We start from the raw sequence: 101,818 nt of genomic DNA, 5'->3' as shown, positions 1-101,818 counted from the left end.
AACTTCATAGCGCAATAAGAAAAATAAGCACCCACTTGACCAAGGACTCAACTTGCCTTATTAGTTTGACTTTGACCCTTGACCGCCCATGTTATCTTATCTTCAGCCCCACCGACGACGAGCAGCGGAGTCCAAATCTTGAAGGAACATGTTAGAGTGGACGTGCAAGAGTTTTGAACGAGTTGGAGTTTTGATTCCGCCTTCAATTAGGCTAGGTGAATAGCCAGCAAGAGTGTGCTTAACGTGTTAAGCTATATTGCGTGGAAAGTCATTAAATCATCTTCTTTTATAGGTCTATGGATTTGAACTTTCTTTTTCCAAAAAACGCTCGAACTTTATTGGAAATCCCAATATTGTCTGGATGGCCACGAACCCAATAGCATGAACAAATACTACGGATGGAAAGAGTTTTTTTTTTTTAAATTTTAAAAATGGTATATTTACTTACTAAATCTTTTAATGAAAATATAACGAAAGCATACTTGATCTTATTATGGACAAGGCTGTTAATTTGAGGTGATAAGAGTTCGATAAAAGAACAACAAACTCGCATTGTTTTGCATTGCAAAATACATCACCTTGAAACATGACAACCACTCACGTGGAGTTATTGCACCACTAAGAACTTGAAAATAACATAAGTTTACCCACTGGTTCGCTCAAATCTTAGAGCATCGGCGAAGCTCTGCTCTGTTTCTCACTTGCAGCTGGGGAGAGGAGCACCGCACAGGCACCGGTTGTGGATGTACACCGAGGCATCGAAGCTCTGCAGCCGCCCGCCCACCGGAATCTCCCCGCACAGCCTGTTATAGCTCACGTTCAGGAACTGGAGCTCCAGACCCGCCATGGCCTTCGGAATCGACCCATATATCTTATTATGGTTCATGTCCAGGGACGTCAGGCTCTCGTTGAACTCCACCTTCGACAGGTCGAACTCGAACTGGTTCCTCGAGATGTCGACGATGGACGTGCTCTTGCTTCTCCCGAACAGCAGCGACGCGTCCCCCTGAAGCATGTTCCGGGACAGGTCGAGCCTCCCGAAGTTGACGCCGGCGAAGGTCGCCGGGAGCTCGCCGGAGAGGCCGTTGTGGGAGAGGATGAGGTAGAGGTTGTTTCCCTTGAGGTTGGCGAGGCAAGCCGGAATCTTCCCTGTGAGCTGGTTACGGTCGAGGCCGACGTAGCCGAGGCCGGGGATGGTGGAGAGGGAGGTGGGGATGCCGCCGGTGAACTTGTTGAAGGAGAGGTTGAGGTAGGTGAGGTTCTTGAGCTGACCGAGGAAGGACGGGATTGGGCCGGTGAGGTTGAGCCAGTCGAGTCTCAAGAAATTCAGGTACTTGAGCTTGGTGAGGGACTCTGGGATGGGGCCGGAGAAGTTGGAGAGCTTGTGTAGGGTGAGGTCTTGGAGGTAGGTGAGATCGCTGATGGCGGAAGGGAATTGGCCGGGGAGGTCGGAGGCGAGGAAGAAGAGGGAGATGACGCGGTGGGTCTTGCGGTCGCACTTGAGGCAGTACCAGTAGCAGCAGTCGGTGTCCGGGTTCCAGGAGGCGAGGAGGTAGGGGTTGTTGAGGGCGGACTTTATACGGAGGAGGACCTCCTTGTCCTCCGGGTGGCAGAGGACGGCGGAGGCCGGGCGGAGGAGGAAGGAGGAGAGGAGGGGCAGGAGGAGGAGGAGGAGGAGGCGGGCTGGGGACATTGTTGAAGGTGGCTGCGGTGGCAATGAGTTTTGGATGAGCGAGGAAGGAGGTGGCGTGGACAGTTGTATTTATAGGAGGAAGCTGTGTGCGGCAACTGGGGGAGGGTTCTTTGGTTTTGGACTCATTTAAGATTGTTTCTACTTTTAATTTTCTTTTTTGTAAAATTTGGCGAATTTATACTTTAACTATTAATTATTATGAAACACTTGTTGACATGTTTCAAAAGATTCATGCATCGACCCGTGAAAATTGTGAAACTTAGAAAACCTTATTTTGTTTTTGAATTTTGAGTGAAATTTTAAATTTAAATCAAAGGTAAAAATATATCATCCGCCTAAGCATAGGCCAATTGCCTATTCATTTTGATGGCAAACGAAATGAGTAGGGGTGAGCAAAAAAGACCGCCCGAACCGGGATCGCCCGGACCGGATCGAGACCGATGGTCCGGTTCCCGATTTTAGGGGGATCCGGTTCGGTTCCCTGTTTCTAAAATTGGAACCGGTGACCGGGCGGTCCGGTTCCCGGTTTCAAGGCCTAGGACCGGATCGGACCGGTCCTCTTTTTTTTTTTTTTTTTTTTTTTAAAAACAAACCTAACGTTTACTTGTTGTTTAGGTTTAGGTCCTTTATGATTTCTTTGCTTCACTTCGGTGCGGCATCGCAAACATTTTTTCTTACCTCTTCACTGTCCAATCTCCACTTATTTCGCTACACAGACAAGTCTTGAGTCATCTCACCGCTTATCTCGCCTCAAACTTCATTGACACCGTCTGCAAAGTGTACATCTATTTTTCGGAACCGCGGACCGAAAACCCTTGGAATCGCCCGAGAACCGGATCGGACCGACGGTCCAGTCCGGTTCCCGGTTCCAAGGGTGGCGAGTCCGATCCGCGGTTCCGAAAAGTGGGAACCGGGACCACCAGTCCGATTCCCGATTTTTGATGGGAACCGTACCGGACCGGGAACCACTCACCCCTATAAATGAGTACGCAAGGAATCCAATAAATTTGCCATGGTTTGATTCGATTTTGATACACATATTCTATAATTTCTTCTACATACATCGTCACAAATGATTTTTTCTAAAAAGCGAAGTATACACCCTTTTTTCTTTCCATACACGAATTGCTTGTGGAATTACTATTCTCTGTTTTAATATGCAGATGATTAGCATTAGTTTATAGTAAATCTTGTCAATTGGCCCACATGCTGAAAACAACTTTGAAGTAAGAGCCATTATGGGGGTATGGGAACCACCGCTCGTCACTTCTCAAACACTTTGGATCCACTTTGCCATGCACGGATGATTACCTATTCTTCTTTTACGGTTCATGCATCACATGTTCTTCTTTTACAGTTCACGCTAAGTTACGATTGTAAGAACGCAGGAATATAATATTTCTCAAAAATTATATGATTACCTTAATTCACTGTGAGATTAAAAATTTATTTTGAATCACAAAAAAATTAAAAATTATTGTAAAGTCCATTCTTTTAAGAATTTATGGTTCATAATATATTTTTATTTCTCAGTTATCCCGAAATTGTTATGCCATATTATTTCGGGAGAGGAAAGGAAAAGGTCTTCTGTCATTGAGATAGAACTTTGATAAGATATTAGTATAAAAGTACAAATGGCACGAGGTTTACTCCAAGTGCAGAGTCACACTTGGACCGGTCAAGGACGAAGGCCATCTCTCCGCGAACCACGTGTCATTCCTCAACGCGGTTCGGCATCATAAGAAGCGACCAATGAAGAGAGGAGAAGGGCCCTACGCTTGGCATTTAAGATTTGTCCACAATTGACCGTCGAAAGGGACCACCAGACTCGAATGAGCAACTTCTATGACGGTATTTTTTGTTTTTTTTTGCTACAACTACAAAGTTAACCAAATGTCATACGCATAATCATTCGATTTATTTCCGATCTCAAGAAACTTTGGTTGTTTTGCGAGGATGGGCATGGACTTAGGTGTGTCGATTGTCTTGGATTCTCGTTCTCATCGTGGTGGGGCAATGATCGCGGGTTCGCTTAATGAACGATGATGGGTAAAAGTTAGGCCTTGAATTCTATATCTAAAAAAGCACTATGTATTCTCCATCTGATCGATTCTCTTGGTAAGCTTTCAATGACTTTAATTTCTTTAGTCCGATCCTCATAATTAGTTTTGCGCGTCGCAGCCTTCAATCACATGGCTTTCAATCCCTCCCGCATTAAAAAATGCTAATGCCACGTCACCATAACAATCGGAAGTGATAATAGAATGTAGGTAAAAGCTTAGCTGACCGTCCTACAAAGTTAGACGGTGGGACGATCAACTATTTATGGTAAATAGTTTGCTGAAATCGGATCACTTGTTGATCCGGTTTCACTTCATATTTTTTTTTTTTTACTTTTATGTATTTTTTTATTATAAATTAAAATTAGAAGACAAAGTATACAAGATAATTACGTTTCTATCCGCGTGAATACACCATATATCCACGCGATATGCTTATCGACCAAAAATCTACGTCAGACATATACGCATTATATATCCGCATGATATGCTTATCATCCAAAAATCCATGTCTGACATGACGCATCACATATTCACGTGATATGTTTGTAAACCAAAAGTCCACGTCTAACATGTACGCATCACATATCCGGGTGATATGCTTGCCGATCTAAATTCTACGTTTGACATGTACGCATAACATATCTGGATGATATACTTGTCATTCAAAAGTTCACGTTTGACATGAACGCACCACATATCTGCGTGATATGCTTGTCGATCAAAGTCCACGTCTAAAATGTAAGGACCACATATTCGCGTGATATGCTTGTTAATTGGATATGTTTCATTAGAACCTTGATTGTGCGGGGGCCCTCTTATAAGTTTATCTTCTAATTTTTAGCTTACAATAGAAATACATGAAAGTAAAAAAAAAAAAAGAAAGTGAAGTGAAACCGGGTCAATACGTGATGATCCGATTTTAGCGAACAATATTTTTGGTAAAAAGTTGACCATCCCACCGTCTGACTTGGTGGGACGGTAAGCATAGCCGGTTCCTAGAATGTATATCCATTATCACGTGAAAATTCTTTTCTGCCCACGAAATGTAGAGAGAGAGAGAGAGAGATTATTGAAAGTCAAATAACCTCAAAAATACAATTTAACTGCAGAAATGCACGCAAAAACCGAAAAAACAAAATTAACAGAAAAATGAAACGTATGCTCGTGGTGAGTCGAATGTGGCCGAAGACTAAAAAGTCAACTTGTCGCCTTCGGAACCTTTGACTTCAGCAACTTCCCCCAACTGAAGAACAACGAAGACCATGCAACACTGACGTGAGATGGTGGTCATCAATCAATGGCCGCGAACAGTTCAAGCCACCCTCCCACCACCGCCATTCACTTACAGCTATCGAGAGGAGCGCCGCACAAGCACCGGTTATGGAAATACACCGAGTAATGGAAGCTCTGCATCCGCCCTCTCACCGGAATCTCCCTGCAGAACCCGTTGTAGCACACGTTCAGGAACTGCAGCTGCAGACCCGTCATCACATCCGGCATTGCGCCGTAAATCTTGTTATGGCTAATGTCCAGCCACGTGATGCTCTGGGTCAGCTCCACCTTTGACAGGTTGAACTCGAACAGGTTCCTCGAGATGTCGATGTGGTTGTTTGTCTTGTTCGCCCCGAACAGCAGCGACCCATCTCCCTGCAGCCTGTTCCGGGACAGGTCGAGCTTCCTGAAGTCAACGCCAGCGAAGGTCACCGGGACCTCGCTGGAGAGGTTGTTGTGGGAGAGGAGGAGGTACACGTTGTCCCCTTGAGGTTGGCGAGAGAAGCGGGAATGTTCCCAGTGAGCTGGTTGCGGTCGGGGCGGATGTAGCTTAGGCCTGGGACGATGGACAGCGAGTCGAGGATCTCCCTGGTGAGCTTGTTGTAGGAGAGGTCGAGGTAGGTTAGGCCCTTGATCTGGCTGAAGAAGGAGGGGATCGGGCCTGTGAGGTTCAACCAGCTGAGATTCAAGTATTTGAGGGATTTGAGCTTGGTCAAAGACCGGGGAATTGGGCCAGAGAGGTTGGCGAGCTTCTGGAAGATAAGCTGTTGGAGGTAAGAGACGTCGCCTACTTCGGAGGGGATCATGGGGAGGTCGGAGTACTGGAAGGCGAGGGCGACGACGCGGTGGGTCTGATCGTGGCGCGCCACGCCGTACCATTTGTGTATTAATGGGTATCGTAGCAAATCAACGCGACATACAAATTAGCAACACTTTGCAAACACTTGTTTTAAAGATCATCATGCACGTTGTTCGAGAATATGTGAAGTTTGTGGAGTTCTATTATCCTACTCCGTCTCGATCACAATTGACCAAACTACACTGACAACGTAAGTACTTATCAGCGTCCTTAAGCCGAATCATGGTTTTGACAGGCTCAGATCAATTTGTTCAATGTTAAAGCTCGACGCAAAATGAACTGTGGTCGAAATTTTTGGCTAGATCATGACTAAGATGGACGGTAACAAAGAAGAAAAGTCTTTATAGTTATCGTCCAAAAAAAGGAAAGGGTCTCTAGAATGGAGCACGAGCTTATTAATTGGGATAAGTCCATAGATGTTATGCATGTGTGTATAGTTGGAGCCACTTGGAGTGGTCAAGAACGAAGGCTCTCTCTCTCTCTCTCTCTCTCACACACACACACACACACACACTCAAACCTTATCTAGGGACGCTTAGCCTTTGCCATTGCTCAATGTGTCCATCCCTCCCTCAATGGGGCTCGGCATACGAGAAGCGACCAAAGAAGGGGAGGCTACATTACGCCTTTGAAATTTGGCGGCATTTGACCGCCGCCATCCATCTTGTACCATGATATTGGTGGGAATATACTTAGGTGATAGTTTTTTTTTTCTTTTCTTTTACCTACCTTGAGATTGACAGTATATTTTGAGTTAAATAAATAAATAAAGAATAAGTAAAAATTAATGTGGGGTTCACTTTTTCAAGAATTTATAGCCTATAATATGCTCTTATTCTCACAGTCACCCTAAAACTATTTTATGTTAGCAAAGTTCGTGCTGGTGAGTACATTAGAAGATAATGTACAAGTAAATCATTGATTGGTTTGAGGTTCGATTCCCATGCAGTCAAATACCAATAATTTCATATTTAGGTCGTTTACCCTAGCGTAGAAATGCTATTTCCGGATACCATCCCCGGAGGTGAATATCAAAATAATCTTAAACCTTTTTCACATTGGTACTAATTCAGTCTATCCGATCGATTTTCGCCGAAAATCGCTGACGTGGACTTGTCTTACATGGCACGATTGTTGCTGATGTTGTTCGTCAAGGCCTCCCTCGCCAATTCAGTTTATCCGTTTAAATTTTCTTGTTTTTTTCCTTTTTTTTTATTTTGCTGGTGGCCGGCGAGGCCGACCCTCGCACAGGCCAACGTTATGAGAATGAAGAGCACCTTGTAAATCATTGACGAGAAAAAGTTGGGAGAGGCGGCGGCGGGTATGGTACCCCGACTCCCCATCTGACGTGGCGAATTCATTCTAGATAGTTAAATCTCGAACCTATGTAGAATCTAAGCCAAGTTAAGGTCTCAAAGCCCGTTAATTGATATGAACGCGTCTTAATGAACTTTGCAGAAGATATTTTTCTTTAGGGGATGTGATAAAATAGTCTTTTCCCCAAATGCTCTTGAGAATGGTCTTGTTTGTGGGGTTGAAAATGAGCTGGCGGGGTCTGGCTTTAAGCTCGGAATCTTGTTTGGTCCGTAGATCCGAAGGGATAACAAAGTTTCTAAGCAAGGACAAATCTAGCCTTTCTCATAATCGCTTCATTTTCTTCAAAGCAAGAATTGTATTTTACAAATCTAAAAGCCACTTCAGAGATTAAAAAATTTTCGTGCTCGCTATGTCGGCCCATAAACTTTTGATTCGGTAGATCTACGTACTTGCAAACACATTTCGGAACGCTCATTGAGAACCTCGTGCCATGGGACCATCAAGTCATTTTTTCCAAATTATATTTACACTGTATTGTTTTGGTTCCATCTGGTGATTAATTACTAATTTTATGTTTTCCATTACTTTACCATTGTTTTAGAGCATTATTGATATTTTCTCAATTTCATTTTTTTCACACTTTAAATTTGTTTGAATATTTTAAGCCTATTGGAGTTGCAACTTCTGTCATATTGTAAAAAGTGGATTTGAAGATATGTATTTTAAATTATTATGACCATTAAAAAAAAGTCACACGAAGATATTCGCATCTCTTTAGCGATTCGAAAGAAAAGATGCACAATAATGGAAAGGTCACTCCAAAAGGACAATAATCAATTATCGCTCTTTCTTGACATATATCTTTATTTCTTATGTCCATCTCTAATCAAAATCATTAATCCCTTATCTTCTCGATCTTAGAGACGTACGTCACCACTTTTGGTGTCACGCATTATTAGCTGCAATCTCGATATGAGCACCAAAGTCGCTCGCGTGTGTCGAGTAAAGTTTAATCACAATATATCTCGTCTCTCAAGTAAATACTTCATTATTCAGCTCCCGTAGATAATATCAATTAGCTTTACTACAATTAGTTATGATAGAGAAAAGCTAATTCGTCTTCTCAAATTGTCCTTTTTTCCTTAAATTCAGTCATTAGTAATTCTCATTAGTCTATACATTCGCATAATTAGTTCATCACAGTCTTGCTCTTAACCAGCTTCTTGTCGGTTTCACTTATGAAAATGGAATGCAACATCACCCCACGAGAATAAGTAGTGTATAAATTCAGCCCATTAAATTAAATCAATCACGTTCTAAAATCTATCCGTTCCGATAACGAAATTTGATGCATATTCACTTTTGATTTGAGCATGTTCATACAAAATAAAATGAAGCTATCACTCGAAGCCGACTCCGAGAGAACGAGTCCGCTCGAAGTGCAATGAGCACTGGGAAACACACCGGACAGTATAACGGTGGTCGCCATCGGTCTTGAAGCCACCCTATCACCGCGGCGACCCGACCGGTTCACTTGCAGCTCTTGAGGGGAGTGCCGCACAAGCACCGGTTGTGGAAGTAGGACTCGTAACCGAAGCTCGGCCCGGCCGGGATCTTCCCCCACGGCCCATTGTAAGTCAGGTTCAAATACTCAAGAAGCTCAAGTTTCACGATCCCCTCCGGGATGCTACCGAAGATCCTGTTGTGGCTCAGGTCCAGTCCGGTCAGCCTCTTCGGAAACTCTACCCTCGACAGGTCAAACTCGAACCTGTTCCTCGAGAGGTTGATCCTCTCCGTGGCCTTGTTTGCCCCGAAGAACACCGACCCGTCCCCCCTCAGCATGTTTCGGGCCACATCCATGTACCTGAAGTTGACCCCTTGGAATGAGGTGGGGACCTCGCCGGAGAGCTGGTTGTCCGACAGGACCAGGGAAGGTTGGTTGCCCTCGAGCAGCTTCAGCGACTTGGGGATCGTTCCGGTTTGCAGTCGAGGCGGAGGTACCGGAGCTTTGGGATCCGCGAGAGCCAGCTCGGGATGGACCCGGTGAGTTTGTTGGAGGATAGGTCCAAGAACGTCAGGTTCTTGAGGAGGCTGAGATAAGAGGGGATGGTCCCGGCCAGGTTGATGGCGGTGAAGGTGATGTATTTGAGGTTCTTGAGCTAGACAATGACGGGCGAGATGGCGCCGGAGAGGCCCGTTAGGTTCTGGAGGGTGAGGACCTCGAGGGCGGCAAGGTCGCCGATGGCAGTTGGAATGCGGACGGCGGGGGCGAAGCCCCCATCGATTATAAAGGGAGACGATGCGGTGGGTGGTGACTGGTGAGGTTGCAGTTGCAGGCTTGCAGCAGTCGGTGTTGGGTCTCCAGGAGGAGAGCAAGGGGGCGTTTTGAGGGAGGTCTTGACGAGGAGGAGGGCGGCCCTGTGGTGGCAGAGCTGGGAGTAGGCGGGGCGGAGGAGGACGGCGGAAATGGAGGGGGAGAGGAGGAAGGGGAGGAGGACACGGCCGTGGTTCACCATCGTCAGCTGGGGGGATTGGGTTGCATGGATAAGATCGGATCCTCCATTTATAAGAAAATGAGAAGACTCTGAAATTTCCTCGATTATCAATTTGGTAACACATAGTTTATTTTGAGGAATATTTAATCCATATAATTTCCGCATCAGGCTTCAAGTGTTGAACACAAAAATTTGGAAAAACTCCGGCGGTCATCAATTCAACGGATGACAGCACAACATCCAAGTTCAAAATTAAAAGCGCAGAATTTGTATTATCTTGACCAGATGACCTTCGATGCTCTTCTCCATTTTTGGGCTAGTCTTGTTTTGTCTTAACCGTGAATTTCCTATAAATAGTAACCAAAATCCCTCCAATTCCTCACAAAAACAAAAAAAATTGTATATCAAGCCACACATTCACACTCAAAAAGCACCGAAGCAATGTGGAACTTCCACTTCATTCTCTTCTCCCTCCTCGTCTCCTCCGCCGTCCTCCCCACCTTCTCCTCCGCCGCCGAGCTCTGCAACGCCGACGACAAGAGGGCCCTCCTTCGGATCAAGAAAGCCTTCGACAACGCCTACGTCCTCTCCTCCTGGGACGTGGCCACCGACTGCTGCGAGTGGAACAACGTTGAGTGCGACACCACCACCCACCGCATCGTCGCCCTCAACCTCCCCCGTGGCGACCTCTCCGGCCCCATCCCCTCCGCCATTGGCGACCTCCCTTACCTTGAGAATATCTACCTCCACAAGCAGCCCAACGTCACTGGAAACATCCCTCGCTCCCTCCTTAAGCTCAAGAACCTCCAGTACTTGACCCTCAGCTACAATGACCTCTCCGGCCCCGTCCCGGGATTCCTTGGTGACCTCGCCAACCTCATCTTCCTCGACCTATCCTACAACCGCTTCTCCGGCCCAATCCCAAGCTCCCTCACCAACCCCCCGAACCTCCGCTCCCTTCGGCTTGACCGCAACACCCTCACCGGCTCGATCCCTGCCTCGCTCGGCCACATCCAGGGGCAGCAGCCCTTACCTGTACCTGTCCCACAACCAGCTCACCGGTGAGGTCCCCGCAGCACTCGGGGATGCCGACTTCACATACATTGACCTGTCGTGGAACCAACTTTCCGGCGACCCCTCGGCGCTGTTCGGGAGGAACAAGAGCGCGCAGCAGATCTACCTGTCGAGGAACATGTTCGAGTTCAACATGTCGGAGATGGAGCCGCCACAGGAGAACCTGATCGCTCTGGACCTGAGCCACAACAAGATCTTTGGGGGGATTCCGGCGGCGATTACCGGGGTCACGTATCTTCAGATCTTCAATGTGAGCTACAACCGGCTTTGCGGGGAGATCCCGGTCGGGGGGAAGCTGCAGAGTTTCGACTCGACCGCGTACTTCCACAACCGGTGCTTGTGCGGCGCTCCTCTTGATAGCTGCAAGTGATGATGATCATCATCATGTTTGAGAGAGGTTGCCCAAGAATAAGATTTGAGTGCGCGTGCGTGTGTATGGAGATCAAATTGTGTATGGCATGCTAATAAAGGATATGTTACTTTCTCTGTTTTTTTTTTCTCCCCAAATTAGATCGAGGATCTCATTGCCTTTTGTGATATAAAGGATCATAAATAATTTCAATTACTTACTGATGCACTAAGGATTGTTAAACTCGAAATGGGTTGAAATTTGATCGGTTGCATGGAAACGGGCCTGGATCAAAACTCACAGATAAATTGTGATTGACGTCTTTTTTCGCGTTTCGGAGCCGTTTTCATGGATTTTTAGACTTTTTTGTAATTTTAGTGGTGTTTTCGTAATTTTGTGTTTTTTGTTGTAATTAGGATTGACACCATATAAAATGGTATTTTAGGATTTTTGAAGGGAGATTTTTTTAGACTTTGATATTTTGACATTCTATCGAATTTGATATTCGTGTTTGAGAGAACATATTGTTTCATCGTATCATTTCCTATTCTTCTGTTTAGCCAATTTTCTATCGTGCTTCGGCATCACTTACAAAAATATTTCTCTAAATCATCCAGTATCGTCAATTCAAGAAATAGTAGTGCAAAATGAATTTTATGAAAAAGAAACCGTGAATCTTGGCACATTCTTATTTTATTTTTCCTATCACATAGCTCGAGTAGGCTCCTAAGCTTTGGCGAAACGTTTGGTTCACATTGAAATTGGACGACTGCAATTGATTTTAAAATGTCTTTCTACTTTCTAGAGCTTGGAATATTGCAGTTGACCAATTAGCACTGTAAGGTTTTGTCGGTTGTCTTGTGGGTTCGCATTGAAATTAAATATTGCAATTGATTTTAAGGTATCTTTCTGTATTATCTCTTCTTGTTGCTTCCGGTTTGGAAAGCCTTATGATGGCTACAGTTGCTGAGGCTTGCTCTTCAGTTTTTGAACAAAATGACAATTTACTCACTAAAAACAGAAATTGGATAATTGCGAAAATGAACATTTTATTATTATAGGCGTCGGATGAGTTGGTGAGACGCCTAACCCTTAGACAGTTAAACTAATGAGAGTCTCATGTTCGACTCTCAACGACCACGTCTTGGGAGATTTACATGATGGTATTGGTAAAAACCCCCCACTACCCCGAGGAATAGTCCATTGCACGTGAGAAACTTCGGATATCAAAAAAAAAAAAATCAAAACACGAGCTAAATGTTTAATAATTCCATCTTCCATTATTTATTGCCGATCAAACTATATCCGACAGACGGCCAAACAACACCGGCTTCCATCACATGAAGATAGACTGGCGCTAACATATTTATTCTATTGCCATTGTCTTTGCCTAGCAAATCTTCAGCCACACGACGTCCACCATTCTATCAGTTTTAACAGCTTGGAAGCGGAGCTCCGCACAAGCACTTGTTGTTCGAGTACGAGGACGCGCCGACGCTCTGCAGCTTGCCGCCGACAGGAATCTGACCGCACAGCTGGTTGTCGTTCACGCGGAAGGTGTCGAGGTTTTTGAGCGAAGTGAGCGAATTGGGTATCTTTCCGGTGAGGTCGTTGTGAGAGAGGTCCACGAAAGTAAGCTTGGAGAGCTGGCCGACGGAGGCGGGGATGGAGCTGGTGAGGTTGAGGTAGCTGAGGCGGAGAAAGGTGAGGTTCTTGAGCTTGCCGAGGGAAGAGGGGATGGGGCCAGTGACGTGGGAGAGGCGGTTGAGGTCGATCATCTGAAGGTAAGGGAGGTCGCCGACGGCGGCGGGGATTTGGCCCTCAAGGGTGCCGTCGAAGATGGTGAGCTGGGTGATGCGGTGGGTGGTGTCGTCGCAGGCGACGCAGTACCAGTCGCAGCAGTCGGTGTCGGACTTCCACGAGGCCAGGATGTAAGGGTCGTTGAGGGCCTTCTTGATGGCCAAGAGGACCTTCTTGTCCTGAGCGTTGCAGAGCTCGGAGAAGGAGGGCGAGACCAGGAGGCTGGAGAGGAGGAGAGCGAACAAGAAAGCTGACGAGAGATTTGGACTCGCCATTTTTTTTCCCTCTTGCTGTTTGGAGATAAATCAGTCGAGAGGATGTGTTGTTTGGGAAGTGAAAATTGTGGTTTAGGCAGGGACTTATTTATATGAATGTTTGAAGCTTGAAGAGAGAGGTCGTTTAGGATCAAAAAATACTTTTGGGTAAAGTGAAATTGATAAGATTTGACTTTGACATTTTCCAAATCGTTGTTTGATTTGGTAACGTGGAGGTGTTTCGCAGTCCTCGATCTCGTCTGTCTGTTCTGATCCTTACAAAACCGACAAGGTCTCCGTCCGCGATTTATTTAGATGCACACGTTCTTGTTCGTCTGGAATTGCTGGTGGAGGAGTTTGAGAGGAATCAAGCAACTCAAAGAGTCTATCGTACTGCGTCGAAAACACGTGCTTTCGGGCGATTAGAGAGTTGTTATCAACATTTATGTGCGGAAAAGACAAAAAGTTTGCTTTAGTCGTTGGGAATGACTTTGTAAGTATTACTCGAACTTTTACGATATAGGATCTTCACCATGTTACCATAACAATAGCAACAACGTTGCATGTTGTCATTCTTTAATTATTGCTATTACAAACATTGGAAGGAGAAAGCTTGAAGGTGACGATGGAGAAGTTTTCTAGCCACATTCTCCATAGAGCCCTCTTATTTCTTCTTTCTTCGAGCTCGAATTATGAAAACCCGAGAAGAAGGAACCGAGAAAAAGGTATCGGCAACAACGGATTTTATTGTAAGACTATATATGTGTAACAAGGCAATTATAACGTATTTGACAACAAGAGAAAAACCGAAGATTTTTGTATGAGTACTTTTGTCTTAACAAATAACTTTCAGAAAGTTTAATAATTACGACATTTCAAAGCTACTAGAGATGGGAAAATATTTGTGCCAATTCAACCATGAACATTTCAATTGGATCAATTTAGTCATGAAATTTTTGTATTTGTGTTAATTGAGCTCATTCGGTCAATTTTTGGCTAAAATTACTTATGTGGACGCCTGTCTTTTTGTGTGAGGTGGACATTTTTAATAATTTTTTTTATTTTTTTAAAAAATTTAATTATTTTTCCTTTATATCTTACTTTTCTTTTCCTTCATTTTGGCCAACAAGTGTTGCCGGCGACCCTCTTCGGCCATTGGCCGAGAGCTAGAAAGCATCGCTGGTCGATGGCAAGGTCATGGCCCTTGCCGGATCCGGGCGAGGGCCACCTTGCTCGGTTCTCGGCGGGAGGGTGAGACTATGAGTGAAGGCCCTTGCAAATGAGGGCTTGCTAGTCCTTGCCTACCCTCGCTGGCTAAAATAAAAGGAAAAAAAAAAAGGGAAACGATAAAAAATGAAAAAAATAATTAATTTTTTAAGAAAAATATAAAGAAATGTCCACGTTAATGATGATCAACGACAATGTCGCAGCCCTTAGCCATATCTAGGCGAGGACCACTTGCCCGAATCTTGGCGAGGCAACGAGGCAACACGGCCCTTGCTAACAAGGGCTTGTTCGCCCTTGCCTATCCTCGCCGGCTAAAATGAAAGCAAAAAAAGAGAAAGATAAAAAAGAAAAAATAATTAATTTTTTTAAAGAGAATTATAAAGGAATCAACACGTCAATGTCGGCCACTCTACCAAGTCAGCGCCTTCCGGTTAAATTGGTATGATGTACTCAATTGGAATAAATGCAAAATGTTTCAAACTAAATTGGTCAAATTGAAAGATTTTATGACTAAATTAACATCAATGTAATAGGTTTATGACTTTTTTGGTAAGTTTTATCTACTAAAGGCGGTGTAGCCCGTGGAGGTCATTTATTCCTTTGTTGGGTCTAGGCTTAGAGGGTGGAGGCTCGGGATTCCATTTGACGTTCGGGGGTGAGGTGGTGCCGGGGCGGGGGTCGGCGGCTGGTGGCTCTGATCGGCCTCCATTTGTGCGCCAAAGAGAGAGAGAGAGAGGATTGGATAAGACAGAAAAGAAAGGTATGGAACGGATAAGATGCTGCCCCCTCCGCGCTTTACACATTGCACCATCAAATTATAAAGTCTAGTCAAGATCGAGGGCTCCTTACATTGCACTAAATCTTTCTCAAGGTGGGGTAGCGATGGACTTGGCATCTACAAAAGATCCTCATGGCATTATTCCACGGCAAAGGCGGGTCGTTAAATTAGATTTTGGCTGGATCTGGAACCCGCCACATGTAAAGCTTCACCGGATAAATCGATGGATGCAATTTAGAAACGACTATTGATATCGACGGGCATCGAATCGGGAAAGAAAACAAGCAATAAGAATTCATGTGGGCGAGGACAAATGTACTTATCATCGAGCTATGGCTGTGTGCGCATCCATGTCAAACCCATGGAACGAGAATTCCCCACGTTGCATGTGGTCATTTCTTGAGTTTCGTTGATCATCTAAATGCGGAAGAGTTTCCATCTGCTGGTTAAACTTTCAAGCATAGCTTTGGACTCGGGCTCTGTGCCTTTCGGTGCACGCGCCCATCTCGATGTGCCAAATTTTCATGCATTGCTCTTAATCTAACTTTACACATGAGAGAGGGTGTTGAGATACTTCACGTTATGTGCTATTTATATTCTTTACCGTTGCGGCCGAAGACTAGTGACGTGGTCAAACCTTTGAATTTACGTCGGCAAAATAAAATACTCCGTCCCTGGAATTGCCCCAGACAAGCGATCACAATTTACAATATAATATGATCCCTAGAGTAACGGGAGCAAAGTCTTTGCTCCTTGACTATTTTTGTTCACGCAATGATATCGAAAGACACGACCGATTTCGTTGAATGTCTCGTACAAAAACACAAATTTTTAGTGGATACCCAAATCCGGCCCCATCAATTTTTCGTCCAATGATGCCATTGAAGATTTGATGTGCGGTTCTACATGTGCTCGGCGAAAATTTGACGAGGGTCATATATGGGTATCAATTGAAAGTTGATACTTTTTCGAGAGACGAGAAAATGTTCAAGCCAAAATTGAGATACAAGCTAAAGTTGGTGTTTTCTATCGGACTGGAATTGTGACACTAGATAAAATTTGTGCTTTTTTATGAGACAAAAAATTTGGGTTAGAATCGAAAATTTGAAATTTTTTTTTTTGGGTCGAAGGAACTTGAGTTTGTTTATTATTATTAATATTTTGTTAGAAGAAGGAAGTTGAGTTGTTTTTTTTTTTTTTTTGGGGGGGTAGAAAAAGGAAGTTGAGTTAAAATTGGTGTTTTTTTTAAAGGAATTGGGCTTCGACCAAAAAGGGAATTGGGCAAAAAAAGGAAATTGGGCCCAAGATTTTTTTGTTCATCAACTAAGTCAGGGCCCAAAACAACCAAAACTTCTCATAAACGGGCCTTATAGAAGGCCCGTTGAATCGTGCTGTCACCGAACTTTGGTCATCTGGGCCCGACAATAAGATGGATCTGGCCTTGAAGCATTGCAACGTCTGTCTCACAGGCCCAAAAAGCAACAACCTAACATTATCATCAAGGAGGAGCAAAGATGAAAGGACAACAACGTGGAAAGCATCTTTATTTCACAACCAAAGCTTTTTCCTCTACTGCACTAAGCCCTTTGCTTTTCCTCAAGCTCACCAGCACTTTCTTTTCCTTCACACGCGGGCTCAGCTGAAGTCTGAACAGTAGAAGGTGATCAAAAAGCACTTCGCAGATTTCCAAAAGCACCCATGTGTCCCTTGCTGAGGAGAATCTCTTTTGTTTTTCTCAGACAGAGTCAAAAGGAATGGAGGTGTTAAAGGTGGGAGCCCCTCGAAAAGCAATGCTGTGCTTGGAGAATATTGTTTTGGGGAAAGCACGGAGCATCTGCAAAAGTTTTTAATGTGCCTAGTTGCTCTGCACTAAAAATTCTCAGAAAGATCATCTTTGTTTTCCTTTAAGGTGGGGAATCCTCCCTTTTGCTTGATTTTTGGTGAGAAAGAGGGCTCACACAGGTTAAGCAAATCGATTAGATTCGGTTCTACACAATGATCACAGTCACGTATTCGGACTAATGCGAATTATTTGGGCGAAGTTTCCTGCTAATGCCATGTTCATCGGCCCTAAACAAACGGGAGCTTTGGGTTCTAAAAATGAAGAGGTTGATCATGTGGCGGTCTTTCTCAAAAAAGAATGCTAAAGCAACTTATAAAGGTGATATTGAGCTGGTAGTGCAGGTGAGAGATGCTCAGCATCTTTGGCCTTAGAGACAAAGTAGTCAAGCTTCACTCACCTGAATTGGAGAGCTCCATCCGGTAAGTATCTAAACCCCCAGAAGCCAGCGATTTTCCGGCGTCGAAACCTTGAAAGACCTTGAGACTTGCAAGTTTAACATCTTCCTGCTCAGACATAAGAATCTAATCTTTCCAGCAGCAAACTTTCCTGGGATATGGAAGCTTACAATTGAAGGTAACGACACTCACCAACGGCTAGAGCGCTCTTTCTGTTGATTGATTGTATGTTTTTCACCCTCATGTTAATGTTATCTACTTCAGAGTTCATATGGTAAGGTAGCTGATGAATTTTTAGTGCTATTCTAGTTGCCTAACTTCAGCTAAATTCGCCTCCAGCGTCCGCAAGCTCTAAACTAGCAGTGATTCTGGGTAAAAATATTACAGCACCATGACTTCGGCAGCCCCTCCACACAACCAAGAAGATTTTAAGTTGAAACACACGAAACCTCAGCTCGGGGAACGATGGCCGCATGGAGGTGTCAGAGGTGGTGGCGGATGGATCACAAGCGAAAGAGCCACAAGCACCTACGACCTTGTCGAACAGATGTTTTACCTCTACGTGCGGGTCGAGAAAGCCAAGGATCTTCCACCGAATCCTTTCACGGGAAACTGTGACCCGTATGTCGCAGTGAAGCTCGGGAATTACAAAGGCAAGACGAGGCACTTCGAAAAGAGGACAAACCCTGAATGGAAACAGGTTTTCGCCTTCTCCAAAGAAAAATTCCAGTCCTCGGTTCTCGAAGTGTTCGTCCGGGACAAAGAAATGGTTGGGCGGGATGATTACATAGGCAAGGTGGTGTTCGACATGAATGAAGTGCCGACTAGAGTTCCACCAGACAGTCCTCTGGCACCCCAGTGGTACAGGTTGGAAGACCGGCGAGGAGACACCAAGGTGAAAGGACAAATTATGCTTGCGGTTTGGATGGGAACGCAGGCTGACGAAGCCTTCCCGGAGGCCTGGCATTCGGATGCAGCATCAGTCCAAGGAGAGGGAGTATATAATATCCGGTCCAAGGTTTATGTTTCCCCTAAACTGTGGTATGTCAGGGTGAACGTGATCGAAGCTCAGGATGTGGAGCCCCATGACCGAAGCCAAGTGCCGCAAGCTTTTGTGAAAGCACAAGTCGGAAACCAGATACTCAAGACCAAGCTCTGTCCTACTCGAACGACAAATCCATTTTGGAACGAGGACCTGCTATTTGTAGCAGCAGAGCCTTTTGAAGAGCAGCTGGTGCTAACAGTCGAAAATAAAGTGACCCCTGCAAAGGATGAAGTCATGGGCAGATTGATATTGCCGCTAACCATCTTCGAGAGGCGCCTGGATCACCGGCCAATTCATTCGCGCTGGTTCAACCTCGAGAAATTCGGTTTCGGCGCCCTGGAAGCAGATAGAAGGCACGAACTCAAGTTCTCGAGCAGGGTCCATCTGAGAGTTTGTCTTGAAGGTGCTTACCATGTGTTGGACGAATCCACCATGTACATCAGCGACCAGCGGCCGACAGCACGGCAGCTGTGGAAGCATTCTATCGGCATACTTGAAGTGGGTATTCTGAGCGCTCAAGGGCTTCTTCCAATGAAGACGAAGGATGGCCGACGAACCACCGACGCCTACTGCGTGGCCAAGTATGGACAGAAGTGGGTGAGAACTAGGACTATCCTAGAGAGTTTGAGTCCGAAATGGAACGAACAGTACACATGGGAGGTCTATGACCCCTGCACTGTGATCACACTGGGAGTTTTCGACAACTGCCACTTGGGTGGGAATGAGAAATCGGCTGGTGGCGGCGGGGCGAAAGCTGATTCAAGAATCGGGAAGGTAAGGATTCGGCTATCGACCCTTGAGACAGACCGAATATACACTCACTCCTATCCGCTGCTCGTCCTGCACCCGACGGGGTTGAAGAAAATGGGAGAGCTCCAACTGGCGGTTCGATTCACCTCTCTTTCGCTCGCGAACATGATCTACCTCTACATGCAACCATTGCTGCCCAAGATGCACTATCTGCATCCATTCACAGTGAATCAGCTCGACAGTCTCCGGTACCAGGCCATGTACATCGTAGCAGTGAGGCTCGGCAGGGCAGAGCCGCCGCTCAGGAAGGAGGTGGTGGAGTACATGCTGGACGTGGATTCCCACATGTGGAGCATGAGAAGAAGCAAGGCTAACTTCTTCCGCATTGTCTCGCTCTTCTCGGGCGTCATATCTATGAGCAGGTGGCTAGGCGAAGTCCGCCACTGGAAGAACCCCGCCACAACGGTCCTGGTCCACGTCCTGTTCTTCATATTGATATGCTATCCGGAGCTAATACTCCCCACGATTTTCCTGTACATGTTTCTGATCGGGATATGGAACTATAGGTTCCGGCCGAGGCACCCGCCTTACATGGATCCAAAGCTATCATGGGCGGAAGCGGTCCATCCAGACGAGCTGGATGAAGAGTTCGACACTTTTCCGACATCCAAGCCTCAAGACGTGGTGAGGATGAGGTACGACAGGCTCAGGAGCGTGGCTGGGAGGATACAGACTGTGGTGGGTGACATGGCCACGCAAGGGGAAAGATTCCAGGCCCTTCTCAGCTGGAGAGACACGAGAGCGACCAGCCTCTTCATAGTTTTCTGCCTCATTGCAGCTGTGGTTCTCTACGTAACTCCGTTTAAGATGGTGGCCTTGGTCGCGGGCATGGTCTGGCTTCGGCATCCAAGATTCAGGAGCAAGCTTCCCTCCATCCCCAGCAACTTCTTCAAGAGGTTGCCGTCTCGGGCCGACAGCATGCTCTGAGCTGAGGAGATTACGCACAAACAGAAACAGTCGTCTACTCCAATTCTATTCCTGAGTTGTACTTGTCCACTTCAATAACATAGTGTTGATGACAGTGAATTTCATCCTTTCAGTACTTAAATGTCCCACCACCTGCGGAACTTTGATAATCATTTTCGACGTGCAATCCGAAGTTTGGTGCGAATAAAACCACACGTTTAAGCAGGAAGACATTCGTCTACCGAAAATCCCATACGTAACAAAATCCAGATTTGGCCTCCGTCGTCATTTCCACTTTGGTGGTGGTGGTGGTCGTCGTCTTTCATCAGTAGTTTCCGGTGAAACTTCGACGTTTTCGTCCTAGCGAGGCGGCGTACGGGAGTCGGCTCTTGGGCTTAGAAGAAGGACCATGTTTTAATGGGCTGACCATGGATCCACAGTTTTCCTAGGATGCTGCTGGGAGACATGATCTACTGTTGTCGGCCTGTACTCCTACTAGATGTAAATGGGCTTCCTATTACCCAATTGTCAAATTTCTTTTCCTCTCTTGTAGCATTTGAAATTTGTCTTTTGTATAGCACCTAACATCTGAAATCTTTCAAAATATATCAACATTGGTACATGAATTCACATCTACATTTTTCCTCAATATTTAATTTTTTAAACTATTATTTTTCCGTATTCAAACTTTTAAGAAAACAAACGTGTTTATTTCAAGTTGAATGAAACGAGCAATAGAGGGAGATTATTAGGATCGACATAATTTATAGCACTCAAGGAATGCGATTGTTAAAGAATTCAACATTGCTTGTCTTTGGGATTTCGGTGGGTGATTCATGTACTTTTCCTCCATTTATCAACTTAAGCTTTTGAATTGGACATTCTAATAGGGGATCAAAGTTAGGCTCCCCACGGATGTATCTCACGTGTAAGGCTTCACATCCATCAATTTCAGGTGCCGTCCTCAATCCGGTTTGCACATCAGAGGGGTATTAAAGCATATCCCATATCACATGTCAATGGGGTTTCGATGAATCTATATTCACATAATCTCCTCTTTTCATCGGTTTAAGTTTTCGAGTTGCACTTTTTAATAGTCATATTTGACAAGGAAAACCCACACGAGCAAGCGAAAAGTTGGTAAAAAGAAGAAATTAACGTTCAACCCTCGTATCATTTATCCCTTGAAAATTAAGGGAGGGGTTGAATGGTCATGTTTCCATGAGTGTCTATTTGACTTTCTATATAGTATGTGAATATTACACCTAAATATTGTATGTAGATAACTGCCCTTTTCTCCACCAGCTGCATCACCTAATAATGGAATCTTTAGTTGCATTATTTGTCCGAACAAGTCCATTTTAAGTTGCAGCACTTATCTAGTGGACCAGCCGGCTTGTTGAGATCACCTAATCATCAAATTCTAAGTTTTCCTCGATGTCTGGCATGATGTTTGAATCTATCCTCTAGAATAATGCATCTTCTTGAGATCTAAATTTTACCAAATCCAGTAGAAAAGTCTGGTGTAAATTCCCCTCAAAAGCCTCTTTAGTCAATCGCTTCTTTCAGATCCATTGTTTCCCTGCTTAGACAAGTTGATTTAAAGGAATTTATTCTAAATGATATATCTCCTTGATCCTATGCGGGGGATAATTACCAAAAAAGTTTTAAATTTTTTGCAATTGTGCCAATTTAGTCCATTTGATCGGCCGGAGCTGATGTGGCATCACCGGCACTAATGTGGCAATTTTTTAGTAAAATTTTAATAAATTTTAAATTTTTTAATAATTTTTTTTATCTTTTTTTAACTTTGCTGTTTTTTTTTTTTTTTGGTTTGACCGACAGCCATCGCCGCCAACGGCCGGCGAGGTTGTTGGCCCCTTAGGGGAGGTCGTCGGCCCCCGACCCTCGTCTAGTGACGACGATGGCTCGTGGCCGTTGGCCTCCAACCCTCACCCAAGCCGCGGCGATGGCTTGGCGGTTGTTGCTTGGGTGACGGCCGCGGTGAGGGTTGCGAGGGTCTCGAGCCCTTAGTCACGACTGGGCGAGGGCTCGTGACCCTCCCCTCGGCTGCCGTGACCCTCGCCCAGATCCGGGCGATGGCCACAAGCCATCGCCGCAACTAGGCAAGGGTCGGGGGCCCTTACCCATCGGCTAGCAAGGGCGATGACCCTAGCCTAGGGGGCCAAACACCTTACGGCCTCGGCTGGCTGTCAGCAAGGCTGCCGGCCAAACCATCTAAAAAAAAGAAAAGCAAAAAAAGGGACTGAAAAAAGTTTAAAAAATAATTAAAATTTTGAAAATTATTAAAATATTACTAAAAAATTGCCACATTAATGCCGGCGATACCATGTCAACTCCGACCGGTCAAATGGACTGAATTGGCACACTTACAAAAGGTTTAGGACTCAATTGGCCCAAAAAAAAAAAGGTTTAGAATTGAATTGACACAATTGCAATAGGTTGAGAACTTTTTTTTGCAATTATCCCTCCTATACAGAAATTATTTAGTGGGTCAAAGGACATAATGGTTTTAGATGGAAGCAGTTGACTCTGCGTGAATGGTTCATGGGCATATAATCTTTCTAAGGCCAAATAGACACGCCACAAAAGAAGTTTGTACCTAGACCTCTAATGGTGAATCGCCTGTCTAGGCTACAGACAAAAGATAAATGACTTAATGCGATTCTCGTAACGGTGGCGCAACTCAGAGTTCGCAAGACAAAGCAACTAATTTGTATTAATATCGTCATATCGTATCGTTTAGTAAATTAACTTATATCGAACTTTGTACTATTTCTTATATAATCACCAAGAACAAGCATCAAGATGCACATTATCACCACACGCAAACACAATATGGCCATGGCATGCATTCTTCCTTAATGCCAAGGAGTGTCTTTCTAGCTCACACAAAACAAGATAAAACAAACAAAGCAAAGAGAAAATTAGCCAAAAATCAATTTCTTCTCCAACCCCAATGTCCTATCATTTCTACCTTCTTTCTATTACTTAGATTTTCTACTTTTAGTCAGCAATGGCTGCGAAATCATTGCCACGCCAAATTTCCTTCCTCATGTAGCAACAGGGCAAATGAAGAGGATGAAGCCGATTCCCCTTTCCTTAGAGTCATATCTATATATCTATCTTCTATGTATACGTCTACTTCGAAATGGAACTAATTAAACACGGTTGTGACTACTGACTTGGCATAACTTGGTAAGGTTGGTGGCATGAGAGAAAGAGGGGACTCTTCTAAAATATAGCTAGTGAAAGGTCTTCTTCATCATTCTTGCCGGGGACGAGACAACCATAGAGAGCTGAGAGCTCGGAGGCGATGGGAGTACTCCGCGATGGCGAGCAAACACCTCGCGGCTTGGCGAGTCGTGAGGATCCGATGCAGCCGGTGAAGTGTCCGGTGCCTCAAGTGATCCGCCTGTAAGTAACGTTTTAGTATCAAATGGGAATTAATGATGAAAAGTATCCTGTACGTCAAATCGAATAAATTGAAGTGAGTAGATAAAAAGTATGAACATTGTCGATAATAAGCTAGTGGGCATCATGCATCCAAGTTTATACTGAACAATATGGATCTTACTATCGAAATAGAGAATTTCAATATTAATTGTCATATGCATCAAAGTAAGACGAAGTCTCAAAAGAGGGGTTGGTGGCGAGCTGGAATATTGTGCTGGAGTATTATGCTTGTAGGGCATGCAAAACACAACCATCTTAGTCAAAATTTAAACACAGAAAACAGGAAAAAGCAGTTTAGATCATAGTGGCTGGAATGATGGCAATAGAATGATGCATGTTGACTTCAAAGAAGATTTCTGCCCTAAAGGTCAGTCTAGGCCCCGTTTAAAGTTTAAACTACAAAGTGGTCAACTACTGAAAAAGATTATTTACATCAATGTCCATTACTTCTTCCCCAAAACCATGATCATTATTTCTTCCTATAGTAATCAAGATTCTTTACCATAGTCATCATAAAAATTCAAACTGTTGAAACGTTCATCTCTAAAAAAAACCTACTTCATCCACGAGTTCAGAATCAAAAGGGCACGAGGACAACGACACCCATGAAGAGCTCAGTCAAAGAGGTGGACAAAAGCGCAGCAATTCTCTAATCAAGTGAGGAATCATCACGACTGAAAGAAATTTGACTTAACCATGTGTTGAATATTTAGTTGAATTAATCTTAAGTTAAGGGGGAAAGATCTCAAGCAAATAGACACTTATCTCATTGAAAATATTGTATGTGATTTACATGAGAACCCCAACTTACGCCCTATAAATTAGGGGGTGACAGCTCCCGTCCATCGCCCTTGATTTGCACATGCTAGTTAAGTTAACGTCTATTTTGTGAATTCTTCTGATGATTCACGGTTCAAAGACATATTTTGAGATGAAGAAAAAGACAAAGGGTTATTTAAATCCTATCCACAACCGAGTGAATGATCTAATATGCGATATTAATGCGCCAGAGCCCTAGTAACATTCGGGACCCGGCCCTCGTTATGAGGCCGATACACAAATGAATAGTCTATGTACATATATTCGTGAAAGTTAGTCGAACCAGAAAAGCTAGATACGGCCACGATTTAAAATAAAATTAAAACAAAGGTGGTGGGAAGGGGCAGTGACCTAGATAAGATATATATGCGCCTTCGGATCTTAGTCTAGTTTCGGAAAAAAAAAAATTAGGGCATGAAGGTGGGCGGACAAGGTGAGTCTCCTCGAGAAGGGTCAAAAAGGGGCAGTTGATGCAAATTTGGTCGGGTCTGTGTCCTCGTGTCAAGCGGTTACGACCGTGACATCACGTTGGGACATGGACGAAAATGCGGGGTACGACGTTTGGCTGCATGTGGGATCACCCTCGGTAATACTTAGAACAAGACATAAGTTTTTGTGCGTGATTATGCACTATCTATCATGACCAAGAATCGACACAAGCTTTTTCACTACTTAGGAATGCGTTTTAACAGAATTTTTTTTTTATTTGGCTATTTAAGTACTGCATGATAAGAGGTTTTTTTTTTTTTTTTTGTATCCAAAGGAGTACCCGTTATGCATTTGACCCGTCGATTCAGACCATTGTCTAGTCGAGTCCGTTTAGATGATTTTTGTGTGGATTGTGAAAGGGGTTAATACTTCTATCTCACATTGTCCTCTAGTAGAATAATGGGAGGAAGGAACTAACAGAGAAGAGAGGCTTTTGACACATCAGTTCGGAGGACTATACTCGTCGCACCAAACTGATGAAGACCTAATGATTATCAACAACTTTATTTCTATAATTAACTTAACCAGAAAGCCATGCATATTTTAAAATTTTGCAGAAGATTCTTGAGGCTTGCACACTGTGGAATTGTATGGCAGATCTCTCCTGCGTTAGAACACAGACGCAGAAAATATAAAGTGCGGAAGATACGCTCTAACCAACCAGCATCCAGGGAGGGGGCGGTCATGGAGTAGTTCGAAGAGTTGGGGGTTGGTTTCCTATCCCAAAACAGAAGCCATATCTTTTCTGATGCGTATTCTCCTAGGGACCACCATGGAAATTCATGACATGACTCGAGGGAAAAGAATCACCGGACTCGATTCTTTCTTCCGCTAACGTGGTGGGCGGAATAAATCGCTATTGGAAATGCGCGTGATCAATGTTCTCAATTTAGAATTTAGTCTATATCAGTCAAACAGACAGGTCAGTTTGAGGCAAAACCTAGCTAGACCACTGTTTTTTTTTTTTCCGAATCAAATGCATGGTGCGGACATGGAAGCTATGAAAGTGCAGACAAACAGTAATTAAGGTGGACCGCGATTAGGGCATACCTGTCTAACGAAACCTTCGAGGGCAGAGAGCTTGCTCATGGCATCGGCCATCTGGCCCATGTAGTTGGCCATGTTAGGAGGAGAGATCAATGAATCAGAAGCAATGGTCTCCGAGAGTGACTGGTTGAGGGCTTCGAGCCCTCGCGACAGAGCCTCCTCGGTCTGCTGCGTCGACTCCTGCAGCCCGCATATCCCGAGTAGTTGTTGCTCCGTTAGGGGCTCGATGTGGTTTAGTATGACCTGCAGTGAAATAGGTATATACACATGGAAATCAATATGGTTCTCCAGTTACATAGGTATTTGCATCTTTATATGCTTGATCGACTTGCCCAGAATTTCGGTTAGAAATGTTATTTTGAAATCCTCCGGGCATCTATTTAAATTCTTTAGTGTTTCTTCTAACGTTTTAGAAATTCATCAGCAACAGCATCTAGGTCTTTAGGGTTTATGTACTCGAAGACAAAGGAGAAGATGAACATGAGAACAAAATCCTAGTTGGCATCAAAGAGAATACGAGAGAATAGACAGACAATATCGGAGGTTCAAGATTTGCAACTCTCTGTCTTTCCCTTTCGAAGGCAACAAGTCTTACTTAGCAGTAAGAGACATCGCTTTATGAGAATAAAACCTAACTTGGCCCTTTGGTAGAAAAAATTTCACGAGGCCCTTTCGTCATTTATTTGATCTTCAGTGAAATGTCTCCTACACGCTGATCTTCAGATAAACCCTAAAGGACCTATTTCAAGTGGAGATGAACATTTTGGGATTTGAAAATTCTAATCATGCTCATACGAATAAAATCCAATTTTTTGTTTCTCCTATACACATAACAACAGACCCATCAGGCTTATATCATAGTGACGAAAATTTAGTATACCTTGATGAGCTCGGAAGGACGGAATCCACCCATCCACATGAAGCATCTCTCAGCCGGGGTCTTCCACATTCCCGAAACGAGATGAAACACGTCCGATTTCGCCACCATGCTCTTGAGGTTGATCATCTCGTTGTAGTGAGCTAGCGTGTTGTCCACGAACAGCTGCAGCTCGTTCTCTGGCAGGTGCTCCTGCACCGCCGCTCGGAGCTCGCACATGAGCCGGTGGTGTTCTTCGAGCCACCTCGCATACTCCATATCGAACACCGTAGCATCTGCATCAAATTTTTGACAACACAACTAAATGAAATAGTGAAGAACAAATTCCATGAAGCAACTGAATGATCAGTGCCCACAGTTAGCTCCGTGTGATGTTCATTGGTTTGTATAGACAAAGTTCGCCAGCTACACCCAGTAAAATAAAATTCGGTCAGCGAAAGCCATCAAGCGTAATACCAGCGCTAATGTTGCTAATGCCCACTGGGAGGCCTTGTTCTCCTCCTAATACTGCTGCTCCTCCGAGAAACATGCCCTAAGAACCAAAAAAGAACCTCCTCATTTTTATTTTTTTTTTGGGGTCCAAGAACCTCCTCATTTAGCCTCAGTCTCTTTTTCTTTTCTTTAAACAGGAAGAACAAAATCAATTTTTTGGGATGAGAAATCTCACTTGGGATCGTGCTCTCTGTAGTTCTTGTTCCAGCTGTGAGAGCTTGATCCTACTTGTCTCTAGTTGCTGAATATACGCCTGAGATTTGAACAAGAAAAATAAACAAAAGAAGAAACAAAACTTGAGCGACAACTTTTGTTTGATTCTCGAACTTGGAGTACACGAAATGAACCCCTAAATAATCCTGTTCTTGTGTGTCACCTTCTTCCTTAGCCTGCTTTTCCTGGCTGCCTCTCTATTCTGCGCGAGCCTCCTCAAGGTCTGCATGCAAACACAGCTTCGTGAAACTATTCATCCACGTACGGTATAACATATGCATCAGACCCATGAACAAACGGGGGACAGAAATCATAAATGGGAGAGTTATGTAATAAGAGGAGATAAACATGTTACTGTCACGAAAAGTAAAGTCATTTTACATGCCTTAGGGTCGGGAGTTCTAGGACCTTGTTGCTCTGAAGTGGACGTTGGGCCTTTGCGGTTCCCTTCACGCTGCCCCCACAACAAAGATTCACATTACACCATTTTTTAAACTAAACAAGTTGATTATTCCTATATAGTTCGGAATTACAATAGTTAATCCTCGTTTCCGACTCAGCCCAGCTAATTAAATAGTATAATCTCTTTTAATATTCGAGGACCTGGGGTGAGCGTTATATCTGTGTACTGTGGTTGTAAATGGAATACATGTCCTACCTTGACATTGGTTTTGGGCGGTTCAGGAGGAGCAGATGCGACGTCGTTCCTTGCGCTGGCTAGCTCCACGGATGGCTCGGGCGGTCTCTTCGAACCGCTGGCCCGCGGAGAGGCCAGTCCCATGTTAACCTATCAAGAAAATGCCTTTTGTAAATGAACAGCTAGGGAAGAAGATGATGCAGCAGTGGCAGTGGATTCTTGTTACCTTCGGCGATGGGTCGACGTGCATAGGCTGAGATGGGAAAATGTTCAGAGTCGGAGGTCTCATCCCAGAATTCTCTGCCCACACAGACACGCATGTAATTATACAAACGACTGTGACAAGCATTACCACTTATATCTTGGCAACTCATGAGAGAGAGAGAGAGAGAGAGAGAGAGGGACACAATCATTGAAGGAGGACCCAGAAAGCGAGAGACCTCATGCATTTGGTAGCTCTCTGATAATCCAAACAGAAAAAGAAGATGCAGGAATGTCACTGGACGAAAAAGCACAACAACCCATACCCATCCGTTCTTTGTTACCCTTGATTCACGATCTTGGATTTGTTATGGGAGATGGACCCCAACCCCACGAAATAACATGAAACGTTTGGGAATCAAAAGGGCTTATCTTTTTTCTTAAGAGGAAAAGAAGCGTTTGGTATGTTTTGTTTTCTTTGTAAAGCTGAGATCTTTTCTCGATCTTCTTTTTGGCAACGATTCGGTCAAAGGAAAAGTACTATCAGATTCAATCCGTTTGGGCATGGCATGCTTCTCTTGTGAACCAAAAGGGGATACGATCGTTGAAATTCTGCGGTAGCAGGATGAGATGATTGCAAAAAAAAAAAGATACCCCTTCAAAGTTTCTGTTTCTGTCAGAGATAGCCAGAGATAGAGAGATAGAGAGAGAGCGAGCTCACGTTTTTGATCTTGAACAGTATGGTCATGGCCATCGAGGTAGAGAAAAAGGGCTTGATCCAGCTCGCCCAAGTCATAAGCTCCTCCGCCGCCGCCTCCTCCTCCACCCCCGTCTTTGCTTCTGCCATCAACAAGAACATATTCAACCTCCGAGACGATGAAACCACTCGCACAGAACTAAGAACGTGAAAAAATCTCAGCTTTCTTGAGGCAAAGGAGGATATAAAAAAGAGGCTTTGGGGTGAGAGAATTCTTCGTTGGGTAGTGACGAGTAAATTACAAGAAATTATTCGCGGTGATGGAGGATGATGGCGACGATTGCATCATTCCGTGAGAAACTTGATGCTGCTGCTGCTGCGGAGGAGGAGGATGATGATGATAGTGGTGATGCCGGTGATCTTGTATTTCGTGCTGCTGATGCTGTTGCTGATACTCCAGTTGACTTGTGTGCGGGTCCGTGATGATGGCTTTATTGGCATCCATGGCCAAGAAAGAACGAACACACTCCCTTTCGATGCAAATTGAGCTCTTTCTGTGACCAATTCTCTCTCTGTGTGTCTCTCTCTAACTCATAACTTCATCTTCCTTCATCACGAAGACCTGTGATGATAAGCTTCTGAGCGAAACCATTAATGGCGCAGAGAGCTGATTCCTCACTCTCTCCCTTTGAATATCATTTTCTCCTCACTTTCGGCCTCTGTAATTATGAGTCAGTTATAATCTGCAGGAGAGAGAGAGAGAGAGAGAGAGAGAGGAAGAAGAAGGAGGAGGACTTGACTGCAGAGAAACGAAAGACAAAGTCTCTTTCTTGTTTTGAAGCGTTCTCGCACCCTCTCCCTGAGAGAAGCAGACCAGAGCTTCTGTTAAACAAAAAAATTTCAGACAAAGCCGTCGATCAGATTATCTTTTCTGGTCCTCTCTCTCTCTCTCTCTCTCCCTCCTCTCTCTCTAAAATAAGTACAACAGAAGACCAGGAGAAAGAAACCACTCTTCGTCAAACCAGGAGGAAAAAGCACCTTGTATCAGAAAATGTAAATGGGCTCCCTTCAAATTTGCTCATGGTTCCTTGCCCAAGCTTCTCATCCGGCTCCAGTGAAATTACCAGAAAGGGCCTGGTCAAATGCAGATATAATCGCTATCGACACTCAGCTCAACTGTGTATCGTTGTCAGTGTGAAAAATAATACGCACATGTTCTTGTTTTCCAACGGATAAAAGTCTTGAGTTAGCAAATGAAGAATTTGGGATTCGTTTCTTGGCGTGTTAGAACAAGATTTAGGGGGCGAAAAAAATAATAACTCGTGCTTCTCGAAACCTAATGTTTAGGTTTGACTATCTACTTAGGACATGAAAGAGCATGACGAGCTTCACGACCTCGGCAGAAAGGACATCAGGAGAAATTTTTTTCCTCTTCAAGTGCGGTTGATTCAATGCTTTGTATGCATTTCAACGAGGGATGGGAACAAGTTCTTAGAATTCCAAAACCGACAGGTCTGGACCACGTGAAGAGCGAGAGTTAGACGTTACTTATGCCTCTTCTTTCCTTGATATGACCACTTAGGCATCTCTACTTTGAAAAATTTCGAAGATATGCCTGCGTTTTACCGTTAGGGGTTGCTATGCGCACCTTCGCATATGTAATTTTTGCATCCCTAATTACGAGAATGTCATTTTCTTTCGAAAAGTATCACCCGAAACTTGAATTTTCACGGCCATCCAAAGCACTTGTAACAAACTAGAGGAGCAAACCATCCCAACCCTAAGTAAGATGTTAAGATGAAATCTTTTTAATGTGGGGTTTCGCTTGATGGTATGTGAAGTGATATTTGGGAAAATAAAGCTATGTAAATAGTCATAGGATCAGAAGTCATAATTGCACTTTCCCTCTGTTACCTTAAAATGAGTTGATGACGAGGTCCAGTCTACCCAAAAAGCCATAATTGCACTTCTTCAAAAACAATATCTTAGACTTTGTTTTAAGTCAATTAAAATAAAAAAAAATGAAAGAAATTGAACAAAAAAAAAAAGAAAAAGAAAACCCCATTAGGAATATTACACGGTTCTTCTACTAATTTATGAAAAATCAGGAGTGAAGCCCACAGAAATTAGGTAAATAAAATAATCCAGGAATTGAAAAGATTAATTCTAGGTTAATGTTTATCATAATCTATCATGCGCTAAATGAACAACCACCATGCGCAAGACTTGTCATGAAGAGAGAACTTCAGAAAAAACAAAATCAGTTGTCACAATATTTAATGCAATTACTTGTTCAAATACGCAATAAATGCATACGGTCAAATACATTTGAATCGTTGAATCTAGCCGGTCCACCGTATTAGAAATGAGATATAACAAATTGTAGGGTCCAGATTTTTTTTCTCCATAAACTAAAGATGGTAACGGTTTGAATTAGAGTCTATCTTCCCTACCATTACTCTCCCGAGTTGAGAAAAAATATTTTTTTCTCTTCATCCCGAATAATACTCTCAAATTTTACATTCAAGAGTTTAGAAGAAGCAGTTTAAGGACTTTACTCGGGTCCATATCCTAGACTTTGTTTTAAGTCAATTAAAATTAAAAAAATGAAAGAAAAAAAAGAAAAAGAAAACCCCATTAGGAATTATTACACGCTTCCTCTACTAATTTATGAAAAATCAGGAGTGAAGCCCCCAGAAATTAGTTAAATAAAATAATCCGGGAATTGAAAAGATTAATTTTAGGTTAATGTTTATCGTAATCTATCCAATAAATGAACAATTACCATTCGCAAGGCTTTTCGTGATGAAAGAACTTCAGAAAAAACAAAATCGGTTGTCACAATATTTAATGCAATTGCTCACTTGCATACGGTCAAACACATTTGAATTGTTGAATCTAGCCCATCCACTGTATTAGAAAATGAGATATAATAAATTTTGGGGTATGGATTTTTTTCCCCATGAACTAAAGATGGTAACGGTTTGGATTTAAAAGAGTATAGGCTTGTAGTGAAAATAGACCATAGTTTTTCCGAACAAACTCCAAAAAAATATTTGAAGTACTCTTATTTTCTTAAATAAAAGCATGAAATGAGCATGTTAGTCTCAAAGAAGGGCATGACCTTGCCGGTTGTAGGGGTTTTTCATCCTTTACTTTTTTTACTTTTTCCCTTTTTCTAATTAAATGTTTTTTTTTTTCTTTTTTTATTTTTTTCGTATGGAAGGGGAAAAAATACAAGAGAAAAAAGAAATAAAATGAAAATTTTAAATTTAAAAAAAAATATAAAAAATAATATACTTTGATTTTTTTTACTAAAATATCATTTCTCCGACAATCAGAATAGTCACATGCTCTCATGCCAACCAAAAGCCTTTATTTGAGATGATTTCACCTCTATTCACCCTTTCAGGCCTTTATTTGAAAATTATGGACACTTCGAGCTTTTATTTAAAATTTTTCCTAATTTTGTTCTGATGCGAAAAATTTTCTTTGAAAAAAAATTAGATGCAGAAGGTTACAAGCAGCTGTCTATTGGCTTGGAACGTTGACCGTACTAAACACGTGTCGCCATTTCCTTCCAGTATTTTTCACGGGGGGTTGTTGCTGGGACCCACACAGAGAATAGTTCATCTAATTAGAAACAAGCCATTCGGTCTAATCGTGAGAAATGATTCGACGAAGCCAAGGCTGGGTCCCACCGTCGACCAGCCCCCCACCATCCTCGCGATTTCTTTATTGTTTGCCTCTCCGCTTATCGTTTTTAACGACTTCGAAGGTAAGTCCCATGAGAAAGTCCTCCCAACAACGTTTCAAAAAGATAATAGAGCTCCGTTTACTTTCCGAGTAGTAAATAATTTCAAAATTAGCTAGTGAAGAACATTTTATTATAAAAAATAATTTATGTTTAAATATATTAGTGGACAATAAATATAGTTTTCGTCCGTTCATTCTTGTAAGCGATACAAGTGATTGAAATTATTTTCTAAATCACTCTTTTTTTCATGAAACAAACGGAACTTAACATAGATAGCCCACGAATTTCGGTATAACGTGCAATATCGTCCATAAACTTTTAATTCGTGTAATTTGATCCCTAAACTTTTGTCTTTTATGCAATGTCGTCTATGAATTTTTTATTTGTTTAATATGGTCTATGAGTTATTAGTAAATGTTTAATTTAGCCCATGAACTATTGGTATATGTTCAATGCGTCCTTCCGATTGGGTCATTTTCACATAGTTTAGGGATTAAAATGATCGATTACTAATAGTTCAGGAATTACAATTGAACAAATTAATAGTTCAAAAGTGACATTGTACATTTGACCAAAGTTCGGAGACCACCTGTGTCATTTTTCCACACTTGAAATAGCGTTGGGATTGCTTGGTCAAGACATATATAAGTTGATGCTTTGGGTGAACCGGGGCTATCAATTCGTGCTATTAGTATACATGAGGCTAATTCATTCACGTGAAATTATTGTTGTTTTACTAACCCTTGCACTTGAAATAATTGCAAGGTACTTTTTCTATTAGACATTGTTTTTTGTTTTGGGGTATCTCATGTACATTGTTTCTAAATTACAACATAAAGCAATTAACGGAGACTCGTATCGAGAGTTTGGACATTATGATTATTGAGATTAACACATTGTACACTTACCACGTAAATCTTGTAGAAAATATATAAGAATACCTTTTTCATGTATTCGACCTCCCTCATGCCATGGATAAACAAGCTGAAACCCTCCTCGTCATGTATATAGAAGACTCTCCTACACCTTCATGTTTAGGACATCTTCAATGCATTCGGGTATGTCATTCACCAATCATCATGCGCACTTGATTCTCTGTACAGACAAATCACGTTGCTCTTTTTCCGACCTTGCGTTGCCTGCATTTCTATATAGAGAGATGATTATATGACTGCCTTTAACTCACTATGAGATTAATAGCATATTCTGGGCCATAAAAAAATAACAAATAATTATAAACTATTATAGGGGTCCATTGCTTTAAGAATTTATGGCCCACAATATGTTGTTACTTTCACAATCATCCAAAGACGGTTATATTAGCAAAACCCTTCTTATATATTCATTGCACCATATCTTTCCCAATTTAAATTAGCTTGGGTCAGCAAATCAGTAGCAGGACATACTTAATATAGATGATAATGATATCTCAAGGACTCAAATTTATAAAAGTTTCACCATATGATGACATGACAACTCCGCAAGACTCAGATGATATCCAAACTTTGATGAAGGACTCCATCAACAATGCATTGGATTAAGGAGAAAACAAAATAATCTTGTTAATCAGATGTACACATAGATAAAAGTTGGAGTTTTACTTAGTAAACATAAAATCACATGCATAGATTTTCCTTTAATATGGCTACTTGTGTTTGTCACATCAATGAACCCTAACGCTCAAGATAACTTGCTACACAATTTTTGCGTACTAGTATAATTGTCTTTGGAAACACTTTTATAATGTACCAAGTCCCCATCAAAGGAGTTTTCCGGTATAAGATAAATACTTTATTAAGCGGTAGAAATATAAAGGTCTTCTTGCATATTATATATGAAAGTTGGATTTGAGCACAATATAGAAGTCTCCTTGCCTTGTTCGCGAATCCCACTTCAACCCTTTTCCATTCCCGAAGGACAATTGCTCATACATAAAATAATGGCTAGAAAACAAATGAATTTGGGTTAGGTACATCAGAACACGTCTGCTAAGTAAATATTATTTGATTATTGGGTGATTAACTAAGGCCTTGTTAATGCCATTCAAGCAGCAGCTAGGGTTTTTCCACCAACTCCAATTGGCTGAGCGGGACTATTCAAAAACCTGACAGGGATAACGATGGCGGAATGAAAAAACCCTAATAATTTCAGATTCAGAAGCTATTTGCTGTGGTGCGATGATGGCTGACTTCTCGTTGGGTTCATCGTTTTACGCATCTGGGAAAATGAATTCTACGCACGGCACAGGACAATAGCATGCGTTGACTTTGGACTGATTAATTTGCATTCCCTCATTAACTTAATCAACGGGTTTTTATATGCCACAAATGATTCAGCAATTTTTTTTTTAAGGGTTTTGGTCATCAGCCACTTGCATTTTTGCTAAATCATTTTTTTTTGGGGGGTTCATCCTCATAGCAGATTCATACAAAGACCCGCCTTAATTCGCGATTTGAAGGACGATAAATTTATACGGGTGAATTTAATTGTATAAACCATCTCTCGAGCTGCCTTTCTTGAATTTTGGTCCGCGTCTTATTTGATCCATTATATTAGTAGAATACTTCGTGAATACAAATTATACTTTGAACCATCCTAAGGGAAGACATTATCTAAGAAAGAGAAAAACCTATTGCCATTCATTGTTTATTTTATATGAACCAGTCTGCTAGATCCTCTCTTTCTCTATCATTTTTCTATTTGGGTGAGTGAGGCAAGTGATGCCTAAATTGACAGATTAGGTCAGCCAATTCTTGCCCAAATGTTCTAGAGACCGAATCATTTGGCTAAAGAAAGAGCATGAGCAACAAAAACTCGTACGATGTATCAGTGGTTGTTCATAAATGCAAGCAGCAGACAATAAGATCCAATGGACGTTGCTAATGTCACTTATTATCCTAATCATCTTCTCAATATTGTCACAGACTTATGTCATTCTTCCACCAACAAAAAATGACATCAAGATCAAAATTAGGAGAGCATTGATTTTCGAGTTCTCTCAAAACAATATGAGGTGAAAAACTAAGTTCGATAGTTGTATACTCGAATACCCGAATCAACGCAAATGTCCTAACCGTGCTACTTGGCTACAATTCTCGTGCAAACGCAAACTCTCTCTCTCTCTCTCTCTCTCTCTCTCTCTCTCTCTCGACATCATCAAGTCCATCTTGTAGAGAGAGAGAGAGAATATGCGAGAAAAGTGACCAGAATGCAAATATTCTCATGTATAGATTGATTTTATGATGTGAGGTAGCGTATATAACCACTCTTGCTCCATATAATTAGAAACAAGGGACTTGATTTATGCCTTGTCCATGTAGATTTCTCGCAAGAAATTGACCTGGCAACAAATGATACGTCAAGTTCAGTGTATAGTCCTTCTCTACTCTTGACTTTTTTAAAAAAAAAAAATCACTTATTTCCTTTTGATCCAACCCATCATTGTTTTATTTTATCTATTTAGTTGACTTTCAATTCGAGAGCACTTGGTCGGCCCTCTCCCTCAGCTGATTCGTTGATTAATTAGCTTGTGCTCCCAAGTTGGGATTGTTGATATCACTTGCTAAAAATAGAAAATTTTCACAAACTTTAGTCACGGTTTGTTGCAATATTTTGACACTATTATAGGACTATTCCCAGAAATTTGAAGAACCAGGATCTTGTATGTGCATTTGGATGAATGGAATTGGTGGAGGGTCGGGCATCCTATGGACGGTTGGTTAAGTACAATGAATTATGCATTTCTAATATGTCTGTTCAATTTATTAAGCATGAAAACATATTGTTTCTTATATTTTTGCATGTTTTTAAGAGATTATGAATCTAACTGAAGGATTTATGTTGGTTAAGTACAATGAATTATGCATTTATTTGAACAAGAAACAATTGAAAAATGTAATTAAAAATAGAGGCGCCTTAAGTGCATTCACTTTCAAATTGGTTCCAACTTTTTTCCCCCAAATTGCATCTTGAAATTGTGTATGGTTCCGATGATACTTCGTCGTCGTTGCAAAGCAAATCAGACTCCATAAAATAAAGCCTCCGCAAATTCACGCCTTTCTTTTATTGGAGAAGTAGACAGAAACACGCATCCATCTGATAATTAGAAAAGCTAGCTCTAGTATCAATCTAAATGAAAGGAATTCAATAACCAAAATGAAAAGCTCTCTCCAACCTACTTATCTTTGATGAATTTAGGATGCACGATGCGTTTCCGTGTGCGAACATGGTTGTGCCCAATGAGTGAGAGAGAGAGAGAGAGAGAGAGAGGGGGACTAGGGAGGGACATAGATTTAATCAATCGTGGTTCCATCGAGACATCTGTATTACATGATGTCAGATCATTTGACTATAAGAGTTTTCCTAATGTTGGCTTATATTAATTGAAATTATAATTTACCATTTTGCTGGTTGATCTAATAAAGTAATATATAAGGATACTTATCCAGTCTTATATAAATTTGGAAATACTTGAGCCGAGTTTAGCCCAACCCGTGATAAGAGGACTTGGCAGGAAACTCTACAAAAAGTATTCCAATCCCTCATCTAACCCAAACGTACTTATAACAACTTCACATAAGGAGCGCATACCGATTAGCATCGTTGAAGGGCCATCTCAATAAACCGGAGATACGGAGAGTCATAGAGGAAAAGTACTTACGTATTGGATCGGTCGCCATTTTGCATCAAGAACGAAGGATTCCAAATCAGATATTCAAATCTCTTTAAACGATTATTGTGTTTCTAGATACTAAATATGGTGATCTTTGAATTGCCTTCATAAGATTTTAGCGGCGTACACTAACAACATAATACATTGCAAAGTCTTAAGGAGAACTCGAGCTGCATCCAACGAAAAGTTACGTGGTTAAGAAGAGACAACTCAGTCTCTAGCTATTTGAAATATGCCGATGCTCGGGGAATGGCGTGAAAACCATAACCTGACAATGACTCGAGTGAACCTACCACAGACCCCTTTGATCCATGCTTTTTAGCTGGTCATGTTGCTGTCTTTGACTTTAATCGAACATAATCTGAATGACATGAGGTGGGCACAATTTCCACTTCTCCATGATAATGACCAAAGCCCATCCCCCTTCGTGGGTCAATTCGAGAAATCTCCCCTAGGAAAACTAGGGAGCAATAGAGGGAGAGGGGAGAGGGGAGAGTTTCCATTTTCTGATGCGCCATTTCTTGGCAAGCGCTGGCTAGTTCAGGCAGGCTATCTTTTTGCCCTGGTCGCGCCAAATGACTCGAGAATTAATAGCAAAAGGCTAGGGAGAAGCCTATTGGGCGATGGGGACTGATTGATTAGACAAACATCACATCTTCATCATATGTCATTACATTTATGATCAGTATGAACCCCTTTTTTTCTTGGGCCAAAATGTGGGGGGGGGGGGGAGGAGAGAGATTGGAGGTGAAATTCATAATGCAGCATTGAAAGTGATCGTTGTCGTGTGCATTGCATTTCTTTGGTGGAATGGAGATGAGAGTTACTTTGTTGTATTTGGCAATTGCCTTTTTCTTTACGCAGAAATGGGTGTTCAAAAGGAAAAATTTGGGGGGGACCCCATTTGGATAGGTCTCCAATCTACGTGATCTTACAGCTAAAAAGGAGAAAATTGCCGGTCCAGAAGAAGGTCATCGAAATAGAGGTGATTAATGGACAGATCTAGTCGAGTTTTTTAAAAGGGTCTCGATTGCAAGCTTATCTAAAAGAAAAAAAAATGGGTATGACAAAGTCGGGCTTGGGCAGGCCTAGTCAAGCTAATGCGGGCTTCCTTCTAGAGAGGTTGTTTGCTAAACCTGTCCAAGTGTTCATCGGATTCCACGGGCCGGATAGGAACGAGCTGGTCGAAAGGATGGGCAAATCTAGATCTACATGTTGGGCTGCTACTGCTAGGTCCATGAACTGATCCGATCGGGACAATGTAAACATGCGAGTTGTACGTGGTGTTCACGGTATGTATTCAATGGCATTGGCATCCATTAATTGGATGCCCGTGTCAAAACCTTTTGTCCGGACAATCCCCATTGTAATGTAAAACGGCGGAAGCACGGACAAAATCAAACGATCCAAGCGAGGAACAAACGCATAAAGTAAATTTGATTCTAAGAAATGATGTCGTTTGACCAGACATGCTTACACTAAGGCGAGAGATCAACGAGATGTTCCACCGTCTCAAAATGAAGGCATTACAAACCGTTTGAAACACACAACTCATACATCTTTTTCGGATCATGACTCAAAAAGCTTCGCTTGGTATCCAGATCAGACGTCCGACCATGTGTTGGTCGGACATCCGAAAGCCACTTTTGCTCACTTCTGGGTGAATCAAACATCCAACTAGTCCAAAGCCCGATGTTCTATCCTCCTCTGGTCTGAAAACGCCGATTCGGACCCATAGAAGCTACCCATCTTTTGATGATTCAATCCAGACGTTCAAAACTTGTTTTCTCGCGCTCCAAACTGATTGCCCTCTTGGTCAAGGCGTCCACACCAAGTCGATTATACATTTCGAGCCACATTTCAACATCCAATTTATATATCTAAATAATTTTTCTGGTTACAAAGTTGACTCTCCTTGTTTATGTTGACACCCAAAAATGGCATGCTTGGACCGTGATGGGCCTATAGAGTCCATCAGTTGTTTTTAATGGGCTGACCAATGGGCTCGACACAGATTGGAGGATCAGAGCGGCACCTGTGATAGAGGAGGGATCTTCGTTGAGCGTCAGGATTCAGCAAGGGACTAAACATCCGATGCTTAACACTGAGAAGTCACCGAAGAATACATAGAGTCAAGGATCAATCGTTTTTGTTGACGATTCTTCTTTGTGTATCCAGTTATAAATGACTGGAGAAATTCTGTAAACGGGGATCCACGATCAATACAACTTATCAAATTTCTTCGCAATTTGTTCAATTATTTATTAGATTTCATTACCAGTTGTGGCATTTAATTTTATCTTAGCTTTACTTCTTCATATTGTCTGTTTTTTTCATGTCCAATTTACTTATAGAACCCAAAACCACTCTTAAAAAAGCATATAAGAGCAAAGTTTGGTTAATAATGAACAGTTTCACAAGCCTCTCATCTCAACTATAAACTAGAAAGCACCGACACTCTCCAAAGGCCCATGTGTCGTGTCCGACACTCTCCAAGGGCTTTCGTGTTGTGTACGACACTCGGACACACTCCGACAAGTGACCGACATATGGTCGGCACTCCCGATACGCTAGGGACACGCGAGTCCAGCATCCCGTCATGCAATTTCGACACGCACGGGATCAATTTTAAGTATTTTGAATAAATTAAGGGTCAAAATGTAATTTTTTTCAAAAATATGTATACTTAAGTTATATACTCAGCCACCTCAAAATTAATATATCTAGCCAATAAAAAAAAAATCTAATCGTGAATCCCTAATAGAAGAAGAAGAAACTCATTACTGATGTATATATGATTATCATGTATATATAAAAATATGTATTCAATATAAAATGTGTTTCAGTGTATTAGAAATTCTCTATTTTTTTTAAATGGCGTGTCAACATGTCATGTCATATCATGTTGCATGCCAGTATCGGCTCTACTTAGATTATAAATCTCCCCTCTTGCGCTTGTGAAATAACCCATGTACAACCGGACCAAAAAATAAAATAAAATAAAAAATAACCCATGTACAGCCATTAGTCGCACAATCCTTTTGAATGATTACTCACACCAGCCGCTCCTGCTACGATCGAGATCAGCCAATCACATGACACAAAAAATCACGTGCTTTTGTCCGCGGAACCGGCTAACTCAAAATGCATTTCCAGTAAGAAATGATCAGCCATCATGGATCTATCAAATTCAACCACGACAATGATTTCTCCTTTGACTTGGCCTCGCCGAAGAAGAGAGGGTTGTTTCTGTCGGGATGGTGCGGCTCCCTCTCCTTTTCAGACCATTTTTCGTTCTCAAATTGTCCTCTTCTAAACTCGCATGCTCGAAGGATGGAGGCGAAGTTCATATAGAGACCCAATGCACGCCAAAAGAGAAGGTCTAAATCAGTAGAAACTAAAATTAAAAAGTCCAATCCAGCGTTGACCATTCAACAGGAATTCTTCAAAGATAAAACGTCCTCAAATGTTGTTTGCACCCCAATTACCGAGGGTTGGAATTGAGAATTTGCTAAAGTCGAAAATGATTTATCATTTTGACGCTATCGGTTCGAATCTTATCAAATAAATATTTGTGTAACATGTAATAATTGATTTGGTATAGCTAAGTACGAAAAATATATGCAATGTTACAATGCCATAGATCCCTGAATGAAATCAGTGAAAATAACCATTACAATGTTACAGTGCCAACTGTTTTGTGGAATTTTTTCTAATCTTTTCTGATTTAGATAATTAGGACAATATTTTGATAATTTGATTCGTGTATGAAAATTATGGGCTTGTCCGATTAGCCTTTGGTTGCGCATGGACTGTAGGGTTGATAGGTTTGGCCCATTATGACTCGTGCTTCTTGACTTTAGAGCCCAATAAGAGGCCCACATTTTCCTCCGTGTTTTCGGGATTATTGCAAGTTACCCCTCCACGTTTCAATTTTCTCAACTTGCCCCTGGGCTTTTTAAAACCGGTGGCAATGTGCCACCTAGCATCGACTCCAACCAAGTGACAAGTTTGGACGGCAAATTGGTCATACATTTTCGGGATAATTACACAAAATGATCCCCTAAATTTTGATCATCTCTAAACTTTTAATTTGTCCAATGCGATCCATAATCTTTGGCCCAATTTGCAATGTTGTCTTTAAATTTTTGATTTGTTCAATATGATTTTTGAATTTTTGATACGTGTTCAATCCAATACCCACCACTACAGATTGATTATGGTTTGATTTTATGTCCTGGATTAACCTTGATAGCACATGCCCACTGCAAATCGTTCCCATGCTGTGGCCAAAGAAGTTATGTCGAAAAATGACACAAATAGTTACCGAATCTTAATCAAATGTGTAATGTAATATCGTCAATGAATTTATAATTTGTTCAATGCGATCACTAAATTTTAGTCCAATATTGAATGTGGTTCATGAACTTTTAAACATTTTCATATAATTTAGGGATTACACTGAATATTAGATTAAAGTTCAAAAATCACATTGAACACATTAAAATTATAGGGAAGACATTACACATTGAGTCCAAATGTAGGGACCATATCGCACAAAATTAAAAGTTTAAAGACGTCATTGCACATTAGATCAAAACTCGTGTGTCATTTGTGCTATTCTCAGAGTTACGAAGAAATTGGAAAAGAGGGTAAGGGGGCCCTGGAGGAGGCTTCAATTTAGCGAGGGACTCCAGTATTTTGGTGACTAAGTCACTCCATCACATCCCCAAGATCAATGAAACAAAGGCAATAAAAAAAAAAAAAAAAAGAGCCAACAAAGCTGCAAAAACCTCATAAGCTTTTGCATTTTGGCCAGACTTGAATAGAAGAGGCGAAAAATGCCGATGTTCTCTCATCTCTCTCTTTAGAAAAACATCTAATCACTCTCTTTAAACAGCACACCAAAGCCAGAAGTGTTAAAGCCTCCCAAGTTGGCTCAGTTTGGAAGGGTCGGTGCCCGTCCAAATCAACCTCGGCCGTCTGCCTTTTGTCGTGTTTCCTGGTGCGTTATGCGGTAAGTGAATCCCTAATTGATGTTGATAACACACAGTGGGTCGTCTACTTTAAAGACACGAACTGTCAAAGCAAGTTCGACCCGTCTCTCCTCGTACACGATTCGTTTAGTCCGAAAAGGCAGACCTAGGTCCCCATCCAAAAGGTAGAAAAAAAAAAAAACCTAGTCTTTAATTTATTTATACACTTTTTGTCGGCGTGATTAATTACAATGTGCACAGGAAATCAAAAGGTGCTAATCTCCTCTACATTAATTAAAAGAAAGAATCGCACAAAAAGTGGGGACGGGAAGAAAGTGCAGAAGGCGACACAACGATTTCTTAAAGAGGGTCAATGGGTGTGGGCTTAGCAAAAGAGGGCGCTTTCGATATTAGATTTTTTTTTTTTTTGGTCATGATCAGCTGATTTAAGGTATCAAAATGTTCGAGATGTTTTCGATTAAGTAAAGATAAAAAAAAGAGTGGAAAAAATTACCAGATATGAAGTTTTTTAAATAAAAAAAATGATATGTCGCCCCAAGCAATGGTGATTGGACTCGGTGTATGGACTGAGTATATCAACTAATGGCATCGGGTGACAAGTCAAAGATGGGTCGGAGTCAGGTCGGGTCGCATGGAGGTTGCAACCTCCAAAACGTCTCCTCTAATAAAAGATGGAAGAAATCGGGATGATAATGAGATTGGCAATACAAATAGTTTTTGAATTTTAATCAAACGTGTAATGTAGTCCCCGAACTTTTAATTTATTCAACATGATTCTCGAACTTTATTGCAATGCGCAATGTCATCCCCGAACTCTTGACACATGTTTAATTTAGTCTCTAAATTATGTGAAAATATTCGATATTGTCCTTCTATAAATTCAAGTTCATGGACTATATTAAACAGTTTCATATAGTTCGGGATTTAGAATGAGCATAAACAAAAAGTTTAAGTATGATATTAAACAAATTAAAATTTTAGAAATAACATTACATATTATAAAAAAGTTTAGGAATCATAATAAATAAATTTATAATTTATAAATTATATTACATATTTTATCAAAGTTTAAAAATTATTTTTGTCGGTGATGCAAACACTAGACTAGAGAGCGTACGCTCCTACCGTTCTCTCTCTCTCTCTCTCTCTCCAAAGAGTGACACGACAAAGAAGAGGGAATAGAAAAAGTGGAGAACAGCTGTAAAGCGGGGAGGTCCCCACCACCTATCTGATCTAAGTCCCACTCCCACGTACGAACACAAGAAAGATAAACAGCATCCTAGGAGAAAATTATTGTCGCCTCCACAACACGCCACGCGCGCGCAACCCCACAACTCGACCACTTGGTTCGGTAGGGTTTCCACCTGCGGTCAAAGAAACGGCGGAGCTGGTGAAACTGCCAGGCAACCCTCCGCCGACGATTTTTATTGCAACGCGAGAGGTTCCATACAGAGCACGGGGTGCAAGACGTGCCGCGTTCGGAGTACCGTTTCTGTCCGTCACATTCACGTTTTTACTGCCTGACAATTGCGAGGAATCACTGTGTTATAGGACGGAAATGGAGAGTGGACGTGACAAAGACAACTCGAGAGACACGAGATTTATCCTGATTCATCCATGTGCCGTCCTGTCAATGGGAAATATGAAATACACCCAACATTATCATCCGGGCCAGCATTAGCTCTGCGGATCGCGGGCTGTTGGCTTGACGAGGACCCGTTGGCATGGTCGACCTAATCGCGGATGTTACGACGTAATATTCCAAAAGATCGCGGCTCGCTCGGTTCTCGAACAAAGCGACGCATGGAGATTCACGATTCTGTTCCGTAAGCCCAACCATTCGAGATGTAGTCCTGCCGTCGAGATGGGCGAATTTAATATGTGAATGATTCACCTCACGAGATTATCCAAACCTTTTAATGAACCCGGATACCCTACGAAGGATAATTGTCCATGGCCATGCCCCAAACATTAGGATAAGTCGCACATATTTATCCAAACACTCTCCGCTTATGTCGCCATTTTATTCTTTTCACACATAGGCACGGATTTCGATTTATGAAGTCAAAAAACTAAGAAGACGAATGTGAAACGAAATGACCGTGCATGTTAAAACAAAGATTGATCTCATTACCAACGCTCTAATCGGAAATTAATTACTAATGGAAAAAAAAAAAATTATCTTTAACTATGTCCTACGGAGGTCACATGGGATGGACGACACCGACAACGACCACGACACCCACATACCCCAATAATCACGGAAGCAATCCATGTCCCACCCCATCCCAACCGTATCCTCTAAAATTATCTTCGAACTTATATATAAATATATTAGAATGTGATGTCGAATATGACCCGCTCATTTAAAAACAAATACCGACTCGGGTCGCTTCTCTCCGTGCATTCCGCAGTTAGATAAATTCAAAGAGATTGGATCCACGCAATCGAAGGTTTTGAATCAAGAAAGGGACTCGACGGATTTGTTAATGCGTGTGTGCGAGGTCATTGTCGTCGGGACCTCGATACAAAGATAAATTAAGCAAAAGACCCCGACCACCCTACTACTACACCATAGTCCCTTCCATCAAGTCACGGTTTGGTCAAACAAATAAATCGCTGTCGCGAAGATCCCCTAAGACCATCCCACCACACGCAAACGAAAACCACACCCATCTCTACTCATTAATGCTTTAAAAAACGAACCTCCTCCAAGGATCGCCCCGATAGTGATACACAGCGACGAACTCCAGCATGGTCGCTTTCCGATTGACCACCCGACGAATCCCTGGAGTCGCGCAATCACTCACCAGTAGAGAATGGCACCAGACCCGAACCCAACCTGACCGAACCAAATTCAGGACTCCAGAGAAGTACAATCCCAAAATGCAAACCCCAGCATTCTGGTGTCGCTTCCAAATAGATAGCATATGCCATAGTTTTACTACACTCCACATGCATAGAAAACATCAGTAACTCAATAAGAATTGAAGAGCGAGGGGCAGAAACGTTCGGAGAATTTGAGGTTTCAGCTCAATGGAGGGATTCAGTTCACGTCAGGCCACCACCCCCGACCTTTAAACATGCGTTTGGGATTTACGTAGGTGGAGGGGGAGGGGGGGGGGGCCTTCTGTACCAAAACGGAAGAGATTTGAACCAAACCGATCTAAAGAGGATTCAACCAGCAGGAAAACCTACTAAATTACACATAGAGAACATGAAATCTATCAATGGGGCAGTCGGTTCTTTCCGTGAAAAGAACATTAATTTAGAGAGAAAAATCCGCAAAATCTAACCGCCTTGGGGAGAAGGTTCGCCCATTTATAACATCGCCAGCATTCAGCCGCCAAAGAAAGAAAGCAAGAAAGCATAACCTGTGTCGGAAACTCCTCCTGCCGCGTCACGAGGAGGTCGGCACCCAGAGACGGGTGTTCTCACAACATACAGTCGGTTCTCGCCGGTAGCCTCCTGAAGAAGTTGAGCGGCACGGAAGGAAGCTTGTGCCGGAACCTCGGGTGCCTCAACACATAGAACCCCGTGAGGAGCGCCACGACTTGGAAAGGAGTGACGTACAGAACGATGGCAGCGACCAAACAGAAAATGACAAACAGAGCAGTCGCCCTCGGGTCGCGCCAGCTGAGCAAGGATTGGAGCCTCTCTCCCTGAGTAGCCAAGTCCCCAACTACTGTCTGGATCTTCCCAGCAATGCTCCTCAGCCGATCATATCTCATCCTCACGACGTCGGGAGGGCGGGAAGTGGGGAAAGTGTCGAATTCTTCGTCAAGCTCATCCTGATGTGCAGAATCCGCATGTGAGAGGCGGGTGTCCATGTGAGGTGGATGCCTCGGCCTCCATCTGTAGTACCACACTCCAATCATGAACAGGTAGAGGAAAATCGTGGGCAGGATGAGCTCGGGGTATATCACCAGTATGATGAACAGAATGTGGATCAGCACGGTGGTTATCGGGTTTTTCCAATTGCATATCTGGTCAAACCATTTACCCACAGCAATTAGACCGCTCAAGACCCCCATGATTCTGAAAAAGTTGGCCTTGCTTCGCCTCATGCTCCACATGTGCGAACCCACATCAAGCATGTATTCCACGACCTCCTTCCTCAGCGGCGGCTCTGCCCGGCTCAGCCTCATTGACACGATCTGAGTGGCCTGGTGCCTCAAGCTATCTAGCTGACTCACGGTTAATGGATAAATATAGTGCATTTTGGGTAACAGTGGCTGCGAATACATGTGCATCATGTTGAGCAAAGAAGAGCAAGTGAACCTCACGGCTAGATGGATTTCGCCCATTTTCTTCACTCCATTTGGGTACAGAACGAGGAGCGGATACGAGTGGGTATAGACTCTATCAGTTTCAAGGGTAGAGAGACGAATCCTCACCTTGCCAATCCTCGAATCCCTAGCAGGCCCATTCTTATCTCCATGCAAATGGCAGTTATCGAATACGCCAATTGTGATGACGGTGCAGGGATCAAAAACTTCCCAAGTGTATTGCTCGTTCCACTTAGGCATAAAGCTGTCTATGATGGTTCTCGTCCTGACCCACTTCTGCCCATATTTTGCCACACAATATGCATCAGTCGTTCCCCGTCCATCTTTGGTCTTCATTGGGATCAGCCCCTGAGCACTCAGAATTCCTAGCTCCAATATCCCAATGCTCGACTTCCACAGTTGTTTCGCAGTGGGTCGAAGATCGCTACTGTAGTGCGTCGACTCATCCAAAACATGATAACCACCCTCCAAGCATATCCTCATGTGAATCCTGCTTGCGAACTTTGTGTCTTTCTTTTTCTGCTCTCCCTCTATAATGACATGCTTCTCGAGATTGTACCACCTCGTGTTCACAGCTTTGTGATCCAATCTCCGGTCTACATACTGCAGCTGGATTGCACAGCGTCCCAACACCTCATCCTTGTTGGGAGCAACTCGATCTTCCACACTCAAAATCAGGTGTTCCTCGAACGGCTCAGCCGCAACAAACATCAAATCCTCATTCCACATTGGGTTAATACTCCTGCTCTGAGAAATTCTAGTTCTCAAAGCCTGATTTCCAAGAATAGCCTTGACATAAACCTCCGGGTATCGACCCTTGTCGCTAGGCTGGAGATCCTGAGCTTCGATAACATTAACTCTCAAATACCAAAGCTTGGGGGAAAGATATACCTTTGAACGGATATTTGCAAGAGCATCAGTTCCGCTAACCGTAGCTGCATCAGAATGCCACGCTTCTGGGAACGCTTCATCGGCTTGAGTGCCCATCCAAACAGCCAACATTATCTCTCCCCTCACCTTATCCCCCTTCCTGTCCTCCAACCTGTACCACTGCGGCGCTAGAGGACTATCCGGCGGAACCCGCTTCGGGACCTCGTTCAAGTCAAACAGAACTCGACCCATGAAATCGTCCTTCACGAAATCCTTATCCTTGACGGTGATCTCCAGCACCGAGGCCTGAAGCCGATCCTTTGAGAAAGCAAAAACCTGATTCCACTCGGGATTCGTTTTCTTCTCGAAGTGCCGGGTCGTGCCTTTGTAGTTCCCGAGCTTGACTTCAACATAAGGATCGCAGCTCCCGGTGACGTCTTTCGCAGGCAACTCCTTGGCCTTAACAACACGGACATAGAGGTACTGCATTTGCTCCACGAGGTCATAGGTGCTCGTGAGCTTGTCACCGGAGACCTTCCCACCACCGAGATGGGGGTTGGTCTCCCTCAGAGAGAAGTCTTCAGGGGGAGGCCTCTGCATCATCTTGGCTCAAATGGGGCAAAACACAGTATGCAGGATAGCGTAAACTTATGAGTTAGCCAGATGGCAGTCAGCGAGCAATGACCCAGTTCGAATTCGAAAAGCTCCCAAAAACCTGAAAATGTGGCTGCAGATTTTTTAGCCGTTAACAGTAAGGGAAACAATACGTTACCTATATTATCGGCGAACTCAAAATGAGAGCCGAATCACGATATCATTCAGAGAGAGAGAGAGAGAGAGAGAGAGAGAAAGATTGGTCAATATTCTATGAACTCAATAGAAAGACATAAACCGGGTTGAAGAAGACAACAGGCTAAGCGGCTGAAACGTCTACTTTAAATGCAGAAATTCGAATGCTATAGACAATAAATTTCCAAAGATTGCAAGAAATCGCTCCACTTACCTTCAGATCTGAAAGACTGAAACACTTTTCGAACATAAGCAAATGTAGCTGAACAGAACATGTAACCTTCGATTTTCAGCTCACACTAACGCTTCATTCACCGACGGTGGACGACCGAAAACAACCCAAAGGAAAGGAAAGGAGGGGGGAAGAAAACGATCCCGAAATCGATGGAAACCTCACAGTTACAGCCTTCGCGAGAAAGCAAAAATCAAGCACTTTAAATGTGCTTTGAATGACTGTCTGTAGGGTAGTCAAAGCCTCAAAGGGCTCTCTCTCTCTCTCTCTCTCTCTCTCTCTCTCTGAAGCTGAAAATACCATACAGTCTCCGGGTTACAAAATAAAGAAAGAGTGAAAAAGAAAAAAACCGCACGAATATTTTCTCGGAAAACAAGCAGGAAAACAAAGCGTTGTTCAGGTCTCTGCACATGTAATTTTTTTTTTTTTGTGGAAAGCATTTCAAGAATATGCAGGCACATTCCAGGATTTGCCGAACTAAAAAAGTACGGACACTACTAGTACGCACTGAAAATAAATAAAATAAAAGAACAGAACCATTCGGCTTAAGCCCGCGATAAAAAAGAAGAAGAAGAAGAAGAAGAAGATGAATCTGATGAAATCAACAGAGGAAGAGGAAACAAAGTACCTAGAAACCACGGATGGAGAGTCGCAGACTCTCAGACCGAGTTATACAACGAAAAACTGCTGTAATGGAAGTAGTTTCCGTCTTCTGCTTCTTCTTCCTCTTCTTCCCTTTCATTTTATTTTTTTCTTTCTCTCTCTTTCTCTCTCCTTTTGGGAGATAAGAACGAAATGTTTAGGGAGAGAAAGTGAAGAACTTTGAAGCGAGAGAGGGGCTTTTGCCTTTGGTGGGGTGGTGGGATCTGACGGATCTGCGGGAATAACAACACACAGGAACCTCCTCTCTCTCTCTCTCTCTCTCTCTCGCGCACCTCTTTGCCTTTTTCTGGTCCCTTGTCTCTGTTGGGGAACAGAGCGGTGGGTCCCGCCTCGAGCGTGCGTGGGACCACGGTCGGGCCTCGGCACGTGCGAGCCCTGTATCGGTGCGCGCTCTTCGCTTTGGTACCGAAAAAGCAAAAATTATCGAGCGAAGCAAGTGTTATACTGGTGTACACTGTACAGTGTGGAGAGAGAGGAGTGACGTGAGGAGGAATATCTGTTTCACTTTTTGCACCAGAATCCCGAAATTGCCCCCCAATCCTCCCTCTTGTTTTGTGTTCACTTTTACTTTTTGTGTAGAATCTCGAATTCCTCGTCCTTCTTTCTCTCGTTTCTGCTTTTTCGTCCCCACCCCACCACGTTTTTTCCTAGACGAAACGATGCTCTGTTTTTCTGCGCAATGCCTCGTCGGGTTTTGCTGCACTTAAGCTTTCGCATTATGTGGCCATGAGGATTCTGGACTTTGAGAATTCGCTTAGTGAGTTCTGAGTTTTAGGTGATGTTGAGCATCTCTCGTCTAGAGAGTCCGGCTCGACTGGTTTGGATTTCTTTGTTGAGTTCGAACTTCGTCAACGAGGTACTTGTCGTGTCATTGGTTACCAAGGTATGTGGATTGCCAGAGACTGTGAACTAGCATTTGAGCTACAATCGAAAGCCGAACGGCGATATGGAAATGTTTTGGAGCTTTGCGCTGGTCGAAATGGTGGAACTTAAGTAACGCAGAGAGCACAAGTCTTGCACGGTAAAGAGCAAAAGCGTCGCTTGATGGAGGTTTGCCTCTTGCAGACTTTCACCTTTAGGGCCACGCCTCGAGTTCGAGGAATTCGACGCCGGAAGCTCTTCCGCCTTCGGTTAAGAAACACGCATGCCTACTAAATTCATCAGCTTAGGATTGTAATAACACGTTACATATGGTGCAAGTTTCCTAGCCCACTCTATATGGCCGCCTTGGCCTACACCGATTGCTTAAATGGTCGAACTGGATCGACCAATTCGACCTATTGGACAGCCCATTCGATCTTTCAACACGGCACGTTGAGTCAATTCTTTATGACGCCGACCAATTCGATCGATTCAACCACACACCACCTAAACCTGTCAAAATGGGTCGGTTATAAATGAATTAAACATTATATAAACGGTACATGAGTTGTAAATAAAACATAAATGGGTTCATAACTTATATTCCAATCTTTCATTCTCACCTTAGATTTGTTATAATCATCCTAAAAAAATTTTTTATTTTTTTTTTTTAAAAAAAATATTTTAAAAGTATTATATATGTTTTTTTTTTGTTTTTAAAAATATATTTTTTTAACCCGGGTGTGATATCAAACACCTGCCTTGTGTGCATAAGGAGAAGGAAAGCCCATTCTTTTTACCATTGGACTAGTAGGCATGGGCACCGAGCGACAATGACTCCATTTTTGCCCTCCCGTAGAGAATGAAACGAAGGGTCGAGTCCAAAAAGGCTGCTCGAACTCGCGCAGGAGCGAAAATAAGTTCCCAAATCGTGCCTTTTAGCGTCGGGTCGGGCGGGTGAACCGAAAACCGAACCGCAACCGCAACCGGCTAGGGGGCGATCCGGCGATGGATGGATAATCCAACCAATTTGGACGACACGTGTCGACTAAGTCGGGTCCGGTTCGCCGTCTCGCGGGTTACATGGCATCCGGGAAAGGCATGTACGTGGACCCCCGCACCGGCACAAAAAAAGCCGAAAGGGCGGTTCCTCCTTCCCATTGCCTTTGTTTTTTTTTTTTTTTGTCCTTTTCGCGTGCTGTCGTTTTGGCTGTTCCGCTTTCGTCCGCCCCTTTTGGCTCCTTACCCTCATCTCCCCAAAAGAAAAATTTCTGAGCTGGAACGCACTCGGAATCACGCCCCTCATCTCCTGGTTTGACCCGAATACCCGGATCCGAAGGCCCGGTTGCTTAGTCCCCGCGTGTGGGACAGCACGCTCTTGGACGTGGATTGGAATTGGATAGGATCTAATAGAATGTCCTGCTCGGCTTTAGCTACCGAACATAACCATGGATAGTGGATACAGTCAAATCCAATCCATGAAATGTGTGTTGAAAATAGAGTAAGGATTTTATAAAAAGAATAGATAAAAGTTTCAAATAAATTACTCAAAAAGCCATGGGTTTTTTAAATGATAAAACAAATCGGCTTCATCTAATAATTTAAGGTCTTAAAATAATTAGCAATAGTCCGACAAACTTGATAAAAAAAAAGAAGAATATTGTTGAAAAATCAAAACACGAATCGTCATCACCATGTAGCACTGCCATAATGCTCGCCTTTGTTCCTGACAGTCACACTGCAACAACAACAAAAAAAATTTCACGGAGAGAGGGCAAGAGTTCAAAAGGGAAAAAGGTGAATCACGATTAGGGTTGAGCGGTTCTAGAATCGGTCCAAGGTTCCACTAAAACCTGCTTTGTTAATACCGTTATCAATTTTCGGAACTTAAAGCATTCTTTATAGATCTCTATTTGGGAATCCCCCAATACACTTTTTTATTTATTATTTTTCCCTCATTTAGTCAAGCAAAATGTAATCTTGCGGTGCTTGTACAGGGGCTTCGATGTTGGAGATGGAATAAAGAGAAGGAGAATGTTATGGACCAGCTTCGAGCTAGGGCTAAGAGACGACAGAAATAGTAGCGATATTGCTCGTTGAATAAACCACTCACATCAGCCAAAATGCAAGATAATGTTCTGATTAAAAACAAAGAAAGAAAAGAACAAAGAAGACAGCATGCAAATTACGTCCATAGGTATGTAATTCATCACAAGTTTGAGGAGGAAAGAAAAAGAAAAAGGAACAAGATTTTTCATACGGTGCGAATTATGCCTCAACAACAAGCATAAGCCAACGTGATTATAGCTTTTCGATTCTCAATCCTATGAGCAGGAATCGAAAACCACAGCATAAAATCGATCGGTTCGATCCAGTTTTATGTTTCCACTCGGAAATTCATGGTCACGGGCGACAAACATTAGATGCGATGATGGCTATGGACGGAACACCCCTTTATCTATTTCCAAGAAGAAAGAAAAGACGATGAGCGCGAGTGCTAGCGTGTTAGGTAAAGTAAAAGGAAGAAAAAAAAAAAAGGTCATAGTCATACGGTCCATTATTCCGCACGACGGGGCAGTAGTTAAGTTGTCCAATCGTTGATCAATCGATGCCGTTTTCGTAGTTTTAGCAAATTGTGGGGAGCAGAAAGTCGAAAAAAGCAAAGCTCGCTCTTTCGAGGCATTGGACTCGAGAATGCCGAGCAGCCGTTGGATCGAGCGTCGGTTTCGTTTCGGTTGAAAAGTAGCTGTGGTTAATTAGCATCCTTAACCACCTAACTCGAGTGGATTCCGTGATCGGATTGATTTCAAATCCCCGAAAGTACTATAATACTTTTTCTTTTCGCAATTGATAGGTTGATTCGTCAAACGAATGGATCGGATCGACTTCGGTCGGGCTCAAGTAGACCCATTTATGACCCATGTATTGCAATGAAAATCTAATGACACGTACCCAACTTGAACCGCCTCGACATAGTATATATTTCTAAAATGCTTCCATGTTTATTTTAATTTAGGAAAACTTGTACCCAAATTAAGGTGAGCGAGCACAAAATCGAGTAAAGGGGAAAGAGAATAAAGGGAGAGTCATACAAGCGTGTTGGGTCTAAGTAATTTATAAACCTACTTATGACTCATTTATAATCCATTTAATACTCGAATTATGTTTTAAATCCATATGTAACCCATTTACTTAATATAATTAATCCATAAAACAAATAAGCCCATCATATAGGACTTAAAAAATAGGTTTATGGCACATCTTTACGAGTTTATCGATATACTTTTTATCCGAATCCGGTCAATCTTAAGATCGGATCGATCCGGTGGGCTCCATGAAAGAGTTACATGATCTAATAAGTCGTACGCGACTGGCTAGTCGCATCAGATTATTACCAATAACTTCTCGTTTTGGAGATGCGACGTGGCCGCCATGCCGCCAGTCCGCTCGGATATTGACTAGTTCCAATCGAAAGTTCAATTTCGAAGAAGTCCCTTCGATAATCGAGATCAAAATTCAATGATTTGATTACGAAGCTGGCGGAAGTTTAGTGACTGCCGTCGCTGAAGTTTTTTGTGGATGCGATGGATGACCTCAAAAGTTCGCCAATAGGGAAGCGATCCTTCAGAGCACGCACTTCTTTCTTCCTTCCTTTGTTTTTTCCGACTTCAGACTTGCAAAACGTAAACAAGAAAGTCGCCGACGGTGGTGCTCTTGGGGACCATCCCATGCTCAAGTCAAGATTGCGATTGTTAGAGAGAAACGGATAAGAGTGCTGGCTCCTATATTTTTCACTTACTTACAAGAACGAACGAGAGCTATTTATAACATAGTTCCTCCGACGTGATCCGAGGTCCACGTTCGATTTACATACGACGGGGTCCGTTTCTGGGCTTCCAGGTGGATCTGGTTTTCAGGATGGGCCTGGGCCTTGGAGATATGTATCAGGATCAGTTTCTTTATCGGATACAGTACTGCATGCTCCTAGACCAGGCCCATGATCATTTTCCACGAGTAAATTTGATCCTAACAATTCCTCTCTCTCTCTCTCTCTCTCTCTCTCTAGAATTCTAGCTGGATCGACACTACCTAATCTAAATTTCCTGTTTCTTTCCCGATGATGAAAGGACATTAACTAAAGTCCAAGCATATTTTTTTTTTTGAATTAGGACATTGCTCTTACGAGTTTTTTTTTTTTATTTTAATTTTTATCGTGAGAAAATTATAAGAACATCCTATGTATGGGAAATTATGCAAATTGTTATGATCCATAAATAGTTCTATTTCACAAATAGCTAATAGGTTTAGCACCAATTTTTGCAGGAAATCACCGACGTGGCAGCATGCCACATAGGGTGATGGGGCGGTGACTGGACCACCGCATTAACTATTTCCGGCAAAAATTGACCTGAAGGACTACTATGGAATTTTAGGACTGATTGGGTAAAAGCAAAAGATTGGGTCCCTAATCTAACTTATCCACGTGCATGTGATTCTCCGTCAATCTAAGAGTTTTCCGAAGTTCCATAAGCCATAGACTAGAAGACAAGACAATGGATACGGCCCATTAGGAGTTGATTTTTGTGTTCGTGCTTCTACAATGGAAGACGTGTGCGAAGTGAACTTAGGTGGTCGCCTCAATATTTTTGGGTTGACCGATGGCTATATGTCTGTTCAATACCAGCATCAGCCAATTTGACTAAACCCACTAACCTTATGATTCTGACGACACAGTGCGGCCAGACAAAAGCCCATCATGAAACGAAAAGAGGCCATTGCTCTTCGTTAGTCCATATCGCGTGCTTTGACTAGGAAATACGCCATTGCTCTTCATCACCATTGCAGCAAGTCCGTTCATCGTCCATAAAAGAAAGATGAAGACCGAACAAAAGTCTCGGTCTTGAGCGACTTTATGTCCCTTCAGACCTTGTCTTCTTTCATTTTTTTGGACAGCAGACCTTGTCTTCAAATCCGTTCGCACCATTTTGGATGCCCTCAATCTACTCAGACCCGTCTTGCAAGAGAGAGAGAGAGAGAGAGAGAGAATAGATGGGATTGTGGTCATCATTCTGTTGCTGCTTCTACAATCCTGTTCGCGTCACCAGTGAAGTAGGCGACTCCCAGACGGAGCCCCTGAGAGCCGGTTTCCCGAAGAAGGAAAGTGGAGCAACTATAATCGTCCCTCACTTCCCCACCAAGATGAATTTCTCTCGGTTATAGTCAGTGTCGGGGAGGAGGCATCTGCCTCTCAGATGCCTTATTTCTTTGATTTTACTGTTCGTTCCGGCACGAAACAGGTTCGGTAGGAGGATGTGAATTTGAAACTGTGTTGATATGTGTCAGGCTGGGATATGTTTTCTTGGCTTTTCTTCACTCCCCATCTACATGTTCATGTAATGGAATGGACCTTTACTTCCCAGCACTGGCTACAAAACGATCCGCAAGTTTTCTGTCTGCTCTTCGTACACGTCCCTGTGATGCTCATGCGATTCGAGCATGATGATTGAAATGTTAGTCCTTTATTATCAAGAGAATGATGATCGAAATGTCATGGCATACTCGCATCACTCATAATTGTAGTTACTATAAAGCTATCGGGTGATCAAAGAATCCAGGAGTCGGCTTTCGGTAGTTTCACTTCCCTTTGTTTCGTTACACTCAAAACTGCAGTGCAGCTACATTTCTGGGTTAATCAAGTGAAGAAACTCTTAACACGACAAACCAAGGCTTACCATCTGCTGACACCCAAATACATCCTCGGAAGTGAAGCTCCGCGATTTACTGCATTGGATAACATGCTTCCCATTCCATCGATGCTAGGTACCAATGAAGCCCTATGGACTAATGATTGCAATATCAGGAGGTTTAAGCCTTTTAAGGCATAGATTTCCAAGAAAATGCTGAAATATGACACTATTAGATCCAAAGTGGGTATAGAAGCCGTGCCGAATGCCTCCGACTTAACAAGGTCAAACAATTCTCAGGAGAAAAACAGAGCATATTTATTGAAAAAATTCATACAGCTTGGCGACATAAAAAGATGGCTTATGAGTACAACATTACATCTCTCAAAGCAAGGATGTGATCAAGTAAATTTCACCAACCAGCGATAGTCTCCTGTCCAACGGCAGCATCAATCAACAAAGTCATGAATCGACAATCGATTTCTTCTTCGTGGTGTATGGGTAATACTCCTTGCCAGTATCTACTCTTGTGGTCTGGCCGCCAATGTCTAGCACAGCAGATGTGGCTGCCAAAGCAGCTCCAGCAGAAATGGCCGAGGAAATGCTCTTTCCTGCAAATGCAGGTGCGAGTGTAAGACCTCTAAGTTTTTCCAATTAACAGGATGAGTCAAAACTTGCAAGTATAAGATGGTCACTGCAAGGACAGTAATAATCTACATTTCATTTTCGCAATCAACAAATGAAGATACTATAGCATGCATCCGACTCTAATCCTGCCAACGAAAAAGTTGCAAAGCACCATAAATGCAGGAAAGCAATTAGCCCTCCATCGATCACTGCAAATGCTACCTTCTGCATAAGATTTAGAAAAACAGTTCTGAATTTAAGGAACAAAACCAACTGCCATGAGATTACGATTGTTGGAATATAGCTTTGTTTCTTTCTCTCTCAGTAAGTACCACAGAGTGCATGCGTTACTCATGTCATCTAACAAATGATATCTGATGGCCAGAATAGGATGCTCTGACATCATGTAAGGAGAGGGTTTACGTTTTGGTGTACAAAAGTAACACATTGGCTGCATATGAGGGTGTCCATAGAATCGTAACAGTCAGGCCACAGAATATCTCTCTCTCTCTCTCTCTCTCTCTCCCTCTCTCTCTCTCTAAGTTCCAAGTATCAGTTCCACCTCTACACAGAAGAAGAAATAGCCCTAAAACCAAAAGCTCTTAAAAGAATAGAACTTGAGCATGCCAGTAGATAGAACAAGGCCACTTCAACTTACTTAAGAAGTTGTTTTTGTCAACAACAAGAAGTACACAACATCAAACTAATGCTCGTGTTATGCAACTAGGATACTAAGGAGCTTAACCGGAAAAGTTGGAGTCAAACCCAATAAGTTCCTAGTCAAGATCTCACAAGCCAGTGACTAACCATAAATACGCAAAGGGTGAAGGAAGTGTCACATATTCAAGCCACAAAGAGCAAAGACTTTCTTTGTCTGTAGATACCCACTAACATTCATCCTTCACAGTATTCCTCCACATCTAGTGAGACACTAACTGGAACTGGAACAAAACATCTAGGCTTAGTTCAAAAGTCAAAACGGTCCAGTTGATACTATTCTTTCTAGCTCTATATCACAAGCAATTACTCAGGCCAAACATTTCTGCTCTAGATATATTCAGCAACCATTTGCCAGACAGCTATTGGGAAACAAAGTTCATGAGAATTGCGGAGGCCGCATAACAAGCCTCACGTCATTGCCAAAAACATTGCTTATCAAAGTCACCAGCTTAAAAGCATAAGGGCGAGCCCACTGCAAGCAAATTAAATTTTGCCACACATGAAGACATTCACGTGCTTCTACCGTACAGTATGTGCACAAAGATGAGGAACTACGTGGTTTAGGGGGAGAAATATGTCAGCATTTCAATAAATCTGATCAACTATATAAAGGGGAAAGGATAAGTCAACAAACATAAAAATTCACACAGTACACAAACTTCAGCATAGTCGGTAAAGAATGACAAAGCATTGCTTGGAAAGCAGCACAATAGACTCATCAGTCAGATCCCTGGCATGAGAGTTTGTGCAGATAACAACATTTAAGAGTACTAAGATCAGCTCAACAATCTCACTGATGATTATGTTAGAAGGAATGGCTCAATCAAACCATCAACAGAAAGTGAAAAATGCATAATTTACACAAAAAGACATGCAAATTGGTCCCCGATTATGTATGGGAATACAATCCCAATGTGGCTTCAAGACTCCACATGTATTGGAAGCAGAAATTATGAAAACAGATACTATGCCAATGTGACGCACACACCCACCTTTATAACCAAGAATAGTAGCCCCAGCAACGAAACCACCGACAGCTCCATTGATAAAGTCCCTTTTCATCCTCTGATGCTCCAACAACTGCTCTACCCCGATGTACACTCCACCAATAGCAGCAAATGTCATTCCATAATTACCCATCATCTTTAACGTCCTTAATAGCCCAGGAAGAGCAACATTTCTCTCGACGCGAGGCACGTCATGCCAAGTAGCGACAATGGTCCCCCAAATAGTTCCAGTAGCAAAACCTGTGGTCGCACCCTTGATTACTTTCATCATAGGAGTGTCCTCATCCTCCAAGTACCTACGTTCCGCAGGGTCCATGACTTTCTTTAAGCTGCATAAAACATTTCAGCATATGATAAGAAACAAAGAGAAAGTCAAACCATAACGGAAACAAGGCAAAAAAAAAAAATTGATCCTCATGGAAGATGAACAAAAAAATCTGGTGGAGACCCCGAGCCTTTCTCAATCTGGCCTAAACACCAAACATAAGAAGGTCGTTCTATGACCTTGAACCTAATGAAAAACTGATCATATTACGGCTTGGTTTTAAAATTTCCAGGAATAAGAGAGGTTAAATGTAGAGCAAAAACTAACAATCCCTCATCTCTTCTCCTAAATCACAGATCACCAATTGCATAGTTCAAAGGATGAATGCCGCCGGCGAACCGACCAAAGCTAAAGCACCGAAACTGCGAATGTCGATCAGGATATTGGACTTGAAAAGGTACCGTTTGCTTTGAGTAAGAACCAGGAAAACAAGGGACAGCAGCAAAGTAAATAAACCACGGAACAATCGAATCCAACCCCAAATTCACGCCAATCTAACCTAGAAATGTCATAGCAAAAGAATTTCAGCAGGTCGAATCGAAGCTACAAGACACGAGCGCGAATTGAGAACGGATCGAATAGATGGTGGGACCCAGCGTACCTGTTCGATCAGAACTTCGGAGAGAGCAGAGGAAGCACTGGGCACTACGAAGAAGAAGAAGCGCAGCTGATGAAATCTCTCGAGCACTCTATTCACTCTCTCACGAGCATGAGTATCGTGCCTAATGACAATTATACCCTCCACACTGATAAATGCGTTTAAAGTCTTAAAACTTGTCGTGAAATTTAATTGAGTACTAAAATTTTCAAAAATTACAATCAAGTCATAAAACTTACCAAATTGATAAAATCAAATCCTTTATTGGATCGCACATTTTGAAAATTTTAGAATTCGATTGCATTTTCATAACAAGATTTAGGACTCGATTACACATTTTGAAAATTTTTGGTCTCGATTACATTTTCGTGACAAGATTTAAGACTTGATTACACTTTTTCAAAAGTTTTAAGATTCGATTGCACTCCCGTTACAAATTTTAGACCTTCCAATACACTTAAAAAGAATTTCGCCAATAAAAATGTTTATGAAATAGGAAGTGGACCATCGTGGTAAAAATATCTTTTGTGAGTCATGATAAAGAAACCTATAGGCTGTTATTTTCGTGAAAATGTACTTATTCAAAAATACTTTTCTTATTTTCAGTGCATTCAACACATCCAAGAAAATTGAGCAAAGAAAATGTTTCTTCTTGTACTTTATCTTGCCAAAGGATGGTGGCGGATGGTTATTATTTTTATGACTCAATCAAATAAATTTTGAAAAAAATAGACAATACGCTGTGGTAAATAACTTTACCCTAGGTATCTCATCCAAAAAAAAAAAAAATCACGACTTCATTTAACAATTTAAGCTTTTTGAACTATTTGTGGTAGCGGAATCTGTCAAAATATTTTATTATTAAATCACGACTTCATTTTGATAAAAAAAAAAAATTCACGATTTTGTTTAATAACTTAAGCTTTTTAAACGGTTAGCGGTGGTCCCTCCAAAAATCTCACATTTACTCTTCTTGGGAGCAACCGTGAGCAGTTATTGATGATGAAAATTGTCTGCGGCAATTCCCCCATTAGCCCAGATGAAGACTTTTGCAGTCTGTTTGCACACATGCATGTGTTCGTTAACCCGAGAAGAAAAGTTGTTTTGTTGTTTCATCGAGCTCATGCACTTGCACCAGTTGGGATCAAAGTACTTGCTTTCTGAAGTCTCTGTGCTGGCAGCAGTCGAAGCAAAAATTGATCTTTGGGCTGTCCTTTTGTCATTGGCAGTCATCAACCATCCGAATGAATCTCGATCCTATCACCGATGACACGGGGCGCTAATACAATCCCCTAAGTGGTCTTGACATGATGGATACAAAATGAAAACAAAAAGAACGGTTTTTCCTGAGCTCATTGAGAAGAAGGATCAGATGACCAGCTACTTGTTGCAGGTGAGGCCAAGAAGCGCGTGTGGGTCGAGCGGAAGGATCTTTCATAAGGTTCAAGGTCACCGCCATATGTGGCATTGCCTTCCGTAATGCTCATCCTTTCCACCATATACAACAGAGATTCCACTACTTCGCACATTGCCGGCCGGAATTCCTTCTCAGGCTGTTCACAAGATGCAGAAAAGCAAGAACAAAGTTAATTCACTAGAGAAACCATGTAAGAAATGATGACAGAGCACCATCTCCTCGGTTTTTTCCTTTGTTTAAGGTACAGAGACTTGTTCTTGAACTGTACGTTTAGTGCAAATTAATCTTTACAGGAACAGGAGGCTTTGCATTGTCCTATAGATTTGCAGTAGCTTGAGTTAGAAGAATGACACCTACCCGTATGCAGACGGCTATGATGTCAGCCAATCGGGAGAGAGCCCGAAAGCTGAGTGTTCCTTCAACGCTTTTATCAACCATCTGCTCCAAGCAATCGCGGTCATGAAGCTGGTATGAAGCCCAGTTCACCAGATATAATTCTTCCCTAGGTCTTGAACTGTGTTAAAGAGACGAGACAACTGAGAACAAGGAGTAAAGATCCCTCTTGGCCTCCCAAAAAGAAAATTTTCACCCCCCCTTCACCTGTCGAAAGGTCTCCTCCCAGTTAAGAGCTCCAGAAGCAGCACTCCGAAGGCATAGATGTCACACTTAGTGTTATCAATGCCTGGTTGACCATGTTCAGGTGCGATATAACCGCTGTCTCCAATAGCAATTTCAGAAGCCTAGTTTTGCATTATCTTCCAGTTAATAAAGTGAGTTTAATTTCTATCCCAGTCATTTGATTGCAATTCTGGTCAAGGCATTTGCAGTAAATGAAGAAGATTTTCATCGAATTCGTAACCTTCTCAAATTATGGCAAGCACAGGTGATATCTGCCAAAATCACTGAATCCTGTCCAAAGCTATAAAAAATTGTTCATTGGATGCAATGTCATATCAATTATGTGTGTACCTTAAGCTTGACGGTACAGCTTGTAAGTGGCCTCAGAACGGAGACTCCACAATCACATATACGTGGCCTGACTTCCTCGTCGAGCAAAATATTGCGGGCCTTTAGATTGCCATGAGAAATGGGAGGTGCAAATGTGGAGTGCATGTAGCTGAAAGATCATAGACCACAAGAGAGAGATCGCTGTTTAGGATGAGATGCACAAGGAGGAGAGGATGTTAATGTCCTAGACATCACAGAATCCTGAACCACTCTGCACATGATTGATTAATCAGCTGCATGATCACCAAAAGTGACTAGCGAACAATCCCGAAGGGCCTGGACTAGTTGTCTAAAACTAATGCATTCTGTGCAGCAGTCAAAACTTCGAGCTTGTAGATTAAAAATCTTTTAAGGCCATAAGAAATACTCACTCTAATGCCTGCGCGACTCCAAGGGCGATCCGGACACGTGAACTCCATGATAGAGGCTTGTACTTTCCACCATGCAGAGCATCTTCAAGTGTCACATGTCTCACGTACTCATAGACCAGCAAATGCAGTCCTAGTCCTGTACAATAACCTAGAAGTGGAATTATGTTTGGGTGCCTCAATCTACAGATGGTGCAGATCACATCCAAGAATTGTTCTTCTTCATGGAGAGACAGTGATGCCATGTTGATGTTCTCCACGGCCAATATCTGACAAAAGAAAAGAACTTAGATTCAAACTTTCATTGGTGCTATTTCGCTACTACAATATTTATGGGTGGTTTGAACCTGGCCATCTGGTAGCTTAGCCTCATAAACAGGGCCAAGGGATCCTTCGAAGATAAGGTTCTCTTCACCGAAGCCTTTTGTGGCGAATTGAAGTTCTGCAGCATTGTAAATCTTCACACATTCAAGGGCTTCACATTTCCTGGAAAAGCTTTTTCTATTTCCTTGACCCGCAAGGAGAGCAAGAGGTACAGGCCTTGCCCTAACAGTTGGTGGTGGTGGGATGCAAGGCAAGATTGGTGGGCTCTCTTCTGTCAAGGAACAACAGTTCATTATCAGGTGGGAATACATAATTAATGTAAATTTTAAGGAATTCATCCATATATAGCAGAGATTTCAAAACGTTTTAAAAAATATCCGAACTTCACTAGTATATCCTTGAAAGTTTAACAGGAGTTCACCTCTGACAGTTCTGAGGGATACCGAATTAAATGAGATATTTGATCTGTCCAAGAGCTTATCTTCCTGAGCACGAGCTCGATGGATAAGGATTACAATTAGAAGAGCTGCACAGCTTGCTACCAGAGTGCCTCCACCAACTATGCATGCAATTCCACCAGGGCCCCATTTTCCCTTCTTGTGCGAACGTGGTTTACGAGAGGGATAGTTCTCAACAGCACTTGACTGTGTTGTTGGAGGACTACTAATGTTACTGTGGAGAGACATATTTTGAAAAGGAAAGTTCCATGGTGGAGATTCAGCTCCATGAAATTTATTTCCGCCGATCCTTAGAAATGTATAGGGAAGAAATCGATAAATTTTGTCTCTCACATGCTACCAGCGAACAAAGAGAATGATGACGGAACTGAAAGTTTGATGACTCACCATAGATTTGGTATGTTCTGGAAACTCTCAGGAATGACACCACTGAAGTGATTGTCCTGTATATCTCTGACAACAGAAGCGTGAACAAGAAATCAAAGAAATGGCAGCGCGAGGCAGAAAAGACATCAAGAGGAGGCTACCTACAAGTCGATTAGAGGAAGGTTAGCCAGTAAGATCACTGCTCCAGTAAATCCATTATTCTGCAGGAACCTGTAAATTAAACCATAGCGTCATATGAGTACAAATTGATAAATGGTCAGGCATGTATCAGTTGAAAACATTATATGGAATGGTAACTCTCACAGTCCAGTAAGATTTGTCAGAGACTGGAATGAACTAGGCAGATCGCCAGTGAAGTTATTGTTCGACAGATCCCTGTGATTGTACAAATTATTCCCATTAAATGAAAAAGGGTCAATAAGAAACTGGAAACATGAGGGTGCAATTGAATCTTCGTAGCTCATGGCAGTAAATCATGCAACCAGAAACACAGGGAGCAATCAAGGATTTATTAACAAATTAGAAGAAAAGATGAAATGGACCCAATATGGTATTTGTGAATGAGATAGTTCGTTGTGCTAAATACTGTTGGGATTATCTAATTCCATGTGTTCCAAACAACATAGAGAAAATTGGTTAAAAAAGGACAACAACAGAGGCAAGAAAATTCAGGATTAATAGCATATTCCGAATCTGAATTAGTGATCAACCTACATTTCTTTTAGATTCAGCAGTCCAACAAAAACATTGCCAATAGGTCCAGATAACAAATTGTGGCTCAGATTCCTGCAAGGAAGGAATTTGAAATAAGCAATGCAAGCATGAAAGAAAGCTTGTTCTAAGCAGGCATTTGAAATAAGATCATACAGGTGCCGTAGACTCTTCAAGGAAGGTAATGAATGTGGAATGCTCTGGATCAACTTGTTGCACGCTAAGTTGCTGCGCTTGCAAGGACCGACATCAGTGGAGTTAATTAAGAAAGCAGCTCTTCCATTTCTAGCAAGGCCACTGACCAATCAGGAATACCAAGTTTGACAGGAAAAAAAAAAACTGTAGTCTTACAGATGAGTGACATTAGGAGGTAAACCATAGGGAATGTCACCCTGAATGTTGTTGGAGCTCATATCCCTGGCAAAATAACAAGCAAACATCTTTTATCACGACTTCTGTAGTAAAACCTAACTTTTATTTTGCAAAGGCTGCTTACAGTTGCTTCAAATTGTGGAAATTATAAAGCTGGTCTCCTAGAGAACCACTCAGGTTTAGTCCATCGAGTTTACTGCACAAAGTAGTAACCATTGTGAAATCAAAAGCACGGTCTAAAGACAACAAAATGTCTATATGATCCATCCGAGCCAGAAAGAAATTGTTTCATCTATAGAGTTGAACTGCGTTACAGGTAAATCACAGACGACCCTGAGCATGCCACTCCTGCCCAGGATTCCCCACATGGATCCCCACCATCCGGTCTCCAGCCTTTCAGCTGTGCAGGGTAGTTCAAGGCTGCATATAGCCCATGAAGCGTTGTAGCTGCATAGACAACAGAGAAGGAAAAAGCAACCCAACTACAAAATTAACCGAAATTCCATGCAAAAAGTTGAAACCATAACGAAGGCGAAGAAATAACCAATTGAGACTATCAGGCAAACAATCAGACAATCTGTTATTCTCATTACTCATATCTCCAAAAATAAGAAACCCGGTCATGTTTAGTCCCAAATAGCATCAGATGTCCCCAGCAGGCTCAGTATTTGCTGAACAGCATTTATCCTTGGGAAGCTTCGGTCGTATGACAAAAGGTGGGTAAGTGCTATCGTGGCAGAAAGATCTAACGAATTACTAGATTCGATTCAATGAAGCGCCACATGATCATTTTGGAGAGGACTTGGAAGAGTCTCAAAATGTAATCATGAAGTCTAACGAAACTAAGGGAAAGATGACCCAAAATTCTTGTTTGTAAAAGGGCATACCCAGAAAAAAGCTGTGACTTCAAAATATGCACCTCGCCGTCAAGAGTCCGCATCCCTCAGGGGGCAAACATTACTGGTATGTTCTTCTTGTAAGATTAACGAAACAAAACTTAACCCCTCTTTAACTGTTATCTTTGCAACCAGACAGAGAGATAACGCCAATGGATGCTAAAGCCAGATAACCACACGATGCTATAAACAGTTCAAGATGGATCGTCGAGTAATAAGTACCATCAAGAGGATCCGTGAATGCCAAAGTCTGCAGACCCAGCGACGCCGAAAACACAGCCAAAAGGAGAAACGCAATCAGGTGGCATACCGCCATTCCTTCCAGAAATCGAGTCTTCTTGAGCCAATATGCAGCAGGAGAGCTGTCTTTGTTCGTTCCTTGGCAATTCCGGCGGTTTTTCCAAGCGTCAGGACCTTCAAAGGCACGCGCACACCAAGTTGATGAACAACAAGATAAGTCGCTCTGCTACAGAAAGCGGGGAAAAGAAATGGAGGAAGACAACGAAAGAGAAAGGTGGTTTCATGCGTACCGGATGCAAAGAAGCCGAAAAAGCTCCGTGGATTGCAAAGGATGGAAAGAGACAGAGAGGAGGAGAAGAAGATGAAGATGGGAGAGTTCGGTTTTGAAGAAATGGAGGGAGTCTGAAGGTCACAGTTCTCAGTTGTTCCTCGCCTGCGCTGACTCGCTGCTTACTTAAAACGGTTAGGGAGTTCGGTTTTAGCAGTTGCGCGCCAAGTCGTGGGGTTTTTTTCCGGTGCGATTGCTCCCACGGGCCTCATCCATACATCCGGCGTTCGGTTTTAGCAGTTGCGTGCCAAGTCGTCGGGCTTTTTCCGGCGTTCGGTTTTAGCAGTTGCTCGCCAAGCCCGTGGGAGCGATCGCACCGGAAAAAAGCCACACAACTTGGCACGCAACTGCTAAAATCGAACGCCGTAATACTTGCAAAAACATTTGGGGGATGGAAAATCTCGCCCTCACTTTATTTTGCTCTCACTCACCGTGCTCTTACCTCGTAGAATTTTTTTTTTTTTGGGTCAAAATCTCTTAGATTGAGTTAAATATAGAACTGTTTTACCAATATGGATCGAGTTGGATATGAGTTACTAGATGTAAATTACATGAAAAAGGGTCAAATAAGTCAATTTGAGTCGGACCATTTTTTACCCGAGTTGACCTAACCCGATCCGACAAGATTGTTTGACGTTCTAATAAAAAGAAAAGATCATTTTCTCTCTCTCCCCCTCTCTCTCACCCTTTTCTTAAGTTGTTTTGATCTTATTTTTACTTTTTTTTGCTTTTCTCCCATTTGGAAACTTTTCTCTCCCAATTTAGCTTAAATCTAGAAGTTTTTCTCTTTCATTTTTTGAGGGATTTCTATCCCGATCTAGTTTAGATTTGGGATTTCTGTGGGAATGTTTTCGGAATTTTTCTCTCCTCTAATTCCATTAGTGAACAAGTTCGGTTTCGAAGGAGATCAGATGAGCTTCGTGAAAGTTTCGCTCTTATCAAATCTATGTTCATTCAACCTTTTTACTCTATTCGGTGATAATGTTGGGAACGCGAAATCTAGGAGCGCACCACCGAAAGGCAAAGTCGGTAGCAACAGATGAAATTCTCAATATGTTCTCATTACTGAGGACAGATTCAGTAACCGATCACCGATTATAGTATGAAGAAACCCTCATTAAACGTGTAATCCATAACTTTATTTTTATACCTGGAATTCCCACAAGGTTAAATCCATTTGTTGTTTCATCTTCCGCATTAGTTAGCCTTATGTTAGCACAGATGGGAGTCGCTGATCGTTCAAGCTAAACGTTTCAAACCGAACGTTGCGCCTCTTGAAGGACCCAAGTGGAAACAGATCAATCCCAACTCCTTCCGTCGCAGACTTTCTGGACCTGGAATGATAAAAAGATCTGCAGACCGACTGCGAAATCATAGGGCGCAAACGACAAGTAATGTGGACAAATCGCCACACATGCCAATGGGTAAATCTGCTCGCGCTGTGCACTGTGAATGCAACAAGTTCCTCCGGCACGAATGCGCACAACAAAGCGTGTACTAATGCTGCTACGACAAGCCATTTTCCCCACTTAGAGAGTCGAACTACAAGATAATTACAGTAGTTTATGACTGCATAATAATGCACAACCAAGAGTCCAAACCCACATCTGGCAGCACGTGTTCAAGACAAAAGCGAAGTCCTAGTTGAAGGCAAGGCCAATGCCTCGACAAAGTACGCCTCCGGCGAATAATCGAGACAGACATCATGTCAGATGTCTATCAAAACCAAAAAGGACATGCAGTCTTATGCGCAAAAAATATTCGAGCTTCGCAATGCAAGAGAACCCGACATAAACATGTTAGGGTCACTTAGAGTGACCAGTGCGCCTGGTGGGTGGAATCATAAGCCCTGGAGGGATCAAGCTCCATGAATTGCCTCCTGCTTTGTTGAGACAATTCCATGTCACCAGAGAACTGATTGTGAAGTGGCTGTGAGAACTGGCCCAAGCCCAGATCAGCAGCTAGCCCAACGGAGCTCCCGCCAGCTTCGTTGCCCTTGAAGGCCCACGTGGAGCCAGGAGCAGTGAAGTGACTGGCCGAACTATGAGGAGGCATCGACTGAGCCAGGGTCGAGCCCTGGGGGTGCACCATGTGGTTCGGCCCGAAAGGTAACGGCTGGTTTGCGGGGGCCCATGGTTGATTTGACAGAAGAGAGAGAGCACAGCTTGAGTCAGCTATTCCAGTGAAGCATTCGCCAGGAGGAATTCCAGGAGCAGGGAAAGCTGTCGTGCCACCGGTTGAGCACTGCAAGAAAAGGTCGGAGGGAGGGTTCTCAGGACTGCTCTGCCATGGATGCGGAAAGAGCTTTCCTGGTCCGGGGATGAGATCTCCAGGTGCAGTGCGCTCAGAAAAACGTGGACCTGACCATGCATGCTTTGGGTATGCTGTGAAATCCATCAGAAAACTACCCCCTCTGGTGGTGTTCTCTGTCCATGCAAGCATATCAGAAATTTGAACTCATATCACCAACACAACCATTTAAATAAAGAAGTGTTCCTATTTGTGACAAATGTGCACCAAAGGAAGAAAAGAGAGGGTCGGGAAGGGATGATGCCTCACCAAATATAGAGGATGGAAGTCGCCCATAGCGAGAGGAGAGTAGCGATCCAGGTGGGGGCTTCCTCCGGCGCTCATTATGACCAGCCAAACGTCTACGACAGCTTCGTTTTCCTTGGTCAAATTCAGTAAGCTGATGGAATCTGTGAAGAGACTAGAAGAGGAGGTGTTAATACATACAACATGAAAAGCAGTATGTAACCATCTTCAATAAACCAAACATCAAGTAGAACAAAAGCAAGAGAAAAGCAAGGCGAATTTTCTATCCCACTTCCCAATAGGTTACAGCAGAATCTACAAATACTTATCAAACTAAAAGTTGAGTTAAGTCAAGGCTTGCATATAGCAAAGGAAAAGCCGGATTCATTATGCTGCCCCGAGAGAGAATCTTCTAAACAGAGAAAAAGTTAAGCACTCAACCAGGCACATATTGTTGACTAAAAAAGTTCAAAACAAGTGCAACCAAGCAGGAGAAAAAGCTCACTTCGAAATAGGCACGACCCATCAACTTCAGAGGACATTCATAGCGCAGTACTAGTTCAAAACAAAACTTGCTATTTGGTCCAAAAACCTATCATAGCCAATCTAAAGTTCAATCAAAGTTTATATATGATACACGTGATAAAGACCGTAACCTAGATACTGCAGGCTTAACATAAAACTGAATTTTAACTTTAACATCAAGCAGACTGACAAAGCCTAATGCTTTTTAAGCACACAAAACCTGTATTTCATCGAAAAAACTGAAAATATGAACTCTGCAGCATTAGCTTCTCTAATTGATTGCAGTCATATATCACTCGCTCCAAAATGCTCATAGCATAACCAGTGGAAGAACCAAAACTTCAACCCATCAGAGAGATGCTTTCGGCACCCAAAATCAAATAAGCAACAATGAGGGTTCACCTATTCACCTATTTATTATTGCTAAGGGTACCTGTAGTTCCCCAATTTGACATTCCTATATATGACTTTTTTTAATCTCACCGCTACTCAAGTTGCTTTCTCTTTCACAAAGCAAGTAAATCATGACAAGAAAATTTAAATGCAATTTCTACTGAAAAAAGCAATATCAGCACATGAATCTCAAGAAGATGGGGTCATAATGCACCAGGCATAGATGCGGCTGATCTGAGCCCCTTGTTGGCTGCATTAAAACTGATAGTACGATCCCAATTCTCAGGTCTAACATTATCCACGACCACCCAAGGACTTTCCCGATTTAGCGCTTCTTCCAACAAACTTGTGGCTTGTTCATTCATTACCAAGCAACACTTGAGTTTATCGACAATGCAAGAGTTTATTAATCTTTGCTCACTGAAACAACATGCTGAAGCTTTCACTCACAATCTTGCATTAAAACCTCAACATAATATATATTGCTCAATACCAATTCCCCATTTCTTTGTTGTAAATTTCTTACTTAACCGAAAAAAACAACAAACTATATTATAACAAGTGTGGGCATTTCATTACAACAGATTGCTGCATGAAAGAAGAAAGTACAAAACGTATTTCATGCACAAGCGAACTGACAAATTAAAGGAGACAATACAACAGCACCATCCACGGAAACAACGAGTTCAATCAGTCAATTGTTTGTTGCCATCTCAACAGAAGCATACTTATCAGAAAATGTTGGATATTTTATCTTCACATGGAAATGCATTGTTTGCATTTCATGTAACATCTCATGGAGAATTCAACAACGTATAACACTGTTCCTGGATATTGGCTGCCATTCTAGCCAGCGCAGCCAACTAAAACATGGTAAGCCAAAAAGAATTCTGCTGGAATCTGGTTAACTACATGGATAATACCTCATATGTCGACAGAGAATTCTTAAGGTATATATAGTCAAATGCATTTCAATTTTCTTTCCTGATTCTGTCAATGACAGGAGTAACACTCGACATAGGGAAGGAGCTGCTTATTGAGATGAGCTTTTCAATCCACACTTATGATAAAAGAAAAAAGAGCTGCTTATTAAGGCCAGCTTTTTAATCTGCACTTATAACCAAAGAAGTCCAAAATATTAAGGAATAATAAGGATCTCCACAACACATTTGGAATCAAATTCACCTCAGGAAAATACCTGAAAATGCCTAAGTAAATCCTTGCCACACGCTTCATTTATATGGAAGAAGTGAGTCGAAAGATGTTTAGGAAAACAACAGAACTAAGGTTAGTAAGGAAATGATGAACTCCTACAATTCCGTCAGAGGAGGAGCAAAGTAAATTTGGCAATTTCTGCTCTAATTCAGATGTTAACATTTGATAAAAATAATATTTCCAATGGGTGAAGTTACAAAAAGAGCAGAGAAAATGGCCAATAGTAATGGACACAGCAATGTCTTAGGAGGAGGAGCATCAAAGGGAAAAGAATTACCATAACCTAAATACACCAACTAAGGCTGGTTGGAGGTTCTGGTTAAGAAGCGGTGCCACCACGTCGCAAACAAATTAATTCTTGTTGGTCTAAATGATTCAAGATTTCGTCCCGCCTATCAGATTGGTTCTACAAATGTTTCTCATTAGCGCCAAAAAAATTCCAAGCACTGGTGGAATCTTAATGCTCGTGCTTACTTTTTTTTTTTTTTGAGCCGCCGCAATAACCCGACTTGGACAGTCCACATCACCAACAAAAGGCGTCTAAAGAGGCTTGAAAATGACGAGACCAATTGTGCAGGACCACCAGTCACTACCGAAACAGGTGTAATAAGAGCAAGCAGATAATCAAAATGTACTCCTCAGTACATCTGATGATGAACAAAATAGCACCTTTGCACTAAAAGGAAGTCCATCGCACTAATAGGAAGTCCATCGCAATCTCCAATCACAGCTCGCGTGAAAATGCCCAGAGTCGAACCTAATGCCAAAGTCTAAGAACAGGCAAGCCTCCTAATCAAGCAGGTAGCTTGTCGCTAGAAACGAAGACAGAAAAACCGATTACCACTGTCGACTAAACCGAAGCGGCTAACTTGTGACCAGGACAAGAAACCAAGACACAAAACCAATAATCAAGCAGAGCTCATCTAACTCCCAACACGCCAACTTGAACAAAACTCAAGAAGAAGCATACCCAACATGACATTTACTGGAACAGACAAAAAGCACCCAGCAGGAAGTTTAAGTTCCAATAAGCGCAAAAGGCCTCAAATTTGGGGAAATAGACGGAATCGAAAATAAAAGGAAAAAGGGTAAGAGGAAAAAAAAAATCAAAATATCGTCTTTGACCTGCTACACTGTTGGCAAAACCTCTGCTCGATACCGGCGACGATGACGGTGGCGGACTTGGAGTGCATGCCGCAGACCTTGTGCCTGGAGTAGTAAGCCTTGGCATCGCTCAGATCCACCCGGCAACCTTCCACCTGGCACCTCGGAGGTTGCCCTCCCTGGATCGCGCCGCAGCCGCCGCCGGAGGCCCTCACCTTCTTCGGAGGCGTGCCCGACCCGGACACGGCGGAGGAGGAGGAGGAGCCAGGAGGGTGCTTGGGAACGGCGGCATTATTCTGGAAGTAGATTTTCTGGCCGAACTTGAGGCCGTTGAGGGACTCGAGGGGGGGAGGAGAAGATGACCCTGACTCCGTCGTCAACGAGCCCGAACCCATGTCCATGAGCGAGGTCTCTAGAGCCCATTCATTGGAGCTTCCCGAGTCATCAGTGTGTCTGCGTCTCTCTGTGTCTGTGCTAGAGAGAGAGAGAGAAAATGGGGGGTGGTGGAGGACGAGGAGGGGGGTTTTTAAGAGCGAAAAGTGGGGAGACGACAGTGGCCCATGCCAGCCATCTGTTTCATGGCGGTGGTACAAAAGAGAGTATGCAGAAAAAGGAGGAGCTCGAAACACAAAAATAATTGGGGGTTAGAGAGAGAAAGACCGGTGACTCACCAGTCTCTCAGACTTCACAGAGCAGAGACAGAGAGAAAGAGAGAGAGAGGGAGGGACCTGATGTAACGTTCTTCCCAGTGGGGGAGTTTTTGGTGTTTTCTTGGAGGAGGTTCAAGCTGGCAAGAAGCCATTAGAACCAACCCCCTCTTTGGCCTGATTGCAGATTAGAGTTTTGGGAATTCACCCACCAATTTTCATCTAGTGAATGTTTCAAGCATCTCTTTGTTAAAATATTTCAATCTCCTAGCAGCTTGATGAGGTTGGCTCAGAAATCAGGGAGGAAGTCTGTCTCTAGTATTTCTAACATCACCGTCTCGACTAGCCGGTCGATAATGTTTAACTATTTCTCGTTGATAATGCTTATCTTATTTCTCGTATATAAGTATTCTCTCCGAACGGAAGAATAAACATGTCGCATTAAGCGTGTGTGGAAAGTTTTGGTCTACTTTGATCCTCCCAATTTCGAAGTTTCGAAAGACGTCTCTATCGGTCGATCAGCTTACGGGACCAGTTTGAGGACTCAAACTTGGCAAATTCCTCGCTTGTCTCAGCGTTTTCTATTCCTGCTCCAAGGCTCCTATTACTATGTCTGGAAAAAGGGGAGGATGGAAAATGTGGTTGGAAAATGGGAAAAAAGGGGACAAATAAAAATAAAATAAAAATGTCATTTTTCTCAATAAAGTATTTCTCCCCAAACACAACCTCGGAGTTTGCCCTATTTCTGGACAAATACCCGGTGCTTTTCAATTTCTTTTTTTAAATTTTTGTGTTTCAAATTCCCCATTTATTAAATATTTATTTATATATTCTTTGATGCAAAGCAATTAAGCAAAAGAAAGAGTGCCGTATCAGATTCTCATTACTTCTAGTTTTGTTTTCATCAAACTTTGTCCACTAATCCTAATCCTAATCCTAATCTAATGACTCTTAAGAAGTGGATCTCTTGAATGCCATTTAAACGCATCTGTAAGTTCTAAGCATGAGGAGTTCAAAGGTATTTATGATCCATAAGAGAAAGGAGTCACTTGGTTTATTTTTTTTCCCACTTTTTATGTCAATTATGTCATAATTATTCGATAAATACTTTTTTGGGCAGTTGATTTTTTCTTACTCAAGACATCCTCTGTCTTTTCTCTTGCCTGGCCGATCCTCGCCATGATCTCTATATCTCCATGTGCATAGCCAAGAGAGATGAAGATATCCCGATGACGCCTCCGTTCTTAATTTAGTTGTTTTCGACTTTTGCGCTTACGCATGGCACGGGCTCATGACCGGTGCTAGATGAGGTACAAGCGTACAGCTTAACCCTACCAATAATGGCAATAAAGTTGCCGACGAGATAAAACTTCAATCTTGTTTGTTGAGAATGATTCCAAAGCCATCACCAAACTTACCAGCCCAAAATATCAGGGGCAAACATTATCGGCCATAGTTTGCTTAAAGATATCTGAAAACCATTGAGCTTTCATTTTGTATTTGAAGTGCAACATAGCTTTCGAGAATGAAATCAACCCGCTGATTGGCTTCCTATCCCGAAATCGATAAAGCTTTTGGACACGAGTTTTAGTCTTGGTCTTAACATTTTTTTAAAAAAAAAAAAAAATCTCACATGGCAGAGAAGTGGGCTTTTATGTGTTTTGTGGCTGGGGTGCATTATTTACAAGTGGACCGGTTGCCAAACCTTAATTAAATCGCACTTGACATTGACCTTAAATCTTTCTCATCGTTTTCTGCTACATTGAATTTCGTAAAGCCAACTGGCAAGAGAAAAAAAGGGAAGCTTTATGGGAATGGTTAAGATACTTCAACTTCAAATTAACCGACTCCAACTACCGTCGAGGGATGGCCATAAAGAAAACCTGCCATGGATTTCCTTTTAGCTACCATCAGCTCGATCTAACTGCTCGTATAAAGCGAGCTAATACCTGACAATTTTCCCGTTTAAAGGGAGACTCGTACAGCTTCGTGGTTTTTGTTAGAGAGAGAGTATTAGATAAGCTCGTTCTACCATTCATACGGGGTGACACGATCAATCACAGTATAAAAATTGCCACGACTCCAGCGTCGGAATCACATTATATATCTCAATTGTAACGTAATTAAACATTAGAGTACCAGTAGCCCCACAAAAAAAAAAACGACTTTATAATTTCTAGTAGAACATTCCGAATAAATTTTTTAGATAAATAGTACCACGAGAATGATAGTGAAGCAACCCGATAGCATATTCAATTTCAATCTCAAACTTTCCTAAGATAATCCTGTGAAAAGCCCATGCTTGTTGTTGAAAGTTCACCAAAATAGGACCATTAAAGTAATAATAATGGTCCCATTTTTTTTTTTTATGGAAGTTTGGCAATTGCAAATGGTCCACTTAAAAAGCCAAAGTTTATACATTTCTAACGTCAAAGGGCTATATCCTATACACTTATTGTCTCTTGATTGCCCATCCCCTCTCCTTCTCTCTCACACACACACCCGCATGCAAGGTGGGCAGAGAAGTTTAGCGTCGCGACAAGTCTCGAAATTACAGTTATTCTCTTGAAAGAATTCGAGCGTCAAGGTACGGTAATCAAGATCGATCATGATGGAGCCCATCCAATGCTCATCGGTCCACCTGAGAGCCTGAGTTTTCAAGCCGACAGTCATCATCGCACATCATTCTCAAATTCGAATCACTCGATCCATTTACCAATGCAAGGCTATATTCCACGTAGCGGGGGCGGGCGAAATCGAATCACTTGATCCACGCCCTTCATTCCTAATCAAATCCGAGTTTCGCGACGCTCCGGCCCGACCGGAGCCATTTGGCCATCTTACTAAGCAATTTAACTCTTTGCTATGCAATCAGTACAATACAAAGGTGGAGGGGGGAGGCAAAAGGCTCCTTTCTTCCCCCATCTCTCCAGCCAAAACCCTTTATAGTTTTCTTGGTAAACGAACCACATATTCTCTGCCTTATCGAGCAGGGATAATCGGGGAAACCTAAAAGCAGAGAGCCCTATGGCCCCTAGACAAAGACAGAGAGAGAACTCAAAAAGGAGGTTCAAACGAAAGGTGGGCTTTCAGTCAAAAGCAGAACGGTCCTGTTCTAGTTAAAAGATTCCCACTAATGGCGAAAACCAAGGGGAGAGCAGCACGTCCATCGAACTCGGCGACCCATTTCGATTTCTGGCAATTTCGTCCCCACGTCGAACCGAAGACCAAATCAAGACAAAGAGTACTCTCGCTTCATTTAAGAGTTTTTGGCAAAAATTTTGGATGGATCTTTGCCACGTCGCTATTGGCTGATCCATACGCCTCCTTCCCTCCGAGAAAGCACAGTTCGTTTCGTCAAAAGAGAGAGAAAGAAAGAGACATAAATGATTCATCAATCTTAATTCAACACGTAACGTGTTTCCTTAAATGTAGCGCAATGTACAGTGCCGTTCCCGAACTTTTAAATTATTCAATGTGATCTCCGAAGTTTTGATACGTGTTCAGCTTTGTCCTAAGACTGTATGAAAATATTCTGTGCTTGAATTTGATTTAAATGGAAGGACGACGGTGAATATTTTTATATGTTTTATGGATTAAATTATTGAAAAAAATAAAAGTTCGGAGATCACATTACATAACGAGCCAAAATTCAATGATTATTTATGATATTATTCCCTTTAGAAATTAACTTAATTTTAAAAAATTTTTAAGGATAGATTTCTTATTTTCCTCCCCTCTTTTGCACAATTAGCAAAAACAGTGCGTTGATCGATGCCAATTGCCAATTTCGTAGTGTCATTGGCGGTCCATTACGCATCAACTCCATCTTTTCTTTGGGGGGCACATCGCCGAAAAGTAGAGAATGCCTCTTTTCAGTTTTCAAGGTAGCTTTTTTTTTTTTTTTTTTATGGATTTTCAGCTATATATATATTTTTTTACCTATTTTAACTCTAACTTTCCTTTCACCGACTTTTACTCTACTTCTTTACGGTGCATGGGAATTGAACTCGTCCTGATGATACCAACACCCCTACCCCCAATCTCTTTACCGGTGGGATCGCTACCTATTGGCGGATTTTTAAAGGTAGCCGAATCAACGGGGAATTTAATAACTTCCTACCCCGATAAAAGAACATTGTTGAAAATTAGAAAAATTTCAAAGCATTCTCATTTTCTCAAATGAGGACTTTAAGTGTCATCATTATTTAAAAAAAGAGCATGACCAATGATATTTTTGCCTTCTTACATTTTCTTTATTTTTTCATTTTTTCCTTTATTTTATTTATTTATTTATTATTTTTTTGTCTCTTTCTCGTTGCTAGGCGGCCTCGATTGCAACCGCGAGGGCTTGCCTCGCTCTACCTAGGCAAGGGCCGGTCTCGCAGATGCCAACGAGGGCTTGCCTTACCCTACTCGGGCAAGGCCATCTAGCCCTTGTTGGTGGCTGGCCACCAGTGAAAATGAAGGAAAAAAAAGAAAAAAAAGAAAACAAATCACAAAATGTAGACAAAAATACCCATGGTCGGGGCCTTCTTTGATACAAATATGTCACTTCAAGCCCTTATTTGAAACAAAGTTCACTTTAAACACTTATTTGAGAAAATAAAGGCATTTTAAGTCCTTAATTGGACATTTCCCTTGAGTTTTCGTGAGAATAACATGCATTCCCCCTTGTCTTCTGCTTAAGATTTATATTGAGATCAACCGTGTAGTAATAAGCGCACTGAAAACAAAACAACCAATCGCGTTTCACACTAATTTTTCGATGTGATTAAGATGGTCGGGTCCAATCTGAGTGGATCACCCACCATGAGGATCATATTGCCGTGCTACATTAGATCAATGTGTGTACATCTAACCCTAAAATTCTTCATCAGGAATGGCATAGAACGTAGGCCTGCCCAAAACATGCTTCAAGTTTGGCTGGCCTGATTTTGTTTAGGTTAGCTTGTGAGTTGCCAAATCCACGATCATGTCTATAAAAGACCACCTATTCATTCAAACAAAATTATCCAAAAAATCCTAAACTCATTGCACTTTTATTAATTAAATCTTAAATCTTTTAATGTGCCATTTGATTCATAAATATTTTCATGTTTTGCCATTTGAGTTCACCCAGTCAATTTTGGCTGAAAATAGTTGACGTGAATGCCAAATGTCCTACGTGGCATGGTTGGCGTTAACGTGGTTGGCGTTGACGTGGACAAATGTTTATTATATTTAAATATTTTTCAAATTTTTCTTATTTTTAATTCTTTTCTTTTCTTTTTCCTTTTTCCCTTTTCTTCTTTTCTTCTTTTTCCTTCTTCTTTTTGGCCTTTCTTCTTTCTTTTTCCCTCCATCGGCCTCGGTCAAGGGTGGCCCTTGCTAGACTAAGCGTGGGTGGCCCATGCCCAAGGCCGGTGGCCTTCGCTAGTGACATTTAAAAAAAAAAATAAAAAAAGAGAAGGAAAGAAAAAAAATTAAAAAAATATTTTTATCGGCGCCAACCGTGCCATATAGAACGGTTGATGTTCACGTCAAAGATTTCTTGTCAAAATTTTCCGGGTGAACTCAAATGACAAAAAGTATAAATATTTATGACTTGATTGACACAATTAAAATGATTAGGACTAAATTGACAAAAGTGTAATATGTTATAGATTTTTTCAGACAATTTTTCCTATTCATCCACGTATCAAAATTTCGCCTCCGCCTCTGCTCATGTACATGCTCACACTCTGCGTAACCAAGGGCAAAGGCTGAAAGTGGGCACGTTAAAAGGGAAAACAAAAGGAGCATAAGCCAATTTTCAGATGCAACTACAACTACTAACTAGCTATCAAAATCAAAGCGGTGATTTTTGAGTCACGAAAATTCTCAAACTAGTACACCCGCACTACATTTCCTCTAAATTAATGCATAGTTACCATGTTTACCGCAATGTCTAGTAAATATGACATGAAATGTCACTTTGAGTAAATGTGACAATGATGTACCGGTTTGAAAATTTTTGCAACACAAAAATTATGAGTGTAGGTACAAACAGGGGAATCAAACCGCAATCGATACGTTGGGTCCATTCCACATTTGTGGAAGTACTATTTTTTTTTTTTTTGGGCCGAAATTGGAAGTACTATTTGAGAAAGCTACAAAATGACATCAATATTAAATAGTTAGGGTCCTAGTGAACAATTTTTTTTTTTTTGGGGCCAAGAATTGGTGAACACTTCAGTGGGCACATTTTTGACATAATTGTTGCTTTGTGGAAGAAATAAAGGTCCGAAGTCTTCCTTTGGCCGGAAAAAAGGGTGATTTTTCCTATCTTTCCATCATAATTTAAGATATAACCTAAAATCCAAAAAAGAAAATAATATATATATCAATCAATATTCGTACACCGCGAAAGTTTCAAATGTTCAGAATTAGAGAAGAATACGTGCCTAGCGGGATTTAGATAAAGCGTACAAGCCAAAAGTCCATCCACACACGATTTAGTAGAGATGTCAAATGGGTGGATAGGATCGAATATGATCCGACCTATATTGACCTGTTTTGACCCATATTTAACGACCCATACCGGACCTAACTCGCAATCGACCCATACTCGGAACCGACCCGTCTTGACCCATATTATCAAAAGCACTAATATTCTAAGAAAACCTATATGATGCATTTAACCTATTTTAAACTCTTCACATATATATGTTACATGGATAAAAACTTCACATAAAAAATTTCTTCATCAGCACTAATATGTTTCCTTAATAAAAAATTCACATAAAAAAATATAAAAACTTCTCATTTAACCTATACGTGCTTAATGTTTCCAAAAATTGCTTCATGCACAAAAAAAAAAAGCGTGAGAAGTCAGTTATCTCAAACTTTTTTATTTCTCTCCACGATGAATCCTTCGAAAAATTAGGAAGTCTTCAAATCCATAGCTTTTTTCCCACCAAAAAAATAATCCATACTTTCAATTTGCTTTTGTCTTTGTCCCGCCTTATGTCTTGGAACACAAAGTCGGATCAAAAGTGGTACATCCGTGCCACATTTACGCCAAACTAATTTTTGTGTGATAAGAACTCCCGAACCGGTACATTTGTGCCACATCCACCTCAAACCAATGCACTCGTACCACATTTATCCTAAACTAACTTTAATGTCACAAAAAATACTAAATTAGTATAGCCATGCCACATTTACCCAAAAAAAAAAAAATTTCCAGACTTACTATCATTTGGGGTAAAGGTGCTACGAGTATATCGGTTTAGGGTAAACGTGGCACATGAGCATACCGATTTGAGAATTTTTGTGACACAAAAATCAATTTTGGGTAAATGCATCACAGATGTATTAATCTGGGTTTTTTTTTTATTTATGGTATTGGCCCTATTAAAAACTATTTTCATTATCATAACAATCTCATATGTTTTTTATTTTGATTTTCAGAAAGCAACACATGTCTTGAAAAAAAAAAGACAGGAATAAATGCATTGTAAAGGAACAGACACGATGGCATCACACAAGTGAAACTGCCCCTCGTTCCATAAGCTAAGAAGAAATCGAGAGCCATTATAGCATTAGCGTGCGTCTATATAATATTTGAAGGCAAGGAGGAACGACGATGGTAGCAACCCACTCTGGTTGCTACGTTGAGGGAATACTGCGGACCCTAGTTTCTCATACCGTACGCCCCGTGAGATTAGGGAAATCGAGAGACCACATATGACCCCTGGCGATTAGCGTGCGTCTATATAATATTTGAGGGCAAGGGGGAACCTGGATAATCCGAGCGTCTTTCCAATTTTTCTCGATTCTCTAGCAATCCCGATTCTGTTTGATAAATCCCTTGAGCTACCATAGTGCCCCTCGCTTAGTTAGGAAATGTTGGATTTGAATCCTAAGTACTCATTCCATCCATAAATTCACGAGTTCGTTACCGTAGTCTCACCGGCGTAATCGAAGGCGGGAATTAGAAAGTCTTCCCATACGAGGCCGCAAAGAAAAATGATTATGTAACTGTCCTTGATTCACTATAAGATTAACAGCTTATTCTAGATCACAGATAATAAACAACTATAAAATATTGTGGAGTTTTGCTCTTTCAAGAATTTGTGGCCTCACAATAAACTGTTGTTACTATTATAGTCATCCAAAAACTGTTATGCTAGCAGAAAAAACCGGTGGCTATATCCAAGGCATAAACTGGTTCGAGGTCTCGAACAGTTTAGCTTCGGACTACAATGCTCGGCTGCCAAACGTGCGTGTGTCATCGTAATTACGTTTTCTTAAGATCCATACACAAAAAAACTGCATGAAGATACGCACGCCACTGCTGAGTTAAGAGATCAATCTGTTGGCAAAACATGACACGAGAAAAGAAAGCACAAACAAAACAGAACCGGCAGCGTGTGATCCAAAACGTCCGGACAGTATCGTCCACGTCGCTCCGCAATACAAGTCTTGAAAAGAACTTAACGATGAATCTAATAACATCAGTAGCGATCTTCCCCGCAGTTGTTGCCGAAGGGAAGCAGTCCTACGGAAGCCAGGCTTCTCAATTTAGGACAGACGACGGTAGCAACGACAACCAATCTTACTGTCTTCACGTTTCAAGAGGAGCAGAAGAAGAAGAAGAAGAAGACAAGAATCGGCAGACCCTGTTGTAGTCCCGTGAATGGTCGTCCTTAGGAGAATTTGGAGTTTACAGTCGCTTGAGGAGTACTTGTGCATCTGGCGATGCGAGGACTTGACCTAGCGTTGACCATTTGTCGGCTAGTTGCTTCCTACGAGCAAGTCATGAGCCTGGTTTGTTTAACTCGAGAAACCTTGATATACACGAAGGAACAGTAGAATCTAGTGTCCAATTAGCCGTGAGTTTTTGAACGCGATGTCTGCTAGATGTCCGCGCCTAGCTTGTTCCATATATCGACAAGCAGTTACAAATCCGGGAGACATGATACGAGCCTATCAGAACTTTAAATGATCGTGAAACCTTTGCTAGGATGACCGCTGCCGTCATTCTTAAGAGTAGCGGGGCAGTTTCATCCGCAAGATCTTGTACCCACAAACTTTTGAAAACGAGATTGCTCTTGTTGCTTCGTAGATGCTGAAGGAACACATTCGCCCCCAATAGCATGGGGATTCGACTGTCTGGAGGACCATGGATCGCCTTGCCGGTCTAACAAAACCGGTTAAGCCGAGGCTTCGGCTTGTGCAAGCTACTCTACATGATCGATGGGGTTTGAACAGGTGAATTCCATTATACCGAACTGAAAATCTCCTGACACCGTAGCCAACAACGTCGATATTAAAAAGTCAATTCATTGTACCGTCGACGATGTGTGATGCTAATCGCTAGCCGACTTATCCTCCACCAATGTTATGGTCCCCTTCCGTCAATCTCACGAGGGTCATATCCACTCTCCACTCAATCAAGGCGGCACGGTAAATTGAAAAAAGAAGAAGAAGAAAAGCTCAAATTGATTTTCGGGACACTCAGGCTTGAACTTAATCTCAACTATGTCAAAGTGACATTGTAATTGCGGGGTTTTATCCACCGATGGAAAAGTGCAAATCTTTATTTCGACAGATCAAATCATGCCACGCCTCGAGTAACATCCTAGATCAAGTTAGGCCCGAGCCACTCTAACGATCTAAGTTTACTTGCGGTTGAGTAAGTATCCTAGTATTGCTAACAATTCACATGATACAGTGACGAGTAAGTGTACCAATGATTGTCCATGAATACAACGACTCTTGAGTTATCTTGTACCAATACCAATCTTGCTTATGTGTCATGGAGGATCGTTTGGTACACTTACTCGTCACCATGACATGTAGATTATCAGTGATATTAGGACATTTACTTGATTTTGCATGTGTTTGGGGATTACGCATATATTTTCTTTGATAGTGCACATCCTTGGTTGATCATATTTGAGGTTATGTTTTATCTTATTACCTTAAATAGTCATATAATAAATCTTACAAAAAAGGCTCCATATACTCTTTTCTACACACATCGAAATACATATCGAAATTTCTCGATTCTTATCTATCGTGTTATTCTTAATGTACAAACCCCCAAAAGAAAGGAGGGGGAAAGAGAAGGGTCTCTACATGCTACAGTGGTACGTGCGTCACGAGGGCACAAGGAGCGTCATTTAGTAGGAGCAACGATAAACAAATTTCAAGAATGGAGAGGTGGGAGTTATAGGAACCAACGCCTTTTACCCTATTATTCAAATTCCTAAAGAATGCAAGGGCCATATTTAGTACACTTTCCCCAACCCGACCTCATGGCTTTGCGCCGAATCCAACGTAAATTTGAGAGCGTCGTTTGTTCAGGACGAGGTTTTCAAGGTCGTGTGGCAGACGCGTGAGCAGAACTCCCCCCCACTTCAAATTTATCGTTCTTGGGTCCTGATTTTTATATATATGAAGAAAAATGCGGCTTCCAGACGGGGAAGACAGGAAAAAACTGACCAAAAGAGAGAGAGAGAGACGAACGAGAAATGTGACAAAAAAAGTTGTTCGCTTTTTCTCGACATCAACATGGGACGTGCTCCATGTGGCGTGTGTGGAGATTCCGCTGACTCCTTTTCTATAAAGATGTGTGGATTCGAAACATATGGTAGTTAACTTTGAGGAATTTTGATGAATTCTTCTTCTTCTTCTTCTTCTTCTTTTAATTATTCCTAGAAGTTGGAGGGGACCAACGTCGTAATTGTAGGATGCCGTATTTCATACGCAAACGGTCCACCCGAGTTGGAAGTGGATGATTCTCGTATTCATCTGGACTTTAAGTGGACCTTGAAGAGTAGGAACAGTTTCATGATGCAAAGCCGAACGGGAGGTTACGAAGATCATGGAAGCGGAAGAAAATTATGGAAACGCGGAGCGGCCGGAGGGCCGATTGCGCACGTGGAAGAAGAGAACGTGCTCGAGGTCAAACTTGGAAATCATCGAGCATCGTATCTACAGGGTTAACGCAACACAGGAACGAAATAGTACACTGAGTAGGAAAGAATTTTGCAAGGGCGTGATTACAACAGATTAACATTAGGTGCTCCGAAATGATTGGGACGCATGTTGCAGAGATGCAAATTCAAAAGGGCCCATCGCTCTTCGGCTATGTCCTTGGGGGTGTGTGTACCTGAGCCGACGAGCATTTGAAGTATGGGAAAATCTGGGATCTAGAAAGCTTAGGAAAAAAAGTTCCTTGGCCCAATGGCAGTTGATGGATCGGTTGTTGCACCGCAGATCAGCGTTCAACAACAGCCGCCCAAAAGATTTTCTTCCCCAACCTTTCTAGAGTTTCGATCTTTTTGCACCATGATTCTCAGTTAACGTTCTAATAATGTTGCACCTGTCTGGCTCCACCACCCTGTAGGTGTGGCTACTGCTAGTCAGTTACCATAGCGCTATGCTTGCACATCCCTTTTCCCCAGTTACAGAGCCGAAACATGGTCCTAGGCCTGCTGTCTTGTTCGATCACGTCTAGGTTTCTTTTCCAGGTTCGCATTCCTTCTGTTTAATCACATCTGCTTCTTGCATCTGTAATTTTAGCAACCCAACCGCATGACAACGGTACTCCTCCAAACAAGGACTGCCTGACAACTGAACTCGACGTAAACCATGATAAGTAACAACATATGAAGTTCTCATGGATCATATGAAGCTATCTCGTCACAATCAGTCTTTCCAACCAGAACTATTTCTGTAGCATACTAATTATAAGGCCTCTACTAATAAAGAACTAACAACACGCAGTAATGCAAGTGATCAAGTTCTCTCATGAACGATGTCTCTCTGACTCAGCTTTTCCATGCTTCTTTTTTGTTTTTTTCTCTCCTGAAAACAAAGTCTCCCTCATGAAGCTTGATGAATACCACTTCATGTTAGTGACGACTCTTGGAGAGAGTTTTCGAACAGGATATCCAAGTGCAAAGTCCTTTTGAATTCACACATTGCCGACAATTTGCGAGAAGTTTTTTCGAGTCAACAGAGGATATTGCAGGAAGAGAAGAGGCCAAGGACCCCAAAAATTGGCATCTTAATCTTCATGCCATTAATATGAAGAAATGTATAAGTTAGCTTTAGTCTAGAATACAAGATAACCATACACCTCGCTTGCCCACTTGCTAAACTTATTCAAGAAGCATGCACTAGACACTCTGCGTGGGCAAATTTCTTATTCAACTTTTGCCAAACTTCCGGGCCACTAGGATGTCGATTTACAAACTGCCTAACAAATTTCCTATCTGAGCATCCAATGAAAGTACTTAAGGCCAAGTCAGGATCAGCTGCTCCTTGGTCTTTCAGCCAACTATACATGGAATGTCTAAGTTTGATTCTCTGAATCTTATAACCAAGAAAAGCTGGAAATTTAACTAAGGCAGTCAAGGGCCAACCCAATTCATTCATGAGAAAATCCATTTTCATCTCAATCACATCCTTTGACATGTTAAGAATTTTGGGACATACAGTCAGCATTTTGATGACATCCTGCCGATCCAAACCAGCACTCACAATGCAATCAAACCTCTCCTGAAGATCTTCGGCTTTGCCTCTGAATAACTTGGCGGCCTCACTTATCTTGGTTAAATCATCAGTAAACCCCAATCCCAACAAAAACTTAACCTTCAGCAATTTCTTACCCTTATCAGGTAGTCGCTCCATTTGTGATCCAAGAACCCAATTCTTCATTTCTGTTGGGTGATCCTCGATGATTTTACAGAGCCGTTTTTTCCCAACATTTAACCTAGCAAATACTGTGTTAGGTTTCTTCAGAGTACATTCACCCAACCACAGGGAATGAGAGCGTAAAATCTTGCTAACGTCTTCAGTCGGCATGTCAATCTCAGTGAGGAACAGAAAACACCGTCTCAAATTTGACAAAAACTTTCCAACTTGGACATTTGGAAACTGCAAAAACATTGACCGTATTTCACATACAGAGGATCCAAATTTTAAGAGATAAACAATGAGGGAACATGTCTTGTCCCCTGAACCTTCAAAGAGAATTCCCGGATGGCGTCTTATTAACTCACTCAACTGCTCCTCATTGCAACCTATCTTGCTAAAGAAGCAGAGAAGCTCAAGAATCTGACTCCATCTATAACAAGCCTCTTCAGAAATATTCTCTTCAATTAGTGTGAACTGAAATCCAAGATTCTTCAAATTCTCCAATACCTCAACGAAGTCCTTATCAACATCTCCAGTCAAAAGATAAGGACTTGCAGCAATAACCTTAGCCATAGTAGACTGACTAAGCCCCAGTTTCTCATAGGCATTAATCTTCAACATCAAAAGCCCACGATCATAACGGAAAATTTCAGGAGCCTCCCTGTATACTCTCCCCATCTTCTCACGTGCAATCCCATATTCACAAAGTACATGATAGTTTTCCAACAACAGCTGATCATCAATTAAAAACATCCTCTCTCTCGGAAGAAGCTGAACATAATCAGACGGGCTCAAACCCAGACTCTCGAAAAATGGCTCGAATTCATTTATAGGGTGGTAGCGCAGGAACCGCGATATGGATGCCCCAATGTTCTCTCCAGCATCGATTTTCTGCAGAAGCCTATCGAGAAACTGAGGTGAATTTTTACTTATAAACTCTGCATCCATGAAGGGCAAGCCTCGAGTCAAGTGCAAGTACTCCATAATCGCATCTTGCGCTAGTCTAAGAGTCGCACCACGAGTTCTCCCCAATTTTCCATTGTTATTCAGAGAATCCTCCATCAATCCCACATGACAACTTCTTGTCGTCCCATAAAGTTCAGGGCTCTGAGCAATCTGAAGCAACCCTCTCGGCCAAAACTTGGTTTTGGATGACTTAACCAGGCTAACTACATAAACCGAACAGACCCTCATCGTACTAGCTGGTACTTACTCTGAGTTTGTATAGACGGGTCATCACTCGTTATTACTCCTAATCGTAAAGAGGGTCATAAGTGACGAAACCACAAACAATTTTGAGCTTCCACGAATTCTAGTTACGTCGTCGATTGTCGTACCTTGCGCCAAATCTTGCTGCTTCCACCCTCTGAGTAGAGATTGATGGAGCCTCGTGTGGATGGAGCGCGACGGAGGGGCCTTCGTGAAAGGAGGAAGGAAGATGATGGAGGGAAATGCCGCTCGTCAGTTGCTCGACAGAGTGGGAGTGGCCTCCTTGATTTCAACAAGTGGGCGAAAAGGGCCGACGCGATTCAAAACCACCGCGCGTGGCGGCGGCGGCGGCGGCGGCGGCAGTGCGCTGTACAAACTGGGCTATGAAGCCAACCGTTTACCGGGTTGCTTGGATCAAGCTCAACGGGAGGGCTGATCTAAATGCCTACGGAACAGATAGCGGGGAATTAATCAGTGGATCTTGAGGAGCTATTGGACCTGACCCAAGCCTCAAGTCTTAGGCCCGAGCGGTTCGAAAGTGCAAATTGGGTTAAGGTATGAGCATATCACATATGGTTCTCCTCTTGAGCCTTACCTAGTCAGTTTGGTCGGCTCAGGCCGGCCTAGAACCGTTCCATTATCTGAAGTGTAAGTTTTTCCTGAATCGTGATGGACCTTGCGTATCGATCTGATCTTATGGTCTTAATGATCAAGGATCATGCGTTAGGTGACCCGCGAGGCCGGGCTTGTGAGCACAAGGCCCGAACGGCAAACGATTGTGTTTACGGAACGGCGCTGCTCGGGAATTTTCAGATGAATGATAGAAAGTTTCAGGAATCAAATGTTTCATAATTAACTTGTCATGCAACCGTGGCCGATGCGGCCCATGTTGCATATTCATTCGAAAAAGCCGAACCATGTAAATGTTTCTCCCCCTTCCTAGAGTTCCAAATGAGGAAAAAGCATTGAGTTTCATTCTTTTCACAGTATATCAAGAGCACACGATCAACTCTGCTAGACGCGCGAATCCAAGTTACGTCTACAAATTGAAGAAAACATTTTATGATTTAAAACAAGCTCCAAGTGGGTAATATGGGAAGATCGCAGAAAGTCTGGTGCAAAGTAGCTACTCAGAAGCAACGACAGATTCAAGCCTGTTTGTGAAGGAAGAAGGCGAAAGGCTTGCAATAGTATCGATTTATGTGGATGATCTAATCGTCACTTGATGAAGATGAACACGAGATATATTGAATTAGATCCAATTACTCTGTTCGGTTTAAGATGGAGGAGTTTAGAGAACTAAAACACTTTCTAGGACTCTGAGGTTTGAGTAACGCGTTAAAGGGTTAATCTTTTCCTTTGGCAAAGTACGAGATATGTTACGAATGGATTGGACAAATCTAGCATTATTCTCTGTGTCACTTTGGTTTGGCACCCTCAACTTAAGAAAGATGCTGAGTCCACCTTATTCTTATTCTGTTTGAGATCGCCGAGCCTGCCGATTTGATGTTTAAGGAACAGCATGATCACTAACTGCTACGCTAGCGGTCATGCTAACTGGATTTAACCTCCAAGGCTGGCAAACGGATGGATGTCTTATCTGTATGTCTTAAAGACAACCTGGATAATGTAACAGTTGGAGAACAGCCAAAGCAAGCGATGTGATGATGGAACTTCCAAAGCATGTGTTCATTGTTCTCCTCGGAGGACAACTCCAGACAGGCTGAGGCTGCATCGGCATCATCTGTGTGCGCTGTGTCTTGTCAGAGAATGGGGTGTCGCTAAGATTTAGCAGAAAAGGAGGGCGTCGTGGTAAATCATCCAAAGATCAGGAGATCAAAAATGTGAAGATACCATCAAGAGAACAGCATCGATGGCTGACTGAAGATGATACTAATGAGATAAAAGAGATCAGGAGATTGTGAAGAGTACTAATGTTGTGAAAATCTGCTGCTCATATAGTTAGATTGTTTAGAGATGCAGTTGAATCCTTATCAGTAGTGCTGTTGACAAGATGATCAACAAGAATGTACTGGTACAGAGACAAGCCATTTGCAAAAGTTTCCCCAGCAAAATCAGTTTTTGTATAACCCGATTGATGGTAACATGTATGTGAAGCTCTGATGCAGTAATATGTTCCTATTCACGTTGCCCCCAAACTATTGTTAATTTCTCGAGTTGTGCCCTCCTTTATTCTGAATTCTCAGCCCAAATTTGTGGGATTTTCGAAACTTTTTGGTGCCTATGTATTTAACCCCTGATAAGATATGTCGTGCAGCTGCAGCCCCTGGACTTGAGTAAGCTTCTAAGTTTTCAAAACCTCGCGATTCTGCATTGTCATATTCAGTCTGAATCAAAATTCCACCTTGTTGATAATGTAATGTTTCCTTAACTACGTAATTGAATGAAAACGACCGGAAAAGATTGGCCATTTTGACAGGTACTGGAACGGCAGTACCCGTGATACCTCACAGGACGCAAAAGATGTTTTAGTTGTGTGTTCTTATAGTCTGCCAAGAGACATTTGCATCCAAAGTCTGCGACCCGGTCGTGTCTGTCTGATGAGCATATACTTCTAGGAGATTGTAACAGAAGATATTGCTTAATATGTTTGAAATATGACTGCAATATTTCTTTGAAAATTCATGCTCATTCCCAGACAATCGTGCGATGCGATCGAAGTTGTCAGACAGTTGCACATAAATCACACAGTATATTCTGCGTAAAATGGACTTTCCCAGCAATTTCTCAGTAAGATCCCACCTGTTTGATATAGATTTTGAGACATTATACACAGAGAAACACAGCTTACCTAATCAACACACAAATGACCTGCTCTATGAGATATTTCTTTGCCCTTCCAGAGCTCCAACTTAAAGCATTTCCTGTTACATTCAATTTACAGTGGGTACACTGCAGTAGGCCAAGAACAGCCGTTCATTCTTGACAACCATCGTCTTCTTTGCCTTAGCCAATTTGGTTGCACAGATAGTATCCGCAGCAGGAATGAGTACCTTCATCTTGTTTATTCCTCCACATTGACATATTTCTTTTCTTTATCATGCTGTTTTGCAACTTCTGATTCAGTTTTTCCTTTCTTCCCCGGCCGGAAGAGATTGAGACTGTGGTTACTAGTGAATGGTAGAGCAACAAATTGCGCTACTTGGGCGGCTTAACTTATTTTGGATGGGAAATGAGTGTTGTGAGTATTTTGAAGACCTTCTGTGGCCGAGAAATGAACATCTTCGAGACTATTCACACTTTCACTATTGGAGGGACCGTTGCTTGACTTTTGTTGCTGATCAAACATCATCCTGAGTTGTCTCCCTTGCTCTTCAATTCGCAGCTGCAAAGTCCTCTGAATCTGTCGGAGATATCCGCATAAACTCTTCTTTTAGAGATCAAACTTAGGAATGATGAACCACAGGTTAGTTGAAGAAAACAAAAAAAATACAGTTTAGAAGGCCAAACTTTTTACATTGAATTCACTTCTGAGGAAGTGAAAGTAACACTACATGACGCCTTTCAAAGTCTCTCCATCGTCTGCCCTCTCTTTACTTTAAGAAAGGATCAGAACTTCACCTCAAGTTGTTCATGAAGACGCCTCTGCACATCCAATTGCAGTTGTAATGCCTCTCTTATTTGGAGGCCGCTGCCATACGACAAACTCTTACATTAACACCCGAAGCAACGTGCTCGAGAGGATATATCTAGGTCAAATCATGGAAACAAAAATTGCAAACCGCAGAACATATTGATTGAGCCAGGCTTACTTCTTGATGTCGATCTGGGGAAATTCATTTGAGCTAGTTCTTCTAGCTGTCCTTCCTATTGTTCAATGAAAAGGTTTTAGGACTAATAGCTGATGGGAAGGAATCAAAGAGAATCATTTATCATCACTAGAATAAGAGATTAACCTTCTGCAGAATCTGGCATGTATTTTGCAATTCGATACTTCTGCATCATAAACGAAAAGAATGCAAGAGCTTTAAGATTGACCTTTAATGTAAGTTCATGGCTCATGCAAACAAGTTTCCCAGTTGTGTATACCTGCAAATGACTTTTAATGTGAAAAATTGTTAATCCATCTGAATCCATCAGCTTCAAGATAGCCTTCGGAGTTGCCTCTGTATATGATCAATCATCAAAATATAAAATGAATCTTTGTTCACTCATTGTTTAAACAGATAAGCTATTTATCACTTACTTTCAGCACCTCCGAGGCGATTAACACACTCAACAAACTTCTCGTGCAAATCTTGAGTCCACCTGATTCTCGTTTTATTCGAGAGAACGGAACCTGTTGACATGGTATTAACAGAAGGAAACTTTGAAGGCCGTTTTTCCAACTGAGAAGAGAAGCTGAGTTGTGACAGCAGGTGGCCCGATGAGCCGCACGAGACCTGCAAACAAAGGGCCATTCATTCTAAGTATTGAGAACAAACAGGTTCATATTACTGAAGATAAGCAAAAGCAAGAAACACAATGGAACAGTCAAACCTTTTGGTCCTTTTTTTCAGCAGAAGGAATCGAGAGACACCTCCAGACGGAGGCTGCGTTGTCCCTGAGCAATTTGTCTTGTCTATGAGCAAGAACCTTGCTCTGCTGCGAATTGGTGTACTCGAATCCATAGCAATTCTCAGCGGCTCTATTACACTCATTGCTGCGAGCGGATTTTGCAATAGCCTGCTCTTTCGACTCGATAAAGGGGTCTGACTGATCTCGGAAATTGATCGTGAAACTCTCCCTGGAAGATCGGTACAGAGGGAATTCGGTATCGCATGCTTTGGAAGGTGGCGAGCAATCAGATGAAGGGTTAATGTCGCATCCACACTGCTGAAATCCCATGCAGTGCTCGGCTGCATAGAAAGCTGAAGCCGGTGATTCGAAGCAGCTCAACATTGTAGTACTCGATGATTTAGCAGGTACAAGGTTCTCAGACCGCAAACATATGCCCATGGCTGGTGGCTGGGCGGAGATTCCAGCATTCCAAGGCTGCGGCGCACTGAGCACTTGAGAGTGATGATTGTTGAGCTCAAAGTTGTCCCCGCTAGTCAGTTCATGGTTCGGCCTAATCGGTTCGTGGCTGTATATCTTCTGGGCGTACATCCTACAGGCTACAACAAGCACAAACAGGAAGTGGATAGATTTCTGTTCAATCGGGAACATAATAGACTGCATCAGCTCTCATGCGGACGTGATATTGTCAACAATATTGGAACAGAACGGGTTTCAAAGAGAGGAAAGGGAGATCGTGTGGAACTCAAATGCCTATCCTGGATCCCCTCTTTATATTCCAGGAGGCTTGAGCTACAAGATAAGCATCAAACCTTTTGTTTATTCCTAAAACGGATTTGAATGAACAATTTGATGCAAACAAAGTGCGAGATGCATAGGATACGACAAATCGTTCTAGTAAGACAATCAAAGGGATCTGGTCTGGTTTGGACATTGTGTTGAGATTGGAATCTACAATTCTACACACTGTGCAAAACTAGCAAGGACTATGGACAGATTTACTGCAGATTATTGAAAATTTTACCATCTGCTAAAGGCCTAAACTGCAGAAAAACATCCCATCTGTGTGGAACAGCGGAAGTCTTTAAGCTACAATGCATGATTCCAATGACTTTATTATTTGGTCATATGAATTTTAGAAAGTTCTGTCATGGGCATCTCTGGCTACCTAATTTAATAGGAAACTCTGGCATATATTCATAGACACAAATCTATGATTATTCTCTGTGTCATAGGTACAGATTGCACCGATTTAGCTTGGAAAAAAGGCCAATAAAAAATAAAGTACCCGGATTTCTACCAAAGGAGATGATAGATCCTTCCTTAGCATATGGGAATTCCTCCTGCTTAATGGGTGTCTCGAGTTGCTGAAAAAATTTCTGGAGGGTATCATTTCTGATCTAAATCAGGTTATGGTTGAAGAGGCGAGATTCCACCACACATGTTCAAAGAACCATTTTGGAGGAAAGAAAACCACTTAGACCACACCACTGTTCTGTACTATATGTTGGCAGTCATGGTAGTTGAAGATGCAAAAACTTAGTAGACAAAATTATCCAAACCAATGAGTCTAAAATTGCTGATGTTACTTGTAACCTCAAATTGACAAAGACTTGTTCAGTGGACACAGCCCATTATTAGCTCTAGATATGCATGGAATCGTTAGTCTGAACAGCATTAATTAACCAGCATTAGTTGTATAGAGTATCTGAACATGAACTACAATGCACTTTTGTCCCTGGATCAATGTGTTTTTCCAAGAACTCGAATCGAAGTGGTTTCCACGATCCCCCAATTGAAGGCGGAAAGGTCAATTCCAGATTATAAATCAAGATATCCACATATCACAGAAAGAAAACATGAGGCATGTTTTTGAAACTATCTGTCACAAAGGTGCAATAGAATCGAAACTTTCTTGTTTCCATATTATTTTCATTTCTAGCAAACGAGTCAGCACGGTGACTACAACTTCATCTCCAAAGAGAGAGAATGTGAACGGTTTACAAAGCGAATCATTGATTGAGACTAGATGTGGCCGGTTATGCACAGGCTCCCCAACTTGCAGGAGAGAACCCTGTTCCATTCCATTTTGGGGTCTCGAAAAGAAGAAGAAAACAAAAATCAAAGGTATCGAAACTATAGCGGAGACGCTTTTCCAATGCCTGGATAAGTTGTTTTCTCGACATCTAAAGCCTATCCTTTTCCGGGGCGACAGGTAGAGAAGCTTCGCGTCATTGATTTCACGGCTACCGATCTTCCGTTTCCAGATTCTGTACATGGTTGAACAAAGTAACTTCGGAATCAGACAACAGGAGAACGAACTTTCAAAAACGTAGGTAACAGCACTGTTCAGGTGAATGTGAATCCAATCCCCCCTTAACATGGCAACAATTGCCTAATGGTTCGTTGGAATGTAAATTCATAAGCTAACATGTACCGAGACCCAAATGTTCTCGCGCGACGTGTCTAATTCCTTCGGAATTTTCTTTTCTTCTCCATCCGAATGTGCGAGTTTGATGCGTATATCGCAAAAAAAAGCGCAAAAATCTCAGTGGCCCACGTCTTCCCAAGTCAGACAGATGGTCGTGACGCACGAGATGCGACCGGGCAGGTATCAAGAACTCGACCGTGTTCATCGTTTGAGTTCAAACCACAGCTGTACAGGCTTTGTAAAAACAGGCAGAAACCCACAAGACAAGACAATGTGGCGTTTCCAGGATTGCCTGGATAAAGACTGAATTGTTTATGGTCCCTGTAGTTCATTTAGACAGAAAAGGAGAAAAGGAATTGACAAGGATATCCGATTGACCTTTGAGGCCATGAAGGGGTAACGTCGTTTAAGAATGAATAATCTCACGTAATAACAAACATCAAGTTCAGACATTTTTCCATAAGGACTAAACTGTCTCGTTCAGGAGTCAGGACTGCATGGGAGGATAGAACAATGCACACCGTTTAGCTTATCCTGGTGGATTATCTGCGGGCAATTGGGTTCCTGAATGGCTAGGACGTGAATTAAGTACAACCTTAACATGGAAGATATATTTTTTTTATACACTCATGTCTTTTCTTGGATTAGGAAAAAAAATTGATGCAAAAATTCGACACGTGGAGGGGAAATGGCGGAAAGAAGATACGGGAACATAAGATGAAATCCCCTTTTTCGCTCGATTTTTAACTGTGCATAAGGAGATGCGTTAGAGCTAACCCCGTCAAATAAATGGGTAGGATCGGGATTTGGTTAGATCGAAAATAGATCCATTAATACATTTTGACCCATTTTCATGTGATGCAAATCTAGCGATTCATATCCAATTTGACTCATATTCCTAAAATACTTTTCCATATTTAATCAAATTTAAGAAAACTGAGTTTATGATCCGTTTTGATAGATCCGGGGCATCTCGCACACACAATGTTCCTAAAACTTCGAGAGTTTCTAAGAAGTCTGTGTCAATGTCTCGAGTATCTCGATCGTGCCCACTTGAGGGAGCATTCAAATTTGGCAATTTCGGACACGAAAGAGATGTCTGAGGTGGTCAGTCTTGATGCCAAGTGCGGCAATTCTCTTCGGCACTCTATGGAGGAAGAATAATCCAAATTCCAAAAGGATGGTACTGATCGAGTATTTTATCTTCTCTCTATACTTTTGATAATTGAGCTGAGAATATGGCATTTCTTAATAAACGAACGTGCCAATTATGTCCAAAAGGGATGAACGTAATGCGCAGGAAACAGAACCTTTGAGCTGCAACTTGCAAATGCTGAGTTGCCGAATTCAAATTGGGTTTTCCTTTCTGGATAGTGAAATTCCTCCCATACATGTATACGCATTCACCGAAGAGATTATGTCGAAAAGAGGATGACTTGAATGGGAAAAGCCGCATAAAGAATGGTTGGCCCGAATAATTTCTATCCGCATACATTTAATTCGTGGAGATAACAATTGACAGAAATTTCTCAAAAGAAATACCGTGACGAATGATAGATTAGGATGATGCTCAAAATCGTAAAGATAAGACCTGTTTATATATGGTTATAGGAAAAAGAATGCAATCTAACTATCCCCTCTCTCAATAAACAACAAATCAATGATTGATAAGAACGCTTACGGAGGACTTTTTTTGTTTTTTTTTTATACACTTGTGCGGTGTAATTTATAATTGCTCGAGAAGAAATGGGTTAATTCTTGTTGGTATGTCGTGCGTGCAATCTTAACTAATTTGAGCAAATGCCAGAGAAACTTGTCAGGCAGGCAGGCAGGCCCAAGGTGGAATATTGTCTTCAGTGAATTGGGCTTGGATATGTAGTTCTTGTCAAGGCTCAAGCTCCTCGTCTTAATAACAACCATATCCACACGGTACGAAGCCCGTTACATCTTTTCGACTAGGATCTAAGGCTCCTTAATGATCGCTTGTATTGCTTGAACTAATATGTCAATAAAAGGCAATTTATTTCCAAACTTTGCCACAAGCGATGAAAATATTTTTCGTTCATTTATCTTTATAAGTGATATAAGCTATAACGTTATTAAAAATATATTCTCTAAATCATTCATTTTTCGCCAAATAAATAGAGCCTAAGTGAGTTATTGTTCAATGTCAGGATCGGGAACAAACATAAACAACCATTCTATCGCTATCTTATATCTCTGTGAACCTAAACAATACTAATCAATCCAAATCCAACACTATGTCTAGGAATCGCCCTTCAGCGCCAGAACATAAGCTCTATGTTGAGGTTCGGCGTAGATGGGGGCAAAGGGTGGGTTCGGCAGCTAGCGGATTGGCTTGGCTCATCCGGCAGCAGGATCGGGCAAATTGAATCTCAATTCTTAAAGAGACCGCCTGAAATCGGTCAGTTCTGGCCGCGGATGCCTCGCGGGGGGTGGCCCGAGCGATCGTCCATTGAACAGCGCACGCCAAGAGCTAGCTCTGTGAGAAAGATTGGCGAGATTAATCTTTGTTTCCTCATCAAGTGCATGCAGCCAATTGCGTCTCTTCTGTTCAATTGACACTTGCTAAACTTTTCGTCAAGAACTTGTACAAAAGTCCAGATCTTTTGGCAAGAGATTGGGCCAAATCAAATGGGTCTGTTGAGCCTTTTGAGCTATTAGTCCCAAAAGAAATGATTTTCCTTCTGGGGGCTGCCACCGCTCCCCGTCATCTTCTTCCCATCCTAGGTGTTGAAAAGTCTTGAAAAATTTTATAATGTCGTTTCCCACCTAACCACCTAACAAAGACATTAAGATGAAAGTTAGGAAGTTAATTTATGATTCAGTGTAACTTGGCAGCATTAGTCCGATTTGGTGTGAGACGGATGTCTTTATGATAATCGGTCCGCACTCGAATGATATATTGATTATGTATCAATCGCACCTACACAAAACGAGTAAGAAGTGTGCATTACCATGTGATTGGTGTGCCGGAGCAAGTTTTAGTTCATCTTAGAGGATCACGTCATCGAACCATCCTTGCAATCAATCGCAGATCACGAAAACATCAATTAGAACGTCGGTGCATACGAGAGATCCGGAGGGAAGAGAAAGGATCTTGAAAATTCGATTTTGTTGGAATTGAGGGAAAAAGACGGAAAGGAAAGATTAGGAAGGATGTCGAGAGATTAAAGAGTAATTTGAATTTTATCCGACTTTGTCGCCTTATATTACCTATACAAGTGTTGCTATCATTTGATCTCATGTTACCTACCATAGATTTACTATAAGACTTCACGTTAGCAAAAATACATAGCCGAAAATTAGACATCAGATCTCTTCACCCGTAGAGTTTTTTTTTTTCTCCCTCAAAAAATCTCCTACGAAAGATACACACTATTCCTTCTTTTCTCCTATCCCAAAATCCTTGCATAATCGCATGTCTTCAAGAAGCGTAATACGTCGAAAATAAGAAATTAAGTTTGTCTAAAAAAATAAAAGCGATTTATTGGTTACATGTAATTACGGTGTTAGTACCTGATTTCTACATTGGTTACATGTCATTACGGTGTTAGTAACTGATTTCTACATTAAGGATAATAAGAGGGTAAAATAGCCATAGCACGAAACATTGTGGAAAATGGAGGACCGGCAACTTTTTCTTTTCTCTTCAAAATTACTGTGCTTCAATAGTAAATTGTCTTTCATATGGACATTCACACACGATTGATCCGATTGCGAATTATTAGCGTCGAAGAAAGATTAATTAAATGTACAGTTTTTTTTTTTGGGGGGGTTCTAAAATAATTCGTAGCTTTCAATCCATAGGAAAATTCGGGCCGCAAAATATCATTATCTGGAGTGATTGTCTGATTAAGCCGTAATTTTTATAATTATAACGTAGATGTCATCTAGCGAAAGACAATTGGGATGATGCATGTCCGGACAGACAAAGCAGCCAGGCTGTCAATTTGAGAGACAATGAGGTGATGAGATGGCCGTGTCTTGTGGAGCCCACCGGGAAGGGAAACGATTTCCTATTTCCATTTTCGCTTTCGCAACCACACCCATGTCGTGCGATACACGTGGCAGCAACAGGCTTCCGCGCGTAATCTTAATACCCAAAAAAAAAAAAAAAAAATTCCCGACTTTGAACTTCGATTTTAATTTTTCGAGTAAAAAAATATTGGTTCAATATAAAAGAAGGAATAGTGTGTATTTTTCGTTGGAGATTTCTCGAAAAAAAATCGTTGCATCTTCCTATGATTTCGCATGGAAGATATTCAATCCCTCCAAATAGAAATTAAAGAGGGCAAATTTTAATTCTACTTTTAATATGTAAGCTTTCACTCACATTTCAAACTTGCCCCGATGTTAACCATCGGTCCGACGCGCCCGACGTGGCATTTGCACATCAGGCGACAAATCCAGCTCAGCCACCTAACGTGGTTTTAAGCATTGTTTATGAATACCGTTCGTATTCACTATCCATCGTCTTCTTGACACGGATCCACCAACTTACAATGTTTATCGTCTTCTTCGCACGGATTTGCTCTGCCACAGCTTCACCGATGCTCGCCCATCTCTCCCAATACCCAAGCATGGCAAATTGGAGACTCGAGTGAAAGTAGTTGGGGGGTTTTCTTAATTTTAGAGTGGAATCAGAGTTGGAGCTGGAGTTTGGGATTTTTTTAGGTATTGGGCGGTTGCGAGAATCTAAGACTAATTTTGTTATAATCCTTTTTGTAGTCATTTGATTTCTATCCTTTTTTTTTTTTTTTTTTGGCAAGAGTATATAGCCATCTCGTCATCCATGTATCGCAAAGAAAATCGACGGATATCTTGCAGAAATATGCGAAACTCCTACTTTTAGTTTGAAGAAATTCATAAACGGGCGCGTTTCATGTCATCGGAAAATGTTTTTCTACCAAAGCTTGAATTCAAAATATTTGATTTCCTTTTAAAAGATTCGAAAATCATTTTCTAAAACATGACTAGGTATCGACGCTTGGACCATAAACTCTACGTTTGAGCACGAGACCCTAGCACTCGTTCCCGAGCCCGAGTCCATTGAGGTTAGGACCTAGACCGTGGCTGCCGAGCCTAGATCTATTGAGGTAGGGCTTGGGACACCAAGCCAGGTAATATCGAGGACGAGCACGAGTTTTATTCGCCCATGCTCGGATCCTCGACTTCCGAGCTTGGGCTTGGGGCTCCCGTTCCCATACTCGGCTGCCTTGCGCCCATGCTTCGATCCATCTATGTTGGGCCCAATGCTAAGGACTGGGGCCTAGCCTCGATGGACAGCCAAGTCCGGGCGCGGGGGACTAGGCATCGGGTTTGGGGCCCGGCTGCGATTATTGACACAAGCTAGACGTCGAGGTCCCAGTCCCGGGTGTTGGTTTGGGGCCCGACCTCGATTGACCTAGGCCCGGGCGTCCGAGACCCGGCCCCGACCTCAATATACCGGGAATGGGGTGCTAGGGAGCCGAGCATGGGTATCGAGTTCTTGGGCTTGATTTTGATGAACCTAAGACTAGCCGTGCTTGTGCTAGGTAGTCAAGGATCCGGACTTAAGACTCTGGTGCCCATGCCGGATTCTTTGGCTACCCATACGAAAGTTACTAGCACCCAAATAGTAAATGTCTATTTAGGAAAATCTTTTGACCCAAAGACGATAAATACTTTCCAGTTCATTTTCGGATCTCAATCAAACACAATAAAATATTATCATTTTCCAAAACAAAAAACTTACCGCAAAAAACTTAAGTTTAAGAAATCCCAATCCCAAAATCATCATGTATGAAATCTATCGAGAATCCATTCGCTCCGCAAACTTAATTTTTACTAATGCCTGACCCCACAAATCTTATTTACCCCCCCGCCCCACATCAACGAGTCAACAGCGAATTGGTCAAGTCCCATCTTTGTCATATGCTGAAAAATTTGGACACCCTCCCTGTCGGACTGCTGGTATACCACCGCACCAATCGCGTACGCTCTATCGTCCGCTTTGTCATCTCATCTTTTCTTGAAGATTTTTCAGACGCCACCGTCGTTTTGCCGGTTATTCTAAGTGCAAAATGTGCAAGTGTTCCGAAAGAAGCCGAATTAGGTCCCATTCATGAAAATAGACTTGGCCCAAAAGCTTCGTGCTCTTATCGGCTCGTCATTTTTATTAATTTCGTGTCTTCGACGGGACTCTCGTCGAGTCAATAAATGTTTTCCTAATCCCAAAGTCTAGACACGTTATTTTTTAGACGAGATTTGTTGGACACATGTTAGGGTTTAGTGGGTATTATCATCATCCCATAGGTATCGCCATGACGTTGGAGCCGGGGTCAATGCATATCTCCTTCGACAAGTCTTCTGATTTTTTCTCCACGAGTCAGTGTAGTTAGGTGCTGAGATTGCAACATTATAAGATGCCAAGTATAGTTTGAACAAGTCGGGGTTTATGCTAATGATGCCAAGTTGTTTATGTCAAATCAAGTTTTGGCAGATGAGCGATGTATTCGAGAAGGTGAGTGGGGGTCAATGAACACATTTCCTTGAAATTTCCATTGGGTTAGCAACAACTTTGGTTTTCGAATAACGTTACCGTGCCACTTCCGATTTGATTGTTTTCGGTCTATTAAAATTTTGATCTTGTATCAATAAAAGGCTGTTCCTAAACTCCAAACATTAGGAATGTGACATCAAGCGGACTCGATTTGATGTCCCAACTTAAGACTCGTGGCTTGAGATCGAGTATTCATGCTTATAGCTTGACTAGGCTTGCCTTTCGCAAGTGAAGACGTTTTATGAGCTCGAGTTAGGTTTGATATATCTCATGCACTAGTTTGAACTCGACTGATATTGGTTTGAGCTTATGTTCTCCTAAATCCTCAAAACTAAATACTTATACAGGGTAAGATAAGAGGGTCTAGGACATAAATACACAAACAACCAATTTCTCCGACCGCTCCAAATAAAAACTCTGTACAAGTAATTTGGAATAGAGATGTCCAATTATTAATTACTAAAAATGAAATTAAACCCTTTTGGTCGACTTGATAAATAAAATTATAAGGGCAATCCGTAGGTTTTAAGCGTGGAAATCCTGTCGTTAAATTTTCCCTCCTTTCTTGCTGTCCGATTTGCCAAAATCGACGATTCTCTTTCTTTCATGGGTTAAGGCGTTACATCAGTTGTGTCTACGTAATCGACATAGTTAATTTGGGAAATTACGTGGGACTTGGACGGTATACCAAAACAAAACGTCAGAGACTCTTCGCATGACTTCAACATCCTTACGTCGACGGTAACATATGCCTACGTACTCCATAATTCCTTTTAAATGGATTTTCAGGCATAGGGATTTTGTGTCACGGCTTTTGTGTTAACTAATTATGTCGTAGAATCATTTTTTAATGACTTAAACTTTTGGAATAAAGATGGTCTAATTATAATTTTGAATTTTAAATTTTGAGGGACCGTTCTAAAGGCTGCTTTGACTGCGTGTGAGATTTTGTGGCATTTGCCTACCTATTATTCTAAATGCTTAAGCTATCGGATGAAGGCATGATTTAATATTTAATTATTCTATCAGCCCTAACTCGGAGAAATTTGTAAGCGGAGAATAAATCTCGTCCATTTTATCTGTGTGGGCATTGGTGTATCATCCTCTCAAAGAAATAAATGTTGCATCCTAAATTTACCTCCCTTAATCTAGAATATCCCAATACGTCATAAACAAAATGTGCTCAGGATACGTTTTGGACCCATTTCTTGCAAAATTAACGAAATTACTAAAGCTAATCTATCATGTGTATACAGTCGCAAGATTTGTAAATTCAAGGATAATATTTCCCGGGGGGGAAAGGGAGTCGGATTTATCCAACCCCGACAATAGTTTCCCTTTGTCGTGACATGCCTAATTGTTATGGTTAAAAACGTCTTGCATTGTCTATTCTTCCCTTTATCTGCTTCTCGTCACGGGCCAGCTTTAGATAATTTATTAATCACATACATTAATCGCAGTTAAAGAAGAAGAGCTTGCTCTATATAAGCATCACTCCCAACGCAAGAGACATCTGTAGCCACGCACGATCAGAAAAAACACAAGCTTTTGCCTAAAAATGCACGTCAAGAACCTAAAGAAGCTCATGATTCCCAGGCTGAAGATGTCTCCTTCGCCGAGACACAGAGCTTTCCATCCTCTTCGTCTTCACAGTTTCTCCCTGAAGCTCCCGCCTTCTCTCTCCAGCTCCGTGAAGATGAAAACCCTCCTCCACACTCTCCTCCGTCACCTCGGGAGGCTTGTCGTTCTGAAGCCTTCGCTTCTGCAGATGTTCCCGAGGAAAGAGCTTTATCTGCGCATGGTGACGAGGATGCAAGCTTCGCTCTCCAAAGCCTTGATCGACATAAACGCCCTCGTACGCACTCTCATCTTCCCATACTTGACGAGAGTCGTTCGCAGTCTCGTGCCGACAGCCAAGTCCTTGGCGGTCAGTATTGTGAGGGCTAAGAGACACCTTGTGGCTCCCTCCCTCAAGTTTCCGTGGGTCAAGCCCAACAACAAGAAAAGCCTCTACGGCTACGGCGGTTCGTACAGGTTCTACTTCAACTGGTCTTCGAGGTCGCACGTCTTGCCCGTACCGGCTCCCGTTCTCGCCGGGTGCTACTCGAGCCGGCGTTTGTACCACGATCTGGCGAGGAACAGTTCGAGGGCCTCGTACGGAGGTCTCCATCAATGCGAGGAGGAAATTACCGGAGATACGCAGTTGTCGATGTACCTTCGGTGGCTAGAAGAGAAGGTTTTCGAGGATTCTGGTGATGGTAATGATAATAGC

At 42.1% G+C, this 101,818-nt stretch overlaps 11 protein-coding genes and 1 pseudogene across 24 annotated transcripts; 2 read left to right on the top strand and 10 right to left on the bottom strand.

The window, feature by feature from the left end:
* Nucleotides 1–624: 624 nt before the first annotated feature.
* On the bottom strand, nucleotides 625–1,747 carry LOC125316769 (polygalacturonase inhibitor-like). The gene has a single exon (XM_048286135.1). It carries the CDS (start codon nucleotides 1,691–1,693, stop codon nucleotides 698–700), a length of 996 nt encoding a protein of 331 aa, XP_048142092.1. The 5' UTR covers nucleotides 1,694–1,747; the 3' UTR covers nucleotides 625–697.
* Nucleotides 1,748–4,907: 3,160 nt separating this feature from the next.
* On the bottom strand, nucleotides 4,908–7,230 carry LOC115731454 (polygalacturonase inhibitor). The gene is given in 3 exon segments (XM_048271829.1): nucleotides 4,908–5,510; nucleotides 5,513–5,879; nucleotides 7,165–7,230. Coding segments are annotated over 3 exon segments (849 nt in total). The 3' UTR covers nucleotides 4,908–5,094.
* A 1,384-nt stretch (nucleotides 7,231–8,614) lies between these two features.
* On the bottom strand, nucleotides 8,615–13,228 carry LOC125312716. The gene is made up of 5 exons (XM_048271828.1): nucleotides 12,561–13,228; nucleotides 10,937–11,133; nucleotides 10,733–10,879; nucleotides 10,134–10,590; nucleotides 8,615–9,726 (listed from the first exon to the last, which is right to left on the bottom strand). The coding sequence occupies exons 1-5, from the start codon at nucleotides 13,195–13,197 to the stop codon at nucleotides 8,735–8,737; spliced, it is 2,430 nt and encodes an 809-aa protein (XP_048127785.1). The 5' UTR covers nucleotides 13,198–13,228; the 3' UTR covers nucleotides 8,615–8,734.
* On the top strand, nucleotides 10,095–11,260 carry LOC115731446 (annotated as a pseudogene).
* A 3,797-nt stretch (nucleotides 13,229–17,025) lies between the features above and the next one.
* On the top strand, nucleotides 17,026–20,313 carry LOC115731433 (FT-interacting protein 1). Of its 4 annotated transcripts, none has more exons than XM_048286091.1 (2): nucleotides 17,026–17,597; nucleotides 17,807–20,313. In XM_048286091.1, the coding sequence occupies exon 2, from the start codon at nucleotides 17,811–17,813 to the stop codon at nucleotides 20,199–20,201; it is 2,391 nt and encodes a 796-aa protein (XP_048142048.1). In that variant the 5' UTR covers nucleotides 17,026–17,597; nucleotides 17,807–17,810; the 3' UTR covers nucleotides 20,202–20,313. The 4 variants fall into 4 exon arrangements, with proteins under 4 accessions (XP_048142048.1, XP_030517954.2, XP_048142047.1 ...); XM_030662094.2 differs by having other exon boundaries at nucleotides 17,759–20,313; XM_048286090.1 differs by having other exon boundaries at nucleotides 17,729–20,313.
* Nucleotides 20,314–23,035: 2,722 nt separating this feature from the next.
* LOC115731415 (bZIP transcription factor TGA10) lies at nucleotides 23,036–30,125 on the bottom strand. 2 transcript variants are annotated; one of them, XM_030662081.2, is made up of 11 exons: nucleotides 29,432–30,122; nucleotides 29,154–29,272; nucleotides 28,458–28,531; nucleotides 28,253–28,381; nucleotides 27,980–28,048; nucleotides 27,758–27,817; nucleotides 27,557–27,634; nucleotides 27,346–27,421; nucleotides 26,893–27,164; nucleotides 26,016–26,255; nucleotides 23,036–23,616 (listed from the first exon to the last, which is right to left on the bottom strand). In XM_030662081.2, exons 1-11 carry the CDS (start codon nucleotides 29,632–29,634, stop codon nucleotides 23,467–23,469), a joined length of 1,470 nt encoding a protein of 489 aa, XP_030517941.2. In that variant the 5' UTR covers nucleotides 29,635–30,122; the 3' UTR covers nucleotides 23,036–23,466. The 2 variants fall into 2 exon arrangements, with proteins under 2 accessions (XP_030517941.2, XP_030517948.2); XM_030662088.2 differs by lacking the exon at nucleotides 27,980–28,048 and having other exon boundaries at nucleotides 29,432–30,125.
* Nucleotides 30,126–45,688: 15,563 nt separating this feature from the next.
* Nucleotides 45,689–49,628, bottom strand: LOC115729131 (FT-interacting protein 3). 4 transcript variants are annotated; one of them, XM_048286108.1, is made up of 3 exons: nucleotides 49,364–49,628; nucleotides 48,718–48,909; nucleotides 45,689–48,429 (listed from the first exon to the last, which is right to left on the bottom strand). In XM_048286108.1, the coding sequence occupies exon 3, from the start codon at nucleotides 48,315–48,317 to the stop codon at nucleotides 45,990–45,992; it is 2,328 nt and encodes a 775-aa protein (XP_048142065.1). In that variant the 5' UTR covers nucleotides 48,318–48,429; nucleotides 48,718–48,909; nucleotides 49,364–49,628; the 3' UTR covers nucleotides 45,689–45,989. The 4 variants fall into 4 exon arrangements, with proteins under 4 accessions (XP_048142065.1, XP_048142066.1, XP_030515449.1 ...); XM_048286109.1 differs by having other exon boundaries at nucleotides 48,784–48,909; XM_030659589.2 differs by lacking the exon at nucleotides 48,718–48,909 and having other exon boundaries at nucleotides 45,689–48,441.
* A 6,615-nt stretch (nucleotides 49,629–56,243) lies between these two features.
* LOC115729155 (outer envelope pore protein 16-3, chloroplastic/mitochondrial) lies at nucleotides 56,244–59,371 on the bottom strand. 3 transcript variants are annotated; one of them, XM_030659617.2, is made up of 3 exons: nucleotides 59,224–59,371; nucleotides 58,283–58,626; nucleotides 56,244–56,554 (listed from the first exon to the last, which is right to left on the bottom strand). In XM_030659617.2, exons 2-3 carry the CDS (start codon nucleotides 58,611–58,613, stop codon nucleotides 56,406–56,408), a joined length of 480 nt encoding a protein of 159 aa, XP_030515477.1. In that variant the 5' UTR covers nucleotides 58,614–58,626; nucleotides 59,224–59,371; the 3' UTR covers nucleotides 56,244–56,405. The 3 variants fall into 3 exon arrangements, with proteins under 3 accessions (XP_030515477.1, XP_048126911.1, XP_030515485.1); XM_048270954.1 differs by having other exon boundaries at nucleotides 58,283–58,624; nucleotides 59,221–59,367; XM_030659625.2 differs by having other exon boundaries at nucleotides 59,122–59,255.
* Nucleotides 59,372–60,543: 1,172 nt separating this feature from the next.
* On the bottom strand, nucleotides 60,544–65,814 carry LOC115730103 (protein STRUBBELIG-RECEPTOR FAMILY 2). Of its 2 annotated transcripts, none has more exons than XM_030660703.2 (17): nucleotides 65,692–65,814; nucleotides 65,384–65,575; nucleotides 64,580–64,712; nucleotides 64,390–64,461; nucleotides 64,245–64,310; nucleotides 64,050–64,121; nucleotides 63,897–63,968; nucleotides 63,486–63,557; nucleotides 63,327–63,392; nucleotides 63,183–63,248; nucleotides 62,759–63,084; nucleotides 62,361–62,608; nucleotides 62,017–62,282; nucleotides 61,607–61,754; nucleotides 61,238–61,377; nucleotides 60,995–61,151; nucleotides 60,544–60,773 (listed from the first exon to the last, which is right to left on the bottom strand). In XM_030660703.2, the coding sequence occupies exons 2-17, from the start codon at nucleotides 65,475–65,477 to the stop codon at nucleotides 60,573–60,575; spliced, it is 2,199 nt and encodes a 732-aa protein (XP_030516563.1). In that variant the 5' UTR covers nucleotides 65,478–65,575; nucleotides 65,692–65,814; the 3' UTR covers nucleotides 60,544–60,572. The 2 variants fall into 2 exon arrangements, with proteins under 2 accessions (XP_030516563.1, XP_048142067.1); XM_048286110.1 differs by having other exon boundaries at nucleotides 62,361–62,605.
* A 1,449-nt stretch (nucleotides 65,815–67,263) lies between these two features.
* Nucleotides 67,264–72,089, bottom strand: LOC115732735 (squamosa promoter-binding-like protein 9). 2 transcript variants are annotated; one of them, XM_048286125.1, is made up of 4 exons: nucleotides 71,523–72,089; nucleotides 68,289–68,428; nucleotides 67,510–68,155; nucleotides 67,264–67,461 (listed from the first exon to the last, which is right to left on the bottom strand). In XM_048286125.1, the coding sequence occupies exons 1-3, from the start codon at nucleotides 71,900–71,902 to the stop codon at nucleotides 67,539–67,541; spliced, it is 1,137 nt and encodes a 378-aa protein (XP_048142082.1). In that variant the 5' UTR covers nucleotides 71,903–72,089; the 3' UTR covers nucleotides 67,264–67,461; nucleotides 67,510–67,538. The 2 variants fall into 2 exon arrangements, with proteins under 2 accessions (XP_048142082.1, XP_030519281.2); XM_030663421.2 differs by having other exon boundaries at nucleotides 67,264–68,155.
* A 12,083-nt stretch (nucleotides 72,090–84,172) lies between these two features.
* LOC115733100 (transcription termination factor MTEF18, mitochondrial-like) lies at nucleotides 84,173–86,478 on the bottom strand. Of its 2 annotated transcripts, none has more exons than XM_030663780.2 (2): nucleotides 86,070–86,478; nucleotides 84,173–86,032 (listed from the first exon to the last, which is right to left on the bottom strand). In XM_030663780.2, exon 2 carries the CDS (start codon nucleotides 86,015–86,017, stop codon nucleotides 84,290–84,292), a length of 1,728 nt encoding a protein of 575 aa, XP_030519640.1. In that variant the 5' UTR covers nucleotides 86,018–86,032; nucleotides 86,070–86,478; the 3' UTR covers nucleotides 84,173–84,289. The 2 variants fall into 2 exon arrangements, with proteins under 2 accessions (XP_030519640.1, XP_030519632.1); XM_030663772.2 differs by having other exon boundaries at nucleotides 84,173–86,039; nucleotides 86,077–86,478.
* Nucleotides 86,479–88,765: 2,287 nt separating this feature from the next.
* Nucleotides 88,766–91,301, bottom strand: LOC115733695 (transcription factor HHO2). Of its 2 annotated transcripts, none has more exons than XM_048286117.1 (7): nucleotides 90,533–91,301; nucleotides 90,240–90,435; nucleotides 90,083–90,159; nucleotides 89,950–89,989; nucleotides 89,806–89,860; nucleotides 89,615–89,684; nucleotides 88,766–89,378 (listed from the first exon to the last, which is right to left on the bottom strand). In XM_048286117.1, the coding sequence occupies exons 1-7, from the start codon at nucleotides 91,211–91,213 to the stop codon at nucleotides 89,205–89,207; spliced, it is 1,293 nt and encodes a 430-aa protein (XP_048142074.1). In that variant the 5' UTR covers nucleotides 91,214–91,301; the 3' UTR covers nucleotides 88,766–89,204. The 2 variants fall into 2 exon arrangements, with proteins under 2 accessions (XP_048142074.1, XP_030520187.1); XM_030664327.2 differs by having other exon boundaries at nucleotides 88,766–89,396; nucleotides 90,533–91,300.
* Nucleotides 91,302–101,818: the final 10,517 nt, after the last annotated feature.

This window comes from Rhodamnia argentea, chromosome 10 (assembly GCF_020921035.1).
Source record: "Rhodamnia argentea isolate NSW1041297 chromosome 10, ASM2092103v1, whole genome shotgun sequence".
Taxonomy (NCBI): domain Eukaryota; kingdom Viridiplantae; phylum Streptophyta; class Magnoliopsida; order Myrtales; family Myrtaceae; genus Rhodamnia; species Rhodamnia argentea.
Note: the sequence above shows the minus strand (reverse complement) of the source record. Positions and strands in the feature narration are given on the sequence as shown.

Excerpts from the sequence above, each read along its gene's own strand:
- LOC125316769 (XM_048286135.1), bottom strand. The coding sequence starts at position 1,693 with ATGTCCCCAGCCCGCCTCCTCCTCCTCCTCCTCCTGCCCCTCCTCTCC.
- LOC125312716 (XM_048271828.1), bottom strand. The coding sequence starts at position 13,197 with ATGGCGAGTCCAAATCTCTCGTCAGCTTTCTTGTTCGCTCTCCTCCTC. Across the intron at positions 10,591-10,732 it reads TGGTTGTGGGACAGGTACAG|GTCGAGGAAGATGAGGTTGG; the intron begins GTAAGGGCTGCT and ends GTTGTAGGATAG. Across the intron at positions 9,727-10,133 it reads GGAAGTTCCACATTGCTTCG|CTGACGATGGTGAACCACGG; the intron begins GTGCTTTTTGAG and ends CAATCCCCCCAG.
- LOC115731433 (XM_048286089.1), top strand. The coding sequence starts at position 17,647 with ATGTTTTTCACCCTCATGTTAATGTTATCTACTTCAGAGTTCATATG. Across the intron at positions 17,694-17,806 it reads TCTACTTCAGAGTTCATATG|CACCATGACTTCGGCAGCCC; the intron begins GTAAGGTAGCTG and ends AAAATATTACAG.
- LOC115731415 (XM_030662081.2), bottom strand. The coding sequence starts at position 29,634 with ATGGATGCCAATAAAGCCATCATCACGGACCCGCACACAAGTCAACTG. Across the intron at positions 29,273-29,431 it reads ATCACCGCGAATAATTTCTT|AAGCAAAGACGGGGGTGGAG; the intron begins GTAATTTACTCG and ends TGTTGATGGCAG. Across the intron at positions 28,049-28,252 it reads CGCCCAAAACCAATGTCAAG|CGTGAAGGGAACCGCAAAGG; the intron begins GTAGGACATGTA and ends TTGTGGGGGCAG.
- LOC115729131 (XM_048286108.1), bottom strand. The coding sequence starts at position 48,317 with ATGATGCAGAGGCCTCCCCCTGAAGACTTCTCTCTGAGGGAGACCAAC.
- LOC115729155 (XM_030659617.2), bottom strand. The coding sequence starts at position 58,613 with ATGGACCCTGCGGAACGTAGGTACTTGGAGGATGAGGACACTCCTATG. Across the intron at positions 56,555-58,282 it reads TACTATTCTTGGTTATAAAG|GAAAGAGCATTTCCTCGGCC; the intron begins GTGGGTGTGTGC and ends CTGCATTTGCAG.
- LOC115730103 (XM_030660703.2), bottom strand. The coding sequence starts at position 65,477 with ATGGCGGTATGCCACCTGATTGCGTTTCTCCTTTTGGCTGTGTTTTCG. Across the intron at positions 63,085-63,182 it reads CAGAACATACCAAATCTATG|GATCGGCGGAAATAAATTTC; the intron begins GTGAGTCATCAA and ends TACATTTCTAAG. Across the intron at positions 60,774-60,994 it reads TCATAGCCGTCTGCATACGG|CCTGAGAAGGAATTCCGGCC; the intron begins GTAGGTGTCATT and ends TCTTGTGAACAG.
- LOC115732735 (XM_030663421.2), bottom strand. The coding sequence starts at position 71,902 with ATGGACATGGGTTCGGGCTCGTTGACGACGGAGTCAGGGTCATCTTCT. Across the intron at positions 68,429-71,522 it reads TTTTGCCAACAGTGTAGCAG|ATTCCATCAGCTTACTGAAT; the intron begins GTCAAAGACGAT and ends GTCTCTTCACAG. Across the intron at positions 68,156-68,288 it reads ACTTCCATCCTCTATATTTG|AGAACACCACCAGAGGGGGT; the intron begins GTGAGGCATCAT and ends TTGCATGGACAG.
- LOC115733100 (XM_030663780.2), bottom strand. The coding sequence starts at position 86,017 with ATGAGGGTCTGTTCGGTTTATGTAGTTAGCCTGGTTAAGTCATCCAAA.
- LOC115733695 (XM_030664327.2), bottom strand. The coding sequence starts at position 91,213 with ATGCAGTCTATTATGTTCCCGATTGAACAGAAATCTATCCACTTCCTG. Across the intron at positions 90,160-90,239 it reads TCGCCTCGGAGGTGCTGAAA|AGGCAACTCCGAAGGCTATC; the intron begins GTAAGTGATAAA and ends GATCATATACAG. Across the intron at positions 89,990-90,082 it reads ACATTAAAAGTCATTTGCAG|AAGTATCGAATTGCAAAATA; the intron begins GTATACACAACT and ends TTTATGATGCAG.